The following is a 144,179-nucleotide window of genomic DNA, read 5'->3' as shown; positions in this document are numbered from 1 at the left end:
CAACATTCTTTACCATTGTTTTGAATATGGCGTGGACTATATACCTAAAAAAATCACGAAAACATATCAGTGAGCCTAAAGATATATAGTCCATTGATCTGCAAATCAGTTGGAAAAGCACAATCTGCATTCACTACTCATTCCAAATGTTTGCCGGTAAAGATATTTCTTAAAGAATTTCATTTGGAGAATCTAAGTCTTATGGAATAAATTAAAAATCTTTTTTCCCGGGATTCCCGAATCCCGGGAATGAGAAAACACAATTTCCCGGGAATCGGGAATCCCGGGAAATCCAAAAAATCCCGGGATTCCCGGGAAATAAATTCCCGGGATGGAAGCTCTAGTCAAGATAGCATCATTTTGAAACCGCCAATTTCGGAGGTTTAGTATCTTCGATGAGTTTTACATACGAACAGCGCATCATTTGATAAAGTAATTTTGACGGTATATCGTCCAAGAAGTGTTTATGGTTAATTTTCTCAGGTTAATATTCATGACTACAATAAAGTCTCAACAAATTTGCTAAAGACACGAACTCTGTTACTATTGTCTGAAAAAATAATTCTGCATAATTTTAAAACTTCAAAAATTACGGTTTCGGAATTATGCCGTTTGGACAGTAAGATCGATTTTCACCAAACTCCCACAAACTGTAAAATTGGTATTGTAAAAAACGTAAGGGCGATACTTCAATGCTGATAGGTGGGACCGAAAAATTAACCAACGCCAAAGGGACTATATTCTATATATACTATCATTTTGTCAATTTCAATAGCAAACACAAATTTTAATTTAATAATTTCAAATACTTTATGAAGTTTTGGGTTTCGATAACTGAATCATGCAATCTAGGATGTAAAAAACACAATAGTTCTTAAATAGGAAATAAAACCAAGTCTGGAAATATTCACTGTTGATTTTTTTTGAATGGTATCACTGCTACTATCGCTTTTTTCAAGAAAAAGCGTTGATTTCTTAGTTCTCAGTCGCGTTGTAAATTTGAGTAAAGTATAAACTTCAAATCGATTAAAAAAAAATCGATTTTTCGGCTCAGTACAATATACATAACCCCTTTAGGAAAATTCAGTTTTCCCACCACAATGCATTTATTGAGGAATTTAGATATTTTATTAACAGAGCATTAGCAATAATTCGTTTGTATGTCTATTTTATTGGCCATTTTTTCGCTTTCCCATTGATTTGGTTTGAGATTTCTAGCACTGATGTTGTCCTATGCTGATTTGAGCGATTCTCTGAGTCCTGCCACTATCCCATGTAGTATGTGTTATCAAAAACATCGCGAAGCATCAAGTTCTAAAAGTTCTCAAACGATATAATATCCGAAGAGAGTGATAAGAGTTATAAGAAATGTCTCATCACACTGTTAGGTGGATTAAAAGCGTTTTTATAAAATATGCGGTTGGGGTAAGTTGACGGTAACCCACACGGGGCAAGTTGGCGGTACTATTTATAATGCAAAAATAATCATCATATATTTTTATTTCTGGAATTCACTCCAAAGTAAGAGAAACTTTTTCTTGTGTCTCTCGTCAATGCAGGGGACAATTATTCATCTAATCGCCTGAAGAATGGAGTACGCGTTGAAATCAAAATGACGGGGTATTGAGACTGAAGTATAAAGATAAGTGTCGAATAGTATGCAGATTTATTGAAAAGACAATTGGCACATTCCATACGGACCACTTATGAAATTGTATTTCCATTAGATTGCTTATTTTCCGCCAACTTATCCCAAACATACCGCCAACTTACAAGGTATCAAACATTTTAATAAAATTCAGAGATGTTTCCAACAGTCTAGCCTTTCATAGAACATGTTCTATTTTTCAAGACCTACCAAAATCAAAGCGGTAAAAAATGAAAACTGAAAACACCGCCAACTAGGGTTTGTGGGCACGATATAAATAAAACAAATGCATTATTGTTTTATTCCTAACGGTACGGTTTCGCTAGTAATGGGCACTGTTTCAACTCCCCTTTGTTTCAAATCTCCTCAGTTTCCCCTATTTGACGCAAAATGAACATTTTTTCAGAAATCTGCGATTAAAAGACAGCTTTGAATTCTAAAACAAGAAATTCCAGATAATCGTAAACGATACCGTCAAGAAAAGAAGTACTAAAACGAAAACAGAAAACCCTGTTTTAATCCACCTAGCGGTGCAATTGTGCCTTTCTCATTTCTCTAAACTATGGCACGGAGGCTTTTTATGTTCAACATAATTGTGGAAATGTCCATTACATTCTCAGTACACTTTGCACTTATACACAATGGCATGCCAGCCACGAACTTGATGAGCTACGTGTCGACGGTGAAACACTTGAAACTAAAAAATATCATACTCCATTAGCCTAATCAGCATTAGATCAATGTTATCTGCTTGCTAACTCATTTTGTCATGCGGGGCTGGGTATGTGAAGAGGGCGAAAGTCCCATGAGCGAACGACTCCCCAGCTTAAATTGGTATGCTTTGTGATATAGTGGTGGTTTAAAGATGATGGGGTTGAAAGGGAGGGGTATGAGGGCTGGATGGGGTGGTGGTCTGAGGGGTGATTTAAGGAGATTTTTAAAGGAGGGGCGCGAACAGTAGAGGGGGGGGGGTGTAACCCCTCTCCGTAAACCATCAACTACGCCCCTGTTAAAATCCAGAAACTCTAAACGAGTCGAAAAAAAATTAGGCCGGGATTAGGTTGACGTTTTTCTGAGTGATTGCATAACCTTTCTATATGAGAAAGGCAAAAATGTGCCAAAATCCAAAAAAGTGAGTCGTAGTCAAATTTTTTTTTCGAGTTTGCATCAAATCTCGACGTTTCATGCACCTTGAACACATTTAGCATCAAAAATAAAAATTCTATTTTTAATTTTTCCTATAGTTTATATGAGAAATTTCTGTGTGGCCGCACTCTGAAACCCGTAATTCCGGAACCAGAATTCCGATCGATCCAAAATTCAATAGCAGCCGATGGGAAGGTTGCACCTTTCATTTGAGACTAAGTTTGGGCAAATCGGTCTAGCCATCTCTGAGAAAAATGAGTGACATTATTTGACACATACGCACATACATACACACGCATACACACACATACACATACACACACACACACACATACACACACATACAGACTTTTTCCGATCTCGACGAACTGAGTCGAATGGGATATGACACTCGGCCCTCCGGGCCGGGATTAGGTTGACGTTTTTCAGAGTGATTGCATAACCTTTCTATATGAGAAAGGCAAAAAAATGGAATCACTATAGCATTGTCTATTAATTAGCCATTCTTTAAATAATGAAATTTTCAAAAACATTTCAGAATTTTGTAAAACAGTGGCTCAATTTCGTTTTATTCGTTTCATTCTTTCGATTAATTCTGATTAGATTATTCATTTCATGCATTTTGTTCATATCATTCATTTAACTTGTTTTATTTAGGGTAAGGTGGGGTAAATCCGACCTAGTAAATGATTTGGCTGTAAAATGATCATTTTAAATCGGATCAAGTCGTTTTATATACCAAATTAAAGGTTAGACTTCTGGGACTTTTTGTGTATAGCGTTTTATTCGTATCCTTAGAAAATTTGGAGATACAAGCGTTTTACGAAAAAGTCCATTCTGCTATTTTCAAAAATAGTGGGGTAAACCCGACCGCCTATGTTTTGGTTGATTTAGTGCATATATTACCCAAATTTTATGGTTGTTCAATGATAAATCTATGAATATTATGTTATTGAATTGTAACATGAAGAAAATGTAATTCAATGTCAATCTTGGAATGTCAAAATCACGAGCAGTAGCACGTAAAGATATTCCCATTTGTATCGGAGCAATTGCTCGACGAATACTATATGCATCACGTTTTTGTGTTTTTCGTTTGTAATTATGAACCATTGTGCAAAAAATAATAAATAATAATAATAAAAAAAATTCAATTTGATAAATTATATTTTCTTAGAAAAGAAGCAGTCGGATTTACCCCAGTATTTAGAGGTCGGATTTGCCCCACCGCGTAATTTTTCCATACGATGCGATTAAAAAAAATATGAAAAAAGTTGGACTAAATTCATCTATGCCCTTTGTAGGACTTGAATCAAAGAATTTAAACAAACTAACTTTTTTATGCAATCACTTTTAAATTAACAGTCAGAAATATGCTGAAGTCAATGATGCACAATAATCAAATCAAAAGTATTGTCGTTTGAACATCTCAATGTAGTTTAATAAAATGCTGTCATGCCACCATAATGATTATTTTCGATGCTCTACACGACAACATTGATATTACTTCACGTAGTGCTTTCGATTTTCGATAACAGAGGGGGGTCGGGTTTACCCACCTTACCCTGACTGTTTTCATTTTATTATTTTTTTCAGTTCGTGTCTTTTATTCAGTTTCTTCTTTTTAATAATCCTTTTAATTTTTTCAGTGATCCTTTTATTCTTTTTGTCGAAAACGGTGATGGGCCTATTTTAGCCCTATTTCTATTTACACCCTATCCATTTGAAGGCGCTCGTTAGAGCAGTGTCGGCCATCTTTGTACAACGCATTGGGTCAAATGTCATGTCGCTCAAACACGAGCATTTCAGTGTTTTCAGGGCATTTATGTTACTATATTAGTTCTTAACAACGAAGCAAAGCTGTTGATGCTAATTTATACGCATTCCATCGATTGTAAGCCGGGGGTACTTTACCCTAAGTTAATTTCACTCAACTAAATTTCTTCGAACAATTTGTTTTAAATTGCCTGATTTTTCCTTTAATAAGCTGCACTAATTTGAATTATTTATTTTATTGATTTGATTTATATAAAGAATGATTTATTTATAATTTAATTTCATGAATTTGACATTTATTCTTTGATTTATGAAGTTGAGAAAGAGAAAGGATTGCTCGGGCTGTTTGATGCGTGAGAAAGAAGCTGGAGATTTTGAGGATATCTGGAGAAGGTTTGGAATGGGACGAAAAATGGATAAGCAAGTATCAGTCACTAGCGTAAGTAGGAGATGAGGAAGGAAATAGAAAAACTGGTATATTTTTCTACAGTCATTCTAATTTATATATACAAATATCAAATGAATACACTAAATACGCGTCGATTTCTTACCTCATGTAAGGAATCGAAAGTCTTATTGTAATGTTATAATCCATTTGATACAAACATTACAGTAAGGCGGGGCTGGTTGATGGAACGATGACCTCGGAACATGTCTGGCACTGTACACGAAATGGGTCATCGGAAAGTCAATTGAGCTAACACCTACCTAAATCCTTGAACCAAGTTATTTGCATGGATATGTTAAAATACATGCAAACATCTTTTTTCTGTAAATCACTACCAGCTAGTGGGAGTAGGGATGGTTAACACACACACACTCTTTGATTTATAAAGTTTTTAATTTCATTTGTTTTATTGATTTTATATAATTTGTTCAGTTTATTCGTGGTTTTATTCGTGCAGGATTCGAAGCTGTGTCCATCCCTACTTTAGTTGGGTGCCTACTTTGCATGAGTTCTCCGAACAAATGTATGATGTATGTGGGAAAAGTCCCATCTCACTGCTAGGTGGATTAAGACGGCTTTTTTCAATTTTCGACCACTTTGCGTCAGCGTTGGGGCTTCTAACTTTCACATGTGTGAATAGCAATAAATTTTTCAAACGATTGATCGTTATTGTTAAAGATCAATTTTTATCCATTTTCAGGTTTTCAAATTTCAATATGGTTACTGTGCCCTAATTCATCTTAGCTCCTGTATTCCACTCATTTGAATGCATTAGTTAGAGCAGTGTCTACTCTCTCTATTGAACGCATTCGGTCAAATGGTAAGATGAATAAGGCTGCGTTGTTCTCGAGTTTTCACTTCGCTCAAACGAGAGTATTTTACATTTTCCAAACCATATTTTCTATGTTACTGCTTCTCAAGAACGAAGCAAGCATGCTGAATCCTTTTTAAGCGCAATCCAATCATTGTAAACCGAGTTACAATCGAAATAGTGTGACATCCTGACTAATGAGATGAATAAGGGCCCTAGATCTTAACAATTTTGCATGTTTTATCAAAATTAACCGCGTCGACGATGTCAAGATCTTCTCTGTAGCGATTTTCCGCGATTATACTCTATTCGCACACCGCATGTTGATTCCACCATGGGAAGTTTGTATGTAGCTATATCGTTCATAATCTTAAAAAGCTATCCCGATTCTGAAACAGGGATCGCTTTGCATTGCAATGAATATTTTTTATCGGAGCAAATTTAACCATGTCCGCAGGAAGCGGTAGATGTTTTATTTCTAGGTGTATTTGCTTTTTTAAACTTGGTCCACATGACGGCTGGGTGGGGGAGGTTGAGGGTTGGTGTCTGCTTGGTTTCCTTAATGCACAAAGATAAAATGTGCACAGTGTTACTTTTTCCATTATGTCTGACGGAGTTAGTTGTGCTACCACACTTTGGTCTATGGTTGAGTTTCATTGCCGCAGTATCCGCGCCAGGATGTTTTACGGCATTCAGTAGCGTTGTTGGTGGTAGTCAACTGGAACAACTTACCGAGAAAGGCCAAAATTGTTTGTAATTCATCGTTGTAAATAACCATCGGAAAGTTTTGGAAAACCACAAAATTTTGTTAGTTTTGTTGGTTTTATGGAATTTCATCGAATTTGGGTCGGTTTTCCAGTGTGAATTTATATCCCCTACGAAAAGTTAACAACCTTTCGATTCTAGTAAGCCATACTGTAACCAGGTCTTCTTCAACAATCTACTAGCCACGTTCCTGTTCACTCTGAGAATAAGATAACCATGGAAAAACGTGTAGCCGATGGCACATTTTAATATCTGATGCATGTAAGTAACGACCGTCGACGAAAGGATAGCTAGGATGATGAAGACGTGTTCTAGCGACCAACACGGACAACATTGATTCCGGTCCACCAGCGGGACGCCAGAAGAACAAATGCATCCGCCTAATGGTTTCAGTTCTAGAAATAGGTTAGACAACAAAAGTGATGAAATGAAACATTTGTTGATGGAGTATCCCCCGGGAAGTTACTGTCATTCATCTCTACGGAATCTAACAACCCATAGGCAAGCGGTGACGGAGTTTGATTGAAAAATTATTTAAAAGCTTGTGATGGTGGTACGTTTTTATTTTTTAAAATAATTTATCGGATGTCTTGTTTCCAATTTCCAACAAGCTTTAAGTAGAATTCATGAACCGCTAAAACGAACTCTACGTTCTTGCACTCCATAAATATCGAAGTCTATTTGTACAGACTAACTCACGAAAAAAAACAGAAAATTGGCCACTGTTGCTCATGAGTTGTTGTTTTCGTAGCGCCTAGAAGACAAACTTTTTCCTCTTCTCATTGCCGCCTCCTATCCGACATTAGCTTGTTTGTTCGAACGTCTGTCGGAGTTAGCCTATATCGGTAGACTGCACTGCATTACAACAGCACGGCATGCAATATCGAACGACGGGTTGCCTGATGCGTTCTCCCGGTCCGGTGATACGTATGCGCTTTGTTTACATTTAAATTGACTTCAACCAGTCACTGTGTACTACACTAGTTATAGGTTCAGTTGGGTACTTGCTAGCATCTCAACTGGCTCTCCGCAGACGTTGGACATTGCGTTTGTTTACTGAAGGAAATGGAAAGTAAAACGTATCGGGTACAAATAGACACACACCTACTACACTCATATGTACATCGGCGACGGATGGCGTGCTGACGGAAGGAAATTTATTGGATTTTCCTTCTTCGAAGCACGAATAGTGCGGTAGCCGCCAGTCAGTGGCAGGGTAGGTACGCAATACAACACGTTCTCGACCACAATGCGCTTTGGTCGCGACTGCAAAATAACCAGACCAAGATGGAAATGTTTGTTGTTGGAGAATGTACGCGTGTAGGATCAACAATATTTTCCATAAACGGTGTGTCACTGTACATGTTGGTGAAATTTGATCAGCGAATGGTCGAATGTTGTGAAATGGAATTGATGCAGAGCTGGAGAATATATGATGGGTAATAAATTGCATGCGCTGTTAATAACAATAACGAACATTGGAAGCTGGAATATAAACAGACTTTTAAAATGATATTGTACTTTGCCGTCAAATGTGAAGCATAACGTAAAAATGGAAGAGAATTTCGTCAGGGTTGAACGAAAGTTACATAACCCCATACCTCTTTGTGAACCTATTATTATTGATGGAGAAACGCGAATAGCTATTGAAGAGATTGTAATCATACGAAGTTGTAATTGTTGGAATAAAATTTAAAATGGCTCGAAAACCAAGCAAAAAGCATCTTCCAATTTTTTGTTGTTGTTGTTAAAAAAAAATTTCTTATCGATTGCTTCTCCACGATCCAAATACACGGATAATAATTTTTGTGTGTGTTTAAAACGATAAACATTTGATTGTTGATAGTTGTTGGAGAAACGCGAATAAATCCTAATACGGTTGAATATTTTGAGCTCATTCAAGCACTAAAAGCGTGTTCCATTCATTCTGTAGATTATATCGTTGAATGAAAGTATGAAGATTAGTGGTCCTAGATGGCTGCCTTGCGGGATACCAGATATAGCTGCAAACATTTTGGGGAATTCATTTCCTATATGAACACTTTGCTTACGGCCAACGAAATACGACTGTAACTAACAAAGGAGTAATCCATTGAATAGGTTCAATCGCTTACGCAAAGTTAAACTGCAGTCTACACGGATCTTTCCGTCGCCAAATTAGTCAATGGCGATGTCGTGATTGTCAGTGTAGATTGTACATCCATCTTTCGTAAGCAACTTTACCTACGTTAATGTCTTTTTCATTATTTTTATTTCGATTATAGAGGTTTTAACTTTATGATCATTTCACATAGCTTTCAAATGGTTTAAAATATCACCTTGATGTCAAAGAGAAAGTTATAGGAAATATTATGGGCCTTTTGAAAAAGTTATTATTGTTGATTGAGAAACGCGAATAACTTCTGAAAAGATCGTAATAAAACAAAAGAATTATGTTGGTAAAACAAAATTTGAAATATCTCGAGAACTACTACATTTCGGAAATTTTTTGTTAAGAGCATTTTGATTTAAAATAGCGTTTAAAATCATAATCAAAAAGAAAATTGTATTTTGACCGCAAATAGTATGAATTTTAAAAATATGTCAAAAGTTGTTGTTAGGAAATTTTTTGATTGAAAGCTTCTCCATGATCCAAATATACTGAAAAGGTTTCTTTTACGTCTTTAAAACGATAAACATTAGATTTTTGACATTTTATGATCGGGTAACGCGAATAACTTTTAAAACGGGCATCATCACACGAATTAACTGTTTTTGTTGGAACAAAATTCCAAATATCTCGAAAACTATCGAAACATTTTGGAAGATTTTTGTTAAACACATTTTGATTTAAAATAAGACTAAGAATTATATTCTGTAATAAAATTACAGTTTTGTATGTCAATTAGCATAAAATTTAAAAACATGTATAAAGTTATTGCTAGAAAAACTTTTTACCGATAAGTTCTCAGTCATACAATCACATTCAAAGTGTTTCTTTTCTCTTGAGATTTTTATTGACAAAATATACAAAATTAGAAAAAATGGATTTTTTACAATTTAAATTTTCAACACAAATTTTTGTTTTTGTGAAAAGTCACAAACCTTTTTTTTTCAGTGTATATTTTTTTTGCACATAAATATTCAGTCTCTCAAACTCGTCCTCAGAAAGTTTTGCTGTATAAAATACAGTAATCGAAAAAAAAAAATTAATTTATACACGTAGAAATGTTTACGCCCTTTAAAAAAATGCTCTTGAGTCAAAATAATCTTACTGATTGTGGAAAATGTTTAGTCTTCCATGCCGATGAAATGTGTAAAGTTTCATAGGAATATAAGATGGTCGATCAGGATTTTAATTATTTTCGGACGGATCTTCGTGGAATTCGTCAAATGCTTGAAAAGCGTTCAAAATAAGGAGGGGTCCAAATCAGGCTGAAATCATTCGTTCTTCAACATCAAATTTCTATCTCTTTTGGTTTCTGTGTAAATTCGCAATTAATTTTTCTGCAGTTCTCCTTCTAGATAACTTTTTTTTTCGCTTACGTCCATTGTTCGTCCAACTGGGAATATCTTCTACCAAATTAACAACTAATATTTTTCAGTTAGGAGTATTTTGTAACTTTTTGAAATAAAAGATTTCGAAGTTAGTGTAGGGTATTTCGATATCTTGTTTTTCTCAAAGCCTCCCTTCAAATCGTGACAAGTGTCAAAGTTAGCCCAGATGCCAAGTTTTGCACAGTTTGGACAATTTTTGACCCCTACCAACTTCAATTGAAGTTTTTGTAATTGGAATTATGGAAAAATAGTGGAAAAAATACATAAAAAGGTAGAACTTTCGAACTAGCTTTTAGATGATAACAGCTCATACAATTTTAAGGGAGCAATCTTAGTATTTGAATAAGAATACATCCATTTTTTGAAAAATGCGAAGTAAGTGTTTTGAGGTATTTTGTTCCTAAAATCCCCTATTTGTAATAACATCTCTGCTGTATGCTGTAAATCATACATCTTTTACAGTTTTTCAACAAGTTTTTTTTTCTTCAACAACTCTGTACCGGTTGAGATGGGATGGATTCCTGTTATGTTATGTGTAGAACGATTTCTGATAATTAGATTAAAACTTTTCCTATTAATTGCTGCGGAAGAACGTTTTTGTATGTATAATGATTAAATACAACTATATTTCATAGGATTTCAGTGCTATGCTAATATTTACCTTGTTTCGAGTATTCATCTCAAAATGTACGACATTTTATTAATAAAACTTGCAAAGTTGACATTTTTAATAAATGTTACATTCTGAAGAGTCCGCAAAGTTAATGTTCGTGTAAATAAGAATAATATTTTATTATATATGGTAGAATAATTTTTCAACACACTTTTCAAAAATACAGAATTTTACCGCATTTACCGCATTACCGCGCGATGCGGTGCGGTAAATGCAGTGCGGTTGCGGTAAGCGGTGCGGTTTTATTATTTTTTTTGCGGTTGCGGTGTGGACTAACCATTTACCGCCCACATCCTCACCCCGACAAACCCTATATACACGTCTTCGTTAATCCGGTGGCGTCCAGGAAGAGGAATTAACTTTTCTCCACTAGACTGGCTCGTCCCGGTCCCAACGTAGTGAAACTGTGAGATAACATAGTTCTCACTAAAGAGATTAGAATGGCAAGGGGACGCCATGTTTCGCTTGACGTTTAAATTCAGCTGTAGAAGCTTATAGCTGAGTTCGGATTCCGGACGGAGCCTGTCGTTTCTGTGTTTTTCCAATCTCTTCAGTTCTCACAAGTCTCCTATCTCATGCCTCCACGCGAGTCAAAGTCTATTGATGACATTTGGTCCTTAGACCGGCGACGACTGGGTGCTATCAACTTTCTGCCGATAGTAGCAGAATGAGAGGGTGCGAACAGATTTTATCAAGAAAACACTACCGTAAAAATAAATAGCTGATCGGAAATCAGCCACAGCAAGAATTTAATCTGACTAGTATCGACAGAAAATTTGCCGCGTCTGTTTCTATGAATCTAACTTCAAGTTCCGTTATTGTATTTATTTTGTTGGCTATTTTCGGCAAATTTAAGACTAAGAGAAAACGAAAGCAATGAAATTGAAAGACAGATAGGTATTCTAGAGAGTTATAAACTTGGAACGAAAAACTAGGACTAGGCAGGCTCATATGGACATGGTCGAAAAGAAATGTGAAGAGTCCTTTGCCTTTTTCTAAGTAGGAGTTGGGCGTTGCACCCAAGTCTACCGCATGGTCTTTGATAGAACATAAAATAGCCAACAAAATCGATACAGTAGAATTTTGCGGTAATTGAAACATAGTAACATAAGTTCTGTAATTGCTAACCAGCCCGTGTATCAGGTTAATAATCCTTTGTATTTCTTTTCAATGGTCTTCATTTTCGCTCGTATACATGTATGTAACAAATCATCCGATACGTAAAATATGAAATACTTTTCGTGATTTATATTTTATCTCGCGCTATCATAACTCTTTGTCTGTATAACATGTTATCACTCAGTAGTTTTCAACCTAATAAATATATCGTAGAGAAGGAATAGCACAATCTGTCTAAATGCTGTTGCAATAAATAGTGATCCCATTACGTAGACAAGATTAGCTTTTCTAGGCAATACTCCCACGGTCGGCTTGTGTGGAGTTAAAATTGCTTTTGATTAGAAAACATAGGATACTCTCGGTAGCCGGCTACTCAGAGTTTAAAAAGAACCAAAACCTAAACAAGATTTTTTTTCTTTTTCGAGTGATCGTGTACTCGGAGACTAACTAAACAACTACCTAATAAACTATGCTTTACATGTCGCATCGCTAGCTTGGAGCGAATCCTAGACCTTATAACCTTCCATACTACCAACTCCGCGACATCTATGGAAGAGCCTGATGAATCGTCTAGCTTTGGTTAAGTAGGCAGAGCATCAACAATTCCCGTCTACCTTATACTTTATCCTTCTCCGTGAACGATGGAGATAGGGGCGGCCGGCAATGATGGCTATCATGCTGTTGACGTTTTAAAATGGGTCGGATTGGTATGAATTCATACTTAGCACTTCCTAAGAAACTCTTATTAGATAATCAGCAGTTAAACACGATGAAGTCATTGTGCAATCCGCCAAAATCAACGTCACAACGAAACGCAAAACTAAACTGGATCGTCCCGGTTCCAAGGTGTCTTCCTCTGTTGGGAAAGCTACCTTAAAATCGAAGGAAGTTGGCCGGAATCATCAGAAATCTCAAGTGTCCCCTTTTTGCAAACAGATGCGCTGTCCAGTACTAACCTAATGAAGTTTTCTCACAATGTAAACTGGACTTTTGATTCTTACGGATCAGTACTAAGGGTTAATAAGGCTGTGTCATTGATCGTCCGCCTACACCAAGTGCGTGTTAGGGAGTGGCAGGACAGCGGGCTTAACCTGGTCACTAACCTATCTAGACAACTCAGGGCCGGCTTTCCGGTAGTGAAGCCAGACAAAATACAAACGCTCGATGGAGTACAACATCGGTGATGAATAGGAGTCTGCGGAATAGCAGACGGATTCTCGTTCCGTCTAATATGTTCGGTGTTCTCTACTGAGGCTACTACTCAGGCAGAAACCTAAGGACTCACCCTTTATTGTAATATCCGACTGTCTGGCGACCCTCTCCGCTCGTGAGTTTGGAAAGCTCCGCCACCCTTAGTGCCTACTATCGAAACCGCTTGTGATCCGCTGATTTGTTGCGTCTTCGGCCACTGTAGCAACGAAAAAGCGGACTGCCTAACAACAAGGGTGAGAAACACCTGAAGACGTTTCACCCGGCTTGTTTCGGTAATAGATCTTTTGGGCCAGTTGAAGGCAAGGATAGCAGATGCTTCCGTGTGTTATTGGGGTGGTAGTATCGGACAAAGCGTCGTTCGACCGCAGAAACGACCGAATCGATAGAAGAGACAAACGAGTCGTGTCTTAGAGTTGAGTACACGAAAAGTTCCCATGTGCACACATCGCGTGTCTCTCAATCAATTAGAATATTGCAGTATCATGTGCTGACTTTAAGTGAAAAGGATTCGTTCTTCCGTACAACACAATTCACGTTAGATGTAATTAAGTGAATGAATAAATAAAAAAATAAAAAAATGAATAAACAAATAAATATATAAATATATAAATAAATAAATAAATAAATAAATAATAAAATAATAAATAAATGAATAAATAAATAAATAAATAAATAAATAAATAAATAAATAAATAAATAAATAAATAAATAAATAAATAAATAAATAAATAAATAAATAAATAAATAAATAAATAAATAAATAAATAAATAAATAAATAAATAAATAAATAAATAAATAAATAAATAAATAAATAAATAAATAAATAAACAAATAAACAAATAAATAAATAAATAAATAGATAAATAAATAACTAAATAAATACATAAATAAATGAATCTCATTCATAAGTATACTTTATTTTTAACCAATAAGGTAGAGCTGTAAGCTGTAAGTATTGTAAGTGGTCATTCTTTCTTTGGATGAGTTGAAAACAGACTGAATGGTTATTTTTTTTCGTTGGCGTTGTATTATATTTTTCTTGTCTTTTTCTTTTTCTAATAGGAAAATGATAAGATGACATGTAAAGGTACACATCGTTCAATGGTATAAGGAACGTGCTGATTGAACCATATTTTTCATGGGTGCGTTTCGACTTCGTCTCATCAAGCCATCAAGCCGGCGCTAATCTATTCCGACAAAAAGTTAGTGTCGGTTTCTGATGAGACGAAGTTGAAACGCACCCATGTAATTGAAGTTTCTTAATCTTAACCAATTCCTATATGGTAAGACGAGAGCCGTTATCTAGTAGCAATAATATCGGTTTGAGTTTTTGCTACTTGCCCCGTAGAAAGAGTTTTCTTGCAAGTATCATAGTATGCATGGCAATGGAACTAAATAAAAGCGATGGGATAAAATACCCCGCAGATTTGATGGTTAGGGCCTTAGTGACCGTGGTCTCATGCTATAGAGGTACAGTTTGGTCAAGTTTCTCGCGACAGATTATTTTTCAAATCATCGTTGGTACCTGCTCGAAATGGATTCTGCGTCAAAACCAAACCCAGTAAGTGAAATGCAGCTGCACTTTGAAAATGTATTCACGCAACTCATAAATTTATTACAAACTTTTTAACTGTAGATATGAAAACTTATTTTCTTTTTTTATATTTTCCACACATTATTTTACTTGTTTCTTCCACGAGCTAAGCTTTAGCATTCGTTACTTTGTAAATCAATGTCGATTCACGTTCTTTTCACTAGTTCGTAAACAAGTAAATTATTTCAACTGACATCGTCGCTAATTACCATCATCTGAGGCCACCAGCCAGCCAGTTTTTCATTCAATCCCAAGATTCATAAAGAATTACACTTACACTGACGAAGTAGCCTCGTCCGGAATTCTATAAGTGTCCGGCATTTCTGTCTGTCTGTCTGTCTGTCCGTCGTACTGTCCGACTGGATGGTCAAACGAATCACGAGAAAGCAGCAGACGAGACGCACAGAACTCTGACTCTTGAAATAGCAATTTATTTTCTATCGTCCTTTTCTGCATTTCCTTGTGTCTGTCTGTCGGGATTTATGCCCGGCTTGAGTAACTGCGAACTTCATTAGAATCCAGGGACATGAAAAGTTATGTTTGTTTGACTTCTGGATAAGGATTACTGGCGGCAGAAGCAGCAGGAAGCTTTAATCGTCTTTGCCTTGGCGACGGTTTTTTTTGTCCTGCGTATGTTGTGTGGATGTTTTTTTTCTGCAATCATCGTCATCGCCAAAGAAAAGTGCCGAGACAGTTGTCGAATCATTTGGTGAATTTATTTGCTTATGCTCATGCCAAATAATGTACCGTACTTTCTTGTATTAAAATAGTATTTCAGAGTTCTTTGGCTGGCAGATTTAACCCTCCGGCACTCGCACCGTTGTATTTTGTGCAACACCTTCCGAAACTCTAGCGAAATCTTCTTCCAGCACCAGCGGCTGCTCACTCGGGGAGCCACTAGCGCCGGAGGGTTAAAATTTTATAGATTTTAGATCTTAGGACCAGCTACCCGAGCAAAGTCAAACATCAAAAGTACAGCAAGTAGACATCATATTTTGATATCAGTCATCAACTTGAAATCTTATTTTGATATCGCTTCAAACTTTTCAGAGATGACATCATATTTTGATCTCACTATGCTTTGCGTTTTTTAGAAAAAAAAAAGATTGTTTCTATTTCTTTGGCAAACATCAAATTGATTACTCATTTTGTTTTTATTGAAACATATCAACATCTCAACGAGTTTTCAGTTTGCTTTCACTGATAGAATAAATAGTTTTCTATTTGATGTCATAGGACAATGTTTCTGCTTTCGATTTTGATCTTTTAACCGTTAAAACGACCAAAACTATAGCAACCTGAGTAATCATTACCTACTACATCACAACATCAAGTTTAGTTCTCAATTTTATATCAGGCTCTACTCGGGTATCTATCCAAAAAATCCCGTGTATCTAGATGAAGGAAAATATATTTTCCCGTATATATCGTTTTTCCGTTCACCATTGCACCGTCACCTGAATTTAACTAAATAATAACAACGTTATTGTAACAGCAGGTAGGCAAATGGGTTTGCCATTCAAAAGTGTCTCTCTCTCTCTATCAAAACAGATAGCATAATTCCTTCCGTATTTCCTTTTAAACATTCTGCAGTAAGACCCAAGTTAAGTATACCCACAAGGTAAACCAATGCACTGAACCTATCTAGCTTCGTAAATCATTCACCGGTATGTTTTTTCCGGGACTTCTCCGGAGTCCATAAATCAACAATCGGGAATCTACTTCTCAAGAACTACCGGTATGCAGCTCCACCTTCGCTTTTCTTTCTGTTATTTCAAAGTCAGTTTTCTCCGGTCGATGCACAGTAATCTATTGGCCCATGCTGAGCTGTAAGTCAAACAGATTACGGAGACTATATATATGCATAGATGAAGGTACCTCCTACCATTACAAGGCAAGAAAGTCTGGCATGGAATCACTTGGTGAAAAGGGTTTAAGTCAACCAGCGAACGCGTAGGAAGCAGCAGAAGCAGCATCGAAAGAATAACATATACATACATAAAATATCTATCCCATACCATGCTGAGCCGCTGCTGATGTGTTTTCGAGAGCTGCAATGTTTATGTTAAGATCGTGCAACAGTATCTGCATAGATGCGGAATGGCATAGAAACTACAAATAATTTAGTGGAAAAATTTGATAGATATGGCATTTCCTGTTGGCTATTATTTTCCTTCGCTGGAAGCTGCTGGGTAAATTCGGTGCCAATTGATAAGTTTTTTTCTGGTAGGAAAGGGATTAGAAAAAAATCCATGAATTGTGGTGATAATCGGAACTAATCGTCACTTAACATTTATATATTTACTGTTTTCCTCCATATCCTGTAAAAAGTAAAATTATCATATGAATATATATGTTATCATATATATCATCTGAATATATATTTTTAGTTTACCTTCGAAATGTATTAGATTTTCTAATTTTTTTTGACAACTTTTTCCGCAAATTTTAAATTTTTTAAATTTGAAGTTTATATAATTACCAGGTATATAAGCTTAAATCTGCTGTTTTTTTTGCAAAAAAACGGATTTTTTATATAGAACGCAAAAAAATTCGAAGTATTTGCCCTTGTTAGCTATACATTGTTCCCATCTCTCGGGTAATTTGTGCATACCATGCCCAAAAATATTTTATCTTTCGAGAAAAACCAATGGTCAAGCCATTTTCGGACGTCTTTGTACGAATCGAAGTGCTGTTCTCCAATCGCGTGACCTATCGATGAAAACAGATGACAATCGGAAGGGGCCAGGTCTGGCGAATTAGCAGAATGAGGTGGCTCCTTCCAGTTGAGTGTCTCCAAGTAATTTTGGACAATTTTGGAATTGTGCGATGGGGGCTTCTCATGTCTTTGTTCATAACCTGGCCTTTTCCATGCAAAGCACGACTCAATTTGATTAGTTGTTTGTGCTAGCGGTGAACATTGATAGTTTCAGTTTCTTAATTTTTTTTTTAAATTTAGCGTTAAAAAAAATTGTGTTTTTTTTTAATTTTCCGATAACAAATTGTCACTACTTCACACCTCCACAAGCATTCGACGCGATTAAGCAGACGATTTCTTCAAATTAAAGCAAAAAAGTAGATCTTTCCGAATATGTTCTTTTTGTGAATGTGTTGAACTCACACACAAAAGTATGACGTTTCTATGGTAGCTAAATATGCTATATAATGCCATCTATAAGCAAACAGTGGATTTAAGCTTATACACCTGATATTTTTTAATCATTGGTAGCTCGCTAACTATTTGATAAATGAAAAAAAAATTGAATATTAAAAGGTATGTTTTACAATATAAAAACCCGTCAGGGTAACAATTTAGCACTAGGTGGAAATATACCCTTTTTGTGTATACACTCCGTAGAGTGTATTTGTTTACTTAAAGTTATGATCACTGCTGTTCGATACCGTTCACATTTAGTTTGTAAATTTTTGTATAGTTTCGGTTTGTGTGTGGAGATAGATTAGACAATTTTTGTTGCGTGAATTTGTATAATTAACATAGGGTTTAGATAGGCTACCGCTCTTCTTTTGCTAAATTACGTGTGCGCTAGTTATACTGACCATCGCTATGACAATGCGGCGGTGCGTTTTGTTGGTGTTTGTTTTTGTGGAGTTGGAAGGCGGCCGTCGAGTTTAGTTAGTGACGAACCACGGCAATCGACAGATGTCCGTTACAAAAGAAAAGGTTTCAGTGCTAGCGTGCGACGGCAAACTAAGAAAGTCGAAAAGTGTCGCCCTGTGGTTAGGGCACCAGTGACAATAACCGTGTCGGTTCGCCAATAGGGGTTAGCTAAGTGTTAAGGAGTGTACTCGCTTCCCCGGCTAAACGAAAAGGGACCCTGACATCGACCGTTCTCGCCATAGAGGATAAGTCAAACGAGCCAAGCTCTCCTATATAGCTAATTGACAAGGAAAATGAAGCAGGGTGGACAAAGGCTCCCCCTGGGAAGTGCACTGCGGTGACTTCCGGGATCGTTTAAGGCGAGTAGACGATCCGGCGATTCGTCGTCAAGGTCGCTAGGGAGGTTCCAACAAAGGAGCCGAGCTCACCTCCCTAGCTAAACGCCATGGACCGCTGTCCGCCTTTTCGTCCGCAGCAGTGACTCGACAACAGCAGCAGCAGTGAAATTGAGGAAATAGAAGTCGGAGTAATTTATTTTGTTTGTTTACCTTTGATTGTTGTGTTACGAAAATCCTAAATTCCGATAGAAGCACATAGGCCGCCCTGAAAAGAAGGGTCCGCCGGGCAAACAAGAATCCGCGTAGTGGGTAAACCGCTACTTACAATATGGGCTCACCAGAGAAAAGCTTGCAGTTTTGTTATTTAACTTATGTTTTCTTTTTTTAATTCGTTTATTTGACACGGATCATCGCGGTAGCCTAACGGGGCGGTGGTTGTTTGATATGTTCACAATATGCACGCGGACGCAGTGGACTTTTGATTCTTCGCAGATTGTGACATTCAAATGATGGTCATATGTCTAATACCCATTTCGGGGTTCGCAATAGGCGATTATAAGCCAACGTGTTTGGTATCCTCTAGTTGCCGTACCGTAAATTCTGGAAGATGAAAATCGAAGAAGAAAGAAAAAGCTCCCATAGCTTTGGTTCAAGAATCGTATTTCCATAAAGGAAACTTCTACGTTGGATAGCTACTTAACCCCGTCTTCATAACTTTCAACAAAATAGCATGACAAATCCACGTGAAATGCCTCGTGCATGTATACTAGACTACCCAGAAAAAAACACGAACTTTTGAAATCTCTATCCGCCCGCCTCGCTAAATGATGTTGTATGTTACAGTTTGAAAAATAAGAAAGGGAATTAAGAAAGCAATTTTATGGTCTAAAACTTTATCGAAGACTGCAAATCAATCCAACTTTATCAGGAGAAGTTATTAAGCATTCAATCCAAGTTAGTTTTGCATTGGGCCTAACAGCACATGGTGGTGAATCAGTAGTCGATTCTTACGAACCTTATATTTTTTGCGAAACAGTAGTTGGGTTTAACTGAACAGTATATTTGGAACTATTTCAGTGCTTAAAATGAGTCATATTTTGACTAAAAAAAGTTTAATTCTGCATTTCACCGTGTTTTGGGCGCCAACACTAACTTTAAACGGTAGAGGAATGGAATAGGGAGATGTTCACAAGAATTACTGGAAAAGGCTTGTTCTACAACTTTGAAGTAGCCATCTTATTTCTATCTTTTTCCGTTGAAAATTTAGTTTTGCCGCCCTCTATGTGGTGAAATATAGAACTATATTTTTCTACTTAAAAGATTAGTCATAGCATGTTCTTTCAAATATACTATTCAGCTAAGCCCAATTATTACTTTGCAAAAGGTAATGACGGGAATCAACTATAGTATACTATAGTATACTGATTGACCCCCATGCAAAAGTTACCCATACATCACTGCATTGAATGTTTTATCACTTCTCCCAAGGAAGTTGGATTGATTTACAGTCTTCTACTAAGTTGTAGATCATAAAATACGTTTTTGCCTTTCTCAATAGAAAGGTATTGCAATTGCTCTGAAAACCGACTTTTTAACGGAGGCCCGGAGGGCCGAGTGACATATACCATTCGATTCAGTTCGTCGAGTTCGGCAAATGTCTGTGTGTGTATGTATGTGTGTATGTATGTATGTGTGTATGTGTGTGTATGTGACCAAAAATGTCACTCGTTTTTCTCAGAGATGGCTGAACCGATTTTGACAAACTTAGTCTCAAATGAAAGGTGCAACGTTCCCATAGGCTGCTATTGAATTTCTAATGGATCCGACTTCCGGTTCCGGAATTACAGGGTGATAAGTACGAACACGCAGAAAATGTCGATTTTAATAAATTCTGCAATGAATGTATAAAGGTGAAAATTTTTCCAAAATATGACCACAACTGCTTCGATTTGTAGTATTAGGTCACTAACATCCATTCAAAGTCTATTTGGCCACATTGGCCACCATCCTCGGTTCCGGAAGCCCCGGCGGAAGTATCTAAATTCAGAATAACAGTCACATCGGTTTCTCGGAGATGGCTAGACCAATTCGACTAAACTTGGCCTCAAATGAAAGGTATTGCGTCCCCGTAAATGTCTATTTAATTTCATCCCGATCCGACTTCCGGTTCCGGAGTTACAGGTTGTGGCGTGCGATCACATAGCAAATTGTGATTCAAACCGATACTCCGATGACAGCAAAAAAGGTAAAAATTTCGCTAAAATGTCTCTCAAACAACTCAAATTTGCTGTTCTAGGTCACCGACGGCCAACCAATTTTTCGTTGACTACATTAACCACCATAGACGGTTCCGGAAGTGCCCGGGAAAAGCGGCCATCTTTCAAAATTTACGAACTCACATCAGTTTCCCGGAAATGGTTGGGCCAATTTTCACAAACTTAGTCCCAAATGATAGCTATAATATCCCCATAGATGTCTATAAAATTTCGTACGGATCGCTTATATGGTTCCGGAAATATAGACTAAACCGTCCGGTCACATATGAAATTCCCATATAAGCCGGAACTCAAATTTTTTGACGTAGGACTACGTCTTTGTTTTCGATATGGGGGTGCACTCTGCAAATTCGACAAAAATGGTATGTAACGAAAAGTGGTCCAATTTTAAACGCATATATCTCAGCCATCTCACGATAAATTTTCAATTTTTTTGCACAAATCGCCCCGAAATACTTCTAAGAATAGATTCCAATAGATAAACCCAAAGATTTTTGATATCATAGCATTAAAAAATTAAATAATATACAACCTTGTCAAAATATCGCGCATTAACACACAGAAGATAGCGCTTCCCAAGCCCTGTACGACGAATTGGTGTACCTAGCGCGCAACGCTTCTATGAATGACGTCATCATCGACTATTTAAAGAACGGACTTGGCCAGACACGCTCAGTTCCCTGTTGAACGGCCGGTGAAGCAGATCACTGCGCTGTGTTTTTTACAGTCAGTGTAGCTGAGCTAGAAGTCCGTTACACTGGCTGTGGAGGGACGCTACCCTGTGTCGTCCAACAGGCGACCGCTCCAACTGCTTGCTAAATGCCGCTGTAATGTTGCCAGTAAATTTTTGGTTTAACTAGCACATCTATTTGCTATTTGCGCTTGAAATTAAGTAATGTAGTGGTAGTAATAAGCCTCCCATTTTGGTTTAAACGCAAGGACAGTTTTTAAAACAGGATTTGATTAATTAGTTTAGCTCATCTAAGCAATTTTATCAATTCTGTAATTTAAGAGGAATTTTACGGAACTTGGTGAATTTGGCCCCACTTGCAACTGGTATAATCAACCTGCACAAAGTGTTGCATAACGCAGGGCTGTTTTTGGAACAAAATGTGTTATCATTCAGCCCTTCGCTATGCAAAATCACGATATTATGACAGATGGGCTAAGCGCGACCGTTCCTTTCAATCGGAAATGGCCGCGTTGAATTTTAGTGAAATGCGCTAATAGTGTCGTGGTGGTACTAGTTGTCTCTTTCGCTCTACCCATCATCATCATCAGCGTTGACTCATTTTGCATTGTGCGCCTGGGTTCAATGTTTCGGTCGAATGTATTGGTAGGTAGGGGAACTGGCGGTAAAATGAACACGTTAAGCAAAGTCATTATTTTCTAACTAATAAGTGAATGAGATATTACAATCACCTTATATGTTTCTTGCTAGACATGTTTTGGTAAAAATACTTCGTCATAAACACATTTTTTCAAACATGATTCTTGATTTCTAAACATGTCAAAAATGAGACATGTTTATAGCGAGTGGGTAAAATGAACATGTGGCGGTGGTAAAATGAACAGCTTCTGGTGACCTGCAAAATGTCCTGTATGTATGCAATGCGCACGTTGGAAAGCATTTTCCGATCAATGCTAATATCCCAACAAATCATGAGCTTTGCATACACACAGGGCATTTTGCAGGCAAAAAAATTGTCACGGAAGAATTGAATTTTCGTGACGTAATATTAACCATTTTACAATCCTGTGGCATCGAAACACATCTACAAACTTGGGGTTATCCATGGGTGTTTGAACTTTTAGGATCTGTTTGAGAGCAACTAGAAAGCTTGTTCTATACATGAGATGTGATTATATTGTCTAAAATTTGATTTTTCTTCACCGGTCCGGGTGTTTTTTTCCACACACTAAGTACTAAGAAAATAAATATTTTACATTAAATAGTATAGTCCTACGTCTACAGTTCGTGCAACCTCATAGGGCTGCCCCTTGTAGTTTTTTTTTCAAAGGGGGGACCTCATGAAATTTCAGAAATCGAATTCGTATTTTTGATGCCAAACATCTTTAAAATGCATGAAACGTCGAGATTTTATGTTATCTCGAAAAAAATTTTTTTTATAAAAATCGACTTTTTGGGGCTTTGCCGATTTCGCACCTTTTTTCAGTTCAATATTACCGTGGCTGTTTTTTCTTTTTCAAAATTTTAGAACTCGAATAATGATTTATTTTCCTGTATATAGTTATCCTGTGATTTACAATAATAAAATGTAATATATGCATTTGAAAGTTTTTAATGAATATAAACAACGCAAACATTCTCGTGTTCATGATTGAGAAAGGCACAATTGCACCGCTAGGTGGATTAAAACAGGTTTTTTATTTTTACTATTAGTGGTAAACTGATGCATATAGTTTCATCTAGTAGTAAAAATGCAAGTTAGAGGGCTTTCTTCAAGTAAATAATCTAATCCTTAATCTAGTTAGTATAACTTCAAACACGTTGGTCCGGTAGCTAGATTTGTTCGATTTGGCTCAAATTCATAGCATACGCTCCGGCTAGGACTAGGAATTGACTCAGGAATAGTCCGATGGGGTTATTTTTTTTTCTTGTCACTCTATCGTATACTTGCGAATAGTGCCATTGACACATGTTTTATATCCGATCTCACATATTTGTGCTGCGATATTTGTGCCAACCAATTGACTGTTGATAACATAAACAAAAATACATCTATTACTCGGCGTATATGCCGCATAATGAACCATCACGTTCTGATGATTTCAAATAGGGTGGTATCATCATCATAGAGGCTTGTGTGCTTCGAGTTATACGTGCGTCTGGAGGAACCCCTTGATTAAATACTGAACTTGTGAGATTTAAAAAAAGTATGTAGAAGAGCCTGGAATCGCTGATTTAGGTCGTCAAGCATACAGAAATACCCTTCGATCGTCTGAGCGAGGTGGTTGAAAAAGTCTCTGTAAAAATGTCTCACATCTCAACGATAGTAGTAGGTTGTATAAGTTACTTTCGAAATCGAAAGGCTTTCCTATCAGTTCGATTAGAACTGCTAATTGCGAATACTCATCTGACAAAGATGCAGCACTTAACTCTTTTTGGCACTTACTGTCCAGGTTGTACGGAGCCATTAGTGACGATTGCCCTTGAATGCTTTTCAGGTAGTTCTGATTCTTGAAGATTTGCCCGTAGAATTGTGACAACCGAATTCATCAAATACCCATTTGATGAATTCGGGAGCAAAACTTTCAATCACTGGGAAAAGATGGAATCATTCCAGTTCTACTTCAAAGAGCAAGCATTTCGCAGAAGCAATCGAGCTTCGGATTTTTTCTTGATATTGAAGGTGCTTTTGACAACGCGTCTTTTGAATTCATTTTGGAAGCAGATGGTTGAAACCAATGATTATCATATAGTGATCACCAGTATCTTAGTTACCACACTTTTTTTTATTAAGCAAGCCTTATATGTTGTTGAGCAATGGTGTCTTCATGTTGGACTATTAGTTACTGCAAATAAAAAATCAATGGTGTTTTTCACGCAACGAAGGATTACAACCGGACCTCGTCTGCTGCTGTTAATTAGCTCTAAAATTATTGTTGTAGATCAAGTTAAGTACGTTGGGGTAATACTTGATTCAAAACATAAGGGGAGCGTCTGGTGTAAAGTGCTCATTCCGAAAGTTATTTTGTTTTGCGATTTTGAAGTCAGGGCAACAGTGGATCTTTTGTGTAATATCAAGATATATTTATACATTCATTGTGTACAAAGAAAAAAAAATAAATAAAAACTTAGACTTAGTTACTCGATGAACCAAAAAAATGGAAAAAGTTCGAGTCTCGGAAAAAGTTACTCGGTTTTTGTGGTTCATCGACAGGCTACACATATTGTATATTTTCATAAACAAATTTGCAAAAGGGCGAATAAGATTCGTAAACAAACTTTTATTTTGATGGTTTCTCTTAATTTACTATAATTTCAAAGCAGAAAACAATTGAAATTACTTTTACGAAGGGTAAAAATTTACATTAACGCATATTTTTTTCATGAAATTCCACTCTGCAGCAGACTAATGAGCAAAATAAGTTTGTTTACAAAAAACACTTTCGCCCTTTTGACGAATTAATATTGAATTCTTTGATTAGTTTTTGAGTTATCGTGTTCGCCAATTTTAAAAACGTGGTTTCGAAAAAACGCTATTATCAAATCATATCAAATTGCATCACGGAAGAAACGCTGTAGAAAATGACCCATTGGGCATTTTCTCTTGAAAATTTGGGTAGAAGTAGTCTAAACTACTGTACTACTGTACAAAATACTGTACTATGTATTGTTTACACTGTATTTTTATTGCTGTCTTTTTTTCAAGAATTTTTTCTGATAGATTGAAGAATGCATGGCTGTTTGAAACAAAGAAAGTTCAGCGTGGCCACCAAGAGAGCGGGAGACTATTTATTAAAGTCTATGGTAATAACTTATCCTCAATTTCAGACAAATGTGTGGAAATCGGCTCAACAATCCCTGTTAAACTGATGTGAATTTATTAATTTTGATAGGTGGTCATATTTCCGCGGCACTTCCAGAACTGTTTATGATAGCCAATGTGGTCAACGAGATGTCGGTTGACCGTCAGCGACCTACAACTACAAATGCAAGTTATTTTGACACACATTTTAGCCAAATTTTTACCCTTTTGCATTCATCGTGGTGTCAGTTTAAATTCTATGTGACCGCACTCCCAACCCGTAACTTCCGAGCTGTATGTCAGATCGGAATGAAATTTAATAGCAGCTTACGGAAAGCTTTCATCAGCAATATAAGTTGAAATCGGGAGTTTCTGCGTGATCGAACTCATCACTGTGATTTAGGAACGAGATGTTGTATTCACATAAAATTGCATAGCAGCAAATGGAATCACTGTACCTTTCATTTGATAATATGTTTGTGATAATCGGTTCCGAAAAATCTGAGAAACCGATTTTCTATGTAACCGTACTCTTCAACTCGTAACTCCGGAACCAGATGTCGGATCGAAATGAAATTCAATAGCAGTCGATGGAAATATGAGCAATATTATGTACTTCAAAAATTATTCATTTTTTATAATCTTCGAAAGTTTGGAAAACTTATCACATGACCAAAAACCATATTGCAATAAAACCTGTCCTTTATTTTTGAATAAAAAGTGTCAGACAAAAATTTTGGAAGAATAAAAAGATGGTAGTTTTGGATGAACATTCAGTGTAGCGATCATTAATGGTGAGCTCTGAATCACCAGAATTAACTTAAATTTTATGCTCCCAACGACTTAAATCTTAGCTACGGGTCTGACTACGTGTTGCGTACTATAAGTATTTCCCAATATTGAAAACTTGAATATATCTGAATGCTATTCCATAGTTATTGAACATGGGTTTAGTAGATTTTATCTCATTAAGCTCGCATAAACTTAAAAAAATGAGTCCACAATGCACTTTGTTCGAAAACTTATCAGTAACTTCTGATTCCACAATCCACACAGTCTCAATTGTTTCCAATTTTCCCCCAATCAATAGGTTTCCACTGCTCAATCACTGACACAGCGTGTACCATTTAAACTAGCAATCCCATACCCCAGAGTCCGAAGACAATTTCAGCAAGCAGAAAAAAAGTGTCAAAAAATAATTAAATTTAATTGATTGATCACCAAATTATTTATTTATTCTTAAACATCTGTATCACTCACTGTTCACAAGCTAGCTTGGTGTATGGGTGGGGCTGAGTCGCACAAAGCAGCCGTTTTACTTCCCACCACCGATCCTAACTTTTATTGAAATATTCTCAGTCACTTCTGAAACCTCCGCACCCCTCTTCAGACCGACTGCTACAGCACGTTGGACGAGCAGCGTACAAACTGTCAGTTGCACAAAATACTCAATCTTGTGCGATGTTCGGATTTTTTTTGTCTCGGCCACAGTGAGTTCCACATCGGTGTCGGCTGTTGCTTGCTGCGACTATTGTTTGGCTCTGATAAGTTTGGCTCGAGCTCGGAATTACATGCAATTTATCATCATCAGCGGCAGCACATGGATAGATGGAACTCTTTCTTTCCCGCGAAACTAAAGCGCGCGGGTATACAATTTGAGGAGCATTCACTGATAAGGACTGTGCAGTAACGGCTGGTTCGATTGAAAGAAGATAACATTAGATATTAAATATTTCTTTGAGATGCACGGTCGGTTGCAAGAATTTGTAGTGAATTTTTGCACACTAAAATAATATGAATTTTCAAAACACGACTGGCATCAGTATTCTGCATTTATCGATCGGATCTGTATTATGCATTTAATTTATTCGGATTACAATGCTGTTTTCAAGGAACAAAGTATACTACCGTAATATCGAGCAAATAAAAAATGAAACATGAACACCCCTACCGCATCAGACAGTTTGTCCTAGTTCTTTAGTGAATAGTTTACCAGTACATATCCCCATATAACGAGCGCTTAATGGGAAATCGATCATCATTGTAAGTGCTCATTTTATGTCTCTGAAGGCTGATATGTACCAGAAGCTGCCGATATACGCAAACCAAAAAAGCGATGGGAAACAATTCAATTGCCACGCGAAATGGTTGTCCTGGCAGCTTTACATCCCCGTCGCACCAGAGCAATCAATAAGAAAATCATAAACGCTTCATTGAACCCGACAAACGCGAATATCGATCAACAACAGACGAACTTACGAAGCCATTCATCTTATTGCTTTTGTCAGTTACCTACGCAGCGTGGAAAACCGTGAAAAGATTTAACATTTGCCGGTTGGTCCCATGGAAAGGGAAACTATTTTGGACGTAGCTAGTTGATGACATACGCCCGGGTTCGTGATAAGGATGTGGGGATAATCCAGATGTGTGGGAAGGACAACAACAAAAAAAATGGACGAGATGAATGATGGCTTAGCTGCGATGATGGAAAAGGATGAGCATGGAAATCCTTATTCATCATATCGCACTGGGTAAAGTGATGGATCGGTGGATTGCTTTGCGTGGAAACTGGAGCAACGTCTTCCGTTTTATGGAAGTGACTCGACTCGATGAATGATGGTTGGTATAGTAATTTAACATGAAAGAATTTTTTGTAGCATTTCCGTATGTTGATGAGCTTCCTTTGAAGTTTTTCACGATTCGTTAACTCTCTGAGTGTGACTACCAGCTGCAGATGAGCAGTTTCCTAGTACGGATGAGCATAGATAAGTGTAATCAATCAATGACAAATGCTTACTGCTTTCTGGATAACTGATCCCACGTTGGTTGCAAGTTCCGAGACAGTAATGAGAGCTTTGTCGATGTACTTCTGGGTTGTTACTAATGGCGTTTTCGTTTTTTTGGTACTACACCGGTGTGGTGCGAAAAAAGAGATAGACTGATTACACCCAAGTTTGAATGAGTGTAGCACCGACTATACCGGTGTAGTGCAAAGTCAAAAGCGAAAACGCCATAAAATTCTCCTTGGGTGAACCACAACCGACCAATGTTTCAATATAATTTAGATCAGTTGTTCAGTTATTGAAATATTTATTCAATCTGCTTGAAACCTCCCGTTTTACCAACACAATGCGTACGCACTGCACTAATCGCTTCAAAATGTCAAACAGTCCGAATTCATCAAACCCAACGAACAGCGAGAAACGTTGTACCATCCCAAATCTTCCCGCATTGATTATGATGAATGAGCATTGAGCATCAAACTCCGCCGACCGTATGCACGACACATCCCAGCGCATTCACGGGGAAATGCCTAATCCTTTCGTTTTACCCCTACAGTATTATGACCTTTTCGAGGCTCTGGACCGCGTGTTTGCGTCGCGAACAGTGAAACGCACATTGATGATGGATTAAGAGTGATTAGAATAGAAAGTGTCATTCACGGTTCAGATTGGTACGAGCGTAATCCCGTTCCTTTTATGAGCAGCTGCCGTCCTGGGGGAAGGCTGGGATTAAAGAGAATGGTCTATAATGCAGTTGACATTTGTTTGTAAGTAGCGGCATGAGACCGTTTATGGAAATTAATCAGCCTTTTTGGATTGCCATAATGCCGTAAATAGTTTGGAATAGAAATATTAATGGTAGGTTGCAGCTATGAGGATTTATCAATTTTATATAAAACAGTATACACTATCAAAATTGTCAATCTAGACTTTTATGATGTCGAAATGAGATAATAATTACACACATAGAAAAAATCGTGTAAATTCACGTCTCCTGAACATGACATACACGAGCATCAAAAATGACTCAGTTTTACGTTTGATTTTAATATTACATGACGTTGATTTTCGTAAATCATGTAATTTTACTCCATATATGGCGTTTGTTCTGAATGGCAGTAAGTGTACTTTCATGTCAAAGCGCATGTAAAGTATGTTTCATATGGAACATGGTAATTTAGCTCAGCGGTGAAGCAACAGAGGACGAAGGCGGTATGGCAACGGATCTTGGAGCACGCGCAGAAGACGATAGGCTGCCGGCCCCTGATCTCCAAGAAGTCAAGGAGGAGATCGGTCGGCTGAAAAACAACAAAACTGCCGGTGTAGATCAACTACCCAGCGAGCTATTAAAATACGGTGGTGAAACACTGGCCAGAGCGCTGTACTGGGTAATCGCCAAAATTTGGGAGGAGAAGACTCTTCCGGAGGAGTGGATAGAGGGTGTCGTTTGCCCAATCTACAAGTTGGATTGCTGCAACTACCGCGCGATCACACTACTTAGCGCCGCCTACAAAGTCCTCTCCCAAATTCTTTGCCGTTGATTGTCACCATTTGTAAGGGAGTTCGTGGGGCACTACCAAGCGGGATTAATGGGTTTCCGCGCCACCACGGACCAAATATTCGTGAATCGGCAGGTTCTGCAGAAGTGCCGCGAATACAACGTGCCCACACATCATTTATTCATCGATTTCAAATCGGCGTATGACACAATCGATCGAGATCAGCTATGGCAGATAATGCACGAGTACGGTTTTCGGGATAAGCTAACACGATTGGTCAAAGCGACGATGAATCGGATGATGTGCGTTGTTCGAGTATCAGGGACACTCTCGAGTCCCTTTGAATCTCGAAGAGGGTTACGGCAAGGTCTATCGTGCCTGTTCTTCAATGTTACGTTAGAAGGTGTAATAAGGAGAGCGGGGATAGACACGAGTGGCACGATCTTTAACAAGTCCCTCCAGCTTCTTGGCTTCGCCGACGACATTGACATAATGGCACGAAACTTTGAGGCGATGTCGGAAACGTACATCAGACTGAAAGCTGAAGCTAGCAGGATTGGACTTGCCATCAACGTTTCGAAGACAAAATACATGAGAGGAAGAGGTTCTAGAAATGAAAATGTGAACCTCCCATCCCGAGTTCGGATTGACGGTGACGAAATCGAGATGGTCGACGAATTCGACGAATATTTGAGCTCACTGGTAACTACCAACAATGATACCAGTAGAGAAATTGAGAGACGGATCTTGGCGGGCAATCGTGCCTACTTTGGATTCCGGAGGACGCTCCGGTCGAACAAAATTCGCCGCCGCACGAAGCTGATTATCTACAAGACGCCGATTAGAAAGGTGGGGTTCTACGGCCACGAGACCTGGACTATGCTCGTGGAGGACCAACACGCCCTTGGAGTTTTCGAACGAAAGGTATTGCGTATCCTCTATGGTGGCGTGCAGATGGAAGACGGAACGTGGCGCAGGCGAATGAACCATGAGTTGCATCAGCTGCTGGAAGAACCATCCATGGCGCATACCGCAAAAGTAGGACGTTTGCGGTGGGCTGGACACGTCGTGAGAATGTCGAACGACGACCCGGTGAAGATTGTTCTTGAGGGCGACCCTACAGGAACAAGAAGATGAGGCGCACAGTGAGCACGGTGAATCGACCAGATAGAGGACGACCTGCGGACCCTTCGAAGAATGCGAGGCTGGCGACAAGCAGCAATGGACCTAGTGGAGTGGAGACGGTGCCTGCATACAGCAAGAGACAACAAGGCTGTAGCCTGAACGGGAAGGTAAGTAATGGTAATTTTGCATCGATTTTGTTGGTTATCTTAAAGCTGCCGAAAGTAACCAACAAAATCGATACAGTAGAACCACTTTTTGCAGTTAATGGTTCTCAGGAATAAATCTTTCCATCAACATAATCGATTGGTCAATATCTCAGGAATAAATCTTCCGATCAACATGTTCGACTCATTATTCGAAAGGTATTGAGTTCATTCCAAAAATGTATAACATGTTTAGAGTAAATATCAACAATATATTTAAAGAATATTTGATTGGTATTCAGTGATCTAGTACTGCGAATCGCGGTAATTTGGTGGAAAATTGTGTGAGTTTAAATGACGCACGCACACATACACACACATACACACTCCTCTTCGTTGAGGCACTTCGGCCGAACGGAGAGCGATATCGTAACCAGATAGAGAAGAGTGCAAGGCAGCGTTTCGGAAAGCTAGGGCCGCTTTAAAACGGGAGATTAGACTTAGCAAGTCGGATTGCCGCAAGGAGCTGTGCCGAGGAGTAGACGCCAATCCCTGGGGCGACGCGTACCGAGTCGTGATGGGGAAAATGAAGGGGCTCGACGATGCCTGCCGCAATGTGCCCGATTAAGTCGACGGTCTTTTCCCGAAGCACGATCCAACTATCTGGTCTCCAACACCGTACGGCGAAGAAGAAGGAGCAAACACGGACGATCGGCAAGTGACTAATGACGAGCTTGCAGACGCAACGAAATGACTGAAATCAAAGAAAGCCCCCGGTCCGGATGGATTACCAAACGTGGTGCTTAAAGCTGCGATCCTGGCATATCCGGACATGTTCAGGATGGTGCTGCAGAAGCGTCTAAATGAAGACAACTTCCCCGAAATGTGGAAGGTCCAGAAGCTGGTGTTGTTGCTGAAGCCAGGGAATCCACCGTGCGATCCGGCCTCGTACAGGCCCATATGACTGCTGGATACACTCGGAAAACTCCTGGAAAGAATCATCCTTAACAGGTTGACGAAATTCGCGAAAGGCGTGCGTGGACTGTCCAAGATGCAATTCGGATTCCGCAAAGGAGCATCAACAGTGGATGCAATTCGGACAGTGCTCGAAAGTGCTGAGAGGGCATCTAAACAGAAGCGAAAAGGAGATCCATACTGTGCGCTGGTCACGGTAGATGTGAAGAATGCATTTAAATGTTGGCAGATTAAGGGTTTCCGACTATCTATGCCAGATCCTGAAGAGCTACTTCCAGAGCAGAGTGCTGCTGTACGAGACGAGCGAAGGGCAGAAGTAAATGCGAGTCACAGCGGGCGTTCCTCTGGGCTCCATTCTCGGATTAACTTTTAGGAACGGGATGTACGATGGGGTCTTAACGCTGCAGCTGCCTAGTAAAGTGAAAATCGTAGGTTTCGCGAACGACTTGTCACTAACGGTGATGGGTGAGACACTTGAAGAAGTGGAGGTGTCGGTGATGGAGACAATAGACGCGATCGAGAGCTGGATGAACGAGGTCAAGCTGCAAATAGCTCATCACAAGACGGAGGTGTTGTTGGTCAGTAGCTGCAAAGCGGTTCGGCGGATACAGATCGACGCCGGAGGGCACGTGATTGCATCGAAGCGCGCACTTAAGCAATTGGGAGTGATAATCGACGACAGGTTGAGTTTCAACAACCACGTCGATACGCCTGTGAAAAGTCGACGAAGTCAACGAACGCAATAGCGAGAATCATGCCAAACATCAGCGGACCGAGAAGCACGAGACGTCTGCTATCTACTGTTTCGTCATTGATACTCCGATATGGGGTTCCTGCCTGGGGTGCTGCGCTGAAAACCAAGCGGAACCATGAGAAGCTGAACTGGACATTTCGACTGATGGCCGCACGACTCGCGAGTGCCGACAGAACAATATCGTCGGAGGTAGTATGCGTTATCGCTGGGATGATCCCCGCCTGCATCACCCTGGCGGAGGACGTGGAATGCTACCAGCGAAGAAATGCACGTAACGCGAGTAGACTGGTCCGAGCGGACTCGTTGGCTAAATGGCCGCAGGAGTAGTACAACGCGGAGAAAGGAAGGTGGACCCACCGACTCATCCCAAATGTATCGGCTTGGGTGCATAAGAAGCATGGAGAGATGAACTTCCATTTGACGCAGTTTTTGTCCTGACATGGATGCGTCCGGAAGTACTTGCATCGGTTTTAACATGCTTCGTCACCCCTTTGCCCGGAGTGTGGTGTGACAGTTGACAATATCGTCGAAGAGATGTGCCACGACGAGCATACCTGGGACGCTGTCAATAGAGTAACTACGAGCATACTCTCCGAGCTGCAGAGGAAGTTGTGAAGGGACCAAAAAGAAGCCACAAATCGGGTTTCGAGAGAAACTCCGCCTCCGGGGAACTCTCCGACTGTGTAGATTAGGTCCACTAGGCACCAGTGAACCGGATGTCTGGCTTCACTGGAATCCCAGGACCAACCTCGACACCCTACCGGGAAGCTCGTGAGTAGGCTAGATACACCGCCGAAGATTAGACCGATTAGATCGCGTCGCACAGCTAGCAGTGGGTCGTTGGGGCGCCAGTGAATCGGAAGCTACGCTCCACTCGGAATCGCTGGATAGACCTCAGCATCTACTGGATGCCCGTTGAGTAGGCTAGATCCACCGCCGGAGATTAGATGGAGTAGATCGATACGAAGCTGAGTGCCAAATGGCTCACGGAGAAATCTACCGCTCAGTTCCGGGAGAGCCTCTCTCGCCGGGAATTCGGGGACTAACCCGAGTAGTTTCCGAACAAGCAAGGACGGGAGCTGAATAGCTCAGCGGAGAAGCAGAGCGAAATGGAACGAGAGGGGAACCAAAGGGCTAAAATGAGTTGCGGTGCTAAAAACAAAGAAGAATCAGTATCGGGAGAACTTCTTTCGCCGGGGAACTCTCCGTCGGCATAAGCTAGATTCCCCGCCGGGGACTAGACTAAGTAGACCGCGACTAGACACTACCAGTCGCGAGTCGTCGGGGCACCAGCGAACCGGATGCCCTGCTCCACCAGAATCGCCGAATTGATCTCGACACCTGGCTGGTTGGTTCGGTTTCGGGAGATCTCGCGCCGGAGAATTCTTCGTCGGAGTAGGCTAGGTCCACCGTCGGGGACTAGACCGAGTAGTTCGCGAACAAGTCGGGAACTCAACGAGTAAATGGCGCTGAATGATACGAGCAGGGATTTGCGGTGCAAACTGGCACAAGGGAGCCGAGTCGTGGTGCTGAATTAGACGATCTGAAGATTGCCACCCAGATTGTTTTCGCAGGGGAGGAGCACTAAGTGTCGACTCACAGCCAGCTTTCCGACTGCCATGCAGAAATTGCCAGTCTGTGTGGATGGTGGAGAACTGGTGGGAGTGCCGAGGAGTGGGGCTGTAACCCTACTGAAGGAACTAACTACTATAACTACTAAGTAGTTGAATGTACTATGTACATAAAACCCCTCCCCGAAGTCGGGTCGGCTGAAAGCAGTCCAAACCCGGTCCCTGAGACATTTGGGTTTTTGTACATATGAAGACTTTTTTTCAATAAGTCCAATCTGTAAAAGAGAGTCTCTCTTTGTTTACTTTCTCTTCCGCGAATTACTCGGTCACCTTTCTGATTTCCCTTCAACTCTATACATAATAAGCTAGTAAAAACCTTGGTCTTTCGAAACATACTAATATATGTTTAAAAAGTTTTATGATTTCGCAGTAATAAGCGAAAGAGAAAGCGAAAAAAGAGGGCTCTCATTTGCAGATTGGACCTAATGAAAAAAAGTTTTCATTTTTTCCAGTGTCATGGCTTTTTTGAAAGTTTTTTAATGCTTTCTAAAAACAGATATTGTCCCAATTTGTCGAGCTGAGTCGATTGATATATGAGACTCGGATCTCCGGGTCTCAGAAAAAGTTTTCAAAGTTTGAGCGAATCCTACAAACAATAATTAAACCGTATTTTTGTTATTTGTAAAAAAAACTCGAATAGCAGCCATAATAATAAAAATGTCTTCATTTATATTGAACTGTATTCCCTTTTTTAGGCTAGTCTAAAGACGAAAACAATACATAAATGTTGAAATCTCAGTCTACTTTCTACTTCAGCCGCAGTCAGACGTACAATCAAGCCAAGTGAACAACAGGCCTCTCGATCTAGTGTGTATTGTCTCGAGAACAAAGGAAACATCGGATTATTCTTGTCATCATGAGTAAAATTGACGAAAAAGCTCTACTCCGGCCCAACGCTGCGGTCGTTGACTTTAAATTTTGTTTAAAACGACCGAGTTTTAGTGAAGTGGAATACCTTCTGAAGGTTAAAATGCTACTTAGACTTACGGAAGTGTTGTACCTTCAGTATCATCATCTTCGCAGTGCAGTGTTAATATCATTCAACACGTTAGCACAAGCCGAGCGTTTCGTTTTGAAGAACAACTTAAAACACGTGGTTGAAAGTGACAACGTTGGAATTAAGATTCCCGTATATATTGAGAATGATTACATAGATGTAAGGTTATATGACCTATCACCTCGTACCCCTCCTGAGCCAATTGCAAAATGTATGTCGCAATACGGAGAAGTAGAATCCGTTACACCTGATACTTGGAGAAACTTCTTCCCGGGTACTCCTAACGGCGTTTTTGTAGTGAGGATGCGGGTTGAAAAGCCTATACCCTCCTACTTGACAATAAAACTCAAAACTCACGGAACTACAATTATGCAAACTACGCAATGCACCCATGAGGGGCAAATTCCTACGTGCAAGTATTGTAATCAGACAGCTCATCATGGACAACCTTGCGCGGAAGATGCAGAGGAAGACGCATCTCAACCGATTGCCAACTCATCTACGGCAAACCAACCCAAAACATAGTTTTCAAGACCAGTGCCTGAACCACAAACGGTGGCCAAATTTGTGGCAGCAGTTGCACAGACCATAATGACAACCACAAAAGAAGCATCCAGTACCGCAAAATCAACTGTAAGCAACATTGGCAAGGATAACAATAACAGTGACGGATTTACGCTGGTCCACAATAAGTGCAAGAAACAGGGAAAAACATCTGATCGCGAACACCAAGCCGGCTTCGACCTGGACGTGAAAAACAAAAAAGAATTAAACGACCCCCCAGATGCAGATTGCCAGCAAACCCCGCGAAAGAAGGTCTCCGCTCGCAATAAAAAGTTGCGCGCACTAGATCCAGTATTATGATAATATTTGTTTATATTTTTATTTTTACATTTGTAAACATATAAAAGATCCACGGCTCCGTTAAGCTACCGCTATGAGCCGTGTCAAATAAATGAATTATATAAAAAAAATAAATAAATGTTGAAATTTTCAATTCTGCCGAAACGCCTCTTATGTATATCTCGTGTGTACTGAAAATTTTTACCGCGTTTTTCTCGAAACCACTTTTTTTAGCTGGCCGGAAATGTAACCCGAACAAATGATTTTAGATCGCTTTGAAATTTTCACAATATATTCAAAATTGATTTCTCGAGCGACGTACGCAGGATTTTAATTTTTTATTGCTTAACTTTTTTTAATAAACAATTTTGTGTCGATTTTGATGACATTTTCGGCGTTTTTTCTCTTAAAAGTGTGCCAATTCGTGTAAAATCAAAATGTCGTAAAAAGCCAACGTACGTCGCTTGCTATTGACATAAGGAATCAGAAAAACTTTTGTTTTTGGCTCTAGGTCAAAAATTATGGGAGATAGATTTCCAGCCGTGGACCCCTTCCAAAAACTTGCATGGAGGAAAATGCTGCACAGCCGCCATCTTTTGATGCAATTGCTCGAAAAAAATATTTTGAATGGTTCAATACTTATGTTTTAAATCCGATTTAACAAGATCTCGATCCACTTCTTTATTGCACCAAGAAAAATTCTCGAAATATGCCTATTTTTTGTGCTCTACAGTTGAATAACCCCTTAATCTTTAAATGCAGCTCTAGTTTTAAGAAATTTAAATTGTAAATGTACAAATTGGCACCTCCAAGTTGTCGTATTGGATTGGATAATCGTCAAATAAATATACTGAATAAAAAATATACATTGCTAAACCGGTACCTTCTAATTGATTTAAATTAACCCTCCGGAAGATGCGCTTATGGCCCACTGAACGAGCAGCCGCTGGTGTCCTAAGACGATTTCGCTAGATTTTTAGAGCAGCGGGCACTCAGTGCACTAGCGCGACTGCCGGAAGGTTAATCGCTTAAATACGTGCGAAACTTTCATTGATTCGTTAGAGAGATTTCGAAAAAATATAACTCCTAGTTTTAGATAGTCGACTAAGAGATTTTCAGTATCAAAAATCATGTATCGTTGATTTGAAAAGTGAATACTGAGTACTGTATTTTATCTATTCAACATGCAGAAACGGGTACGAAAACATACATAACAATTTTATTGTTCCAAGGAAACGATTTCGCCTGTTAACAATTGCGACATACCGCCTTTGAAAACAATTTTCAAAAGCAAAACTGCAAACCCAGAAACCGATAAAGTCAAGTTGTTTGCCAAAGCGCGCGGGTATAGTAACGAAAAACAGATTTTTTTGAAGTAGAAAAGCCAAGACTATCGACACGAACTGCTTTTTTTATAGGCCTGTCGAGAATAGCTTTTGATGTCCTAGGGAAAGAGACATTGTGCGGATTGGCGCAGTAAAAGTTCACAGAGCATTCGCCCGCTCGATAGATCACTTTCCAGCTTCCACCACTTTCGGTCGTTGAATGCGAAATTAATATCGGGCGTAAAATGCAAAATAATGCGATATTTGACGGTAATGCTTGGCCGGAGAAGACGATTTTTTGAATCCGGTTGTCCGTTTATCCGCAGTTTGTCGGTCTCGCGGTGACCCCCACCGTGCGATCAACCAACTGGAATGTTATTTTTGTCTATACAACATTCGCCTTCATCCCAGATCGAATGATACCAAATTCGGAACGACTGAGCGCGGAAATACACGCGGGGCGATCGATCGGCGGCCTATCGAGACCCGACCAAGCAAAACCGCACCTTGCCAAAATGGTAAACTATTAGGCGCGAGATAGACCGAGCGACTGGTCCTAAAGGAGCTGTGCGGTCCCGCCGGGAGGTTGTTTTACAAATGTTTCGACGCGGCATTTGCTGATGGAAAATGCAGGGAAGTGTTTGGGGAACCGCCCGCCAGCGTGTCGGTATCTTTGATCTCCGTTCTGGCGGCGGTCCGACAAACGCAAAACAAGCTTGTTAGTGGAGTATCATCTAACAGCGAGAGCGAAGCTTATCTTCGGCTCTATGGCCACTTGCTTGTTAGGAATTTCGTGCGTGTTTCGGAGGGTGTGCTGTGGGTTTAATTAATTGAGGGATGCAAGCGAAAAATTGAGGCAGAATGAAATTAATGAATTGACAAAAAATGATTGCTGCAGCTAATCATTTCTGTCATTAGTGAAACATTTCAGATTTTGAAAGAATATCTGTTTCTTATGCCAATATCTAATGCTCTAAAGTTCCTGGAAACCATCCATCATAGAGTAACACTTTAAATAAATCATGCTGAGATTCGCACTAAATAATAAAAAATCATTTATTGGAGTGTAGAACCTTCGACCTTGACTGAAGAAAAAATAAAAAGTGTAAGCTACAATAAAAAAAACTGCGGTACGTAATAGTTCTGAACGGAGTAATAAGCTGAAAGTGGTCGCATCACGTTCTGCCCTAAAGAAATATCCTAACTTGCTGTACTCAATGGGCGTATGGAATTGGATTTCAGGAGAGCACACCGCACTTGTTGACTTTAATTGCAAAAAAAGACCAGAACATGTTTTAAATGCATACTTAATGAAGCGCTCAGAGCGTTGGAAGCTGAGCCTGTAGGAATATGTATATGTGATGCTTTGCTGCTCGCAGAATCTCGGGCTCCATTTAGCGTCGATTACGGGAGGCATACTGTGTGGCGGCGGAACAGAAAAATAAATCATCTACGGCAAGTAACAAGCACTCGTTTAAGTAAGGAATAATTAAACATTTCTTGCTAAACGCGCTACACTTCGTCCGGTCGAAGTGAACGGGTTGGGTCGGTATCAGCGCAGCGAGTGGCTGCAATCAAGTGCATCGCAGCGGCATCACTCGTCGTCACTCACTTGACTCATCTCTTGGAGCGAAGCACTGTTGCTGCTGGCGAATCTACTAGAGGCTACTTGAAGTAAAATTTATGCAGCCAGTTTCGTCGCGCAAGACAGTGTTTATTTAGCCATGCGAACCGTCGCCCATAGAAATGCTCATTATCCTATATAACTACTTTGCATTATCACCGCACACTCTTGCTGCAGTCAGTCAGTCACGGGCTGCAATAAGGGAAAATGAAGGAAGAGTTCTCACCGCGGATTGCTCCCGTTTTACCGCATAATTGTCATTACACGCCGTCTGAAAGCCTCACGATGGCGGAGTTAATGAACTGCAACACAGCTGGGTCGAAGCGATGAACCAAGGGCACCAGAACGGTTGGTCATGGTCATTAAAGTTGGTACGCAGTGGAAGCGTTATTTTTCCATTTGTTTTTGCAACCCATGAGTTGTTCTCGTGAACGCACAATACAGTTTTCGTAGTGATGACATCTCTGGGACATGTTGAATAAGTTTCTCGTCGGGCTCTTGATTATTTGCAAGCTTAAATTCAATGACCACGAGTAACTATCTACGGCTGTAGTAGCTTTTAAGTCGTAAAACACAGTAGTATTCCCAGAAAATGGATTATGTTTATACCGTGACATTGATCACTTTTCGAAGTAATGTAATGATTTTTAGACGGAACACATTTTATTCAAATTCAATATTTTTAAACCATGTACTGATGTATGGAGAACAAGATCGGATGGTTTTACCTACAATTGTCCGCTTACAGTTTTTTTTCAAAGTTAATTTCAAGTTAAAGTCCGTTTTCGTGTTTCGGGGTGACTTTGATAACCTGCATGTTCACCCACATTAAGTTATTGATGTCAATGTTTTTCATTCAAATGTTTGTTTAAACTAATTATGGAAGATACTCATTGTTAAATAGATATTAATTGGTATTATACAAAGTATTTCAATGTACTGTAAAATTCGAGTAACCAAAATTCGTATAATTTGTGTTCAACCAAAATAAAAGATTCTGAAAACCTTTAAAACTGCTAAAATTGTTTTGTTTCAGTGTTTTATCAAGGTACAAAAAGTTTCATCCATTTTAACATGTTGGAATATTGAACAATAACAAAATGTTGCAAATTTTAGCTTAAAATCGCTTGTAATTTATTACTCTTGCTCAAATCTGAGATTTATTTGTTTTATAAAAAATAGACACTTTACGAAGCTTCGTAAAAATCAGGTAAAGTCAAATTTCGGTTTTTTGTAGTTTTTGTACCTAAAAACCGAACAATATACTCAAAAAGTATAACAAATCAGTATTTTATAAGTTTAGAGTAAAAATCATTTCAAATTAAAATGATTCGGTAGACTATTCTGGTTTAATAAACGATCTACGAAAAAAGTTTCGAGTGATCAAAGTCACCCCGATGATCAAAGTCACCCCGATTATCAAAGTCACCCCGAAGATCAAAGTCACCCCGGTTTACGGTACTTACTAATACAACAATAAAATGACACAAATGACTTCCTTAAGTCAAAACCAGATGATACCCCAAGTGCGCTGGTACATGTTGTACCAATTTTAATGAAAACAACCAACTATTTAACTAGTATCTGCAGTTTCAGTATCATAATGTATTTTGTTAAATGGTGGTCGAACGATGAGATAATATAAATAACATGTTTCCTATCTTATGCCTTGTGCCTAGTAGCAGAATGACAAACTACGAACGGATTTAAGTGTGACAACATTATTGTGAAAATCAATTGGTAATCGGAAATCAGTCTCAATACTACTACGATTAGTGTTGACGACCAGGGGCAGGGCCGCTAAGAGGAGAGGGGCGACAGGGTGTTTCCACTCGGGCCCGGAGTTGTGGAGGGGCCCCGAACTTTGAACAGAAGGAATGATTTTGTCAAATATTATTTCAATAACAATTTATTTGAAAATTCAATTAGAGTTTTAATATTAGTATTAATTTCCTCCAATTTGTATCATAGAGTTAATCGTAAATATTTATTTATTTATTTATATATTTATTTATTTTTATCTGACCTACATGGTCTACATGAAATATAGAATGAGGAAAAGCCCATTTGGAGAAAGTTCGTAGAACACGCTCCAAATGCTCGTAAAAATCTCATTATCTTTTCACATATGCATATTAAACAATATTGCACATTACATTACATTACGTTGAACTTAATAATACATCTAACAAATTAAAAACACTATCTAAATCACATCTAATGCACTAAGATAGCCGTTAAAGCCTATTTTTGAAAACATCGCTTGATACAGAGAAGTCAAAACATTCATACACATTATTAAAGACACTACACATCGCCCTTATGGGTTCGTTCTGTCCATAATAAGTACTTTGATAGTCAAGTCTTAAAAAATCCCACGATCTTAAACTTCTAGGGGGCCCATTTACATTAATTTGCGAGAGTATGTTAGGGGCATCAATTACACCAGTTAGAACTTTTCCTACAAAAACGGCTCTGAATATGTTTCGCCTTTTTGCAAGGGTGTCCATGTCAAGCAAACGACATCGGTCAATGTAAGGTGGTAACTCTATCGGATTGCGCCATGGCACCATGGGCCACAAATCGATTTTTTTGGTCGAAAATCCAGAACTTATAAACCGTTAGTACTAGACTTTCAGTGTCTTTAGAACAAATTCTCTACAATAAGTGCTCTTCATTTTAGGGAAAACAAAATTAGGGTGGCCCTCTCGATTTTTGAAATAAAAAAAATATCTCCTGAATGAAAAAAGATAGGAGAATATGATCTTCCGAATAAATGTAAAGAAAGCAATTTTGAGTAACTTTGCTGAAAACGTCGAAACTCTATCTTCAACGGTTTTTATTTTACAGCGATTTCCCTTGTTCCGTTTAGGGTGGCTCTTAAAAATACAGTTTTTTTAATATAACTTCTTTGAAGTTGATTTCTCGTGAATGTCGACTTCTGAAAAAAGTTAGATCTTACAAATGCGCACATTTCTTCTTCAGAGACCAACTCATTAACTTTTATATAAACAGAGTTATTGACGATTTTATGCTCAAAATTCGACATTTTCTAAGCTAAATAACTCCGAAGGTGGCAAAAAGTGGCAATCAATGTTATGACCATCTGATAGTACTTTAAAAACACTACAAAATAAGGGGTACATGGTTTGTCTCCTAGCTACTGTTCATGTGAAATGTTTGCTTATAAACTACCTCTGTTCCATGGGCCAAAAATCGATATTTTGTTGAAAATCCAGTTCTTATATCCCGTAAGTGCTAGACATTCAGTGTCTTCAGAAGAATTTTTTCACCATAAGTGCGCTTCATTTCGGTGTAAAAAACTGGGTGGTCTCCTTGATTTTTGGAATGAAAATAATTTCTCCTGAACAATAACAATAGAAGTATAAAGCCCTACTGAAAACTAAAAAATAATCATGTTTGAGTAACTTTGTTACTGAATTCCTTAACTATCGTCAGAGGCTTTTATTTTACGGCATTTTCCATTATTTGGTTTGGCCTGACCTTTAAAAAAATAGTGTTTCAATAAAATACTTTTGAAGTAAATTTTCCAAAAAAAATTTTCTGATAAATGCCTATTTTTTCTTTGGAGACCAACTTATTAGTTTAAAAAACTAATATATTGATTTTTTTCAGTGGTAATTTTTTTTCTCTGCGTTTCAACAATTTCTACACTGATGCGTAGAAAACTGCCCATTTTGAATAAAAGTGGAATAACCCACTTAATGGGTAAAGAGCTTGTACGTCAACCTGGTTACGTTTTACCTATTATTTCTCGTGGAAAACTTACAACGAAATGCGTAAAAAATACCCATTAATGAAAATCGTCCCAGAATGAAAAATACTGAAAATAGTTTTTTTTCTGAATTTAAAAAAATTGTACAACACCAGTTTTACATTATTTCCCTCGGTTAAAAGTATAAGAATCCTGATAGAATCTCTATCCTAAAGCCTAAAATCAACATAAAAACTGTCACTTGACAGAATCCCTGAATCTTCCAGGGCAGTCTAAATTGTTGAATTATCGCATATTTGCACCATCCTAAATAGTCTAAACTGTCGTTTTTAATAAGTAGGTTATCTCGCTTGAAGTAATTCATTATAAGCATCAATATATACATTGGCATAACTGCATCGAGTTATTATGAAATGGTTTAGAAGTACTCATTGTTAGAAGCAAAAAAGTACCCATAGTTGACAGCTCGAATAACATCCGAAAATAAGCAATTTATATTGATATCATTGATAAAGTTTTTTTGCCGCGTTTGGAAAATAACTTCGAAGGGGGAGACTGCCAATCTATCCGTTGGATAATAATAAAAAATACTATTAATGAGAGCTGAACAGCTTGTCCCCCAACGTACATTCACGTGGATTTTTTTTGTTAATTTCCAAAGGCAAAAAATGGTGTTTTGGGAAACTATTAGGCTAAATTACAGTGAGCTGAAGTAGAGGAGGTAATATAATTAATAAAAGACAAATAAATCATTAATGCTAAACAAAGGGTGCTCCTTTACGGTAAACCTGAGCTTTCAATATATTGTAATATATTCATAATAATTTCTTTTTTGCCATGCGAATAAAACGTATGCCATGCAAATACTCCAAACATTCATTTCATAAACCGAAACAAGTTTAGAATAACATCTTCCGAGTGTACCGATTTGCATCAGAGATCCGGATATGTGTATATAAGAACGGCGACTATGTATGATAAATATATATTTTAAGTACGAATTTAGATGAATACCGCATACATTCTCTATAACAGAGGGAGTTTATAAGCAAACATTTCACATGAGCAGTAGCTAGGAGACAAACCATGAACCCCTTATTTTGTAGTGTTTTTAAAGTACTATCAGATGGTCATAACATTGATTGCCACTTTTTGCCACCTTCGGAGTTATTTAGCTTAGAAAATGTCGAATTTTGAGCATAAAATCATCAATAACTCTGTTTATATAAAATTTAATGAGTTGGTCTCTGAAGAAGAAATGTGCGCATTTGTAAGATCTAACTTTTGTCAGAAGTCGATATTCACGAGAAATCAACTTCAAAGAAGTTATATTAAAAAAACTGAATTTTTAAGAGCCACCCTAAACGGAACAAGGGAAATCGCTGTAAAATAAAAACCGCTAAAGATAGAATTTCGACGTTTTCAGTAAAGTTACTCAAAATTGTTTTCTCTACATTTCTTTGGAAGATCATATTCTCCTATCTTTTTTCATTCAGGAGATAATTTTTTTATTTCAAAAATCGAGAGGGCCACCCTAATTTTGTTTTCCCTAAAATGAAGAGCACTTATTGTAGAGAATTTGTTCCAAAGACACTGAAAGTCTAGTACTAACGGTTTATAAGTTCTGGATTTTCGACCAAAAAAATCGATTTGTGGCCCATGGTGCATGGCAGAGATTTAAGAGCATATCGGAGAAACCTAGCTTGTATTGCTTCAATTCTATTAATCCAGATATTCGCATACGGGCACCAGATAACAGCCGAAGCTTCCAGGACGGAGCGAACAAGAGAGAAATACAGTGATCTCAAGCAGTACGGGTTAGTAAACTCTTTGGCTATTCTTATTATAAAACCGAGGTTCCTGTCAGCTTTTGCAATGATGTGGGAATAATGATCTCTAAACGACAATTTGGAATCCAGCTGTACACCAAGATCCCTGACAACTGACACTCTTTCATGTGATTTCCCCGAGATAGTATAGCACCACAAAATTGGGCTTTTTCTGCGTGTGAAAGATATTACTGAGCATTTGGATACACTAAGAGTCAACCGATTTCGAGCACACCAGTTACAAAATTCATCAAGTTGACGCTGTAGTTCAATGCATTCTAATTCAGATCGCACAATGAGAAACAGTTAAAGGTCATCTGCATAGATAAGTTTGCATCCAGGCGGAAGGACATTACAAACGTCATTGAAAAATAAGGAGAACAGTAAGGGTCCGAGATTGCTACCTTGGGGTACACCTGATAAATGTATGAAGTTATGTGATTCGATATGTCCTAGTTTAACAGATAGGGAACGACCAACAAAATATTATTTGAGCCACTCAGTAAAGCTGTGCGAGGCACCAAGCCGCTCTATCTTTGCCAGTAGAAGGGAGTGATCGACGCGATCGAACGCTGCTTTAAGATCGGTATAGATGGTATCAGCTTGGGCTCCAGTTTCTATACTTTTATTGCAATGCGAAGTGAACTGTGCTAAATTCGTGGCTGTTGATCTACCTGGATAAAACCCGTGTTGAACTGTGGATATATATGTTTTGACTTCGCGGAATAGCACATCGCTTACAAGAATTTCGAAAAGCTTGGAGCCTGCAAAAAGGGAAGTTATGCCTCGATAATTTGCTATGTCTTGTTTATCTCCCTTCTTAAAGACGGGAAAAATAACCGACTTTATCCACAACAGAGGAAACGTCGCTTGCGATAACGATTGGTTGAAGATTAGTTTTAGAGGAGCGCATAAAGCACTCGCACACCTTTTCAAGATGATAGCAGGGATCCCATCTGGGCCAGCTGATGTCGAGAACTTCAACTTTTCAGTGGCAGCAATAACGTCTTCATCAGAGAAACGAATAATACCTTGGGTTATCACGTCACAAGGGACATCACGAAGGCTGGCTTTTATCTGCGCTGTCGTAGACGGAATGGTTTCAAATGCATCCGAAAAGTGTTTTGCAAATAATTTGCAGCTACCACTGATCGTGCTAGAGCTTTCGTTTGCTAGGATCATGGTAGTAGGAAGTCCACTCTCTTTACATTTTCCATTTACAAAGGACCAGAAACGTTTTGGGTTTCGCTTAAGGTCTGACTGAGTTTGTATGACATGTCTGGAGTAAAGGAAACGGTTATAGGCTTTGTAATTGTTGCTCGCGAAAATGAACTCCTGCTTAGTGATGGGATTTCGTCGATTAGTATAGTGTCTGCGCGCCGCTGCTCTTTGTCGTTTAAGTTCATGGAGTCGTCGGTTGGATCAAAGTGGTTTCGGTCTGGGACGCGGGGCGGGGACATGCATTTTGAATATATTTTTTAGGACAAAAGAAAATAGTTCTGTTGCATCATTCACATTGTTCGCGTTATTCAGTATTGTCACCCAGTCTATAGTTTGCAGCGAGTGATTAAGACCGACAAAATCAGTTTTCGCGAAATTGAACTCGAAATCTTCGTACATCTCGTCAAAATTAATATGCTGTGGACATGCAAGTCTAACAAGAAGTGGAGGGTGATGTGAGTCAATATCAACAAGCGACTCATCCGTCTGAAACACACGGCAGTTCGACGATGCTTCTTCGTTAATGAATACAACATCTAAAGTGTGATTTCGACCATTTGTTACCGTACGCATCTGCCGCATGTTCAGAAGAAACATCCCGTCCAGTAGAGAAATACTAGATCTAGATAAAGTTGAGTCAGAGGGGTCGGCATAAGCATAGCCGGACGAAGTATTTTTTCACACTATACCAGGCTGATGGTAGTCTCCAAATAGTAAGTGATAAGCATTGGGATCAAGTGAATTTGCAATATCCAGCGCTGCATCGATATGCTTCTGAATAATGTTTGCATCATTTGCGGAATCTGGGGGGAGGTATACAACACCTACACAGATATTTGATCGATGGCTATTGATGTTCACCCAGAGTTGCTCAAGACCATTGTTGTGACTTATTTTGTGTTTAGACGATAACCGATTTGAAACAGCGATCAGAACACCACCACCCCTTGTTTTGTCGGAAGTAATTTTATCACGATCGTTGCGATATACCGTGTACCTAGCAAAGAATAACTGTAGCGAGTTTATATCGTCGTTCAGCCTTGTTTCTGTCAGCACAATAATATCCTGATCCGCATCAGATGTAGCCACAAACAGCTTGTCGATCTTCGTGCGCAGTCTTCTCACATTTTGGTAGTATATTCCTAGCTGTTGAGATGAGTCAACATCGGGCAGCCGAAACAGTCATGATGTCATCAGGGTTTGAGCCGTTGATCGCTAGACGAGTGGCGGTAGCGGAACTGGAGCTGTATCGTTCATCGGTTAACTGGAAGCGCAGATTTCTTTGAGGCGAAGCAGTATCGAGGGTAGCTTCGGGGGGACATTATAGGGAGAAGTGGTCTAATTCGGACCGCTGGCAAATTCGGACCCCCAGTTGCTTCGCCGCTATGGTAATATTATGAAAAGTGTATGTATCAGTTTTATCTCAGAAAATTTTGCGGTTCTCAGTTTTCGTGTGTGTGCACTAGGGGCGAATGTTGTTTTGGAGCGCATTTTTGAAAAATGTGTGAGTCCAAAAACAAGATTTTTGTTGGCAACGACAATATTTTAGGTCAAATGCATTATCGCAGATTTTGGATCTGCCGGATAATATCTTTTATTTAATTTCTTGTCTTGGGCGAGACTATCAACTGTTTTCGTTTTATCGGTACGTGAATAATAGAATATGGGTTGGTCCAATTCGGGACTTTTGCCGTATATACGATCGGATACGCAAACGCGAAAAACGTTTTGAGAAGAAAATGTGCGCAGTCGGTCGAGCTTTTAGGAAAACGTAAGTTTTGGCAAATCGGTTGACAGATTTCGACGTTATAGCTTATAACCTATTTTGGCTCAGCTCTTACTTTTTATTGTATGTTTACTACAAAGTTTTATATATCAAAGAAAACTTTTCTTTTCGCAATTCGAAATTTTGTGAAAATCAAACAGGAATAACTTAAGCCGAAATAGGGTTTCATTTCTATTGCAAAAAATCGATAAGAAATGGGTGGTCCGAATTGGAACGGTGTTGGGGTAATACGAACCTTTCGTGTACTTTCGCGAAAAACCGTCTATACACAATGCGACAAAAGATTGGAAAAGGTCGTCTTAGAAAAAAATGTGACCAATTGATCAGGCTTTTAGGAAAAAAGTATTTATTTGTGAATCAGTTGACACGTTCCAGTTCTATAGCTCATAAACCCTTACTAGGTCCAAATTGGCCCAGTTCCCCCTATCATACAGATTATACTGCAGGAAAGACTAATCGAAAGAAAACTTTGAAACTTAGAACTCAAAATTCTTAAATGTTTTTGAGTTCCAGGTTCTCGAAATTGGTTTGGATTCGTATTTTACTAAATAATTCGAAACTATGCAATCTATGAATAGGTTTTTGCTTAAGCTATACGGTTAAAATAAAATCATTAGTCCAATTGTGATTTCTTATCTTTTCAGGACTATGTGGGACTTCTATTTCTACTTATTTCAATTCGTCGTAAATACTAAAAGAATCACAAAAGAATCTATTAGAAGGAAGAAGTAAACTCAGTGATATATTTTAAGAGTGCTCAATTGGTCAAATAGGACTTGAGAAACGAATTCTGAATAACACTAGAAAGAACATGAAAATCCTCGAATAAAATGATGCATAGCTATTTTCCGTGTTTACTTGGAAACTATAAATAATATTAATAAATACGAGAATTTAAACAAATTTTCTACTGCTTTCAATTCATCTCTTTCTGTTGTTTCATATTTGCTTTTTTTCTATCTTTTTCCATTTCATCATGGTTTTTCATTCTTTCTATTTTCTCCATTTAATCTTATTTTACACTTTTTGTTTATTTCACCCCATATTTTTCTTTTTTATTTTTACCATTTTTACTTCTTTTTGCCTTTCTCATATAAAGAAAGGCTATGCAATCACTGTAAAAATCGACTTTTTAACCAAGGCCCGGAGGGCCGAGTGTCATACACCATTCGTTTCAGTTCGTCGAGATCGGCAAATGTCTGTGTGTGTATGTATGTGTGTGTATGTGTGTGTGTCATTTAAACTCACACAATTTTCTCAGAGATGGCTGAACCGATTTTCGCAAACTTAGTTTCATCTGAAAGGTATAACGCTCCCATAAGCTGCTATTGAATTTTTAGTTGATCCGACTTCCGGTTTCGGAGTTACGGGTTGAAGAGTGCGGTCACACAGCAAATTTCCATATAAACTGGTACCACCGTGATGTTCAAATGATGTAAAACTTATTAAAATTGATATAACATTACTCTAGTTTGCGGGTCTGCATCACTAATGATCAATCAAAGCAGCTTTGACCACATTGGCCACCTATGACGGTTCATGACGCCCCCGGGGAACCCGCCACTCCCCTCCTCTTGGACCACCCTCACGCCCGCATTTCCTGCATCCACCCCGTATACCGAAATAAGATGAAGGATTTTTGACGCATCCTCCACTCCCACTCTACTAACCCCCCATTCCCTACATGTTCAAACCCATTCCACCAACCTTTCCAAATTATAATCACATGAAGATAACATTGAACTCATGCTGATTAAGCTAATTAAATATTATTCTTTTGCCTTTCTTATATAGAAAGGTTATGCAATTGCTCCAAAAACCGACTTTCTAACCGAGGCCCGGAGGGCCGAGTCTCATAACATTCGACTCAGTTCGCCGAGATCGCAAAATATCTGTGTGTATGTATGTGTGTATGTATGCATGTATGTATGTATGTATGTATGTATGTATGTATGTATGTATGTATGTATTATGTATGTATGTATGTATGTATGTATGTATGTATGTATGTATGTATGTATGTATGTATGTATGTATGTATGTATGTATGTATGTATGTATGTATGTATGTATGTATGTATGTATGTATGTATGTATGTATGTATGTATGTATGTATGTATGTATGTATGTATGTATGTATGTATGTATGTATGTATGTATGTATGTATGTATGTATGTATGTATGTATGTATGTATGTATGTATGTATGTATGTATGTATGTATGTATGTATGTATGTATGTATGTATGTATGTATGTATGTATGTATGTATGTATGTATGTATGTATGTATGTATGTATGTATGTATGTATGTATGTATGTATGTATGTATGTATGTATGTATGTATGTATGTATGTATGTATGTATGTATGTATGTATGTATGTATGTATGTATGTATGTATGTATGTATGTATGTATGTATGTATGTATGTATGTATGTATGTATGTATGTATGTATGTATGTATGTATGTATGTATGTATGTATGTATGTATGTATGTATGTATGTATGTATGTATGTATGTATGTATGTATGTATGTATGTATGTATGTATGTATGTATGTATGTATGCATGTATGTATGTATGTATGTATGTATGTATGCATGTATGTATGTATGTATGTATGTATGTGTGTGTATGTGCGGATTTGTTAACAAAATGTACACATCGGTTTCTCGGAGATGGCTGAACCGATTTTTACAAACTAAGATTCAAATGAAAGGTATAATATTCCCATAGGTTGCTATTGAATTTCATTTTCAACCGATTTCTTGTTCCGGATTCCGAGTTGAAGAGTATGGTTACAAAACAAAATTTGTTGATTATTCCACATCGGTTTCTCGGAATTTTCTGAACCGATTTTGACAAACTTAATTTTAAATGAAAGGTCCATCAGCTGCTGTTGAATTTTGTGTGGATTCGAGTTCTGGTTCCTGAATTACAGGTTGATACGTACGATCACGCAGCAAATCCCGATTCTAACGAATTTTGCGATGAATGTAAAAAGGTGATATTTTTTCCAAAATATAAACACAACTGTTGAATTTGTAGATCTAGGTCCCCAACAGTCATTCAAAGTCTCTTTGGCCACACTGGCCACCATCGACGGATCCTGAAGTAACCAAATTCAGAATAACGGTTATATTGGTTTCTCGAAAATGGCTAGACAGATTTGATCAACTTAGTCTCAAATGAAAGGTGTTGCGTCCCCGGAAACTGATATTAAATTCCATCTCCATCCGACTTCCGGCGCCGGTGTTACGGGTTGTGGAGTGCGATCACATAGAAAACTCCGATTCAAACCGATACCGCGATGAATGCAAAAACGTGCTCTTATATATACTTACCAAGTGTAATAAGAATGAAATACATTTCCATAATGTTATATTGTACGAACAAACTTTGATGATTTAATATCATAGTTTGGAGAAATGAGAAAGGCACAATTGCACCTCTAGGTGGATTAAAACAGGTTTTTCCATATTGTTGAGGTCCTTAGGTAGCAGCAAAAAATATAAAAGGGTTGCATTTCATAAATTTCGACTGTGTTTAATGCATTTCCTTTTAAAGAATTAACTGTACTGCTTACATTGCATATTCACACGTCACGAAATCAGCCATATTACTACTAACGTTGTTTACTAATACAAAAAGATATAGACTGATGTTTGTTAAATTATGACAGCATAGTAAATATTAGAAAAAAATTATCTTTTCTCGGCTTATTGGCACTTGGTAATGTCTCCCCATAAAATCTTGGTCAAGTCTGCCTAACATTAGTTATTGCATTCAATCTCGTGCAAATTTTAGTAATAAGTATTTCAATGATCCGATTTATGTAAAATCATTTCACTAGTTCATAAAGTATAAAATAATGTATGAGTACTTTAGAAGTAATTATTAGGCGAGTAGATATATCCATACAAAGTTTCATGAAAAATTACTTAATTTAACGCAAATGTATTAAATACGGAATCTTTGCTATAAGGAAAGAATTTTTCATTCCAAGCTTTAAAAATTACCGTAATGGACCGAAACTAGTATAAAAATATTTTTAAAATAAATTTAAGAACCTAATAGAACACGCCATTGCCAATAATAGAATTGTTTTGACCACGAAAGTATGATTTCCGTGCTACAGATGGCTGCATTGTAAATATTTTTATAGCACGTTAAAGTCAAAATTTTGAACCCAAAAATGCATAATTTCTATAGAACTTCGATATATACAGATTAAGATGAATTCGTTTTACAAAGTCTCGTAGGAAAACATTGAATATCCACTTTAACCCAAATCATGTCTTTATTGCCCCTACATGCAGAATATTGATACAGGACTTAGCGCCCTGATCGCTTTTTTGTTTAGTTTTATTTACGTGACTTTAAATTAGAAAATTCATTCGTCACGTTAGCCCTGATCGCCAATTTTCATTTCATGTATATGCTTTGTGATGTCCTGAGAGAAAAAAAAAACACATCGAGAGAATAATGCAGGCAAATATAAAGCTAGGTACATCGAGATAGGAAGATATCGAGATAGAGAAAATATCGACATAGAGGAGTTTTTATACGTGTGATCTGAAGGGATCTACGAAATAATCGAGATAGAGAAAAATATCGAGATAGAGAAAATCGACATAGAGAGAGTGAGCTGTATCAGTTTTGAAATTTATGCTTTTCTTTTGTGTGGATTTTTTCAATAACAATTTGCTTTTTTCCCATTCAAACAATTTTGAAATCTGCGTTTTCTATTTTGTTGATGTTTCCATTAGAACATTTTTCCCATTATTTTATTTTGATCTTTTTGTATTTTATGAATATTTTCTTTTTTCCATTTCATCAAATTTTATATTTTTTCCACTTTTACTTTATATAGATTTATATATTATTTAATTTATTTATTTTTTTATTTTCTCTTAATTTTCTGTAAGGTAAAATTCCTATTTTTTCCACCTTTTCTGGCATTTTCTTTTTTACCTATCTAAACCATTTTGCTAGCTGTTAGCGATGGCCTGAAGCAATTGGTTACTTTAAGAATAAATTGCATTGAACTACTATTTTTCGTCTAACTCAAGCTACAAAAACAGTAGACAAATGCAATGTTTCTTTCTAAGCGTTACTCAGAATCATAACCAAGTGCAATTCAATTCAGGTAAATACATACGTCTCCCAACCTTTGAACGGAACGGATCGTTATATTTCACAGTGGTGTTCGGTGTGTAAATTTCAGTGATTCAAGGTCATCCTTTGTTCGTTCGCTGCCATTCTGCTGGTGCCGGCAGTAAATCCAGTACATTGTTTTCGCTGGTGCGGAACAATCGACGTTGTTTGCAGATAAGTTTTGCTTTATTTTTTTTCCTCGTTTGCTTTCTTTCCTTTTCCCTACTTTTACTCTACCTTGTAATCAAATAATAAGACACATTCCCGTTTATATAACGCTCTGCCCTCGTGCTTAAATGGCCGAGGGCGAAATACCATCTGATGTAATCATGGAAGTCCCTGATCCCCCTAATACTCGCATTGCTCCCCGTATAAAGCAGTACCCAGAAGGTTCCTCTGGGCCATGGGTGGTATATTTTCGGACCGGAGAGAAACCGGTTAATATATTAAAACTTTCTCGAGATCTGACTGCTAATTACCCGGCCGTAACTCAGATAACACGTGTTCGGGCAAACAAGATACGTGTTCTAGTGAGTGATCTCGGCCAGGCAAACGCGATTGCTTGCTGTGAGCGCTTTACGCGGGAATTTAAAGCGTACGTGCCTTGTGTGGCCTGTGAAATCGATGGGGTAGTGTCCGAACCGGGCCTGAAATGCGAAGAACTGTTGGAGCACGGGGTTGGCTGCTTTAAGGACCCCTCTCTCGAACAGATTAAGATCTTGGAATGCAAACAATTGTATACCGCAAACACCGAGGGAGGTAAGACTACCTACTCTCTATCAGGCTCGATTCGGGTGACATTCGCCGGGTCCTCTCTTCCCAACTACATCCTCCTTGACAAGGTTCGCCTACCAGTTCGCCTGTTCGTACCGCGGGTCATGAACTGCAGCAATTGCAAGCAGTTGGGCCACACAGCCACATATTGTGGAAATAAGAAACGATGCGGCAAATGCGAAGGAGAGCATGAGGATGACTCTTGCGACAAAGAAACTGAAAAGTGTATTTGCTGCGGGGGCCCTTCACATGCTCTTAAATCATGTCCTGCGTACAAGCAGCGCGGGGATAAAATTAAGCGCTCCCTTAAGGAACGCTCAAGGCGTTCTTATGCAGAAATGCTAAAGAATGCTTCGCCATCTGTCCTGTCCGAAAATCCCTATGCTGGTTTGGCTAACGTTGAGCAAGAATCTGACGACCCACGAGAGGGAACATCTTTGGTTAACCCAGGGGAATTCAGGAAGAGGAGAAATCCAGCCTCCCCTACATTGCCTCGTAAGGGTGCCAAGGTGTCGTCCACTCAGAGTGCGCCATCTACAACCAATAAATCCAACGGAAGTGATGCACAAAAGCCGAAGCAATTTGCTCCAGGACTTGGAAATATTAATTCTAACAAGGAGTACCCACCACTTCCAGGGACATCCAAAACCCCAAGTGTCCCCTTTTTTCAAACAGATACTCAGTCCAGTAGCGGACTAATGAAATTTTCTGACATAGTGGACTTAATTTTCACAGCTTTCAATGTTACTGATCCTCTTAAAAGCCTTCTGATACGTTTTCTCCCTATAGTGCAAACATTTTTGAAGCAGTTGACTACTAAATGGCCCCTCCTTGCAGCGATCTTATCCTTCGATGGCTAAGTCATCGAACGAGGTCACCGATTCGATCACTGTTCTACAGTGGAACAGCAGAAGTATCCTCCCGAAAATCGATTCCTTCAAATTCTTACTAAACAGTTTAAAATGTGATGTTTTCGCATTATGTGAAACTTGGTTAACTTCCGATATAAATCTCAACTTCCACGACTTTAATATAATTCGTCTGGATCGAGAAAACCCCTATGGAGGAGTACTTTTGGGGATCAAAAAGTGCTATTCTTTCAACCGAATTAACCTCCCTTCGACACCAGGCATTGAAATTGTCGCTTGTCAAGTTTTAATCAAAGGTAAAGACCTTTGCATTGCTTCCATCTACATTCCTCCTAGAGCCTCGGTAGGGCACCGAACGCTTTGTAATATCACGGAATCCTTACCGGCACCGCGGCTAGTTCTGGGAGACTTTAACTCGCACGGTACGGTATGGGGCTGTCTTCATGATGATAATAGATCAACATTAATCCAAGATCTTTGCGATAATTTCAACATGACCATCTTAAACACGGGAGAAATGACGCGGATTCCTATACCACCAGCACGCGCAAGCGCGTTGGATTTGTCGCTTTGCTCGACATCGCTACAGTTAGATTGCAGGTGGAAGGTGATCCCTGATCCCCACGGTAGCGATCATTTGCCTATCGTGATTTCAATTGCTAACAGTTCAAGACCATCGGAAACAATCAATGTCTCATATGACCTCACACGGAACATTGATTGGAAGAGTTACGCGACCGCGATATCCGTTAAAATCGAATCCACTCAAGAACTTCCTCCGGAGGAAGAGTACAGGTTTTTGGCTGGCTTGATTCTCGACAGTGCGAATCAAGCTCAGACTAAACCAGTACCCAGCGCGAATACCCATGGACGGTCTCCCACCCTGTGGTGGGATAAAGAGTGCTCAGAGCTGTACGCGGAAAAGTCCACTGCATATAAGGCCTTCCGGGAAGACGGGTTACCCGCTAGCTATCAACAGTACGCGTCGTTAGAAAGGCGAATGAAGAGTCTAATGAAAGCCAAAAAACGCAGTTATTGGCGCCGGTTCGTCGACGGGTTAACGAGAGAAACAGCGATGAGCACTCTTTGGGGTACGGCTCGACGTATGCGTAACCGTAATAGTACCAACGAGAACGTGGAATATTCAAACCGTTGGATATTCGCTTTCGCCAAGAAGATCTGTCCGGACTCTGTCCCGGTACAGAAAACGTGCCGCGCCGCGTCTCCTCACGATACCGCGAACGAAACACCGTTTTCGATGGTGGAGTTCTCACTTGCTCTCTTATCGTGCAACAATAACGCCCCAGGGTTAGACAGAATCAAATTCAACTTGCTGAAGAATCTGCCTGACACTGCAAAAAGGCGCTTGTTGAATTTATTTAACAAGTTTCTTGAGGGTAACATTGTCCCTTATGAATGGAGGCAAGTGAAGGTCATCGCCATCCAAAAACCAGGAAAACCAGCCTCCGACCACAACTCGTATCGGCCGATTGCAATGCTGTCCTGTATTCGGAAGTTATTCGAGAAAATGATCTTGTTTCGCCTCGACAATTGGGTTGAAGCAAATGGCTTACTGTCAGATACACAATTTGGCTTCCGCAAAGGCAAAGGGACGAACGATTGCCTTGCGTTGCTTTCTACAGAAATCCAAATGGCCTATGCTAACAAAGAGCAGATGGCATCAGTCTTCTTGGATATTAAGGGGGCTTTTGACTCAGTTTCTATCAACATTCTGTCAGAGAAGCTGCACCAGCATGGTCTTTCGCCAATTTTAAATAACTTTTTGCTAAACCTGTTGTCTGAAAAGCACATGCACTTTTCGCATGGCGATTTAACAACATCGCGATTTAGCTACATGGGTCTTCCCCAGGGCTCATGTCTAAGTCCCCTGCTCTACAATTTCTACGTGAATGACATTGACGATTGTCTTGCCAATTCATGCACGCTAAGGCAACTTGCAGACGACGGGGTGGTCTCTGTTACAGGGCCCAAAGCTGCCGACTTGCAAGGACCATTACAAAATACCTTGGACAATTCGTCTGCTTGGGCTCTTCAGCTGGGTATTGAGTTCTCCACGGAGAAAACTGAGTTGGTTGTTTTTTCTAGGAAGCGTGAGCCGGCGCAACTCCAGCTTTTATTAATGGGTGCAACGATCAACCAGGTTTTCACATTTAAATATCTCGGGGTCTGGTTCGACTCTAAAGGTACCTGGGGATGTCACATTAGGTATCTGAAACAGAAATGCCAACAAAGGATCAATTTTCTCCGAACAATAACTGGAACATGGTGGGGTGCTCACCCAGGAGACCTGATCAGGTTGTACCAAACAACGATATTGTCGGTGATGGAGTACGGGTGTTTCTGTCTCCGCTCCGCTGCGAACATACACTTCATCAAACTGGAGAGAATCCAGTATCGTTGCTTGCGCATTGCCTTGGGTTGCATGCACTCGACCCATACGATGAGTCTCGAAGTGCTGGCGGGCGTTCTTCCGCTAAAAAATCGATTTTGGGAACTCTCATATCGATTGCTCATCCGATGCGACATTCTAAACCCGTTGGTAATTCAAAATTTCGAGAGGCTCGTCGAGCTTAATTCTCAAACCCGATTTATGTCCTTGTACTTCGACTACATGGCACAGAGCATCAATCCTTCTTCGTACAATCCCAACCGTGTCCGTTTCCTAGATACTTCTGATTGTACTGTATTCTTCGACACATCCATGAAGGAAGAGATTCGTGGAATCCCGGACCATATACGCCCGCAGGTGATCCCCAATATATTTTATAATAAATTCCGAGAAGTCGACTGCGACAAAATGTTTTACACTGACGGATCAAATCTCGATGGGTCCACTGGCTTCGGTATCTTCAACAATACTATCACCGCTTCATTCAAGCTCAATGATCCCGCTTCAGTTTACGTCGCAGAGTTAGCTGCAATTCAGTACACCCTTGGGATCATCGACACTCTGCCCACAGATCACTACTTCATCGTTTCGGACAGCCTCAGCTCTATCGAGGCTCTTCGTGCGGTGAAGCCAAAAAAGCAACTCCCGTATTTTCTGGGGATGATACAGGAGTCCTTGTGTACGTTATCTGAAAAATCTTATCAGATTACCTTTGTTTGGGTCCCCTCTCATTGTTCTATCCCGGGCAATGAAAAGGCCGACTCATTAGCAAAGGCGGGCGCATTAAATGGTGACATATACGAAAGACCAATCTGCTTCAACGAATTTTTTAGTATTTGTCGTCAGAGGACGCTCAACAGTTGGCAAACCTCGTGGAGCAACGGGGAACTTGGACGATGGCTACATTCGATTATCCCAAAGGTATCAACGAAGCCTTGGTTCGGGGGGATGGATGTGGGTCGGGATTTTATTCGCGTAATGTCCCGACTTATGTCCAATCACTACACCATGGATGCGCATTTGCGGCGTATTGGGCTTGCGGAGAGTAGTCTGTGCGCTTGTGACGAGGGCTATCACGACATCGAACACGTTGTCTGGGTATGCGCCGGGTATTGTGACGCCAGGTCTCAGTTAAAGGAATCCCTTCGGGCCCGAGGTAGACCACCCAATGTACCAGTCCGAGATATGCTGGCAACTCGTGATTTCCCCTATATGTCCCTTATTTATACCTTCATAAAAACGATAAATATCCCAATTTAGCCCCTCTCTTTTATTTCTCGTTTTTAGAGTTTCCTCCTGCCTTGTGGAACCGATTGGCTCCAGTGTGCCACTATGTAACCGCCGTCGCCCTAGAAGGAAACTGAAGCGAGAGCGACTCGAGGTCCGATGACATTTGAAGGATTCCCTGTGGGTCCGCCAATCCGGTACTCGACGACTTACTAGACTGAGGCGCAAATTTGTTTCGCTGATCCCCCTCTCCCCCCCCCCCCCCCGTTCGAGCGAAAGTTGCAAGTTTTGCTCTTCTTTCCCTGTCTCTCCCCTGTCTTTGATACAACTGCTGCTACACTGATGCGGAAATAAGCCACCCTCTGAATATCTTGACCAAGCATAAGTTTTAGTAAAAAAATTCAAATTAGTATTCTGTATTCCTAGTTTTAAGATAGCTATAATTTTTACTCTTTATTGAAACTCTTGTCCTCCATCTTGTAAATAGAATTGAATCCCTAGTTTTAAGATTTCTGTGAAGTTTCTCATAAATATTTGTTCCCCCTTTTGTGTACTAAACTATATTGTTAGTTTTAAGATAACCGTAAAATATTTCGTAAAATATTATTACTCCCCCTCTTGTATATCAAAGTGAATCCCTTGTTTTAAATTTTTTCATAAAAAAATCTTTTGGCCCTCTCTTGTATATTGAATCTTATTTCTAGTCTTAAGATAGCTGTAAACTTTTTTTTCCTTTGTAAAAAAAATATTTCAACATTGTAACCTCCTAGTTTTAAGATATCCAAAATGTAAAAACATAAGCATTTGGCATCGCCAAGCTAACGCATTTGTGCCTATCAAATAAACGAAATGAATAAAAAAAAATTCAGGTAAATACAGCAACTTGAATTAATATGACCCCTATTATCGCAATGTAACCAGGGCTAATAACCTACAATTTCGAAGCCGCAATTTGGACTCCGTACCCGATCTCCTTCAAAAGCAATTGAAATGTTTTGAAAGTCCTTAATCAAACGATCGATACAACCACATTGAGGCAATTGGCCAGAGCACCACTTTTCCCGTCGGCTGAAAATTTACCGGAGATTCATTGCCACCGACAATTATGTCCGCGCTCAGTACAGCAAGGCTCGTCACGTCAAACCAGTCCCGAATCATGGCGTCTTGTTATTTGGGCATGTTTCTTGCCTGTCTTTCCGCATGTTTCTTCCATCTTGCCTGTCCAGAAACAATCTGATTAATCACATTGCTGATACCACACAAGAAGATCGTTTCTCTTCCTGGGCGAGGCGCGCAAATACTTTTGCGACCGCCTGCCGTTCATTTCGCAGCTTTGTTTGTGTTATGAATAATTTTCTGCTGATTTTTGCTCCAGAGCGCGTGTTCCGGCAGCAGTTTGTTGCAAATTGTCCGAATGGGAATGAGTGTGAGACTCGTTTATATCGATTTATCAGAAATAATGTGAGAGTTCAAGTAGCGCTGAGCAATAAGGTTTAGCAAATCCATTATTTTGCATAAAGAAGTAGAACCGTACCATAAGTATTTCTGGAATTCAAACTTCTCTTTCAGAAATTTCTGCAACCGATTTTGTGTGTATGGGACAATTTCATAATCACTAATCATTCCAATAGTCTTCGACTCTACCAGATCAGGATTAAACTATATATGTATGCTTATCATCTTTCATCTCTGGCCAGCCAGAGAAAGAACAATATGCGACTGTGTAGTATAATTATTGAACTCAATCAATGAAACATCGGAAAAATACAGAACAGTGTTATATGTTGCCAACCATTTGTTTAAACAAACTGCAACATTTAACGGCAGTCTAGAGGAAAACCGGATCGATCGAAAGTCTCAGCCAGTCGCGCAGACCTATTATGCGTTCCATGGTGCATAAACATTAACGTTCGCACGCAAATCATGGCTGCTGTGGTAGGTCGAGTGAACTTGACTGACGAGACTGGCCATGTCTGACTCGAGTTCAACTGGAAAACAGAAACCTAAAGGAACATGTTGAAGTTGCGCCTACAAAAGAGTGCACAGGAAGAACGTTTGTGGTTTTGCATTTTTTCATGTTTTTATTTGAAGCATGGAAATAGTTGGAAGTAACATTATTTATCAAATACACGTGGCTTTTTAAAGAATTTTGCTATAATCTTGCACGATGATTGAAGATTACAGTTTAATTATTTTAAAAACTCTCTATTTAAGTTTATTTTTATTCTAATATGATTGTAAAATATATGTCGTGTCAAATCTCATGAATAAATATGTAAAATCATATCGTATTTGATGTTTCAATTTTTTACAGTAGTTCAATTTGATTTTTAATCAAATTATGGGTTTTTTGTTGTTTTCAACTATGCTGGTTCACATAACGTTTAAATTTTATCATTGTTATTGTCTAGTTTCTATTGTGAAAAGTGGAATTTTGGAAACAATGAGTAGGGGAGCCCGGGGCTAGTTGGTGGTTGGGGTAAGTTGGTGGAACCTCCTTTTCTCCGTTTACATTAGATATAAAGCGCTGTCACTCGTTGTGTATCTCAAGTAATGTGAAACGCATTATCCAATGTGTTTTTATTGTGAAACATTATGTTTTGTAGAAGCGGTGGTCGATATTGTGTTTTTGAGCATACCTTGTAAATTTTCTTAATTTTAAACATTTTGTATTATTTAAGGTGGTTTTAAATCTATTCCCCGAACGATTGTATTTTTCGATAGTGCGTGAAAAGAGCTTTCAGTGTCCGTATAGATATTATACCTATTCATACCCAAAAGTAATTTTTTGAATCCTTTTTTATAAAATATGCGGTTAGGGTAAGTTTGCGGTAACGCACACGGGGCAAGTTAGCGGTACTATTTATAGTGCAAAAATAGTCATCATATATTTTTACATTTCTTATAAATGAAATGTATAGAATTCGCTCCAACTTTTTTCCGAGGCCCGGAGGGCCGAGTCTTATATACCAATCGATTCAGCTCGACGATTTGGGACAATGTCTCTGTGTGTGTGTCTGTGTGTGTATGTAACGGACAAATTCGCATTCGTGTTTCTCAGCAATGGCTGAACCGATCTTATCCAAACCAAATTTAAATGAACGAACTAAAAAACAGTATGAACGCTATTAATTTGTTTTTGATTCTGATGCTTAGTTTCCAAGATATGAATGTTTGAATGCGTAAAAATGGCGTTTTTGCAGTTTTTTTGAATTATCTGCTGAAATTGACAATATAAATTAACAATTTATATGTTTTAAGACAGCTTCAACGAATACCTTTCGAACAAGCTATAGATTGTTGAAATCGGACTATTATCAAAAGAGATATTTATAATTAAATGCGGACGAAAGATTTTTATCATTTCCCATTGCCAGAAATATGACCAAAAACATGTAATCTATTATTAACGCCAAAACAACTTATTTTAGGTCAATAGTATCTTCGGAGAATTTAATGGAGGCAATATGCCCTTTCTTTTGGTATTGTGCTTTTGCTGATTAATCCCCCTATGAGTAAGATATTTTCACAAATTTTCGTGGAAGTGATTATATCGAAATGATGCCTTCAGCAAATTTGTAGCTCTTACTTTTGCGAATAACTTTACTGAAGACTTGAAATATCTATTTTGAATACTTTAAAAGTTATGGCTTGTTGTTTGTGGATTGCTCTTTGTTGCCTATTTCTTGTTCAATATAGTAATAATCCATTGAAATAAGCCAAACATTATTTCGATAAAACGAATTTTGTATTTCATTTTTCTATCTACAACCGCTAGAAATAATCACCGAACACTTCCAAGTTCTCTGGAAGGAACTTGATAACTTATCAGTGTAAAAATATTCATTTGTCCTTCTGACTGCAATTTTTCTAACTTATAACCATCGGATCGATCTGAAACATATTGGAAAATGAAAAGTGAAATAAATAACTCCAAGCAACGGCGTAGCCAAGAGAAGGTTTTGGGGTTTAACACCATACAACCCCCTCCCCGCCCCTCTAAAAAAATGGATTGAAGTTGAAAATTTATTGATGCTGACTGATTTAATTCAATATTACAATCACAATTATCTGATCCTTAGATTGATAACCTGTTGTTGTAAACATCATGAGGACTTTTGATAAATTGTCGGAATGGGGTCCTTATATGTTACTGATCTATTGGTCTTGATTTCACAGTTGTCTAATAGCATCAATATCAAATTCCTGCCTGAAAACATTCCAATAGAAAATTCCAGAGTTCTGTAATCAATCATAATCCTCAGATTTATTTTCAAATTGAGCTCGTTTTTGTAGAGATGTACTGTAATAAGGGCCTTTATTTAATAGGAAGCGAAGTTAAAATTGGTTTAATGTCTATGAAACATAGAACTGCTCACCAAAAAAATGCATAACTTTCAACATTTGCTAAAAATGTTTTTACCTTTCTCATTCACTCTAAAATTCGTCAATCTAATCCCGACCCGGAGGGCCGAGTGTCATATGCCAATCGACTCAGTTTGTCGAGATCGGAAAATGTCTGTGTGTGTATGTATGTGTGTATGTGTGTATGTGGAAAAAAATGTGACCTCTGTTTCTCAGAGATGGCTGGACCGATTTGCACAAAGTTAGTCTCAAATGAAAGGTACAACCTTCTCATCGGCTGCTATTGATTTTTTTTATTGATTGGACTTCCGGTTCCGGAGTTACGAGTTGAAGAGTGCAATCACACAGCAAATTCCCATATAAACTGAAATGAAAAATTTGCGAAATCAAATTTGTATTTCTGATGCCAAATGACTTTAAAATGCATGAAACACTGAGATGTTTGACAAAAATTGACTTTTTTGGACTTTGGTACATTTTTGCCTTTCTTATATAGAAAGGTTATGCAATCACTCTAAAAATCGTCAATCATACCGGCTCGGAGGGAGTATGCAGTGAGGGGTTGCTACTTTAAAATTAAAACTAGTTTAAAATTTCTTAACAAGTTGAAAATTTTCGGCAAGACCTGGACCTCCCGGATCTTTCTCCATGATCCGCCGCTGGTTTCAAGCGATGTTTCAATATCACATAGTATCTCAAGATCGTGGCTGTCGATCCATTGTATGTATGTGCAAATCGTACTGAACATGTAATATTCATTTCCACCATTGTATTGAACATAACCAGCCATGGAATCGTAGTCTGGACAAATGAGACAAGCACAATTGTACCACTAGGTGGATTAAAACAGGTTTTTATTTTGGGAATGCGTTGAGTTGAGACGAAAACGTAATATGATTAATAAAGAGGATAACACTTTCCTAATGTAGACAGAAATTTATGAAAAATGACGATTTCCATTCGACTCTAGCAGGTTCTGATCGATTTTGATGAGCATTTGATTTTTGCTGTATGACCTGTATAGGTCAAATGTTTAAAAACAGTAATTTAAGGTCAAGATAGCATTATTTTGAAACCGCCAATTTCGGAGGTTTAGTATCTTCGATGAGTTTTACAAACGTTAAACAGCGCATCATTTGATAAAATAATTTTGACGGTATATCGTCCAAGAAGTATTTATGGTGAATTTTCTCAGGTTAATATTCATGACTACAGTAAAGTCTCAACAAATTCGCTAAAGACACGAACTCTGTTACTATTTTCTGAAAAAATAATTCTGCATAATTTTAAAACTTCAAAAATTACGGTTTCAGAATTATGCCGTTTGGACAGTATGATCGATTTTCACCAAACCCCCACCAAACCGAATTTCTGGCTACGCCGCTAACTTCAAGTAAGTAGAAACAAAGTCGTTCTACACTCGTTCACAAGAAACTTCTTCGAATGCTGAATATCTATTATCATACATTGAAACCCCGATTTTATCAGCCAAATATGAACATATGTTTGATGGGCTCTAGCAGACGAACTAGACTGAATTCGAGTAAATCCTTTCTTGAGCATGTTTTCCTTATCATGAAGTTGGAAATATGCAAAAATAAAAAGTTCATTATAATCAGGAATAGTTATCAGACTACATCAAGGGACGGGAAGAATATTTTAACAGCTTCAGTTTATTATAAAGAAAAAAAATTGCTCGATTTAGTCAATGTCCCCATTTTGTCGGCCTAAAATTCACCATGAGATTGATTAAAAAGGGTCTTTATTGTATGTATTATTCACTGTGTTTCACATTAATAGGTAAATTTCATTTTTGGGGATTTTTTATTGCATCGAACTACAACAATTTTTAGGTAGCTTTCAAGGGGTTATTTTATAGACTTCTTCCAACATTTGGCGAACCTAATCCAATTCGTATACCAATTAATTGGTATACTTAAGGGTTTATATGTTGCAGATAGAGAAAATACTTAAATTTTCAGCTTTTTTCCTACACAATATTACGAAAGCTTGTTAAACAATTTTTTCTAATAAGTTTGTGAAAATTATAAACTATTTGAAATTTTTTAATAGTTTAATTTTTTATTTAACCGTGATTTTTTAATAAATAGTGACCATCGCTTCACAACGTAGTCTATTTTGCATGGCTTGCGGTGAGCACGATCTCTCGAATTGCTGAACTGAAAATTATGGAATAGAAATTAATTTTTAGTATTCTTTACAGATTTAACTCGCCGCGCAGATAGCTCTGAATTAGACCCGCTGGTGCCCTAAGACGATTTCGCTAGATTTTCAGAGCACTGTGCGGGGACAAAAATTAGATTCCTGCTCCGAGCAACTTTTTAGGTACCATTTGGGTCCTAGAACAACTGTGCAAATTGTTAGCTCGATCGGTGAAACTATATTTTTGCGCCCACTGTTCAAAGTTTACATGGGATTTTGTATGAGAAAATTAACTTTTACATAATAATTCCTCAAGGAGTCGCCCATTACTTCCGAAAAATAAATTGTTATGTGGCTTTTATAGGAAATTCAACAAGGAAACAAAGTCTCGAAAACCACGAAGCGATTTGATGCTTGAGAAAAAAGTTATTAAGCAGAAACCGATTGATGCTCTGACGATTGATAAAATATTCATTTTTTCTAGCAACACTGCTGTTGGTTGTCCAATTATACGCAATTTTGTTTTAATCCTCTCTTTATGTGTCTAAATCGTTTATCTATACTATTTGGCCACTTCGAAATGTTTTGAGGGATAAATTGAGGCTTCTTTTGTACATAATAAGAGAAAGTTAAAAATGTTGTATATAATTAGACCGTCAGAAGCAGTGATGCTATGAAAAGTTAAGTTTTCATCAATCTTCAGTGCATCAATCGGTTTTTGCTTAACCCATTCATGCCCATGTTGTTTGTGGACAACAACGTGTTTAAACAGCCATAACTTTTGATTGAGGCAAGCTTTGATCACAAAAACAAGTAAGGCTAACAAATATGACTATTGCCTTTCGTTTGAGTACTAACACTTACTAGGATCAGCTCTAGAACTGAAGTTATTGCAGTTAGTCTGATTGGATTCCAATGTAGCAGTGCTGCCAGGGACAGTTTACGTTGACGACGAAAAATGATTTTTTCATATATCTTCAATATGTTGCAATATTATTGAAAACTGATAAAACTTATCAATTTAGAGTGCCTTTGGCTACGTTTTCCATGCAAGTGGACTATTGTAAATATTCTAGGAGAATTGTACTGAGCATTGGAAGGTAAAAATTGAGCAGCTTTTTGCACTGCGAGAGAATCACCTATCTTTTTGAAAAATGGCCTTTTGTGTTTCCTGACCCCACCGTTTTCAAGGAAAAATAGTTTTGCAATCCTACATGCACTAGAAAAAAGTTGGGCATGAAAGGGTTAATAACTTTTTCCACAAGCATCAGATCGTTTTGCAGTCTTCTAGTCTTTATTTCCTTGACAAATTTCTTATAAAAATCAGACATCCATTTATTTTTGGGAGATAACGGGCGACTCTTGGAAGAATTAATTTGCAAAAGACAATTTTCCCATACGAAATCCCATGTAAACTTTAAACCGCGGGCGCAAAAATATAGTTTCACCGATCGAGCTAAAAATTTGCAGAGTTGTTCTGGGAGCTAAATGGGACCCAAAAGTTACTCGGAGCCAAATTTTATTTTTTTTTTTCATATAACCATGTCCCACTCTACTGTGCACCCAGTGCATTAACGCAAGTGACGGAAGGTTATCGAAAAGATTCGTGAAAATGAAAATTCCAGTAATGATGATGATTTCCCCAAACGGTTCGTTTTCGATAGGTTTTTATTTGTTCCTTGGCATTAGGATTACCGATAATAATTCAAATCAAGGATACTACTGGGAAGTCACCTTTAGAAAAAGTCGATGTCGAAGTAAAATTTGGAACTATGCACGCATGCACTTCAGAGATAGTGTGATACCAGGAGCTGCGATTTCATTTCAACGCTTTTTTGTGAAAAGGGCGATACTTACAAATGTAAACATAAGGCTTTTTTCATACATGCAAATAAGGGCTTTGAAACGCAACAAATTAACCTAAAAATTTGGATTCTACGATATTGCCCTCTTAAACTACAGCAAAAAATACAACGGGCGAAACTGTATTTTTGTTTGTTTATTTAAAGTTTCGCCCGCGATACTTCAATGCTGATAGGTGAGACCGAAAAAATAAACAATCGCCAAAGGGGCGATACTATCATTTTGTCAATTTCAATAGCAAAAACAAATTTTAATTTAATAATTTCTAATACTTTAAGAAGTTTTGGGTTTCGATCACTGAATCATGCAATCTAGGATGTAAAAAACACAATAGTTCTTAAAAAGGAAATAAAACCAAGTCTGGAAATATTCACTGTTGATTTTCTTTGAATGGTATCACTGCTAGTATCGCCCTTTTCAAGAAAAAGCGTTGATTTCTTAGTTCTCAGTCGCGTTGGAAATTCGAGTAAAGTATAAACTTCAAATCGATTCAACAAAAAATTCGATTTTTTGGCTCAGTACAATATATAACCCCTTTAGGAAAATTCAGTTTTCCCACCACAATATAGATATTTTATTAACAGAGCATTAACAATAATTCGTTGGTATGTCTATTTTATGGGCCATTTTTTCGCTTTCCCATTGATTTGGTTTGAGATTTCTAGCACTGATGCTGATTTGAGCGATTCTCTGAGTCCTGCCACTATCCCATGTAGTATGTGTAATCAAAAACATCGCGAAGCATCAAGTTCTAAATGTTCTCAAACGATATAATATCCGAAGAGTGATAAGAGTTATAAGAAATGTCTCATCACACTGTTAGGTGGATTAAACACGTTTTTGTTCATCGAATACGATAATAAGAAAAGCCATGAATACAACACCTGATTCGCAGGAAAGGAGTTAAAAATAATCGAATCCCTTTTTGCCGGCTGAAAATGATGTGATCCGTGGAGAATAGAAAAAATATTCATATAAAAATCCATGTGATTCATTCAGTTTAATATCGTAGAATAATATTCATTTTACTAATTATCTAGGTAAATGTTTTCAAGTGTTGGTAAAGCATATAAAATAATAGTTATCATAGCTAACATTGTGCCAGGCAGTCTTCCCAAATGAACATCGTACACAATGTTCGCTCTGGTTCTGTGCAGAGTTAAAAATATTCAAATTCATTGAATGAAAGTTGATCATATTCAGCCGCATTTCAATTTTCAATTTTCAATATCAGTGACGCAGCTGAAAACGTCAAACAAACAAACCGCCCATTTATCCATGCACATTTTCATTCGTCCACGATTATTACACGAAGTGACCGTGCAGCAACGAATCAAACGCATAAAAGTAGGCACTGGCAAAATGGAAGCGATGATGATTGTTTTTTCATATGCTTTACCGGCATTTGAAAACATTTTCCTTGATAATTAGTGAAATGAATATATTGTACGATATTCAACTGAATGAATAACATGGATATTTGAATGAATATTTTTTTCTATTCACCACGAGTCGCATCAGGTTCATTTTTAGCCGTCAAAAAAGAGCTTCGATTATTTGTAACTCTGGTTCTGTCTTCGTATTAATCCCACATTTTGTGTACGAACTCGAACACGCTCTTTCGTACCTAAAACGTACACATATTCGCCTGCAAAACCGAACTCCATGTACGTACAGGTACACGGTGTGCGCACACCTCTCGTACACACAGGTTCGTGGCATCAGTTTTCTCCTTCTCACTTTCATCATCACTAGCGTTGACTCTTTTTGCCTTGTGTGAACCATTATCGTGTACGCACACGGATGTTTGAACTAGACTTTGAACATCGTTCGTTTGGGTTTGACGTTCGAGGCGAACATGTACATCGAGACGAAGCATATTTGAGGTTCAACACGTGCACGAAATTTTGTACACGGGCACAAACTTATCGATGTTCATGGGAAGTTCGGTGCCAAAGCCTACTTTGATGTGTTTGGTTCGTTGCTGCACGTTCGCTTCGTGCAATAATCGAAGATGAATGGAAACTTGCATTGAATGAATAGGCAGTTTGTTCGTTTGACGTCTTCAGTTGGGCAATGCGGCGGAATAAGATCAATTTTCATTAAATGAATTTGAATATTTGTAACTCTGCGTAGGAGACATAGTTTTCGACTGATTTAAGATTAGGACTTAAAGTCAACTACATAATTTCACTGAAGAGGAATTGCCGACGAACCCGAATATAAATATACAAAAACCACGACTTTTGCAGGAATAGCACAGTAATCTTTCAATATGTTATTTTGGTTGCAGTTAAAAAACGAAATAGTGAACTTGCGAAGTGCAAAAAATAAAGCTTTTAAAAATTACTCGATCATCACTATGACCATCATTACAGTCTTGATTGACGCACAATAATAAATCATGAACTACGAAACTCTCATTTTCGTGTGTGTAAAGCGAATGACAACTGTCATACACGGGACAATACCTAACAATAGATGGATTAGAGAAGTCGTTTGTTAGATTAGATTGACATTGGCGGATAATCATTGTTCCTTATTTCATAATTGTCGTCACTCTTCTTACATACACGCAAACGAAAAACTACCTAAAATATAGTTCTTTTTACTCAATTTCGGGGTATTGTGCAGGAAGGTAAAATTAGGTAGATCGTCATTCGTTTTCGAGCTCTCCATCGAAACAGAAGTTATTTTTTCTAGTATGTGCTGTGTATAACGACAATAAATAGTTCTAATCCACATTCAAGGTCATCTTGCCAGTTCGGTTCGGTCATCAGTCTTTTGTTCGCGTGTGAGGATTAAACAATATCGGATCGGTTCGTCGTTGGACACCAGTTTAAAGCTAAGTGGTTTTTGTCTTTTGTAACACATTTATTGCTTTCTTCCGTCTGCGCGGGCGCTGACCCCGTGCGTTGACATTTTCTATGGATGGTCAAATGGAAGTTGAATCGGGTTCAACTTCTAAGCCTCCCCCCTAGTCGAATGCTATCCAGAACTCTCAACTGGTCCATTTGTGGTCTTCTTTCGGCCCAAGACTAAATCACTGAATCTTCTTCAGATTTCTAAACACCTGACAGAACGGTTCTCGGCTGTGACCGAAATTTCAAAGGTCCGCTCGGACAAGATAAGGGTATTGCTAGCCAACTCAAAGAAGGCAAACGATATTGCTTGCTGTGAGCACTTTACGCGGGATTATAGCGTGTATATTCCAGCTGTAAAGGTACAATCCGAAGGCGTCGTCACCGATGAGAGTTTGACGTGCGAGGATCTGCTGAAGTACGGGGTTGGCCGTTTTAGAGACCGCTTACTTCAGCCAGTGAAAATACTTGAGTGCAAGCGTTTGCACTCAGTAGTAGTTTCAGGTAGTAGGCTCAAAAACATATCCCCAATCAAACTCTTATCAGGTGACATTCGCTGGTACCACTTAGCCGAACTACATCCTATTACACAAGATTCGTCTGCCTGTGCGTCTGTTTGTACCGCAGGACATGAATTGCACAAAGTGTAAACAATTGGGTCACATAGCCACCCATTGTAGCAATAAAACCCGCTGTGGAAAATGCGGGTAGAATCATCTAGTTGATTCGTGCAGTAAGAAAGCCGAAAAGTGTCCTTACTGTGCAGAGAGTATGCATGATATCTCGGCATGTCCCGCGTACAAACTACGCGGGGATAAACTGAAACGTTCCCTTGCGGGACGACCCAAACATTCTTTCGCAGAAATGCTAAAGAAAGCTACGCCACCATCCTCAACAAACATCTATGCTCACTTGCCTCCTATCAGGTATCAGAAGATATTGGCTCAAATGGCACGTTCCCCGTATGTAGTCGGGGATTTGTGCCTCAACTTCCACGACTTTAATATTATTCGCCTGGATCGAGACACCCCCTATGGAGGAGTGCTTTTGGGGATCAAAAAGTGCTATTCCTTCTACAGAATTAACCTTCCCTCGATACAGGTATTGAAGTTGTCGCTTGTCAAGTAACACCGACGGCTACAAGACATCTTAGAATCCCTGCCAGCACCGCGACTAGTTTTAGGAGACTTTAACTCTCACGGTACAGCATGGGGTTGCCTCTATGATGATAACCGGTCTTCCTTAATTCACGATCTTTGCGATAACTTCAATTTGAAAATTTTAAACACGGGTGAAATGACACGGATTTCTGCTCCTCCAGCGCGCCCGAGCGCCTTAAACTTGTCCCTGTGCTCAACATCGCTGCAGTTAAATTGCACGTGGAAGGTAATTCCTGATCCCCACGGCAGCGACCATCTGCCGATCGTAGTCTCAATCAATAACGGTTCAAGACCATTGAAATCAATCAATATTTCGTATGACCTCACACGAAATATCGATTGGAAGAGCTATGCTGCCGCGATATCCGACAACATCGAATCTACCTAAGAACTTCTTCCGGAGGAAGAGTACAGCAGCTTTTTGGCTGGTTTGATTCTCGACAGCGCAAATCAAGCTCAGACTAAGCCAGTACCCTGCACGAACATACAAAAACGCTCTCCTAATCCGTGGTGGGACAAAGAGTGCTCAGACGTGTACGCGGAGAAAGCAGCTGCGTTTAAGACCTTCCGGGACGACGGATTACCCGCTAGTTATCGACAATATGCGACGTTAGAAACGCGAATGAAGAGTTTGATGAAAACCAAGAAACGTAGTTACTGGCGCCGGTTCGTTGACGGACTAACGAAAGAAACATCGATGAGCACTCTTAGGGGCACGGCCCGGCGTTTGCGAAACCGAAACAGTACTAACGAGAGTGCAGAATATTCACATTTCATCAAACTCGAAAGAATTCAGTATTGTTGTTTGCGTATCGCCTTAGGGTGCATGCAGTCGACCCATACGGTGAGTCCCGAAGTCCTGTCGGGCGTTCTCCCTCTGAAAAAATCGATTTTGGGAACTCTCATATCGATTACTCATTCGATGCGATATCTTGAACCCGGTGATGATTGAAAATTTCGAAAGGCTTGTTGAGCTCAATTCTCAGACCCGTTTCATGTCCCTGTACTTTGACTACACGGCGCATTAATACTTCTTCGTACAATCCCAACCGTGTGCATTTCATAAATACTTCTGGATCTACTGTTTTCTTCGACACATCCATGAAAGACGAAATCTGTGTAATTCCGGACCACATACGCCCGCAAGTGGTTCCAAACATTTTTTATAATAAATTCCGAGAAGTCGACTCCTCTAAGATGATTTATACTGACGGATCAAACCTCGAAAAGTCCACTGGCTGCGGTATGTTCAATCAAAAGTTCACCGCCTCCTACAAACTCAGTGACCCCGCTTCAGTTTACGCTGCAGAACTAGCTGCTGTTCAGTATACCCTTGGGGTCATTGACACACTACCCGCAGACCACTACTTCATCGTTTCGGATAGCCACAGTTCCATTGACGCTATTCGCTCGATGAAACATGGATTTTTTGGGGAAATACGGGGAAAATACGGGAGCTACTGAGTGCTTTATCTGACAAATCTTTTCAGATTACCTTGGTGTGGGTCCCTTCTCATTGCTCCATTCCGGGCAATGAGAAGGCGGACTCCTTAGCTAAGGTGGGTGCTCTAGAAAGTGACGGCCCCCAGAATATGATTACATCATTCCGCGTTGCCTGTTCTTGTAAAGATGTATCTTTAGACCCTCCAATCGCTGTTTTATTTTAATTCTCGAAAGAGATGGTTATATACCATATCATTCCTACGCCGAGTGTCGAAAATGCTGGTCACATTAATGTTAATAACGGTTTTGGACACATCGAGCAATGAAGAAAGTTATGTTAATCTTCTGAGTCTGATGAATGAAGAAAGCTCTCATCAAATGCTTGCCTGACAGGCAGCCGATTGACATTCACCCTACAGAACATCGCGCTATGTCAATTGCATGGCCAACGATGATGACTTAATTCATGTTGCGCACGCGAGGAAACAACGCTTCAAAGAGTATTCGTTTCGCTATGCCGTAAAGGTTTCACCGATGAGTTGTTGAAATATTTAAACGCACATACCTTCAAACTGCTCCCGGTCCGAAAGCACGGCTGATGTTGCCCAGACGATGTCGATCTGCAAACAGCGAAACAAAAACGGAACGAAGAATTAGTGGAATCTGTTCGGAACTGAAGCGAATGATCTTTGATTGAGCTAAAATTAAATCACACGCATTCATCTTGCTGTCCAAATATTTTTACTCAAAAACACATTTGATGGCACATTGCACGATTGCAAAAAAAAATGTTCGAGATTCGCGTTTTACGATCTGTGACGGTTTGGAAAACCGCCACTGCTGGTTGGAATGGGTTCTGGATGGAAGGAAAATCGCCGAGAGCTATCCATCCGCAAATTGTGAACCGGTTCATTAAATCATGACGGTGAGGCAGCGAGAAGTTGTTGCGTGCGAGAGAACTCAATTAAATTTGCGCGTGGAACTTGAAATTGTTTACACAACTGTAGTAAATAAGGTTCAATTAATCTATCATCGTTGAGAGCTTCCAAGTAAGATTGCTAAAATTAGTTGCCAGGTCAGAGTTTAGAAGGAACGAATCTGGAAAAGCTTGTTCGAGAATTTTTGTTTCTTGGAAGCTTTAAATTATTGATTTTATAATTTGTATAAAATGGAACTAATCACCAGTCTTTGTATTATTAATAACCTTTTATATTTCTACCATTAGCCTTTAACATGTCAAACACCATAAATTACTTTGGTTCCGTAAACAGCTCATCTTATTGGACAAATGGCTGTCACGGGGACAATAAAACGATGAAAAATATCTCCGAGACAGCCTTAGTGTGCAACATAATGGCGCAGTCGCCAATAACTTTTATTGTTTATGTAAATTTCAAAGCAGTTGATATTTATTTCTGAATGGTGGAACTGGTCGTTTGTGCAAAATATTTGAAAAAGTAAATGAAGCAGTTCTGCAAATGAAACAGAAGCCAACCCTCGAATTGTCGAGGGAAAGCCCACGCGCTTAATTTTGGGTTGATTGGAGAAAACACATAGTTTACGATTTAGTGTAGTGAAGTAGACAGAAATAATGGGAAGAACATTAGGTTTTTCATCTTAAAAAATTGAAGCGCACTGGTGTGATATTTACTTTTTCTCTCTACATATTTTAAAAGGTAGAATACCAAAGCAATATAGTATTTTATCATATCATTCGATAAGCAACCAAAATCATTTTACTATCCGGATTAGTGTGAATGCACTGTTTAATGGAATACATTCAAGATGGTTAGAATACTGATTTTTCTACTCTTTTCGGAAATCTGTAGAAAAAATATTTAATTCCAGATTACGATGATATTCCGCTTTATATTTAACAAATAATTGCGACAGATAACACTGTTTTTCGATCAATCTTTCCATTTGCGGAGGTGTTACTTCTCGCAAATGCTCACGACCTTCTCAGGCAATCCCGTTCGTCAGCCTCACCAAACGCGGTGTGATATTGATATCAAGCAATGGATCTCCGTGCCGGAATATGTACACCTCCATTATCATAATGACCTTCTATTCTATCGTCAGCATCGGAACTTGCAAGCGGACTCGAAATCGATACTCACCATGCCGCCGCCGTTTGTCACATGGTGGATGATCCGAGCAGGACCCCACACTAAACCGTCCACCGGATCGCTGCCAACCGAATGTGAATGTGTCGCGAGTTCTTCGACACGAGAAAAGAGAAATATGTATCAAATTTTATTTTATGGCGATCGTAAAACGTTTGAAACTCTAGTGCAGACGATCGACTGGGACCGCATGTGGTTGGTCGCCCCTTGCCATCGGGACGCCATCCGGCAGTTTCACCGTGCATGTGGCTAAGTGATTACTTCTTCCTTTTGGGGGTTCAACCAAAATAGCTGGAAACTGAATATGTCCGACTCCACACGGAGCAATGATGGGGATAATTTATGGCAAAGATGCTCAGGACACGCGAAACGTGTTTCCGATTGATGCAGCAGGATGATTGAGGTGCAGAATAGAGACATTCGTAATTTATGGTATGGAATGTGTGGTTAAATGGGCATTAAATACAAATTGGTTGATGGTGCGGGTTCGATGAATGTGTGCAAGGTGCTATAAAATATACGTAGAACTTATCGCTGTGGAGTTTAGTGCTTGTATGACGAGTTAGTTGTCATGTGGAGACAACCAAGAATTAGCTGAATTTAATATAGTGCTTTGACGTTGATAAATGTTGCGCGTTTACATGGATCATCTTGGATTTATTTCATCTTAGTATCTCTGGATTATTACCAAAATTATTGAGTTAGAGAAAGTTATTAAACTAGAAGATGAGGCCCGCGTACTTGCTTGAAGATGCCTCGCCGTATTTCTGGCCTTGGTCGTAAATTGCGTGGCAGTACTTTGCTTTCTATTTCGACAGACTTAGCATCCGATTCTTAACCCATTCATGCCCATGTTGTTTGTGGACAACAACGTGTTTAAACAGCCATAACTTTTGATTGAGGCAAGCTTTGATCACAAAAACAAGTAAGGCTAACAAATATGACTATTGCCTTTCGTTTGAGTACTAACACTTACTAGGATCAGCTCTAGAACTGAAGTTATTGCAGTTAGTCTGATTGGATTCCAATGTAGCAGTGCTGCCAGGGACAGTTTACGTTGACGACGAAAAATGATTTTTTCATATATCTTCAATATGTTGCAATATTATTGAAAACTGATAAAACTTATCAATTTAGAGTGCCTTTGGCTACGTTTTCCATGCAAGTGGACTATTGTAAATATTCTAGGAGAATTGTACTGAGCATTGGAAGGTAAAAATTGAGCAGCTTTTTGCACTGCGAGAGAATCACCTATCTTTTTGAAAAATGGCCTTTTGTGTTTCCTGACCCCACCGTTTTCAAGGAAAAATAGTTTTGCAATCCTACATGCACTAGAAAAAAGTTGGGCATGAAAGGGTTAATGTACATGACAAGTGTTACACTAACAATCCTTCCTGATGGCCGAGGGGACAGGCATATCATAGTTGGTAAACCGATTGCCTTGTACGCAGCTCACCTGGGTTCGATTTCCAATCCCGCACATAGGGTGGGAGTTATGTCCAAAAGAGATTTCTCTAACCCGAAAAGAGGCGAATGGCCCTAAGGTTAAAACCTCTATAATTAAAAAAAATACGATGGCTGGCTTATGTGAGCAGTTCACAACATGAACAGGACCCCACCAACGAGATAATAAATTGACAAATATTGTTTCTATAGAGGTAAACAATATAGTACTAAGATTACATACCGGCTTTTTGAATTTCGGGTTTGACCTAGTGCTACGCTTTTTTTAATACCTATAAACCTTTTTCATCCACGAGGAAGTAGAAATTTATTCATTGACATTAAACTGGTTAGATTTTCATGTTGAAAGATTTTTTTTTATCAAGTGTTCTAAGAATTTTTCGAAAAGGGTCAGTGGCGTAGTAATAAAATTTTTCGGGGGGAGGGGGGATATGAATATTTTATGTATATTTATGAAAAAATGTACAAAAACAATCTGAGCAGGAAAAAATGTACAAAAACCAATAACTCATGGAACGCGTCTACCCGCCTGACCCGCTAATACAACAAATCTTGCACGGAACCTGATACTTCCCGGCATTACCTTACGGTATTATTTCGAGAAGATATTTTTTATGTGCACATCACACACTTCTATCCAACTAGTTCTTTCAGCAGGGTTACAGCACCCATCCTTGGCACACTACCAGTTTTCGAGCATCCACATAACATGGCAATTTCTGTATAGTAGTAGGAAAGCTAGCTGTGGGTCTAGAATTAGTACTCTTCCACTACTAGGACAATAAGGGCGGCAAACTTCAGACTGCCTAATTTACTGAGACCTTCGGTATAGCCCCGACGAGACAACCAGCCAGGTGCCGAGGTCGGCTCGGCGATTCCTGTAGAGTGGGGCGTCCGGTTTGCTGGAGCACCGGCGCGACTGGTGGTGTCTCCCGGCGGTGAATCTGACTGTACGCTGACGGAGAGTTCCCCGGTAAAAGAAGATCTTCTTTGGTCAGTCAGTACCACAACTTCTTGAGCCCTTTGACCGGTGCCATTTAGCGCCGCAACTTCTTTAAGCCCTTTAGTTCACTTTTGTGCCAATTAGTACAACTTCCTTAATGAGCCATTCAGCTCCTCGACTTGTTCGCGAACTACTTCCCGACGATGGATATGACCTACTCCGATGGCGAGTTCCCCGGCGAGAGCAGTTCTCCCGAAACCGAGTCAATCAGTTAGGTGCCGAGGTCAGTTCGGTAATTCCGGTAAAGCAGTGCGTCCAGTTCACAGGTACTCCGATGACCCGCAACTGGTGGTGTCTCGTCGCGGTCTACTCAGTCTATTCCCCAGCGGTGAATCTAGCTTACGCTAGATTACGTTCCCTGACGAAAAAAAAGATGGGTGGGTAATGTCTGCGACATAACCGGAGAGATGTAGAATACATAAGGAACACGTTCTTCAAATATGTTGATATTCATTGGAATTTTCGGACAAAAGGTGATTTGGGCGAGGAATATTTCAAATTATTCTTTACAAAAATGATGGTGGTCCTGACAAGGACCGTTTTTGTTGGCGTTGTTGGCCTTGGTGGGGAGATGCGCTGGCTTCGATTTTCGTTGGATGCTTCTGACTTCTTACTATTTCCGGGCTTAGCTGTTGTCCAGGAGGTGATTCTGACATGATTGGTGTAGGTGTAGGTCGTCAACCGGTTATAATTTTTCAAGCGTTGTTTACATTTGAAATTAAACCACTGGATCAATTAAAAAAAGTATTGGTCTGTGATATGAAAAGTACGAAATATATCTTCGGGTTTCTGCATTGACGTTTTTGACAAATACAAGATCAATGCATGTGCCTGCAAGTGTAGTTGCTTGTGATGGATCAGAGATCAAACGAAGCTTGAAACATTCATTCATAAAATAAACAAATTTCAAATTCTCTTGTTTTGAAACATCTATGTTGAAGTCGCCTGAAACGACCATTGGAACATTCTGATTTCTAGACTAAATATTCTACATTAAAAGATGGGTGGGTAATGTCTGCGACATAACTGGAGTGTCGTAACTACACTTGTGACGTTAATCCAAATCTAATGATATGCAACGAAATTACGTTTGCATGTGAAATTTTCAAATGATTCGTTATAATTATGGTTAAAAATTCTAATTGGGAATTCTTTTCCATCACCAACTATTTTTCTTTTTTTCGAATCTACAGCATTCTTTGAAAATATTGTTGAAATGTTATTGATGAAAAACTGAAAATGCGTTTGGCAACACTGCTCACTAAATGGATGGTGGGAAGACGCACATTCGTTTTGATTATGCTAGTATTAGTAGCAGGAAAGAATGAAAAGGAACATAGCCCGAAAACGAGCAAGCGAGAGAGCGATAGTAATTCGTATTCGCTCTACTAAACTAAAAAAAGATGGGTGGGTAATGTCTGTGACATAACCGGAGCATCGTGACTTCACTTCGAGACGTTAATTTAAATCTAATGATTTATGCAGTTAATCAAAGGAGGCTGCCAAAAAGTTCGAATAAAAGCACGCGACTAGTGTACTTTGCACGTTCTATATTTTATCAACACTAGAGAGAATCGAAAAAATAATTCAAAGTGTAATAGCAACATGCAATTGTGGCAACACTGGCCATGGGATGGTGGGGAACACGCACATTCGTTTAATTTATGATGTATTAGCAGCAGAAAGGAATGGAAAAGCAGTGCGCGAAAACGAGCGAGGATAATTTAAATTCTCTTTCTATCCACATATCGTATTTCTAACCTACTTGCTGAAAATTGTTAAACACCTCAAATGGATATTTCAGTTTAACTCTTATTAGAACACAATTAATTGGTCCTGAAAAGAACCGTTTATTGTTTTATTGCGGGAGCATAATTCAGACGCACTCCCCGCGACACGGTGAGCCAGTTTAATATATTTGGCCTGAAAGTTATGCGTTTGGTGCAGTATTTTGCATTCTCGAACAAACCAGGCGCACTATTTTGCATTCTCGAACCAGTAGGCATCGTTGGCTTCTCGGGGCATCATTACGACTGAGGTTTGTAAGCGTAGCTCGACTTTGCAGTCCTGTACAATCTCACGAACCAGACGCTGGAACGATAGCCTACAGATTAGTTGCCCTTTAGTTGGGGCGAAATTCTTGCAGGGCGACAGTTCCGATGAGTCACCAGTAGCTGGGGCACTGTTTCCGTCCATCGCCATTGCCAACTGCTTTCCTTCGGTGGACTGGCTGCTTGCTAGTGCTTGAACGAATACGAATGATGAGAAAACCGACTGACCAATATTCATATATAAACACACGAGAAAGCACTACTATCGCTCTCTCGCTCGTTTTCGTTCCATTCCTGCGCCTTTCCTTTCCGTTCGGCTACCAATACTAGCATAACCAAAACGAATATTCTGTCTTTCCATCGCCTTGAATGTAGTGGCCAGTGCTAGCAAACTTGCATGTTCAGTTTTTCAATAACAACATTCAAACAATATTTTCAAAGAATGTTACAGATTTGAAAAGAAGGAAGGAAAATATTTTCACAAATTTAAATTCTTTTGTGTTATTTGTTAGCGCTGATAAAGGCTATTTAGTTTGCTACTAGCAAGGAGCTGCACAAACAAATCGATTTATGCAGTTAATCAACGGAGGCTGCCAAAAAGTTCGAATAAAAGCATGCGACTAGTGTACTTTGCACGTTCTATATTTTATCAATACTAGAGAGGATCGATAAAATAATTCAAAGTGTAATAGCAACATGCAATTGTGGCAACACTGGCCATGAGATGGTGGGGGAACATGCACATTCGTTTAAGTTATGATGGTATTAGCAGCAGAAAGGAATGGAAAAGCAGTGCACGAAAACGAGCGAGAGAGGATAATTTAAATTCTCTTTCTTTCGTTCCACACATCGTATTTCTTATATAGACGCTGGAACGATAGCCTACAGATTAGTTGCCCTTTAGTTGGGGCGAAATTCTTGCAGGGCGACAGTTCCGTCACCAGTAGCTGGGGCACTTTTTCGGACCGTCGTCATTGCCAACTGCTTTACTTCGGTGGACTGGCTGCTTGCTAGTACTTGAACGAATACGAATGAGAAAAACCGACCGACAGATATTTATATAATCGCGCTAATATGCACTACTATCGCTTTCTCGCTCGTTCTCGTGCCGTGCGTGAGCCTTTCCTTTCCGTCCGGCTTCTAATGGCCTAACCAAAGGAGTATGCCGTCTTTCCCCCACTAACTGCTCTCGTCAAGCAACCAAATACGAATAATCATAAAACAAACATGTAGTGGACCTATATATAAACTTTTCATTATTTTATTGTTCGGTTGGTCCACCATTTTGACGGCTCTGTGCGGGATGGGCTGAAAATTTTCACTTTTCCGAGTCGTTTTCGAAAGATTTTTCAAAACACAATTTTTTGTTATTAGTGCATGTTATACATACTTCAAATTTTAATACAGCATAGAGGAACATATTTTCAACAAATTGGCCTAAAAATCAAATCATTCTGTTAAGTATGATAAAAGTTATTAACGTTCAAAATCTGACGCGGTGCCGCAGCCGATATTTTGAAACGGGACCCCTATATTGAAAGCTTAAATGTATTCTACATTAAAAGATCTCCCGGTACAATTTCTTCTTTGGTTTTCACTATATTTCTATCGGAACAACCGGTGAGGTGCCGTGGTCGGTCTGGCGATTCCAGATGGAGCGTGGCGTCCGGTTCGCTGGCGTTTCGACGACATATACTCGGTGCTCTGTTGTAGTCTACTCGACTAGTCCTCGGCGATGGATCTAGCTTATTCCTGCGGAGAACTCCCTGACGGTGATTGCGCTCCCGAAACCGTTGCTCGATGTTCATCACGCCGTTTCCGCTGTAATAAAATCATGATCTACATCATAACTCTGTTTACTACGTTCCACGTCTTTACGTCGCTTGTCATTCTATAGGCTGCATTATGCGGGTTGATGTCCAGTCCTTCCATTTTAAGTAGCTCCCTGCACGTCGCTTCAAACCTTGGACATTCAAAGACCACATGCTCAGGTGTCTCCTCGACGTTCACACACTCAGGGCAGAGGTGACGTTGCATGCCCAAACCGATGAATATGCTTCCTGAAGAAGCAGTGGCTTGGTAGGTGCTGTTTCAGGTGGAAGGTAATCTCTCCGTGCTTGGGTTTGGGATGAGCCGGTAGGTCAACTTTCCTTTCTCCGTATTGTCCATATTCATGCTGCCACGGCACCATCGAATCGATTCTCATAATCTTCCTCATATTTCTGACTTTTTATTGGATATCGTCCGCCAGGGTGATGCAGATAGGGATCATCTCGGCGATAACGTATACTGCCTCCAATCGTAACTCATACGACCACCAGCCGGAACGTCCTGTTCAGCTTTTCGCGGTTTCGCTTGGTTTTAAGCACAGCACCAAAGGCAGGAGCCCCATATCGGAGTATCGATGAAGAAACACTAGATAATATACTGACATTTCGCAGGTGTAATCAACGTGGTTATTAAAGCTCAACCAGTCGTCTATTATCACTTCCAATTGCTTTAGTGCACGCTTCGATGCAATCACATGCCCTTCGACGGTGATCTGTATCCGCTGAACCGATTTTCAGTTGCTGACCAACAACACCTCCGTCTTGTAATGAGCTGTTTTCAACTTGACTCCGTTTATCCAACTCTCTATCGCATCTATTGTCTCCGTTACCGATACCTCCATTTCTTCAAGTGTCTTACTCATCATGCCCGCTGCAACTCGCATTGTCTTCTACCCTTTTTTCGTCTCGTACAGCAGTACTCTACTCTACTGGTTACTTCCCTGACTTTGGCAGCAACATCAGCTGCCAAACATTTCGGGGAAATTGCCATCATCTAAAGACTTCAGCAGTCCTGAACATGCCAGGATCGCAGCTTTCAGCGCCACGGTTGGTATTCCATCCGGACCGGTTTATTTTTATTTTATTCACATCGACGCTTCTTTGAGCTCGTCGTTATTCGCTTGCCATTCGGCTGTTAGCTCCTTCTTCTTCGCCCAGTGGCGGATCCAGTGGCGGTTGAAATTTGTTAAAATAGTTTCTTTTTTATTTCGCTCTCAAAATCTTTCCGGACTAAATTCGGCAACAAGAACTGATTTTTAATTAAATGAGGTTATTACATATTACGTATTGTACAATGAAAATTTCAAAATCCCGGACCCCATCTGAACATTTTTTTCTGGATGCACCCCTGTCTTCGCCGTTTGGTGTCGGTGACCAGGTAGTTGAATCGTGCTTCGTGAAGAGACTCTCAACGATTATCTTTAGCTTACCCGGGAATATTTCAGCTGGTGTCGACGGGCTTTCATCTTGGTGATGGCGGCTCAGTAGGGGAGTCCGGGGCTATGTGGCAGAATCCCTTTTTCTCTGTTTCTATTAGACATATAGCGCTGCCTCTTCTTGTGTACCTCAAGTTATGTGAAACCCATTATCCAATGTGGTTTTGTTGCAAAACGATTTGTTTGGTGGAAGTTGTGGGTAATATTGTGTTTTCGAGCGTCCTAAGTAAATTTTCCAAATTTTAAATACTTTGCGTTATTTAGGGTGATTTTCAATCTCCCCTACGCGTCTCCCAGGGATTGGCATCTACTTCTCAGCACAGCTACTTATGGCAAACTGACTTGCTAAGCTTGATCTCCCGTTTTAAAGCGTCCCTACCTTCTCGAACCATCGCTAGCGCTCATCTCTCACTCTCCGATCTTGTTCTCTGAGCCCGCCTTCTGGATCTAAGATAAGCAGCGTGTAGCGTACTGAGCTACTCATTTAACCAGTAAGCTGTACGCCGTCTACTCGATGGTTCCAGTTTTTGTGGCTTTGTAACGTCACAAGCCGTTACAATCCTTCTTGTTAGAGACCAGCCACATCAACGTACTTGATTCCGCTGTTCGCCGAAGTGACTCAACAAAGAAGTTCTTGAAAGACTTTCGTCTTCCACTTTAGCTTGTCGGTCGTCCTTCTCCGTGCTGCAGTAGGGTTCCATTGGCCGATGAGGTAGCTTGGTGGTCGCTATGGTGATACTTCTCGCACACACTCCAGTGCATGTTCGCCGTCAGTCAAGGACTACAGAATGTGGCGGAATTTCTCTCGGTACCGACATCCGTTTTGTGAACTAATAAGCTCCCAGTATTGTTACGATGCCAGGAGCCATGAAGCTGCTCGCTTCGCCGCAATATACTCGTTGTAGTCCTAGGCGGTTTAGCTACCCTCCACAACGAGCCGACAGGTAGGTGTCGAAGTCTTCCGCCAATTTTCACCACAAGAAAATTTTCTCACAAGATAACTTTTGCAAATGAAACATTGAGAATTACATTTAAATATTAGACATATTCTTGTTGAACATATTCAATTTTTTCAAATTTCTTCGAAATATTTGAAGGGGGAATTGTACCTACCACCCCCCCTCTCCGCTACTACGCCACTAAAAAGGGTAAATTTTATGCATAAATAACTTGCTTCTCATCTTTAGGGTGATTTATCGACCAACTGTTAACTACATAATTGAACTTTTTTTAATCTATTTTGCGCAGAAATCGGCGCCAATTTCGAGCACGTTATCGCATATTTGTAAATAGTTTGCAACGCAGGAATAAAATAAGGGGCAAAATGCATAATAAACAAACAGTTCGTTTCACTCCTGGAGCGCATTTTACTCCATTGATCCCCTACTATCCCCTTAAGCAGCGATACTAAATTATCGTAGCAATTATTCCATAGATTCGCTCCACACACAAAAAACGACTGGTCTCCAAATCGAGTTTTCCATCCCATTAAGGGATTGTGCAACACGAATGAATGAATTGATATTTAGTGGAAATTATGAAAAATTATTGATTTTGATGGAAGATCGAAAACAAGAGAAAGAAAAAGCCTTCGGAATAAATATAATCAATAAAACGTTCAATTTTATTTTCTAAATACGATATAAAGAAATTTGAATGCTCTAAAAAGTTTTATAATATTATTGACTTATGTTTTTGCCTTTCTCATGTAGAAAGTGTAGTTGCTCCAGAATCCAACTTCCCAACCGAGGCCCGGAGAGCAGAGTCTTATATACCATTCGACTGAGTTTATCGAGATCGGATATGTGTGTGTGTGTAGGTAGGTATGTATGTGTGTATATTTACCGATATGTTAAAAAAAAATGTTCACATTAGTTTCTCGGAGATAACTGAACCTATTTTTGCAAACAAAAATTCTTATGAAATATTTACATCGGCAGCTATTGAATTGTATTTTAATCCCAGTACTACGGTTTCGGACTTACAAGTTAAAGAATGCGGTGACATATAAAATCTAGTTATAATTTGCTTACATCGGGTTCGCGGAATTTTTAGAACCGATTAGTCTTAAATGAAAGAAACACCAGTATCATCTGCTGCTCGTGAATTTTTTGTGTATTCGACTTTCAGTTCCCGACTTACTTGGTGATGAGTACGACCACACAGAAAATCCCTATGTCAACGGATACTGCAATGAATTTAAAAGGCTAAAATTGTTCCAAATCGTGAGCCCAACTGCTTTGATTTATAGTTCTAGTTCTTTCTACTAACGGTCATTTGAGGTCTTGGCAGAACTACCGAATCGTCCTAACGCGTTTGTGTTTGTTATTTTTGTGATTAGTGAAATAGAGTGAAAGTAGGAGTTAACCATAAACTAGATCTAACAAAACCATCGGAACAAGAAACAACATATAACAAAGAATATACGATTTTTTTTTTAAACATTAGTGTTAGAGTTTTACCGCAATTAGCGTTCAAACAATATCTACGATGTTTTATTTTATTTTTTTTATGTTTTAAAACGTAATCAACGATTCATCCTGATCGTCATATAATTTCATAACAACATCTTTCGATTCAATCTATGAAGTATTCTTCAAAGGTATAAGCACAATTTTAAAACACGAATTATGTTTTACCTTCGCAATTCCGCACGCCAAAACCCGTAATTCGGAAACCAGAAGTGGAATACAAATAAAATTTAAACATATCAATTTAGGGGACCATAAAAACTTGCATTTGTTTGGTCCAATCGTTGTAAACGTTGTAATTGTTATTCTAAATTTGGATACTTCTGCCGGAGTTTCCGGAACCGTCGATGGTGGCTAACGTGGCCAAAGAGACTTTGAATGACTGTTACTACAAATCCAAGCAGTTGTGGTCACATGAAAAATCACCTTTATACATTCATCGCAGTATCCGTTGAAATCGGGGTTTTCTGCGTGATCGTACTCATCACTGTAGTTCTGGAAGTGGAAGTCAGATCCACACAAAATTCAATAGCAGCCGATGGAAACGCTGTACCTTTCATTTAAGACTAAGTTTGCTTAAAACGCTTGAGAAAATTCGGAGAAACCGATGTGGACAAATTTTAACAAGATTTGTTATGTAACCGTGCTCTTCAACCCGTAACTCCAGAACAAAATGTCGGATCAATATGAAATTTAATAGCAGCCGATGGGAATATTATACCATTATCAATTTGAAAGTTTACACAGGTTTTGGAAGAAATTTTGTTCTAGCCTAAACGCCTGTTATCTGTGATTATACATTTGATTTGAATCTTAGTTTGCAAAAACGGCTTAGGCATCTCCGAGAAACTGATGTGAATATTTTGTTAACATATCCACACATACAAACAAACATACATACATACATACATGCATACATACACATATGGGAGATCAAACTGTGCCGAGAAGTAGACGCCAATCCCTGGGGCGACGCGTACCGAGTAGTGATGGCGAAAATGAAGGGCTATACGATGCCTGCCGAAATGTGCTGAAGATAATCTTCGAGGATCTTTTCCGAAGCACGATCCAACTATCTGGCCACCAACACCATACAGCGAAGAAGAAGGAGCAAACACGGACGATCGGAAAGTGACTAATGACGAGCTTGCAGAAGCATCGAAGCTGAAAGCTGCGATCCAGGCATATTCGGACATGTTCAGGATGGTGCTGCAGAAGCGTCAAAATGAAGGAAACTTCCCCGAAATGTGGAAGGTCCAGAAGCTGGTGTTGCTGCCGAAGCCAAGGAAGCCACCGGGCGATCCGACCTCGTACAGGCCCATATGCCTGCTGGATACACTCGGAAAACTCCTGGAACGGATCGTTCTTAACAGGTTGGCGAAATTCACGGAAGGCAAGCGCGGACTGTCCAAGATGCAGTTCAGACTTCCATTTGACGCAGTTTTTGTCCGGGCACAGATGCTTCCGGAAATTCCTTCATCGATTTTAACATGCTTCGTCACCCCTTTATCCGGAGTGTGTGAACATGCAAGAGACACCATAACACGTGATCTTTGAATGTCCTAGGTTCGAAGAAGTACGTAGGGGTATGCCTGGTGTGACAGTGGACAATATCGTCGAAGAGATGTGCCACGACGAGCATACCTGGGATACTGTCAACAGAGTGGATACGAGTACACTCTCCGAGTTCCACAGAAAGTGGCGAAAAGACCAACAGAGTCGGCCGTTGACTGGAAAGCCGCTGTAAAACTAAAAATTGAGTTTGGAGAGAAACTCCGCGCCGAGAACTCTCCGTCGGTGTATACTAGGTCCACCGCCGGGACTAGTTGAGTAGTATGCGACATAGCACCGGTTTTGGGTCGTCGGGGCGCTAGTGAACCGGACGTCAGGCTTCACCGAAATGGGCGGACAGCCTCGACACCCTACCGGGTAGCTTGTGAGTAGGCTAGATGCACCGCCGAGGATTAGACCGAGCAAACCGCGTCGAATAGCTAGCAGCGGGTCGCGGGGGGGGGGGGGGGGCAGTGAACCGGAAGCTAAGCTCCACTCGGAATCGCTGGATGGACTTCAGTACCTAGTGGTTGGCCCGTTGAGTAGGCTAGGTGCACCGCCGAAGACAAGATCGAGTATATCGGGACGACTCGGGGAGCTAAATGGCTTACGAAAATGAACATCGGTATCGGGAGAAATCTACCGCTCGGCTTCGGAAGAACCTCTCTCTATCGGAGTAGGCTAGATCCATCGTCAGGGACTAGACCGAGTAGTTCACGAACAAGATTTTTGTAAAGTCAAAGGACCTAAAGGAGTTGCGATGCAAAATGGCAGCGGACAGGGAGCCAAAGGGCTTAATAGGTTGTGGTGCTAAAACCAGAGAAGAATCGGTATTTAGAGAACTTACTTCGCCGGGAAACTCTCCACCGGCGTACGCTAGACTCACCGCCAGGTAGACTAAGTAGACTGCGACGTGATACCACTAGTCGCGGGTCGTCGGGGCACCAGCGAACCGGACGCCCTGCTCCATTGGAATCGCCGAACTGACCTCGACACCTAGCTGGTTGGCTCGGTTTCGAGAGAACTGCTCTTGCCGGGGAATTCTCTATAGGAGTAGGCTAGGTCCACCGTCGGCGACTACATCGAGTAATTCGCGAACAAGTCGGGAGCTCAACTAGTACATGATGCTGAATTGTTTTAGAAGGTTTACGCTGACGTCATAAATGAACTGAGTATTCATTTTTGACAGTTCGCTTGTACTGTTTACATCAGGTATCTGCTACGCCGCCATGATTTATATGCCAACATCTAAAACGTCGCGTTGATCCAGAATAAACAAAATAAATTTTATTCGCCACAATTTTGTGATACTCGATTTCGTTTAATTTGTTGGGCATTATAGTGAAAAGTTTTTTGCTATTCAACGACATGTCCAAAACAACACTTTTCATCAATTAGCAGTGCAATATTTAAACTTTTTAACAAAAATCTAATGATTGAGGCATGCCGTGCCATATCTCAATAGTGAAGATCGAGCTTCGAGCAAAACGAGCAGAACAATTTGAACTGTCAAAGGGGCCCATAATTTGTGTGCCCGCTGAGATGTTGACTTATGTCAGTTCAATACAAATGGGATAGGGGTGCCATATACGTGGTTTACATGGACTAAATTATTCACGATTTCCTTCGAGCGAATCTAGTCGTGCACAAAATTTTCTAAGTCCATGTAAACAGTAAAAGTGAACTGTCAAGAGAACTAAGGTTGACTGTATCAGTAAAGAACCTAAAAATTATCTTATTTTCTTTGTTCTCGAGACAGCACACTAGATCGAGGGGTCTGTTGTTCCCTTGGTTTGATTGTAGGTCTGACTCCGGCAGAAGTAGAAAGAAGACTGTATTACAATTTTGCTGAGTAGGGGACAGGGGGTAACAGTGAAACACATTTTTTCTACGATTTAATTTTGATGATAATGCATGTTATTTGTATAACTAGAAGTGGTACATAGTTCCACTCTGTTGTTAGCTAATACATATGGGTCATTCCATGCGAAGTGATCAAGGCACGTGTAATCGACCTCCACGGATTTGAACAAAATTTAGAGGAATTGTTCATCTAGGGCCAATATATAAAAACCCAAATTTTTGTGACAATTGAACCACCCCTCGGGTCATGGGAGCACCCCCCGTTTTGGCAAATTGTCAAAACCCTTGATTTTCTTTTGATCATATCTCCGGTTCTATTTACTCTAGAATCAAACCACAGGATGGCTTTTGAAGAAAATTGTTCAAGGAGTCTATAAAAAATATTATTTTTTGCCGACAGTGTTGCCAAGTATGCAATTTTATCAGTTAAATATTAAAAGTTAATTTTTCTCAAAATACGTATATTTTAATTTTGAAAATTTTAATGCCATCGCGTTCCTCAGACATTTTTACATAAAAAACACTTATCATCTCAATATAATATGAGCGCATCCTGAGATACACTGTTTTGAAGAGAAAAAACCGCAATTTCCCATATAAAATCGCAAGCGCACAACGCTAAAAAACCAACTTGAGTATTCTGAGTTCAAACATAATTTTTCGTGAAGTAGACGAGAAATGATGAAAAACTACGTATTTGGTTTGCTTCTAGCAGATCAGGATCGATTTTTATGACAGTTTGAAGATTTTCTCAATTTTGGCCAATAAAAATGGATTTTTATATGAGAAAATCGGAGTTTTTCCCTTCAAAACGGTATATCTCAGGATGCGCTCATATTATATTGGGATGATAAGTGTTTTTTATGTAAAAATGTCTGAGGAACGCGATGGCATTAAAATTTTCAAAATTAAAATATACGTATTTTGAGAAAAATTAACTTTTAATATTTAACTGAAAAAATTGCATAGTTGGCAACACTGTCGGCAAAAAATAATATTTTTTATAGTCTCCTTGAACAATTTTCTTCAAAAGCCATCTTGTGGTTTGATTCTAGATTAAATAGAACCGGAGATATGATCAAAAGAAAATCAAGGGTTTTGGCAATTTGCCAAAACGGGGGGTGCTCCCATGACCCGAGGGGTGGTTCAATTGACACAAAAATTTGGGTTTTTATATATTGGCCCTAGATGAACAATTCCTCCAAATTTTGTTCAAATCCGTGAAGGTCGATTTCAAGTTTGCATCTTTTTTTGATCACTTCGCGTGGAATGACCCATATATATTTTTCTAGCTGGTAAAACTCATGGAAAATATTTTTTTGGATAATAAACAGTCAGTGGTAAAATGTACCAGTGTGGTAGGAACACTCATGATTTGACGAAGAAAGATTTCAACGTTTCTGAACAAAGTTATATTGAGCCGAAAATCGATTGTTTACGAAGAAAATCACTATATCATTGCGTAGCATCGGATCACCATATATGCATATAAGCTGCATAACCTGAAAGAAGAGATAATTTCCGTAAAACTTGCTCAAATTGACAAAATTTGTGCTAGCTGAGTAGTTTTTCCTGTGTAAAATCGGAACCCATTCACATTTTAAGATAGATCACATAATCAAAGAAATTTTCACTGTTCCCCGTACGTCATCGTTGCACAGTTACCCAATAGGTCTATTAATGAAAATTGTCAAATTACACAGAATCATGACAAATCAAAATCAAAAAACTTTGTTTGCAGCAATTATTGAGCATAAAATTTGCTATTAATAGCAATAGACTAAACATTTATTAAAAAAAACGGTAACACATAAAAATGGAATATTGTTTTTCATTGTAAATTTACTCTGGTTGTTACAAAACAAACGAATATCCATTAAAAGAGATGAAGTTATCAGAAGCCTTCCAAAATATAGCAACACGTGTGAAGAATTAGAAATCATGAAATATGAGAGAATGAGATGATTCTGTTCAGGCATTATGATTTTACTGCGAATAGTTTCTGTTGTTCCACCGTTACCATCTCTCCCTTACTTAATTACTCCATCTCATCTTATTGTGATTGTAATTGTAATTGTATTTGTAATTTATTTAACATGTCCGGTTCCCTGGTGGTTTTACTATTGGTCAGGTCAAGGAAACTGCTTTCGAAAATAATTTTTAATTCATTCAAACAATTATTGTCACCGTAATGTCACCCATCTCAAAAGATGCATCGGTTGACACAAATTATTTGTTCCTAAGATATAACAGCACAAGAATCAATAGTTTAGTTATAAATATTCTTGTCACCCTAAAGTCTGGATTCGGACCGCTGTACATTGTCGATCAGAGCATGGCACAGTGGTCCAGAATGCAAAGTTTGCAGGAATTTTGAGATTTTACTAAAAAAGACAACTTAGCCTCATTAAGTCTTTGGTGAAGTTTTCGTAGTAGACCTTTCTTTTTGTTAAAACAACAGTTAGGGTGGTTATAATTTTGCCAAGATCAAAAAATTAACTTTTTAATCATTCTAGCAAAACGACCTACAGTGAAATTGTAGAACGAAAATTTTAAGAAAAGTTTGCTGAAGACATGTAAGCTCTATCTGTCATACTTTTCATTTTACAACAAATTTAAAATCGAAGGTTAGTGTGTTTCTTAGAAAAACTGTTTTATTGAATTAACTTTTGCGGTATTGATTTGAAACTGAAGTAGTCTGCGGACAACTTTAAGATTATTTTAAGGCGAATAAGTTGTTTCATGGCATCACATCAAACTATTTTCTCTGAAAAGTAATGAGCACTTCTTCATCAAAAAATGGGGTTCATTGGAATAACACAATATCACTCATTGGGGCAAACAAAAGATAATTCTTTTTTAAGTTTAAATAAGGTCATGATTAGCAGGGCCAGCGGAAAGCGTGGGTAGTATGGGTGGTACTACCCACCCGAAAATAACCGAGTGGGTAATTACCCACTCGAAATTTTGAACCATTTCAAAAAATTTAGATGTGCAACGCATGTATCTCGCACTACACACATTTGAAAACATCGATGTACCACAATTCCACTTGCATAAACGAACGTGATTTAATGTGAATGTAACGTAAGCGTATGCATTGCGAAAAGAGAAAAAAAAATCATTACTAATGGACCCCTCACTATATGCTTTCTACCCACTCGGGCGTAAAGTGTTTCGCCGCCCCTGATGATTAGAGCTATAATTGAGCAAAATATGGCGAATACGATATTTTTCTAAATTTCATAAAATTGGTTTAAAAATATCTATTTTTGATATATTAAGTGCTTATATCTTTTGAATAATAGAAGCTAGAGTTTTGATGTGTTAAAAAAAATGTTCGTCTTCAAAAACTCTGAAAAGATCCTTCAGATGTTGGAAAAAAAATGGAAACTGAAAAAGTTACATTAAAATTTTTTTTTGCCCTGAATTGTAATGGGTTTTAATTATTTTTACGGTGGACTATATAAAAATATAGTTTTATTTTCATGATCAAATATTGTGCTTTACAATACTTTTCTATTATTTTAAATAGCAGGTATGGTGCCTCTATTTTTTTAAATCATGTAATCAATTTTTTAATGCTTCGAGATACAGTTTCACTGTCTTCCAGAAAATTGAAGAAAATAAAAATTTAAAAAACTTTGTCTAAAATTGTGGAACTCTATGTCATATACTTTTCATTTTACAAGAAATTTACCATAAAAATAGGGTATTTCATAAAAAAATGTTTTATAACTTTTGCAGTTTTGATTTTTCATTAAGATTACTTTAAAAACACTTTCAGATATTTTGAATTTTTCTCTACGTACTGAACCTCTAGCTTCTCTCGTTAGAAAGTTGTATGACAGTAACGGTATTTTTTGTTAAGTGCCCTAATCGAAGAGAATGCTATTTGAAAAAGTTATATTTTTTATATAAAGGTTCTCATAACATTGAAACGAAAAACGATTAGTAGTTGGTTTTTAAAGCAAATTATGCGCCCTAAAAAAATGTTCAAGTTGTCCAAAGGGTACTTTAGTGTAAAATATAAACTTCAAAAGTTATAGAAATAAAACCGCCTTTTTAAGGAACACCCTAAAGTTCACATTTGGATTTCTCGTGCAATGGAAAGTATAAAAGCTAGAGCTTGCGTGTCTTCAGCAAATTTGTCTAAAATAAGTTGCTTTACAACTTCATCGAAGACAGTCAAGCTCTATCTCGACCCGTTAAAAAGTTCAAGTTTAAATATTGCTAGAATTTAAACCGTCCTAACTTCTGTTCAAACAATAAAGGGCCTTGCAAAGTGCAACAACTTTGCCAAACATATTGCAAGATTGAGTTATTTAATTTTAGCAAAAAGTAAAAATTCCCGGGACATCACTCGGGATAAGTCAGTTGCTTTTGATGTTCACATTTGTAGTGTGAACTGTTTGGATTTTTTTTGTGTCTAACTAGTGCTAATTTGGGTACTAGTTTAGATACATGGTTTAACTAGACACACAGATGGTGCTAATTACAGAAGAGATGAATTCGAAACACAAATAATCAATACTTAAGTGGTAAAGGTTTCAGAATGAAAAAAAAAAACACATCTTGTGCGATTTTTTTAGAACTTTGCGTAAATCAAATTTATCAAAACTTTTGTAGTTTATAGTGAATTATTTCAATAACATGCTGTATTTTTTCTGTGCGAAAATATCGACAAACGACTCGGTAACGAAGCTTTTTGTAGAACTTCTCTGGAAAAAATATGATTTGCGGTGTTACCTGCCATTCCAAAACTACTTAACCGATTTCTTTCAAACTTTGCATACACATTATATATTAAAAATACCTAACCCCTACGTTGAGTTTTTGAGATAATTTTTCATTTAAGGGGGTGTTTACTCATAAAAAGGCGGAATTTTTCGTGAAAAATAGTAATTTTTATTTAAAATGAGTAAAAAAAACCCTTAATTGAAAATTTAGATATTTTGTTACATAGAATGTGTGTGCAAAGTTTGAAAGAAATCGGTTCAGTAGTTTTGGAATGACAGGTAACACCGCAAATCTTGTTTTTCCAGAGACGTTCTACAAAAAGCTTCGTCACCGAGTCGCTTGTCGATATTTTCGCACAGAAAAATTACAGCATGATATTGAAATGATATACTATAACGTAAAAAATTTTGAACAATTCGCTTCACGCAAAGTTCCAAAAAAAAAAGATGGGTGGGTAATGTCTGCGACATAACCGGAGAGATGTAGAATACATAAGGAACACGTTCTTCAAATATGTTGATATTCATTGGAATTTTCGGACAAAAGGTGATTTGGGCGAGGAATATTTCAAATTATTCTTTACAAAAATGATGGTGGTCCTGACAAGGACCGTTTTTGTTGGCGTTGTTGGCCTTGGTGGGGAGATGCGCTGGCTTCGATTTTCGTTGGATGCTTCTGACTTCTTACTATTTCCGGGCTTAGCTGTTGTCCAGGAGGTGATTCTGACATGATTGGTGTAGGTGTAGGTCGTCAACCGGTTATAATTTTTCAAGCGTTGTTTACATTTGAAATTAAACCACTGGATCAATTAAAAAAAGTATTGGTCTGTGATATGAAAAGTACGAAATATATCTTCGGGTTTCTGCATTGACGTTTTTGACAAATACAAGATCAATGCATGTGCCTGCAAGTGTAGTTGCTTGTGATGGATCAGAGATCAAACGAAGCTTGAAACATTCATTCATAAAATAAACAAATTTCAAATTCTCTTGTTTTGAAACATCTATGTTGAAGTCGCCTGAAACGACCATTGGAACATTCTGATTTCTAGACTAAATATTCTACATTAAAAGATGGGTGGGTAATGTCTGCGACATAACTGGAGTGTCGTAACTACACTTGTGACGTTAATCCAAATCTAATGATATGCAACGAAATTACGTTTGCATGTGAAATTTTCAAATGATTCGTTATAATTATGGTTAAAAATTCTAATTGGGAATTCTTTTCCATCACCAACTATTTTTCTTTTTTTCGAATCTACAGCATTCTTTGAAAATATTGTTGAAATGTTATTGATGAAAAACTGAAAATGCGTTTGGCAACACTGCTCACTAAATGGATGGTGGGAAGACGCACATTCGTTTTGATTATGCTAGTATTAGTAGCAGGAAAGAATGAAAAGGAACATAGCCCGAAAACGAGCAAGCGAGAGAGCGATAGTAATTCGTATTCGCTCTACTAAACTAAAAAAAGATGGGTGGGTAATGTCTGTGACATAACCGGAGCATCGTGACTTCACTTCGAGACGTTAATTTAAATCTAATGATTTATGCAGTTAATCAAAGGAGGCTGCCAAAAAGTTCGAATAAAAGCACGCGACTAGTGTACTTTGCACGTTCTATATTTTATCAACACTAGAGAGAATCGAAAAAATAATTCAAAGTGTAATAGCAACATGCAATTGTGGCAACACTGGCCATGGGATGGTGGGGAACACGCACATTCGTTTAATTTATGATGTATTAGCAGCAGAAAGGAATGGAAAAGCAGTGCGCGAAAACGAGCGAGGATAATTTAAATTCTCTTTCTATCCACATATCGTATTTCTAACCTACTTGCTGAAAATTGTTAAACACCTCAAATGGATATTTCAGTTTAACTCTTATTAGAACACAATTAATTGGTCCTGAAAAGAACCGTTTATTGTTTTATTGCGGGAGCATAATTCAGACGCACTCCCCGCGACACGGTGAGCCAGTTTAATATATTTGGCCTGAAAGTTATGCGTTTGGTGCAGTATTTTGCATTCTCGAACAAACCAGGCGCACTATTTTGCATTCTCGAACCAGTAGGCATCGTTGGCTTCTCGGGGCATCATTACGACTGAGGTTTGTAAGCGTAGCTCGACTTTGCAGTCCTGTACAATCTCACGAACCAGACGCTGGAACGATAGCCTACAGATTAGTTGCCCTTTAGTTGGGGCGAAATTCTTGCAGGGCGACAGTTCCGATGAGTCACCAGTAGCTGGGGCACTGTTTCCGTCCATCGCCATTGCCAACTGCTTTCCTTCGGTGGACTGGCTGCTTGCTAGTGCTTGAACGAATACGAATGATGAGAAAACCGACTGACCAATATTCATATATAAACACACGAGAAAGCACTACTATCGCTCTCTCGCTCGTTTTCGTTCCATTCCTGCGCCTTTCCTTTCCGTTCGGCTACCAATACTAGCATAACCAAAACGAATATTCTGTCTTTCCATCGCCTTGAATGTAGTGGCCAGTGCTAGCAAACTTGCATGTTCAGTTTTTCAATAACAACATTCAAACAATATTTTCAAAGAATGTTACAGATTTGAAAAGAAGGAAGGAAAATATTTTCACAAATTTAAATTCTTTTGTGTTATTTGTTAGCGCTGATAAAGGCTATTTAGTTTGCTACTAGCAAGGAGCTGCACAAACAAATCGATTTATGCAGTTAATCAACGGAGGCTGCCAAAAAGTTCGAATAAAAGCATGCGACTAGTGTACTTTGCACGTTCTATATTTTATCAATACTAGAGAGGATCGATAAAATAATTCAAAGTGTAATAGCAACATGCAATTGTGGCAACACTGGCCATGAGATGGTGGGGGAACATGCACATTCGTTTAAGTTATGATGGTATTAGCAGCAGAAAGGAATGGAAAAGCAGTGCACGAAAACGAGCGAGAGAGGATAATTTAAATTCTCTTTCTTTCGTTCCACACATCGTATTTCTTATATAGACGCTGGAACGATAGCCTACAGATTAGTTGCCCTTTAGTTGGGGCGAAATTCTTGCAGGGCGACAGTTCCGTCACCAGTAGCTGGGGCACTTTTTCGGACCGTCGTCATTGCCAACTGCTTTACTTCGGTGGACTGGCTGCTTGCTAGTACTTGAACGAATACGAATGAGAAAAACCGACCGACAGATATTTATATAATCGCGCTAATATGCACTACTATCGCTTTCTCGCTCGTTCTCGTGCCGTGCGTGAGCCTTTCCTTTCCGTCCGGCTTCTAATGGCCTAACCAAAGGAGTATGCCGTCTTTCCCCCACTAACTGCTCTCGTCAAGCAACCAAATACGAATAATCATAAAACAAACATGTAGTGGACCTATATATAAACTTTTCATTATTTTATTGTTCGGTTGGTCCACCATTTTGACGGCTCTGTGCGGGATGGGCTGAAAATTTTCACTTTTCCGAGTCGTTTTCGAAAGATTTTTCAAAACACAATTTTTTGTTATTAGTGCATGTTATACATACTTCAAATTTTAATACAGCATAGAGGAACATATTTTCAACAAATTGGCCTAAAAATCAAATCATTCTGTTAAGTATGATAAAAGTTATTAACGTTCAAAATCTGACGCGGTGCCGCAGCCGATATTTTGAAACGGGACCCCTATATTGAAAGCTTAAATGTATTCTACATTAAAAATCACAAAGAGCGTGTTTTTATTTTCACGCTGAAACCCAAAGCCCCCCTCCCCTTTATTTTAGTTAGGTTTTGTGCCCTTAATGCGCAAATTGTTTTAATCCAACTTTTCCTTTAGGGAATTAAGATTGCTTAAAATTCCTGCTAAATTCACATTCTGGACCACTATGCACTGTATATTTCATCTCCAGCACGATCTGAACTGCAACTACCATGCACGTTGGTATATAAAATCCTGAAAGCTGATTAGTACCATAACATTTGAATCACATTTTGTGAAGAAAAAAACATCTATTATGTCAGAGATTACTTTGAAGCAACAAGAATAAGACGCGTTATCTGTCATAATCAAATTATACATATACTGGCATTCCAATTTCAGCAGATGGAAAGTGGTTCAATTAGTGAAATTTACTGACACGATATTGTTGTCCTGAAATTGACCGTCTTCAGAAATATTTTTTTCGTAGTTATAAATACGACCGGATAATGTTTATTAATTTTGTTTTTTTATTCCTCGGCTTTTCGGTCTTTCAAATCAGAACGGGTATTGTATACTGCCCGACATTTCGGTCACTGGTTTTGGCTTTTTTCAAGAGAAATATGTTATCGTTTTACGATAACATATTTCCCTTGGTAGACGTTAAACGATAACATGTTTTCTTGAAAAAGGCCAAAACCTGTGGCCGAAACGTCGGGGCAGTATACCGTTCTGATTTGAAAGACCGAAAAGCCGAGGAATAAAAAACAAAAGTTGTTCAAAAGTTCTTAGTTTGAGGACCCAGTAGCTCGCTACATTGAAGCATCTGAATACGGTCCTGGTTGTTGCTTGCATCGATCATCGACTTTGTTTGCGACAGTCACACACACACACACTTGATAAAGCAATCCAAGACGACACATCCAGGCAAATATTGGTTCAGTTTTTATTTTTTTCAGCAACCTAACACTCAACCATCATAGTCAGAGCTAATGACATTGGTGGCGGGAGCAGTACAATAGTGGAAAAATCACCGCCGAAAGCGAAGCTGCAATTGCGAATCTCTTATACCCGGAAACGTAGCCGATAAATTTTCCCGACTCATGGTTGATGATGGTGACGATGAGACGAATGGGAAGCGAAATAGCTCTCGTTTTACTTTTCTCGCTGACTCGGCGGAAAATAAAATTTTCCTTCGATTTTTCTTTACTAACGCTTTCGCTTGATGAAAGTTTTCTTTATGCTTGCTGCTTTCCACTTAAGTTGGTTTTTTTGTGTGTGAGAATGAAACGACTGCCACAGTCAGAGGAACATTTTTTCTTCAGTTTGCTTTGAATCCCCTATCAAACCCGCCGGTGGGTAAAAGGAAACGATATACATATAGCTCTGAATGGTGGAAGTTTAACACAAGGGAGACAGTGGAAAGTGCGACTTCACATAAGTTATTGCCATTTTATGCTCAGAGTTGCCTAGAGAGCAATGTCCCTGTCGCCTAGTGCTACTACTACTACTAGCATACCGATAAACATGCTTTACATGGTATTTTTTCTGATCGTTGGTACTTTTTTATATATTCCTAGGGATGGCAAGTGTGGTCATCTATGACATTGAAGGCAGGTAACTAATTTATTCCATATTTTTCGTTCAACTGTTAGAAAATAACTAACAAATGTGAATTGGCACCGTTTACCACATATATGGTAATATATAATGCCTTGTATTCCATCTACCGAGAGGCGTCCATATCTCATCAACCGTCTAGGATAAGATCAACGTTCTTCATAAACAGTAGTCTGTTTGATTTATTTCTGCTCAAAACAAACTTCTCCTGTCCAACAGCACCCGCTGAACGGACAGGATAGTACGCGAAACTTTTACAAAACTTCAATTTGCATCACTTGGTATATATTAGCATCATCTACTTCCTGTTTGAAAACTCATCATACCCCTTACTCGTGCCATCTGGTCCTCCCGGTTCCACTCTGCGATAGCTCCTCACTATGTTCGTCTGCATCCTGCCATCACTCTGGGCCGATTGGTAGAGTAAAAAAAACCTCTCGCCCGTTGCTCGCTGAAAATCCTGGATTATTTTAAGCCTCATGAAAGAGGCATTTAACTACACTTAACCCACAACTCTAGGGAACAAATGAAGATGAAGTGGCTCCACTTCTCGGCTCTATCTCCCATCTCTGTTGGTGAAGCTGTTTTTTGGATAACACCGCTCAAGACCATTGCTGGTCGGCCGTGTGCAGTTCGCTCCGCCAGCAAGCAAGCGAGAAGAGGGCGCACATTTATTAAGCACTATCAAGTCAAATCAGATGACTCTTGACTCGAATCACAGAACGATCGACGTTGAACAAATGTGGCGCGGGCCCGGTGAGGACGCGAGAGGGTCGTCCCATAAGTCATTCGAAACTTGACGTGTTCCGATGTGGTGTTGTTTTTTGCATCTCCACAGTAAAATAAACAATTGCCTCATATCTCTGCATCACCCAGCCGACCGTCACCGGTCATCCGACACAGGCAAGGGTCTGCTGATTAAATCATCTCCGCAAATCACGTCGCGTCGCAGCACAGCGCATCTGTTGACGCGGCGTTGTGGAGTGCTTCGAGCTAACGATGACTGACGGACGGACAGGATGGCCAGACGTTCTCCGATTAGGGGGTTTCGAGAACCAACTAGAGAGAGAGAGACCGTACGTGCGTAAATAAAGTGATGAAATGTCACTTCAGGATCATCCCGTGTTCTTCGTACAGGGTTATTTAGTTGCTGCGATGTTGGTTAGAAGACAAGGTAATAATACTGTAATATGGAAAATAATCCATGAAGAAAAACGGCTATGTTTCAACATTGAATAATTTATTCTTTGTCATTATAAGGCAGGTGTTCACTGGTAGGTTGATAGCACAATTCGTCGCTGTTGTGCTATCTTATGACAAGCGCCATTTAGCACATTTCGAGAAAAACGATTTTTAAAGTTTGAGATTGAATGTCTTGAAACTTATAAATGGTATAAACATTCCAAAGAAGACAATTAATGCTTCTATCTATTCTTCATCAATCTCTCAAATATTACGAAGATCGCTTGACTATGTTGCGAGTTTTTACTATGAATGTAAACAAAAGTCGCACTCACACGTGTCATAGGCGTGTATTGATGACAAAATTTGTATGACGTGTCATAATCGTGCATGAAAAATTTTCCATAGAAAAAAATCATCAATTTTTAACTTTTATTCAAATCTTTGCGTTCATATGGGCTATAAACAATCGGTGAAATGCATTTTGAAGGAAATGAGTCAGGGCATCTAGAAAAAATAGTTATTTTTAGTTACCGTGTTGCCTAATATCCTTTATTTCCAATTTAAAACTAAAACTGTGTTTTTCTCACAACTCGTGTAATTTTCTTTTGAAAATGTTTATGTCATTGTATTCCTCAAACATTTTCACGCATAAAAACATCTAAAACTTCAATATAACTTGAGCAAATCCCTAGATACAGTGATTTTAAGCAAAAACTCACAATTTCTCATGACGTTTCTCGCAATATCTAAGTAACCAAGTAGAATTTCAAAATTCTGAAAACGCCACTTTGTAGAGATTTTTCAAACAAGTAATGTGGCATATCTAACTCAGTTTACCCCAAAATGGCGTATGTCATAAGATAGCACAACAGCGACGAATTATCATTTTCCGAACATAACCAACGTATATAGGTCGTGTGGCATACGGCGACTGTAGCTTATAGCTTTTTTCTTATTTTTTTTTATTTCGATTTTAGAGGTTTTAACCTTAAGGTCATTCGCCTCTTCGGGTTAGAAAAATCTCTTATGAAAAATTTCTAATCCTATGTGCGGGGTCGGGACTCGAACCCAGGTGTGCTGCGTACAAGGCAATCGATTTACCAACTACGCTACGCCCACCCCTTTTTTCTTAATTTTAATTATACATATTTTAACTTTAGAGTGATTCGCCTCTTTTCGGGTTAGAGAAAAAAAAATTCTAATCCTATGTGCGCAGTTGGGAATCGAACCCAAGTGAACTGCGTACAAGGAAATCGATTTACCAACTACGCTATGCCTGTCCCCCAGCTAATAGCTGATCCACCGTGGGTTCTGATTTTTTTCTGATATTTACAAACGTTTGAGAATTAATTATTTACAAACGTTTGAGAATTGGGTAATGGGTAGAATTAGATGTGTTTACATTTGAATCAGTTTTTTTTATGAACTGATGACCAACAACTCCTAACAACGCGTGCTAAGACGTCAGTGATGCAATTAAAACTTCGCATTGATTCCGCATTCTTCCTGATCTCCTCTTGGGTCCCCTAATTCTGAAGCGTATCAATCAAATAATAAATAAATCAGAGAACGCTGATAACAATAAAGTCCACGAATACTAATTTTCCTGCAACTATTCTGCCATTTATTTTTCATGGTCTAGTGTGTATTAATAATTGTTGAGCAGGAGAACTGAATTATCATGTTGTTACACTACTTTGCTTGTTTAATATAGAAGAAATTGTTTGATATGATCCTACACAATTGACGTCCTCTCATCCTCTTCCCTATTTTGCTAACCTTGTTAAATGCCTCTCTACTCGGCTACACTATCTGCTTATTCAATTAGAATTTGAATATGTTACAACTAATGGTTTCGTAATAAGAAGAGTTTTTGATAATATTAATCTGCGAAAATAATATGAAACGCGGAATGGAAGACGGAGTTATTTCTGTAGCAATAGTATAACAGAATGCCGATTCTAAACAACCACTTTCGCACGCGATTTGTTGTTATGATAGCTACTGGTTATTCCAAGTAAGTACTAAAGAAGTATAAAAACATGAGATAGTTGACAGTACTACAGTCCTGAGTGAAGATATAGAATACAGGTAATTCAAACACTATTCCTACAGAAGACAAACCAGCAAAAGGTAAAATAACAAAAAATCTCGAATAGAAAAAAAAACAAGAGAGGAAACGAGCTGGAGACACAACTAAACAACATCGATCGCTTTTGTAACAAAATTCCTCTCGCGAATGGTCAATTCTCAACCGTCATACATGACTGAAGTCATCACTCCGCTCAGACAAGACCATGCGTCATCCCCACGCACGCCCAATGGAACATTGCAAGATGACGTCTTGTTCTGCTCGAAAAAATTGACAGTTAGGCGAGCTTGTTTACATGGTGTTACAAATTCAAAGCAATTTGACATCTAGCTCATCAGTTGCTTGCTATTTGTCGGTGTAGACGATAGACTTAACGAAAAAAAATATTTTCACGACGCACTCTGTTCATCCGAATATACTAGCAAATAAAATAACATTAGAATAAAAGTATGTTAAATCTACTAGTGTAGTTTTAAGTCAACAATTTGTATTACCCGTATTATATTTATTGGTTGAAAGGATATTAAAAAGGAACGGAAAATGGTAAGAACAACGAAAACGAAAAGAGCAGTTTTTTCCACACCGTGTGTTAGACCTTCATGAAAATCAATTAGCAGTACTGCAACAATATTCTACATTAGGTGATTGATTTTCATGAAGATCTTTCACACGGTGAACAAAAAATAGACAATAACTATTTTTTGGAACAATTTGGCATCTATCCACCTATCAGTGCAGAGGTCAATTTTCAAACAAATGATCAGTGGAAAAGGAAAAGGGGAAGGGACGTCTGTGCACGTATTCATAGAGATACATTTTTCCAAACATAGTACTTGGCCCTGCAGCATTTCGGTGTACCCGAAATTAGTAATAATTTCAAAATTTTCAAATCGCTTGGAATTTGTGGATCGGACAAGCCCGATAGAGCTCTTATGTTTTTTGGATAGCTGGAATCTTGTTTTGTAATACTGCTTCAGCAACTTTACCGGATCTAGCCGTTTAATATAACTTTTTTATCATTCAAGTTTGGAATAAAATGCTTAAAAAACGATTTTTTTTGGTTGGTGCAGTGCACAGCAACACTTCTATTTTCAGTTAGTTTTAGGCTGAAGTTATACAAACGTTATTCAACTACGTTTGTAACAATATTGTCTTATTTAATATAGTGATCATCACTAGGAAGTTATATTGCTGGATATATAATGAAAATGATTAAAAACCCCTTAAAATTTCACCATTTTGCATCAATGCAAAAATTCTTTAACAATTTTCGACATATTTATAACTTTGCTACGTTACACAGTAGGCTTCTGCAAAAAAATATAACGCAACAAAAATCGAAAAAAAAAATTTGGTTATTGGCCATGAATTTGTTTTAGTTACTCCTCTGTGCGGTGTAGAAAAAACTGTTTTTTCGTTTTCGATTTTTGTGCCTTTATATATTATTCTTAAAGTTTTGCAAAAATATCAATTTTAGATGAATGCCTCTATGCAAGCAATTCGTAACAAGAGTTGTGAAATTAATTAAGGAATCAGTGTGACAGGTAGAGAGTTAATAAGATTGAAAGTAAAAAAAATGAAATTACACTCAGTTTTGTAAATAACTCCATTAGTAGAGAAATTTCCTGGGATGGCCCACCTCACACCCATACACATCTTTTGTAGTGTGGAAGGTTTACGAGCAGATATCTTTCGATAAGGGGGGTGGGCGTAGCGTAGTTGGTAAATCGATTGCCTTGTACGCAGCGCACCTAGGTTCGAGTCCCGACCCCGCACATAGGGTTAGAAATTTTTCATAGGAGATTTTTCTAACCCGAAGAGGCGAATGACCTTAAGGTTAAAACCTCTATAATCGAAATGAAAAAAATAATCTTTCAATAATAGTTTTCACTCATGAGAGATTCCCTCAATCTTACTTCACTTCCGTGTATGCCCATCCTTTTCTCTTATAAATACAAAGACCTCTGTTTCACAAATATCTTGCAGGCCTGCTTAAATTCTCTTAGGTTATTAGTCCGCTTGGCGTATACTGGTAATGCGTTGAACAAATTATAGCCTTTATAAAATAAAGATTTCTGCGCACAAGATTTCTTAGCGCTCAACAATCTCAGATTGCCGGCTTGTCTGGTTTCATACCGGTGCACATCTCTTCCGTACACAACAGTGCTACACTGCGGTGTCATTCCATGTATTCTCTGAAGATGAAAACAAGTGTGTTACATTCAATACGTTGTTGAACTGACATCCATTGTAAACAATTGAGCATCAAATGTCGCGGAGTTAGTCTGTCACATCGTAGTAACAGTCGCATTACTTTGTTTTGTAAGATCTGCATTCGCTTACGCTGTTTCTTGGGTGCTAAGAATAGAAGCACAGTAATCAAAATGGGGAGCTATTATGGTCTTGTAAATAGTTATCTTTGAGTCAAACGGGAGAAACTTATTAATCCTACAAAGAACGCTAAACTTCCTGGTAGCTTTCCGGATTGTATAGTTCACGTGCTCATTAAAACATAGTTGTACGTCCAATGTGACCCCAAGATATTTGATAGTTGCAACTCGTTCAACTATCTCTCCATCTATTTCAACTTTTGCAGTACTTTCATTTATCTGCCGCGTAGTTTCAATCATATATTTGGTCTTGAAAATGTTCAGTTTAAGTTTTTTCCACTTCAACCAATCACCAAACTTCGTCAGCTCAAGGTTCATTGGCCTGATGCATTCCACTTCAACAATAGTACTATGTCAAAATGAATATTTGAAAGCTTTTAAACACATTTTCTTTTTAAAATCATGACCATTTACGAAAAGCAATAAAACAAAATATTTATGTATAAAAGAGGATATGAAACACACTCATTATTTTATAATAAGGTTGATTTCATTTGTTACGTTCTAATATATCACTTGGTTTATGTTTATTTAAATTATTAATACCGTGGGGTGATTCAGAAAATGTCTGCATATACAGATTCCTCGAAATATGTAGAAATAATTACATAGCACCTCCATGAGGGAAAACAAACAATCTCTACAGTATTTGATCAAAATTCAGTGCTCTGGTATTTACTTAAGGGGTTACATTCCTTTTTATTTTTCAAATAATTAATTTGTTTTATTACTTTATCTGAAAGTTACAGCGCTTCAAAGTGCGCCTCATCTTCCAAGAGCAGTGGTAACTTGAAATTTTAAACACGATTATCTTGAAAGGTCGATTTTTCCAAAAATGGATTATCCGTGACCACGATTGCCGAAAAACCTCTCAACTGATTTTCTTCAATTTGTTTATCAATTGATCCTTACCTTACCTATGAGGATTTTTAAATACAATGTTTGGAGCTTACAACAGGAAATTTTTAGGTAAAATGTTCCCGAAGGCAGGAAAAATATTATTTATTCTAATCGTTAAGGTACTAGGAATTCTCATATACTAATAGAATTTTTTGAGTTTTGGGATTTTAGTTGACGTCTTTAATCGTGATCACTGCAAACCTCTTAAACAAAAAAGGGTTTCGGGGAAGAAGCCTTAACTCCGCCAATTATCAATATATTTTAATAAACTTAGGCTTGTTTATTTCACTAAAAATGTGCTACTAGAATACTATAAGTTTGATGTAATGAAATGATCGATTTATGCCTTTATGTAAATTCAAACTTTCTTGGCATTTTTCGCGCAAAAAGGTTGTAACCTTTTAAACTGGAACTGCTCAAGTTTATAGCTTTTTGACGTCCTAACAGTTTGAAATAAGTAAACATAAACAATTGCGTTGTATGAATCCTTGGGTGAACTATGACAGGCTCAGGGCCAGCGGAACACCTATTTCCCGAGTAGGTAGTAAGGTTCGGAGTGATTTCTCCCCGTACTGACGAAAGTTCAGCAATGACGTGTGTAGGTGAAATTTAAAATTCCCTGATAATATCTGATGGCTATTTGGAAACACCCTTTGTTAACAGGGCTGTATATATGACGGCTCAGCGAAAATGTGTTTGTTGAATACAGATACTACAAATGTTCCACAGCTAAATATCAAGTACTCCATTCATTTAAATTTCGTTGCATTAATTTTCCGTTCTCTGCTATAAAACCTTCCTTTCACGGGCACTGAAGCCCGCATGATAGTGTTGACTAATGGGAAGGTAGTGGAGATCACTTTTAATATTTCTCCGATGGCAAAAATAATGCCGATGAGTCTCATTTTCGATGCTAATTATATCTAATACAACCGGACCCTGGATGGTCTACTTCCGGACCAAAGACAAGCCATTTAACATCATCGATATATCGCGTGATCTAACTAAACAACACTCGACCGTGTACGAAAAAGTATTTTGTCTACGTACCCGCCCGAGAAGTAGAGATTGATGGTGTAGTCTCCGAGAAGGGCCTTAACTGCGAAATAGGGAGTGCTCCTTCCAGTTCCATGTGCTTCAGTCAGTGAAAATTCAGGTATGCAAGCAATTGCGTTCAGCAAAAATCGAGGAGTAAAAGAAAACTTATTTTCAATCAGCCTCATTTCGAGCCTGTCGCTGGATTTGTTCTTCCAAAATTTGTTCTTTTGAACGAGGCTCGTCTATTTGTTCGCCTTTTTGTACTGCGGGGCATGGACTGCCGTCGTTGCAAACAACGGGCCCATTGTAGAAATAAAGCACGGTGTGGAAAATGTCGCTTGTTAAATCCGAATCATAGGCAAAGATTTATTGATATTGTTTCCATATACATCGCACCTCAGCTGGTTCTAGAAGACTTCAACTCCCACGCTATGTCATGGGGTTATCTTCATTCTGATAACCGACCTATCTTACTGTGTGATATTCGCGACAATTTCAATATGACCATCTTGAATACAGTGCAAATGTAACGAATGCCTACCAGCGCAGCCAAGCACGTTAGATTTATCGTTTTACTCTACCTCATTAGTGTGTTCATTGATCGAAAGAGCAACGCGTCTACTATATCCGAAACAATCGAATCAAAATAAGACATTCCTCTGGTGTAAGTGTCCAACTTTTTGACTGACTGGTTTCTCTACACTGCAATTAACGGTCAGACGTGACGAATATCCGGCACTAGCAACCATGGACGGTTTCTCACTCCGTTATTGTCAGAGAGTGCTCAGAATTGTATGCAAAAAGGTCCTATGAGAACTTTTGGAACATCGGATTTTTTCAAATACTCGCGACGTTAGAAACGCAAATAAAAAACTTGATGAAAACTGAAAAAACGTGGTTATTGGCACCGGTTCGTCAACGGATTAACGAGAGAAACAATATTTCGTCTAGCAGCGTTGTGTATTCGATTCGGCCTTTGATCGGAATACATGGAATTAAGAATCCTTTATCGGCGACAACAGCGTTCCACATAGATTCACATTCAACTGATAGACGTTTCGCGATCAAAATATGATAATGTAAATAAACGTAATATTTGTTCTTCAAATACACACATTTATCTGACAGCAAAGATACTCGCGCTAAGTATTCTCTCCACAAAATTTATGGTTGTATACGACCATGTCCACATCGTTACAGTTCCAAGTAGCTGCTTCGATCGATGGAGCATGGAAGGCACTCCTTATTTTTCTGGAGAAAATATTGGCGTTCCTAGATTCTTTATGGTTAATCGTTCCTGATTGCCTGTAATATTAGTTTGAGTTCTTTCGCATTGTTTTATTCCGGGTAATGAGAAAAGTGGCATTTAGATTAAAATGGTAATGAGAAGACGGACACTTAGGTATTAGAAGGTAATATTTGTGAAAGATCGCACAGCTTTAACGAATTTTTTAGTATTTCTTGTCAGAGGACGCTCGAAAATTTGCAAATTTCGTGGGATAAAGAAAGTTTAGGAATCCCAAAGGCATCAACGAAACTTAGTTAAAAAGAAAGGATGAAGGTAGTGGCTTCTTTCGGCTGGCAATCATTATACGTTGAATGCGCACCTCCGGGTGCGGAGAGTGTTATCTGCGCTTACGATGACAGCTATCGTGACATTAAACATGTTGTCGGGTCGTGCGCGTAGTGTTCTACACACCAAAAAAATCTGAATTTTACCATTGAGGTAATTCCAAACTTGCCACAATCTAACAAAGCGTAATTGACGAAATATAACCGTGTTTTGTTTAATTTTACATGAAAGATATACTTTCCACGCGCAGTGCCATAAAATTACACTCCTCCACATTTTGAACAAACGCCATATGTGGAGTAAAATTACGTGACTTGCAAAGTTTAACGACATGTAAAATGTAATGTAATTAATTATACATGTAATTTTTGATGCTCGTTTATGTCATGGTCAGGAGACGTAAATTTACACGATTTTTTCTATGTGTGTAGCACCAGATCTCCGATAAACGAATCCCTTCGACCTGGTTCTAGTCCGAGATGTGCTGGTTATCCTCCAAATTTATTTATATCTTCTCTTTTGGTTGACTTGCTAAACCGCTACCAGCAAATGTGATCCCAAGAGTTCCCAGCGGATCCAAGGAGGCCAGTCGGCGATCCGGTGCATAATGTCCTGATAGTGATCTTCCGTTTGCTATAAAGCTACAAGTTTAATTTCATTTCATCCGTGTTATTTTTGTCCGCCCTTTCCTCGCTTTCTCTGCTATTGATGTTAGAATCAACAATCTTTTGCTTTCCTTATAAAAGTCTACTGATTGTCTAGTTATTGTTTCTTCTTGTTCCAATTTTTAATCGAATGATTGTTCATGTTAAAACATTACAAATTGTATTTTTTGTCTATCGATCTGAACTCCTTGTTTTAAAGGGCGAACACGAAATTATTGCGACACATTCAACAGGGCATAACTTTTTTACCATTGGGTAAAAATCAACCAAATTTTGCACACTTTCTCATTGATGTGCATTGTTTACATGCTGTCAAACTCGAAGTCGTGTTTTTCGATTCAACGAAAATGAAGGAGAACCAACGCGAGTTGAGAAAACAAATTCTTTCCAAACACCTGGAATTTCCTGACTTGTCGCACCGGCAGTTGGGAAAAATGTTGAACATTCACCATTCAACCGTCTCCAGAGTGTTGAAGCGGTTCCAGGAGCGGTTGACGTTGGACCACGGCAAAGGAGCTGGAAGAAAACCGGGACCGGAGAACAAAAAGACGGAGTGAAAGGTGAAGCGGATGATTAAAGCAAATCCCAACGTCTCAAGCCGTGATTTGGCTAAAAAGATCGGCATGTCGCAGAGCTACGTCCAGAATGCAAAGAAGAGAGCTGGACTACATACATACAAGGTACAGAACTTCCTAAACCGCGATGAGCGGCAACAATTGACGGCTAAAACTCGGGCACGGAAGCTCTACGAGAAGTTGCTGACAAAATATGGCTACTGTGTGATGGACGACGAAACGTATATAAAAGCCGATTTTAAGCAAATTTCGGGGTTGGAGTTTTTCACCGGCAAGAGCAAGTTCTATGTGGACGACAAATTTAAGAAGAAGAAAATGTCGAAGTTCGCCTCCAAATATATCATTTGGCAGGCCATCTGCTCTGTCGGACTGAGGAGTGGGCCTTTCGTGACAAAGGGCACAGTAAATGGCGAGATCTACAAATCTGAGTGCCGCGAGAAGCGCCTTTTGCCGTTCTTGCAGCAGCACGACGAAGCTCCGCTATTTTGGCCAGATTTAGCATCATGCCACTATTCTAAAAGTGTCCTGGAGTGGTATGAGGCCAATTCTGTCCATTTTGTTCCAAAGGACATGAATCCGCCAAACTGTCCGCTGCTGCGCCTGGTGAAGCAGTACTGGGCAATGATGAAACGGGAACTTCGGAAGAGCAAGAATACAGTCAAAGACGAGAAGGACATGTTAAGAAAATGGAAAAAACTGAGAAACTGGTACCGGATGACACTGTAAAGACTTTGATGGAGGGCATCAAGCGAAAATGCGTTCAATTTTACACTCAAGGCTCCATCGATTAACTTTTCTTTTGATTTTTGAAGTAAATATATGTATAAAACTACCCTAAAATTTTGGTTTGATTTTAAACATTATAAGAAAATTGGCATAACATTTTCGGTGTCGCAATAATTTCGTGTTCGCCCTTTAAGATTCTTGTGTACCCAAAAATGGGTATAATTTAGTACATCACAAAATTATACCCTAAATTAGGTTACGTTCTTTTGGCGTACATACCTTTGCAGAAAGTTAAATAAAAACAACTGGATTTGAGACGTCAGTCTCTTATTCCAGTGCGCGATCAAACTAGTAGATGTGGTCTTTAATTATATTAAAAGAACTTCCTTTCGCGGTCCCCACAAAAAGTGTTCTACCCAAGTGGTTCCTGTATCTAGTGATCCTGCCTGCCTCTACTGATCCACCTCCCGAACGGACAGACAAAGCAAAGATGTAGATGTGTGAAAATGTATTCCCATGAGTATAAATATAAAAAATAATTCAAACAAATCCTAAATATTATCCCATATTCTTAAAAAAATGCAAAGCAAAGTAATGTGTATCTGAATAAAAATAAGCAATTGTTTTACATCGAGGATTTCCAACGCAAGAATTTTGTGCGCAAGACATATACGTGGTTAATCTTAGGTTTTGGTTTGTTCCAAACTTTCGAGTGGGTAATTTCCCCCTCGGTAATTTTTGAGTGGGTAGTACTACCCATACTACCCACGCATTCCGCCGGCCCTGGACAGGCTCAATCTTATTTGTCATCACAATTGAAGGGTTGAATCTTGCGAAGCGTATTGTGAACAAGTGCCAATATGGGGGGTGGGCGTAGCGTAGTTGGTAAATCGATTACCTTGTACGCAGAGCACCTGGGTTCGTGTCCCGACCCCTCACATAGGATTTAGAAATTTTTCATAAGAGATTTTTCTAGCCCGAAGAGGCGAATGTCCTTAAGGTTAAAACCTCTATAATCGAAATAAAAAAAAGTTGCAATATATATCATGATTAAAGAAAATCTTTCGACAAAGCTTAAGATAATCGACTGCCGAAAATCAACATGAGACATTGATTAACATGATTGACTAACGTGATGGGACGAACCATCGTCAAAACTCCAGATCCAAAAATCTATAAAGGAAGGACAAATTTTTACCTTCTTGTTATACTCGATTAGTTTTTTTTTCTTTATCTGAAATATTTACTCTTTCGTCCGAACTGTTCCTTTTTTCAACACAAAGTGTACCGTCTGTTGTGCCTCCTCGTTTCGTGTAGAGACACTGCACAACTCTAACCGAAGTAGCCTACAATGTTTAATCTGATCGTACACCTCTGTACGACGACAAGGATCCACCATGATTGGATTTGGGTAAAGGGTGTAAAGCGGGAGTAAAGAGTATTGATACCGACACGATGGCACTTCACATTTCTGCTGTGTGCCTTTGGAACTTTTGGCTGTTTGCAGATAGGTAGTTGAAAGAAGTATTTAAGTAAGACCCTCATCAAATCGGCGATTGAATTAAATGGTGACATAAAATTTGCAGCAGCATGTATTGTGATTTTGGCTTGCAGAGAGCGAGTAATCGATATATGTCAATTTGTATCAGCGATGTTGATATCTTAATTTTGTGACACTCTGGTCTGGCGCTTCATTGAGTTGATATGGCGAAATCTTTTATCAGCGGAAATAAATTTTTAAATGTGAATGCTCAAAATTACGTAGTTATGAATGGGAGTGACACTATCTAGATCATAACTGTTTTTGTTTGGGTCTACATTCGAAGCAACCACCAAAAATAAAATTGCAAAAGATGTTCTGTTATTTACCATTTTTTCGTTTACAAAAGTTTTAACCTAAGGGATACTCATCTCTTTTACCGGTTTAGAAAATAACAAAAATTGATTTAAGAACATTTAAATAACATCATTTAATGGCTCGATATACTTACTACACGTAGTATTTGTCCAGTAACTTCTATCCCTACCTCCCCGCGGTGCCAGCTGGGGTACGAGTAACCTTAGGAAAGATCGAGTAACCAAACCCGGTGGGACCATGGTCGTATGCTGACAGGGAAGAGGGGCTCCTCTTTTCGGAGGGTGAGTTCATCCGATCGTCTGTTCCCCATGTTAGGGGCGGCTCAAAACAGCGTCTGTTCTCCATGTTAAGGGCGGCTGATGTATCGTACTCGTGTCAGCGCGGGACTCTAAACAGAGCTAACATGATAGTCCTCCGGCGAGACAGGGGGTTGGGGAAGGCCCAACAAGCCGCCCTGAAAGGCTAACCGTTACAAACAATGCAGAAGAAAATACGAATCGGAACAATCTGCAAAGACCTACGCGACTAAATTAGGACTACGATTGGAAACTCGGAACATGGAACTGCAGGTCACTCTGCTTTCCAGCTTTCGACAGGATAATCTACGACGAACACCAACCACGCAACGCGTGATTGGATGGACTCCGATCATCGCAAGAATGTGTAAGTTGAGGATCAAAGGCCGTTTCTTTAACTACAGCATCATCAACGTACACTGCCCACACGATGAGAGACTCGACGACGAGAAGGAAGCGTTCTATGCCAAGCTGGAGGTGGTGTACGACGGTTGTTCGCAATGGGACGTGAAAATCGTTATCGGTGATATGAACGCTCAGGTAGGACGGGAGGTAATGTTTAGACCGGTAATCGGGCCAAACAGCTTGCACACCGTATCGAATGACAACGGGCAACGATGCGTGAACTTCGCAGCCTCCCGTGGCATGGTAGTCCGAAGTACCTTCTTCCCCCGCAAAGATATCCACCAAGCCACCTGGAGAGCCTCTGGCCAACGCACCAAAAACCAAATCTATCACGTTCTAATCGACGGGCGATTCTTCTCTGATATCACCAACGTTCGTACCTGTCGCAGTGCGAACATAGATTCTGACCATTACCTAGTTGCAGTATGCATGCGCTCAAAACTCTCGACGGTGTACAACACTCGTCGTAGTCGGACGCCAAGGCCCAATATCGCGCAACTTTGGGACACCCGGGTTGCTCTGTATTATATTTACGTGTGAATTACTGGCATACAGAGTATTCCAACAATTTAATTCCATACCTTCATCCGTCGGTCGGTGAAACAAAACGTTTGAAATATCCTATGTTGTATTTTACGATGAAGCAGTTCAATTCAACAATGAGATTAGTTGAATTCCAGTTGTTTGTGTCTTGGCTGAAAAGGTAGTGTAACAGCATATGCAATTGTGTCTGGATTAAAACAAGCTGAAACAAGCTTTTCAAGCTTTAGCTCAGGTAGGTTTTTTAAGTTTAATGCTAGGCTGAAACGTTCGTGTCCAGACTGAAACTGACAGCATCAAACCAACAACGTTGGATTATTGTTTTCAACGAAAACTTAGTTCGCCCAAATATTAACTAGACGAAACCAAAAACTCAACTAATTTTTTAGTTGAAATTGTGATGAATCGGTTTTCCGTGTACAAGCGAATATAACACATGGCAATGCATACGTGGCGAATTTTTAGTATCGATCCACCCGTTACCATGAATACTGATCAGATTGAAGGTTTTTTTATTTTGATTATCTTTTCGGGTTAGAGAAATTTCTTTTTGAAAAAATCTCTAACCTTATCTGCGGGTTTGGGAATCAAACCCAGGCGAGCTGCGTATAAGGCAACCGATTTACCAACTAGGCTATTCCCGCCCCTAGATTAAAGTCATATTAGGGCTGATCTCCGACAAACTATTCATGTTCATGGTAATATTTTCACGACTCGATCCGTTTGCACTAGAGTGACAGGGAAAAAATGACCCCTATCGGCCCATGCCTGAGTCGATTCCTAGTCCCACCAGGAGTACTTGCTCCAAATTTGAAGCAATTCGGACAAGTCTAGCTGCTGGACCAACGTGTCTGAAGTCTGCATAAATTTTTCGACAATTTACATGGAGAAAACATACTAACTCTCATTTTCGCCGCTAGGTGGCACTACATGCATCGTTTTATCGCTGTAAGTTAAAATAAGAAAGATAATTTAATTGCCTACAACTTTGTCAAAGACTGCTAGTGAATCCGGCTTTGTTAAAAAAAGTTTTTAAACTTTTAACGAAGTGATGTCTGAGTCAGTTTTGCATGGGGCCTAGCGGTGCATGGTTGTGTATCGGTACTCGATTCCCACCAACTATACAATTTTGTGGGGTAATCGTTAGATTTAGCTCAATGGTATGTTTAGAAGATTTATAGTAAGTAATACGAGTTATGTTTTGGTTAAAAAATATTAGTTTCACATTTTACCGCATAGAGGGCGCCAACACTAACTTTTCAACGGAAAGAGCTAGAGATTAGGTGTCTTCCACAAAGTTGTAGAACAAGCATTTTTAAATATTTCTTCCGAACATTTCGATATTCTATCTCAATTCTATGAAAAGTTAATGTTGGCGCCATCTATACGGTCACAGGTGGAACTAAAATTTTCTAACCAAAACATAACTCCTATTATGTACTACAATTCTTGTAAACATACTATTCAGCCAAATCTAACCATTATCTCACAAAAATGTATAGATGGTGGGAATCGAGTACTGATACACAACAATGCACTGCTAGGCCCCATGCAAAACTGACTCAGACATCACTTCGTTAAAAGTTTAATAACTTCTTTTAAAAAAGCCGGATTCACTAGCAGTCTTCGACAAAGTTGTAGGCAATTACATTAACTTTCTTATTTTCACTTACAGTGATAATACGATGCATACAGTGCCACCTAGCGGAGAAAATGCGAGTTAGTGGGTTTTCTCCATGTAAATTGTCGAAAAATCCCATACAAACTACAGGCACGTTGGTCCGGTAGCTAGACTTGTCCGATTTGCTTCAAATTTGGAGTAAGTACTCCTGGTGGGACTAGGAATCGACTCAGGGGTGGGCCGATTGAGTTTTCAAAAATTCATCATTTTTCTGGGCACTCTAGTTTGCACCCTCTTATTCTACTATTATCGGTAGAAGGCTGATAGCTCCCAGTCATCGCCACTGAAAATGATGTATTATGCATTTTTTTCTGTTTCCATTTTTGCCTGTGAAAATCGCGATCAAATGCGTGGGGTTCCTTTGTACCCCAGTGTAACGTGATACTGATACGTTCAGGCTAGAGCCTTGTTGTCTCTTGCTGTATGCATAAGCCGTCTCCACTCCACTCGGTCCATTGCTGCTTGTCGCCAGCTTCGCATTCTTCGAAGGGTCCGCAGGTCGTCCTCTATCTGGTCGATCCACCGTGCTCGCTGTGCGCCCCATCTTCTTGTTCCTGTAGAGTCGCCCTCAAGAACCATCTTCACCGGGTCGCCGTCCGACATTCTAACGACGTGTTCAGCCAACCGCAAACGTCCTATTTTTGCAGTATGCGCGATGGATGGTTCTTTTAGCAGCTGATGCAACTCATGGTTCATTCGCCTGCGCCACGTTCCATCTTCCATCTGCACGCCACCATAGATGGTACGCAACACCTTTCGATCGAAAACTCCAAGGGTGCGTTGGTCCTCCACGAACGTAGTCCAGGTCTCGTGGCCGTACAGGACCACCGGTCTAATCAGCGTCTTGTAGATATCCAACTTCGTGCGGCAGCGAATTTTGTTCGACCGGATCGTCCTCTGGAGTCCAAAGTAGGCACGACTTCCCGCCAAGATAGGTCTCTGAATTTCTCTGCTGGTATCATTGTTGGCGGATACCAGTGAGCCCAAATACACGAATTCGTCGACCATCTCGATTTCGTCACCGTCAAACCAAACTCGGGATGAGAGGTTCACATCGTTGTCTCTAGAACCTCTTCCTCTCATGTAATTTGTCTTAGAAACGTTGATGGCAAGTCCAATCCTGCTGGCTTCAGCTTTCAGTCTGATGTACGTTTTCTCAAAGTTCCGTGCCATTATGTCAATATCATCGCCTCAAAGTTCCGTGCCATTATGTCAATGTCGTCGGCGAAGCCAAGAAGCTGGACGGACTTCCTGAAGATCGTGTCACTCGTGTCTATCCCCGCTCTCCTTATTACACCTTCTAACACAACGTTGAACAGCAAGCACGATAGACCATCACCTTTCCGTAACCCTCTTCGAGATTCAAAGGGACTCTCCAGCTGGTAAAATTCACGGGAAATAACATTTTTTGCATAATAAACAGTCGGTGGTAAAATGTATCAGTGTTCCCCATGGGTAGGAACTATGAAACACGATGTCGTCTATAGTGAAATATTCTACTTATAAATTTTATTCTTTTGTTTTGAAGGAAAATGATCCTAACGCTTTCAATTAAAGTTATATTGAGGCGAAAATCGTTTGTTTACGAAAGAATCCACTATATCATCGCGTAACGTCGAACCACCATATATGCAATAGGGTGACACAAATTTTATAATTCAGTGGAACCGATCTAAAACTACTTGCTAAATGACCTCATTCCACCATGCAAAATGTTGATTTGTTAGGTTGCACTATATTTTAGCACAAATGGTTTAAAGTTTGTATGTGATTTAATATGGATAAACGATCGACATTATTCAATATTTTGTAGATACGTTCCTATGTATTCTAAAAATATATGCTATGCTAATTTCGGTAGATACGGGTACCGTGTACAACTTCCCCGAAGAGTGTAAAAGGCTACAACTTCTGGTTCAAAAGTTATTCTTTATACAATGCTTAAGTGTCTACGTCGTTGGTGGAAATTGAATTTATCTGGATACTCTGGATGATACTTCAATAAAGTTAACCGTGATATGCCAGTCATAAACCGAATTAGGCAGCTATCAACATAGGCGGTTTTATAGTTCAGATGCGAGCGTCATAAATAGATGATCTGAAGGACATGAGGTCGACTCTTAATTTTTTTACTGCCTGTAAAGCGGAAACGTTATTAGGTATGTTGAATCGTTAGTTTCAAATAAAGTAATAAGGGAGATCATAACCGTTATTTCTGACGTGTTATTTGATTTTGGCAAAGTTATGTTCTAACGTTATATTCCAATCTTAATCCCTGGATGATTCGTTCAAAAGTTTTGGTCAAAATCAAGTCGTGCTTCATGGAGACACACTGCTGGCGTATAGTGACAGATATTTGCCACTTACTCAATTAACCCGCCTTCAGTTCACGGGGCACTCTATAGCAGCTCCTGCTCCACAGGGATGTGATGAACATCAGTTGAGCTTCAAAATGACGGGAATCTTTCCCGCTTCAGTCTCGTCTCAATCTTAATTTGCTCAACGTATATTATTGTACACAAAAAAATACATAAAATAATTCTGTTACAATTCTATATCCCAAGCCCTTTAGATCACATGTGTCGGATGATACCATCTGGACTATATTTTCGCTTATCGCCAACGGTACAACTGGTGACCACAACAAATACGTCAAGGTTCACTTGATTGAAGCTTCAGCTCGCCGGGTAGCCAGAGACAGCACTATTTTCATAACTTTCAGGGCAACGAAAGTTTAATTTTGCAATAACTTATGAACCAGTTGTCATAGCTACGAACTGTCTTTAGAAGAAGTTGTTCTACGTGACTGAATCTATAGAATGTAGCATACAATATATTTTTCAGGGGCACCACGCGGCATATTTATGAATCCAATGAAAATGTCTTTTTTTCTCATAGTAAACTCCATACAAACTTAGAATCATTTGTGCTAAAACATGCTCCAACAGATATGATTCAGATTTGGCGTAGGAGTTCGTTGAAGAAATACGAATTTTTCTAACTTGGTTCTGCGGTATTCCATTTTTTTCATACATCCTCGTGCCACCCTAATATGCATATTAGCTGCAATCCTGAAATAAGAGACAATTTCTACAAAACTTGCCCAAATTTACTAATTTTGCACTATATGAGTAGTATTTACTGTGTAAAATCGGAACCCATTCACATTTTGAGACAGACCACAAAAACAAAAGAATCACTGTATCCCATACGCCATCGTACCACAGATACCCAATGGGTCTATTCATGAAAATTGTGAAATTACACAGAACTATGAGAAGTTACCAAAAAACTTTGTTCGCGGCCAATGTTGAGCATAAAATTTGCCATAAATAGCAATAGACTAAACATTTATTCAATGAATGGTAACTCATAAAGATGGAATAATGTTTTTCATTGCAATTTTACTCTGGCTATCACAAAACAAACAAATATCCATTAAAAGAGATACAGTTATCAGATATCTTCCAAAATATAGCAACACGTGTAAAGAATTAGAAATCGTGAAATATGAGGGAATGAGACGATTCTTATCATGCATTATGATTTTATTGCGAATGTTTCATAGTTCCTGCTGATCCACTGTTACCCTCTCTCCCCTACTCATGAGAGAGCATTCAACAATAAGTGTTTCGCGTCTAAAATCTCTGTACGATTTATTTTTAATTATAATCATCAATAAACCAAGTCAAAGTTAATTTATCGGAAAATATATTGGTTCAAGCAAGTAGAAATCTACGGGAAGTAGAGACAATCTATTAATGATCGCACTCATATGGTAATGGTATAATAGCACCACTATCAAATCAGTGGTACAAATATGAAACAAGTACTTTCTGTCATATTTTGCGCCCAAGGCCGTTACATGATCCGGATCCGGAATTAATCTTAAAAATATTGTGTGGTTTGTTCAAGCCATGAGCTGCTTTGTAGAAGTTTGTAGTCGTTCCGCGAACTCCATTGGAGATGTAAGCATCTCTACCGGCGTGCATACCGTACTAGCTAATGATATGACACCAAAAATGCGTCAGAGAATCTTGATTGACACCGTCCGACACAAGTTTAAGTTTGACCGTACCAACCAGTAACGCGGGTGACGTCGTGTCAACTGTCGAATACCACTTACCAATAGACAGCGCTTAATTTAATATACATGTAATAAATTACACAAAACTACTCTTGCAGGAATGGTTTTCGATGAAAAAATAGAAATTTTGGTTAAGTACGACGCACAGAGGAGTAATTGGGGTCGAATCCTGGCCAAAATTATTTGCTGCTGCAATTGTTGTTATTATGCCTTAATATGAACTAAAAATAGACAATAACTAGTTTTTGGAACAATTTGGCATCTACCCACTTACCAGTGCAGAGGCCAATTTTCTATATCCTTTCAAATACTAGTCATTTCTAGGTGATCTTTGTGAATACATTTATTTTTCCAGTTGCATAAACATTTGATCAGTGGGAAAGGGAGAAGAAAAGGGACGCCTGTGCATATTTTCATAGAGATACATGTTGGCAAACATAGTATTTGGCCCTACAGCATTTCGGCGTACCTCAAATTAGTATAAATATCAATATTTTCAAATCGCTTGGGATTGGTGGATCGGACAAGATCGGAAGAGTTCGAATATTTTTTGTATAGCTTGTATTGTAATACTGCTTCAGCAACTTTGCCGGATCTAGCCGTATAATGTAACTTTTTTATAATTCAAATTTGGAATAAAATGTTCAAACAAGGTATTTTTTAAAGTTGGTGCAATACACAGCAAGTTTACTTTTTTTAGTTAGTTTTAAGCTGAAGTTAAACAAACGGTTGTGTTGAACTACGTTTGTAATAATATTATCTTATATAATACAGTCATCATCACTAGAAAGCGATTTTGCTGAATATATAACGAAAACGATTAAAATATCCCTTAAAATATCACCATTGGGCATACATGCAAAAATTCTTTAACAATTTTTGATATACTCCTAATTTTGCCACGTTATACAGTAGGTTCTTAGGTATGTAAAAAAAATATAACGAAACAAAAAAATCGAAAAAAAATATTTTGGTTTTTGGCCAAGAATTTGTTCTAGTTACTCCTCTGTGCGACGGGCAAGGTTGTTTGAATCTATCAACATTATCCCTTTTGTTTTCCCATGTGTTTATACTGCCTTTCGGTTATGATATCGACGATTTGTAAGTTTCTTAGAACATTACAAATGCGACGTTTAATAATAGTAAATATAAATGCCAATTCCTCTCGCCAGTAATTCGTTTTGCCATAGGCAGATATAATTGGACACGTATGGTGCGACTTCAGGTTCGAGGGATTCTATAATAATTTTGGATGAGCCTTGGGTGATTCTTTTGGATGAGCTTTGGATCCAGCTCGGGTGCCTAAATTTAAAAATTGACAAGACCGGTTCAGATCGGGTTTCTCGAATCATAAATTTTCTGGTTCGGGTCGAGTTCGGGTTTTTAAATTTTGAAATTATCGGGTTCCGGTCGGGCTCTGGTTTTACAAAATTTTCTTTTTCGGGCTCGGATCGGGTTCGGGTTTGCCATTTTAATATGTTCAAGCTCGGGTCGGGTTCGGGTTTTTCACATTTTAATATTTCGGGTTTGGATCGGGTCCGGGTTTTTCAATTTTCAAGCTCTCGGGTTCGGGTCGGGTTCGGGTTCGGAAAAATTGAAACCCGATCATCTCTAGCGTGTATGAACATAGAACTTTGCTGTCGCTACCTTGATGTATTTCAGTAAGGTGTGCATCTTGGCTACTATGCTCTCATTTTGCATGATGTGCGTCTTGAATCAAAATCAATAATAATTTTCAATAGCTATTATTTGAGAATCTCGCAAAATTAAGAGAAAATTTTGTTACGTTTTTCATTTTTCTGTTGAAATCAACTAATTAGGAAAACAAGAATTTGTTTTGTTATTTTCTTCATCGAATTGCTTTCAATGTATACGCGTATTTTTCAAATAATCCAGTATGACTGATAGGGAATATGTCGCGCTATCATAACTGTTTCTGTATACAACATGTTATCATTCAGTTCATCGCACTAAATAAACCGTAGAGAAGAAATGAAAAAATTAAATACTCTTGCAATAAATAGCGACCCGCTAAATTACGCACATATGCTTTTAAACATAATACGTGGCCAGCTGTTTGGAGTTCAAATTACCTTTGTTTCGAAAACATAGGCTGCTTTCGGTAGCCGGCTACCCAAAATTCATCGCATTCGCATCGCTTGCTTGAAACAATTAGACCTTATAACCTTCTAAGCCTACAAATCCGCGACGCCTACGGAAGAGCCTGATAAGTCGTCGTCCTTACGTTAAGTTGGTGAAATTTCAACACTACACGTCTACTTTATCCTTAATCCTCCCCGTGAACGATGGATAAGGGGGCGGCCGGCAATGGTGGTTATCATGCTGTCGAGATTTTAGTATGGGTCGGATTAATATGAACCCCTACTTGCCATTTCCTAAGCAAATCTTATTAATCAGCGGTCAAACATGATGAAGTCAGTGGTGGATTGCCAATACAATCGTCACAACGCAGCGTAACGCAACTCATCTACCCCATATGCCACAAAATGTCACAAGTTGTCATACATCCTCCAAACCAGAAAGCGTGACATAATTTATGAATGATCCTCTTTGCCTTATAGGAACTATAATTATTTGTTTAGTGCTCTGTACCCCTCCCGAATAAGTTTAAACCCATTATCCCCAGAGTCAAGTGCATAATCTTTACTCCGTCCATTGTATCGAGATGACAGTGAAATCATCTTCCACCAGCCAACCACTGCGATATTATGGCGTCGTTGTCATCTAACCGATGTGATTGTGGCAATGAAGCTGTAGATGAAGATGATGATGATGATGTTGGTGGAGAACGATTACTGGCGTTTTTATTTTCGTGTATGAATATACGACTAATTGAGTGTTTCGGTACATAAATTTCTTTTATGGACATTTATGTGACATTCAGTGTCACGTTTCTTCCTTATCGCCCGGTTACTGCTGCTGCCGTTGCTACTGTTTGTTGCCACCATAATATGCTGATTAAACTGATTCGATCAGCGAAGCGCTGCTGGTCGCGGGGTTGGTTTTGCTTCACTCGACACTCAGGACTATGGTTACTACGATTGTACACTGCATACTGCTGATTGCTTCATAATGTGCTGTATTATCACGATTGAGCGCGAGCTTATCACCTTAAGTGTATGGTTGCAAACGATTACCAGTCAGAGTATCATTCAGGCACTGGTACTAAGTCGATTCGAATTTACCTTGGCACACCAGCCAAAATAGTAGGTATGATTTGAGTACAATGAAAAGGATTTTGTCGTATTACTTTTTATCCCTAGAGTGGCAATCGGATCTCAGCCAAATTGACCCGTTCTCGGGCTGATTGTAACGCTAATCGGACGTTTTCCTGTGCGCATACAAACATTATCGATTCCGAATGAAATCCCTGCCATAAATTTTCGGGACACTTCATCGCTTTCAGCGCGTACCAGTAACGGTGCAATATCGAGGTGAACCGTGCGATAGGGTGGTTCCCGTTGACTGGAAAATTTCAAACTATAATTTTGATACTGTTGTACCTAGGTAAACGATTATAGAGAATTTTCTATCTCGCTACAAAGCAACGTATTCGTCCATTGATTATTTGAAATCATTGTAATTTTACTCACATCCAGTTCAACTTGGAAGCTGGCAGAGATCATCTCGAAAAATCAAAATGCAGCTTCCAGAAGAATTGTGAAGTACGGATAATTGTTTTGTGATTCATACAGATTGCATTGTATACTCATTGGTAAAAAAAAACTCAATTAAAATAGAACTATATCTCGTTGGGCAAACTCAAAATATTTGTGAAGTTGACTATAGAGGAAAGATTCGTAAATTTGGCCCTTACAGAAACACTAGCGTAGTTGGTGAATCGATTGCCTTGCACTTGGGTTCGATTCCCAACCCTGCACATATGGTTAGAGATTTTTCCAAAAGAGATTTCTCTAACCCGAGGCGGTTAAAACATCTACAATCAAAAATAAAAAAAACCTAGTGTTTTTACTGACTTGATAGAACTGAAGAATTAATCTAATACTGAAGAATCGCCAGAAATTCTTTCGGATAAATGAGGAATCTTAACGATAATAATGAGAGCGAATATTTTCAGTTGAAGAGTTTATCCAGTTACTACTTCAAATCAGAAAATTATTCGCGAATGAAATTTATTTTTACGTTGCCTCTGTACGCTACATGTTGCTACTGACTCTACAACGTACTCCAGTTATGAAGCAATCGGTATGAACTAGCATCACCAGTGTGTAAAATTTAATCACCATACTTGTGGGAACCACCCCAAACTGGCTTATTCTCACATTCCAAAAAGGAAACACAACACTCGCCCGTGCAAAACCAACACTGGCACCACTCGACAGCACGAATAAACAAAATAACGAATCGATCAAATTTAATCCGCAACCCATAAATCAAATTCAATAAAATGACACCTCTGTTCGCCCATCGATTGTGTTGCGTGCTGTACCGTTTTGCACCGCATCGCAGCCCGTAGTGTCGCTCCCAATGCGCATTGCTGTCCCGACCGTCGAGACCAACAGAAAAAAACTCCCAAAAGTGTTTGGGGCACACCTCTTATCTTATCTATAAACGGTCACACTCACCGTCCCGTTCCTCACCGACGCTTAACCGATCAGCCAGCAGCAGCGAGTGGTGTTAAAAGTCATCGTGTGTCAATGCTATCATCATCACAATACGCGATGCCGTGGGGCTCCCGGCTACCGTGTCCGTGGTTCGCACTTCTACTGCATGCGCATACCAAAAACCGGGCGTAGCAGGCCTAATGAAGCTATCTACATACTACCACCGCTGATGTCCAATCACGACCGACTGCCACCGTTTTGGTTATTGGCTTTATTCCATTTTCGTCGATAGCTGATTTGAATATTTCTTACATTTCGAAAACATGTGGATTTTGGGTGTTTTCCATATTAGGAAAATCGATAATCAAGAACCATTGAACGATAAACTGATAGCAGCGTTTGGAGTGATTCTAATGGAGTTCTGACTGTTTATGTATTATGGAGACATCTTGTTTCATATCAGGTAATAAGATGATAAGGGAATCCTTCCAGAAGGCAGACACATTCGTATTATCGGTCGAAAGTTTCACGTAGGGTTCGTTGCGGTGCGGATGTGGGCGGTAAATGGATTGTCCGCACCGCAACCGCAAAAAAATAATAAAACCGCACCGCTTACCGCAACCGCACTTTATTTACCGCACCGCACCGCGCGGTAATGCGGTAAATGCGGTAAATCTTTTATATTTTTAAAAATGGTGTTGAAAAATTATTCATTTGTGTAACCATATATAATAAAATGTTATTCTTATTCACACGAAATTCAACTTTAAGAGACTCCCCAGAATGTAATGTTTACGAAAAAAATCATTTTTTGCATTTTCTATTAATAAAATTCCGTACATTTTAAGGCAAACATTATACATTCAAAAACTTTCTACTGCAGTAATAGGAAAACTTTTATTTTAGCAACCCTTCAGTTAATTGAAAAAAGTGGAATAAAAATGTAATAAAAAATGAACTTGCATATTTTTTTCTTTAAATTTTCATATTTTCAATGTTTTTGACATATGAAAATGAAATGGATGATTTTCGGATTTACGTAGTAAAAACCACCTTTCATTCTTAAAGTAATTTCACAAAAAAAAAATTAAAGTCGAAATACCAGTACTTCTATATAGTAGCGCATATATTCCAATACAGTGAAATTAAAACATATTGTATTTCATTAATAAGAACGACGCCATATTTGAATAAAAAAATTGCTCTATACATTACATCTAATCAGGAGTCCGGTCTCAATCGGTACAGAATTATTGAACATTAAAAAAATTCTAAAAAATGTATGATTTGTAGTATATAGCAGAAATGATTTTAAAAAATGGGGGGTTTTACGGACAAAATATCCCAAAACTCTAACTTCTGCATTCTTCAAGAAACAGATGTAAACTAAGTAACTAAGTAAACTAAGATTGCTCCCTTTAAAAATGTATGAAGTATATTTTTTAGGGGTTAGTTCGAAAGTTCTAGCATTTAATGTATTTTCCTCTAACATTTTCCCAAAGAGCCAATGGCAAAAACTTCAATTGAAGTGAACGGGAGTCAAACTATGTAGTATTTGGCAAAAAAAGCTTCAAAAAAGCTACAAAATAGTCTTAACTAAAAATAATAGGATTTAATTTGATAGAAAATTATAGTAAATTTGAATGGAAGTACGCGAAAAAAAGTTATGTGGCATACTTTTTGAGAAAGAGTCCAATAAAATTGACTGCAGAAAAATTCACATTGAATTTACATAGCAATCAAAGAAGATAGAAATACGAAGTTGATGAACGAATGATAGAATAATCAGCCTAATTTGGACCCCTCCTTATTTTGGACGCTTTCATACATTTATATCCTTTACTGCCAATCACTCCAAATTCGTTTGGTTTCATGAAAATAATTATATTCTTTGGGTTGTGTTTAAGTCCCAGCATAATTAGTTCATCTCTAATTCCTTTAAATTAGTCAAAATTCACAGTTGAAAAATTGATATCGAAAATCATTCACAATTCCACGATTTCCAACAGAAATTGGGAGAAGTGATGCACTTTTAAATTGGATTTAAGAATACAAATTTATTGTTTTTAAATTATCTAATAATTTTGTCTCTATTTGGATCTTGCCTTTTATGTATTTGAAATGGTTGGTTTGTGAAGTTTTACTTAGAAGTATAACATAACTAGTCCAAAATATGTCGTAAAAATAATATCGTCAAAATATTTCGGACACAGCTAGATTTTCATTCGTAATAGCAGTCTGTTTATCAATTGAGAATAATCAAAATTATCACTTTATCAATTTTTTTGCGATGCGGTTGCGGTAAAACCGCGCGGTAAAAGCTCTTTCCCGCACCGCATCCGCGGGAAAAAGTGTCTCACCGCACCGCAGATTTTGCGGTGCGGGTGCGGTAAATACCGCGCGGTTGCGGTAATTACCGCAACCGCGGCGAACCCTAGTTTCACGTTCTAGTCGTTGATTATAAGTGGTACCTGAGAGCGTTTCTTCCATATGTTATTAAGGGGGGGGGGGGGGGGGGGGGTGGTAAAGGTTTCAACGTAAAAAAACACTTTTTTGCGATTTTGTTGAAAGAAATCGGTTAAGTAGTTTTGAAATGACAAGTAACACCGCTAATCATGTTTTTTCAGAGACATTCTACAAAAAGCTTCATCACCGAGTTGCTTGTCGATATTTTACCATAGGAAAATTACAGAATATTATTGAAATGATATACTATAATGTACAAAAGTTTTAATCAATTCGCTTCGCGCAAAGTTCTAAAAATGTCGCATAAAATAGTGTTTTTTTCACGCTGAAACCCTTACCCACGTTCCCCCTTAATCGATTGTGAAATTTCAGAATTAGAAAAATCTCTAATCCTGTCGAGGTTGTAGGGCGAAGAAAAAAAGGCCGTTTTGAGAGCGTAATGATTTTAATTAGCTTCAACTAAAATTTAATTTGAAATTAGTGAACGTTTTGGTATCTTAATTAACACTTACAACTTGGTGGGCTGTTCCTTCCTTGCGCCCTATGTAGCTGTAGCGATTTACAGCTCGAGATTTTTCCTGTCTAATAAGTTTATAATAATTATTATTTTCTTCTCTTTTCAGGGTAACGCACTTCTTTTTTACAGGTACTCCACGACTTCCTTCTCTACTCTCCTATCTTTCACCTTTTCTAATTTAATTGATCTTTACTAAGCTTACTATACTTCTATATCAATGCTACAATTTTCACCATCAACTTTATTTGCTGCCGTTCGCGCTGAGCTTCAGTGAGGAAAAAGAACTATCAGAAGCAATGTGGTCTGGTCGCTGACAGATTGATGACGTTATTCGACTGATGTCAAATGACGTCTGTCACCCACTGACGCGACGCTTAACTGTTGCCGCTTTGCTTTGACGCTGACGCGTTACCTTTGCCAGGCAGTGTTGCCAGCTCGGCGGTTTCTGCGTTGACAGTCTCCCCCGGGTGTAGTCCGGAGTCCGCCGGAGCTCCACTCCTCTTGACGTCGAGCAAGGCCAACCGCGACACCGGTCGAACACAGATCTTGTCGCCTATTCTTCACGACCGCTCGTCGATGTCTGCCGTCCGCATGCTGCTTCAGGCAAACTATTCGCCCTCGCTCCCAGCCACTCCGTCTCGTCGGCTCCGCGACCATTACCAGGTCGCCTGGTTTCAATGATGGTGTCTCGCTGAACCATTTCGGTTGCCGGCGTATCACCGGCAGATATTCCACCAACCAGCGCCCCCAGAATACATCTAGCTGATGCTGGATGTGTTCCCATAAATCCCCCAGGATTCTACACCGAACTGATTCGCTGAACGGTCTCGGTCCTTCATCTTCGTCGTTCATTTGTTTCATCCCATTCGAACTTAACAACAGGAAGTGGCATATCTCCAGTGGCAGATATGTCAGAGGCCTTGAATTTACGACACTTTCAGCCTCCACGACCAACGTCTGCAACCCCTCGTCGTCAAGCTTCCCCTCGGAATACGCTTCTTTCATTGCAGCTTTAACGGATTGTACTAGGCGTTCCCACGCCCCGCCCATGTGTGGCGCTCCTGGTGGTGTGGTGTTGGCGCTGGTGAACGTTGCGGACAGTCCCTGGCTTATCTGATGCTGTAGTACTCGATCGGCTCCTTGGAAATTCGTCCCGTTGTCGCTGAAAAACTCGGCAGGTGGTCCGCGCCGTCCGACGAATCGGCAGACGCACGATATACAGGACTTTGTTGATAGTGTGTATGCGATTCCTAGGTGTACGGCACGAATCGTTAAGCAGGTGAACAGTGCGACCCATCGCTTTACATTGGATCGCCCCAACTTCACCAGCAGTGGTCCGAAATAATCCACCCCTGTGTATGTGAAAGCTCGCTCGTGATGGGCTATGCGGGCAGATGGCAGTGGTGCCATTGGAGGGATCATTGGTCTAGTTCGCCGTATTTTGCAGGACGGGCATTCTCCGGCCACTTTTTTGACAACCAATCGAAGCCTCGGGATAGCGTGCAGTTGTCGAACTTCGTTTACCACCGTTTCGACATTGCCATGGCGACAATTTCAGTGGAATCGATGCACCAGAAGTTCCGTGACGCGATGTCTTCTTGGTAGAATCACGGGATGGCGTACGTTGCATGCGTTCTTAACTGCCGCGATTCGGCCCTGTTCGCGTAGCAAACCCTTCTCGTCCAGCTTCGGCATCATTTGGTAGATGGAACTGTTTTTCCCGATGACTTCATGTCCGGTCTCATTGGGCGTTTTGTTTGACTTCGTCCGGGTAGTGTTCGCGTTGCACCAACTTGAAGATGGCTTCTTCAGCAGATTTCAGCTCCGACTGTTGCAGATGTCCACTATATCGTGGCTGTTTCTTCGATACATTGTGCAGAAAACGGAGGACGTATGCGGTCGCACGTCGAAACCTGTCCCAGGAAGAGAATCGGTCGAAATCGATCGTTGGTTCAAACGAACTGTGATGTAGTGTCGATACACGCATTTCTTCCGAGGTAACCATCACCGGTTCTTTGCGACAGGTCCAATCTGCTTCCAGGAGATTCAGGAAATGCGGTCCTTGGAACCACTTGCTGTCGTGGTTGAAGTACGGTCCACTACCCCATTTCGTTGCTTCGTCCGCTGGATTGGATTTGGAAGGCACCCATCTCCAGTCGCTTACCGAAGTATGCTCAAGTATCTCACCTACTCTACAGGACACGAACTGTCGATAGTTTCGAGGGTCGGCATTAATCCAGGATAGCGCCGTTCTGGAATCGGTACAGAAAACCGTCTTGGAAACTGGGACGTCCAGGTTTTTCTTGACAGTACACATGCCTGCAGTTCGAGCCTGGGAATAGACCACGGTTTCAGGGGAGCGACCTTTGATTTTGCCGCTACTAAGCTGCACTGTGGTTTACCGTGTTCGTTGAAGGTGCGTAAGTAGATAGCGCACGAATAGGCTACTTCGCTTGCGTCGACAAACACATGTATTTCAGTCCCGAGGTAGGTCCTTCCCGTGGCGTTGGGGAAGTAACATCTGGGAATTCGGATCTCTGCGATATGGTTGATCATCTCGATCCACCTCTGCCACTTCGCATAGACTAAATTGCCTACTTGTTCGTCCCAATCCGTGCCTTCGCGCCACAGGTCCTGGATCAAGACCTTTCCGTGGATGATAAACGGCGAGAGTAACCCCAGTGGATCAAACAACGTCATGACGCAACGTAGAATCTGCCTCTTCGTCGATCGGGTTGCCATGCGAATCAGTGTTTGTACCTCGTCGCCCATTTTAGTATAGAAACTCAGTTCATCGGATGATGGGCTCCAAAGCATACCGAGCACTCTCTCGGTTGTCGACCCGTCGATCAGGTTCAGCTGCTTCTCAGTTCCATCTGGTACTTCGCCCAGTTGCTCGAGGACCGTGCTGCTATTTGACCGCCAGTTGTGCAATTTGAAGCCTCCTTGGCCGTGAATGTATCGCACGTCGTTTGCTACCTTTGTCGCCTCTTCTGCGGATCCGAAACTCGACAGGTAATCGTCAACGTAGTGATCGTGGACGATCGCTTTCGATGCCTCAGGAAACAGTTCAGCGTGCTGTACTGCGTTCCGATTTTTGACGAATTGTGCCGAAGCTGGCGAACAGGTGCTCCCGAAGGTAGCGACATCCATCAAGTAGATCGTAGGTTTCTCCGATGGACAAGCGCGCCACAAGAAGCGCTGGGAATTCTTATTTTCCTCTCGGATACGGATTTGGTGGAACATTTCCTGAATATCCGAGCTGATCGCCACCCCATACTGTCGAAAGCGGAATAGCACGGCTGGAAGTGACAAGAGTTGATCCGGACTTTTGAGAAGAGCGCTGTTGAGTGAGACTCCATCGACCTTGGCGGCTGCATCCCAAATAACTCGGACCTTTCCTGGTTTCTTAGGGTTTATTACCGCTCCCACCGGGAGGTACCATACCCTTCTTGGGTCTGCTGCATCTATCTCCGCTTTCGTAGCCCTGTGCGCGTAATCCTTTGCCTCGTATTCGCACATTTGTCGATGGAGGTTCTCTTTTAGCACCGGATCGCGATCCATTTTGCGTTCGAGACATTCTAGACGACAAACCGCCATCGTGTAGCTATTCGGGAATTCTACATTATCTTCTTTCCACAACAAACCCGTTTCGAAACGGTACTCCACTCGTCGGGTTGTAGTTTCCAGGATACTTAGCGCTCGTTGTTCTTCCTTAGTCATTGGAATGTTTGACGGGCGCACGCCTGCTTCTTCGATGGCGAAAAACTGCTTCACCGTATCGTGACGTTCTTCGTCGCAATAGCACCTGCTTACGTGGAAATTATAAGCTTCGGTGTTGCCGCTTTCTCGCGGACCGTAGACACACCAGCCCAATCTGGTTTTCGCAGCTATCGGACCGGTTCCATCGCCCTCTCTCACTTTAAGTGGTAGCGCGAGTCGTAGGTTGTCGATTCCTTTGAGGATCTTAGGCTTTGCGTTATGGTAGCTACTAACCGGAATCCCCCTAAGGTGCGCGTGTTTTGTCGCTGCTTCTTCCACCTGGAAACTCTGACTTGGTAGATTGAGACATTGTACCGTTCTTGCGTTTGCTATCTTGTGCCGTCTGTATGCCCTTCACCTGCGATCTCAAAGGTGATGCGCTGCGATTTCTTTTCCATGCGGGAAGTATTTCCCGTCCAGCGTAGACACAATGGCTGAGGGCTGCCCTTCAGGCCCAACGATACAGCCAGATCATGTTCCATTAGTGTCAGATCTGATCCCTCATCCAAGAATGCAAAGGTATCAATAAAGACGTCACTCCCATGTAGGGTCACGGGAATTACACATCGGAGATAGTGAACGTCTTAACACTCATACATTCTCAAAAGCGGTCTCAAGCGAGAACCTACAAAAATGTCCTCGCGCACGCGATCACGAATCGGTCACGTCCGGAAGTCTGTTCTCGATCATAGAAGCCTAGGTCCATGACTTCAGCTGAACCAGAATATCAGACTCACGATTCGCGACCAGTCAAGAAAACACGCAAATATGTTACAAAATAACGTCAGCATACAAACGTTCAAGCCCCTCGCGATTATCCAAGCAACCTACACCCACGATCTCGCAAACACTACTCAGCACTCATAAACTTACAAACGCGATCGCAAGCGGCAACCTACAAAGTCTCGCACTCGCGCAATCATGAATCGGGCTCATTCAGAAGTCTCTCAGCCTTATACTGCATTAAGACAGGTCGCGTTTTCGAATGAATGTTGTTCGATCGAAGCTGGCTTCCGTTTAATTTTGTTGTCGCTATTGAGAATGCAAATCACATTCGTTCGGGGAAGCGATCCGTCGTGGCGCAGAATAAGGCTGTCTATCCTCGATACCAACAGTCTAGGTCCACGTCAATTTATAAAAAAAGAAACAAAAAAAAAAAATAAAATTGAAGAATTAAGAAAAATATACGGGACAACATGTTCCATGGGAACTCTAGTGATACGCGGTAACTCACTCCCTGTCAAAATGTGATCCGTATACCAAAAACTAAATATCAGAATGACGATCCGCGTGGCCAACCAAGAACACACGCGAATATGTGAATGGTCACTGGCTTACAAAATCGAGTTTATACATGCGAAGTCACATAAGCCCTTCGCGATCATCTACGCACACCTACGCCCGCGATCGTACAAACTTGTTAACACTCCGGTAGTAATGTGAACTTTTTAGTACTTACGAAGTTACAAGCGCGAACCCGCAAACGCGCGCGATCATGAATTGATCACGTCCGGAAATCTACCCTTTATTCTAGCAATTTAGGTCCATACATTCAGTTATATAAAAAAATAAAGCACATATCCACTAGACAACGCGTTCCAAGGCGACATGAGTGGGAACTCTAGTGATATGGACGAACCTGCTTTTTTCTAGAAAAATTAAGTATCAGATTCACAGGAGGTCTGCGCGCGATCATTCTAGAACACACGCGATTATGCGAAAGGCACACGGTTTTAATATAGAATTTATACACGCGAAGTTACATAGCACACGGGACATACAAATGCACACGCTATCGAACACGTTAACGTACAAATACTCGAGTCCTTCGCGATGATACACGCGATCGCGAAATCCCTACGCCCGCACATACCTGAACCGTACAATAAATATCACATTCAGAATCACGGTCCTCTACAATTGGCCTAAAGCAGTGTTTTAGTGGGCGCCATTGCCTGTCTCGTCTGCAATTGTTGTGTGTGATTCTGGCGGGGAGCCCTTCCGAGTACCTAGCTCTACAGCTCCAGTTAGACAACTCTCGAAAAAAAATATCGAGAAACTCAGACGAAGCTTTTGGTAGAAAGGAAAAACGCGATTTGCGCCGTTAACTGAAAATATCTGAACATTGTAACCTCCTAGTTTTAAGTATTTAAAATGTAAAAACAAAAGAATTTGGCACTGCCAAGCTAACGCATTTGTGCCTATCAAATAAACGAACTGAACAAAAAAACACAGCAAATCGTGTGAAGTTTGGTGAAAGCCAAGAAACGTAGTTACTGGTGCCGATTCGTTGACTGAATAACGAGAGAAAAATCTATGAGCACACTTTGGGGCACGGCCCGGCGTATATGAAACCAAAACATTACTAACGAGAGCATGGAATATTCAAACCGTTGGATGTTCGATTTTGCCAACAAGATTCGTCCGGATTCCGCGCCGGAACAGAAAATCCTCACGATATAACGAATGAACTCCTTTTTCGATGGTGGAGCTCTCATTTGCTCTCTTATAATGTAACAATAAAGGCCCAGAGCGAGACAGAATCAAATTCATCTTGTTGAATAATCGGCCAGACTCCGCCAAGAGACGCTTATTGAATTCATTTACTAAGTTTATTGAGGGTAAAATTTTCCCTCATGGCTGGTGTCAAGTGAAGGTCATCACCACACAAAAACCAGGAAAACAAGCCTCCAACCACAACTCGTATCGACCGATTGCAATGCCTTACATAGAATGTATAAGCAAAGTTTGAAAGAAATCGGTTAAGTAGTTTTTCAATAGCTGGTAACACCACCAACCTTTTTTACAGAAACGCTCTACAAAAAGCTACGTCACCGAGTCGTTTGTCGATATGTTTGCATAAAAAAATTACAGCATGTTATTGAAATGATAATGTACAAAAGTTTTAATCAATTCATTTAACGCAAAGTTCTAAAAAAATCGCAAAAATAAATGATTTTTTCACGCTGAACCCTTAACCCCCCTCCCCCTCCCCCTTAACATTAAAATATCTCTGGGTCTGGGTTCGATTCTAAACATACTGGGGATATCTTCTGAAACAGAAATGCCAACAAAGGATAAATTTTCTCGAGACAATAACTGGAACATGGTGGAGTACTCAGTCAGGAGAGCTGATCAAACGATATTGTCAGTGATGGAGTACGGGAGTTTCTGTTTCCGCTCCGCTGCGAACATACACTTCATCAAACTGGAGAGAATCCAGTATCGTTGCTTGCGCATTGCCATGCACTTGACCAATACGATGGGCTTCGAAGCGCTGGCGGGCGTTCTCCCGCTGAAAAATCGATTTTGGGACCTCTCATATCGATTGCTCATCCGAGGTGAAATCTTGGACCCGTTGGTGATTGAAAACTTCGAGAGGCTCGTCGAGCTTATTTACCAAACCCAATTTATGTCTTTGTACTTCGACTACATGGCACAGTGTATCAATTCTTCATCATATAATCCCGATGTTTGTTGCTTAGATACTTCTGATTCAATTGTATTTTTCGGCAAATCCATGAAGGAAGAGTTTCGTGGTATCCCGGACCCTATACGCCCGCAAGTGATCTCCAATATATTTTAAACTAAATTCCGAGAAGTCGAGTGTGACAAATTGTTCTATACTAACGGATCAAATCTCGATGGGTCCGCTGGCTTGGGTGTCTTCAATGATAATTTCACTGCTTCAGACAAGCTCAATGATCCTACTCAGTTCACGTCGCAGAATTAGCTGCTATTCAGTATACCCTTGGGATCATCGACATTCTGCCCACGGACCACTACTTTAACATTTCGGACAGCCTCAGTCCTATCGAGGCTCTTCGTGCGATGAATCTCTAAAAGCAATCCTCGTATTTTCTAGGGAAGATACGGGTTACCAGATCACCTCTGTTTCGGTCCCCTCTCGTTGCCTATCTGGAACAATGAAAAGGTCGAGTCTTTAGCAAAGGTGGTGGGTACATTAGAAAGTGACATTTACGAAAGATCAATTTGCTTCAACGAACGGTTCAGGGGGATAGCTGTGAATCGGGATTTCATTGTGTAATGTCCCGGCTCATGTTGAACCCTTTATTGGATGCGCATTTGCGGCGTATTGGGCTTGCAGAGAATCTGTGGGCTTGTGACAAGGGCAATCACGACATTGAGCACGTTGTCTGGGCGTGCACTGGATATTGAGACACCAGATCTCAGTTAAAGGATTCCCTTCGGGTCCGAGGTAACGATCTCCCCTATGTGTCCCTCATTTACATTTTTATAAAAAACGATGAACATCCCAATTTAGCTCCTCTCTTTTACTTCTCGTTTTTAGAAGCTCCCTGTAATACCTTGTAAATCCGACCAGTACCATAGTGCCACTATGCGACTGCCATCGTCTTTGCCAGTACGCCTGCATAGATGGAAATTGAAGTGAGAGCGACCCAATGGTCTGATAACTTTTGAAGGATTCCCCGTTGATCCGAAGAATACCATCCTTCAACCCGATAATCGACGGCCTACTAGACAGAGGCGCTAATTCGTATCGCTGATCTCCTGTTTGTCCGAAACTTGTAAGTTTTGCTCTTCTTTCCTTGTCATCATGTACGTCTTCTCTTCCCTGTCCCTGAAACAAATGATGCTACACCGATGTTTGAAATAACCCCCCCGAATATCTTGACCAACTATAAGTCGCCGTTAAAAAATCAAGCTTGTATTCTGTATTCCTAGTTTTAAGATAGCTGTGAAATTTCTCATAAAAACTTGTTCCTTCTCTTGTATATAGCTTGTAAAATTGTGCATAAAAACTATTGATCCGCCTCTTGCATATCAAACTGGATTAACTATTTAAAAAAATTTCATGCAAAAAATATAATGTTTCTACTCTTGCATTTCGAATTGTATTTCTAGTCTTAAAAAATAGTAAAATCGTTCCTCACAATATAAAAAAATATCTCAACGTTATAACCTCCTAGTTTTAAATTATTTAAAATGTAAAACCACATTTGTAGAGTTTCTAGCGATTAAAATAATAAAGCCTTATCACAGAAGAGATTCGCGTTTCAAACCCAGATTTTCAAAAAGAGACATATTGTAATAACATTTGGAAAGATTACACGACATTTGGAGACTAGAATTAAAACATATTGCGTCGTTTTATAGCATAATGTAGCAGAAAACTGACAGAATTAACATGTGGTAATTTGACCTTCATAGTTACAAGACGTTGTTTGAGTATTGGCCAAGAAGGAATGATGAAGTAGGGCTGGTTTACCGTTCACCATTTGAACGTTGTCTTGACGAGCAAAAACATCCTCGTTCTCCGTAATGTGTTTAAGATGGATTATGTAAGCTAAGCGCGAAGTTGCACATGTTTTAAATATTTTACATGATTCGATTTACAATCTTTCAATCTGAGGGTATTCTATGTTAGTTGCCAAACTTCGTTTACGTATGGGCAAACGTTGTTGTCTTAGAGGACTCTCACATTTCTCACAATGCGAACAAAACATAGAAATAAATATTTGTTGTTGGTTTTGACAGTTGCTCGTTTGCTATTATTTTTTTTCGGAATTCTTCTAATAGCTCTAAAGCTGAAGAAGGTGGAATCTACCAGAAATGGCGTGTTTTGTTTCGAACTGAAATTGGAAATCCATTCAGGGATTCGTTTAGGTTGGGTTTAACGTTTTTCTCATCAGCGTTTGACAGTCACTTTGATCGTCATGTAGACGTAGTTTTAAAATATAAGCAGTGTCGAATACAGTTCACTAGTTAATGCACTAAGGGAGTTACAATAGTATGCAGTAACATTGTCCCGTTTAGATTTGTTTAGAGCTTCTTGATTGTGAGCAGTACAACAGTCCTGATGTGATGAAACTGGACAGAGTAGACATCCATCTTCGAAAATAACCGTATTCTCCTTCAGTGCACATTCCACATCGCTCAATCAAGGGTGGTAAAGCCTTGAAATCTATCGATATAATGTCGATTATTAGCGAACATAACACTCTGAGGTTCATTAATGTTTCCCCCTCGGAATGGAATAGGAATAGAAATAATGGATCTTTGAGGTATTTTCCCTCTTTTTTCGGAACAGAACGAGAAAAAATGGCAAAAGTTTGAGTCCCAGGAAACCCCTGATGAAGAAATTTTTGAACAAAATTGAAACGGAGCTTCATAGTTTAAAACCAAAGTTTGTACGGAGAACTAGAGGTGTTCAAGAGTGAAAATATCAATGAAAATGATCGTCTTAAATTTTCGCATAAAGTCTTATTACATCGAAAAAGTAACCTATGCAAGTTTTTAGCTCAATCTGACATCATTATGGGGGTGAAAATTTTTTTTTGTCGAAATGTGTCTAAAAATAGCATGAAACATCAGCATTTAGTGTCAAAACAAACCAAAACCGCTAAAAACAAATTTAATTTTTTTAGTGCTAAGGACTTAGAAAAAAAATTGGTTTTAAACTGTATAGTCCCGTTACATTTTTTTTCAAAAATTTCTTCACGATGATTTAGTTGGAACCCAAAATCCCAGCCATCTTTTTATTTGTTCTGCTCCCAAGCCCAGTTCGTTGGGAAAATTTGATCAAAAATGGACATTTTCACTTAAAACATGTATTTCTAAATATTTCACAAAACTTTGCTTTTAAAGTTTGAAGTCCCGTTTCAATTTTTGTCAAAAATTTCTTTGCGATGATTTAGTTGGAACCCTAAATCCCTGCCATCATTTTATTTGTTCTGCTCCCAAGCTTAGCTCGATGAAAAAAATTGTTTGCAATCGTAGGGCATTACAATTATCTTTTCGATTTTCGACTATTTTTTTCAAAAATTTCGAAGTCCTTAAATCTAAAAAAAAATATGATTTGTTTTGAGCGGTTTTCGTTGGTTTTGACACTAGATGCTTATGCTTCATGTTACTTTTAGACATATTTCGACACAAAAAATTTGATTTTCAACTTTTCATGTACTCCCCCTTTTGGATTTTTCTTATATTATGAAATCAATATTCAAACGCTGCACTCCCTTAATGATCTCCAATTGTGCTAAAAACCTGTATATATTACTTTTTCGATGTAATAAGCATTTTATGTAAGACTTTATGCGAAAATTTAAGATAACTATTTTTATTGATCTTCCCTCTTTAAAACCCCATACAAACTTTGGTTTTAAAGCCCCGTTCCAATTTTTTTCAAAAATTTCTTCACCAGGGGTTTGCTGGGACCCTAAACTTTCGCCATATTTTTTCTCGTTCTGCTCCCCGATCGTGTGTTGAACAGTGACTATAAATTGAAGTTTCTAAAACTACACTCTAAAATTTAAATTATTTTATTGTAGGATCACAAGAAATATTTGTAGTGAAACTTTACACGATTCACCGGTATGGAAGGCTAATGATCTTACACAGTCAATAAGATTATTTTGACTCAAGAGAAATTTTTTAAAAGGGCGTAAATGTTTCTAAATTAGCATTTCCGAAAAATGTTCGATTACCTTATTTTATACTACAAACTATCTGAGAACGAGTTATAGGGAATGAATACTCCTGTATGAAACAAATATATACTGAAAAAATGTGGTGTCATTTTTCACAACAGCAAAAATTTACGTTAAAAATTTAAACTGCAATAAAACCATTTTTTTAATTTTTTCTATTTTGTCAACAAAAACCTAAAGAAAAACATTTTCAATGGGATTGGCGTAGCGTATTGGTAAATCGATTGCCTTGTACACAGCGCACCTGGGTTCGAGTCCCGACCCCGCACATAGGGTTAGAAATTTTTCATAAGAGATTTTTCTAACCCGAAGAGGCGAATGACCTTAAGGTTAAAACTTCTATAATCGAAATAAAAAAATCAATGTAATTGTATGACTTATCGGTAAAAAAGTTTTTCTAACAATAACTTTATGCATGTTTTTAATTTTCATACTAATTGACACACAAAACTGTAACTTTGTTACAGAATGCAGAATTCTAAATATTTTAAATTATAATGCACATAACAAAAATCTTACAAATTGCGATATTTGTCGAGATATTTGGAATTTGCTGCAGCAAAAACCATTATTTCGTGTAATTATGTCCTTTTGAAAAGTTATTCGCGTTTCCCCATAAACATATGTCAATGATCTAATGTTTATTGTTTTAAAGACGTAAAAAGCTTTATCAGTGTGTTTGGATCATGGATAAGCTTTCAATAAAAAGTTTTCCTAACAACAACTTTTGACATATTTTTATTATTCATTCTGTTTATCTGTCAAAAATACAATTTTCTGTTTGCATGTGATTCTAAGCGCCATTTTAAATCAAACTTCTCATAAGAAAAATATTCTGAAATGTAGCATTTTTTGAGATATTTTAACTTTTGTTTTAACAACACAATTATTTTGTTTCATTTGACCTTTTCATAAGTCATTCGCGTTTCTCCATCAACAACAATAAATTTTTCGAAAAGCGTTTAAACTTTTTTGACATCAAGGCGATATTGTAAACCATTTGAAAGCTAGACGAAAACAATCCAAATATTATTGAACCATAGGGTTTAACGATTAAACTATATAGTTGAATCATATTTTGGTTGTTTTCGTCTAGCTTTCAAATGGTTTACAATATCGCCTTGATGCCAAAGGGAAAGTTACAGAAAATGTTATGGGCCTTTTGAAAAACCTATCGGTGTTGATAGAGAAACGCGAATAATTTTTCAAAAGGTCGTAATAAAATGAAACAATTGTGTTGTTGAAACAAAATTTAAAATATCTCGAGAACTATTACATTTCAGAAAATTTTTGATGTAGGAATTATGATTTGAAATTACATGATTTTAGCATATTCAAAAAGAAAATTGTGTATTTAACTGCAAATGGTATGAACCATAAAAATATGTAAAGTTGTTGTTAAGAAAACTTTTTTATTGAAAGCTTCTCCATGAACCAAACACAGTGAAAAAGTTTCTTTGCGTCTTTAAAACTATAAATATTACATTGTTAACATTTAATGATGAAGTTACGAATAACTTTTAAGAGGGCATATTTACACGAAATAATTGTTTTTGTTGGAGCAAAATTCCAAGTATGTCGCCAACTATCGCACTTTCGAAGATAAAACATTCAAAAGATTGCGCAGTTTTGCAATTTAAATGTTTTAACATAAATTTTAATTTTTGTGAAAAATAACACAACATTTCAGATAGTTTTGCTGTATAAAATACAGTAAACGAACAAAATTTTTGTGCAATAATTGCACGTAGAAACGTCTACGCCGTTTAGAAAAAATGCTCTTGTATCAAAATATAGCAATTGGCAGGGAACTTCACGGAGATTTATAAACCGAACACAACTGCAAAGTTTGGTTCGAATCGATGATGGTCATATTTTGAGGCCGGCTGGTTTTCCAAGACAAACCTCGACTCATTATCACCAAAATGCTCCTGAGTCAATCGAATTAAGTTTTGGGGAACAAAAGTAGATAATTTTGAATGCAATTTTCCATGGCCAAATGTTCATTGGTTCAAGTTCTTATGCGAATCCATGCACATTGGCACCCATACGAGCAAAAGAAACGAAAAAACACTCATTTCATTGAATTCAAGCAAAGGATGATTATGTTTAGAACGTAAACAATAAATCAATAACGGGCGGCTGACAGGCACGATTTCTTATCGCATTTTGTACAAAATATCTTTGCGAAAATGGCTCGAATTCATAAACACTTCATAACCAAAACTAGGACGAATGTCACTGTCGAAGCAACCCGATCAGAATGCAATAACATAATTGTTATGAGCTTCTAATCGAGAATGGACCAGTTCGAGATAGACACATTTGGGCGTGCAAGACAACGGTTCTTTCGAAATTACATATTCAATCTGGAATTTGACAACCAGCTTATCTATTTCTTATTGCTGTTGATGTGAAGTAAACAGAGTAACATTAAACCGTAGGGAAATTACTAGTTGTGAAACTAAAACCCAATTGATTCGAACCAAAAAGTGAACTGTGCTAACCTAAATTTGAATACTGAGATTGCTTATCAAACACTGTTCATCAATTTGATTGACGCATCCAGGCGCCTGTTGATGTGAAAGTGTTGAATAATAAGACTGATCAGGCAGTAATTAGATTAATTAGTCACTTTGTTGGGCGGGTTTGTTTGCTACTGTTTAAGCGTCTTGTCAACCTTAAAATCCATTATTTACAGAAAACTTACCGTCACTTATTGACCGAATGGCTATGTCCTGAAAGCGGAGAGAATTCATTAGTTCATTAGTGATGTTTGCTTTAGTTATTATATATGTATTAAACGAGCAAGTATCATGAATTATTGAAGCGCTGGCGAAGAATGCATTAAATCATGCGGTTTCACCCAATCGCAGAGTCAGGTGTGTTAATTAATTTTATAATACGGATAGGAACACCGCGAACGCCAACAGTTTATCGGCCGCAATTTTTCACTCCACCACCGGTTCTCTAAATCTATGCGAGAAACTGGACTATTATTCAACAGGTTAAACACACACACATTTATTCCAACCTGTACCAGCTCTGCTCCGGAAAGCCAATACATACAACCTACCACGGTTTTTATCATCATTACCAAGGGTACTCTTATGCTCGATCTGACGACCGTCGAACGCATCGGATCGAAGGTAGAACATGCGGAATAATATCGCAAATTCCATCCTGCTCGGTATCTGTCTCATATGTTGCACAAACATGCTGTTATCACACTCATAAATATTGAAGCAAGTACACGGCATGCTCTGCCTCACTGAGGAATGGGTCTTTCGAATGCATAACGTTGCATATCCTAATGAGAGCATGCAGTAAATAGGTGCGAACGTGCACAAGAAATCTCTTAACATGCATTAAACTGCTCGGCTAATTAAATATTGACTCAGTCTAGGTGCTTGATGTAGCTGTGGAACGCATTTTGTAGTACTCTCGGAAATAATTCATTTGCGGATTAGACCAAAGTTATAGCATGCATTTATGAATGAGCTACGTCCTATCAAGTATAAAACCCACTTCAATTCAGCCTTCGGTAAGTTCATGTTATTTATATTACATTCATTTGCGTTTTTATCACCTCTAAACTCGTTTTGCATAATTTGAAATGTGAAGATTATTTTCAACCAGACGTTTTGTTATGAAATGTGGCGGGAAATCAAGAAAGTCGTTACTATTAGTAAGACAAGATATAACTACTGTTATGTCTCATGTTTAATTTTTATTGCTTTAAATATCATATAGGAAAATACCCGTTAAACTACATAACTGAACCAGTTACACATACCTCAATTCCCGTCGCATTAATTCCAGTGCAATGGTCTGTTGAGTTTGTTTGTAATGCGAGCAAGACTGGCTGTGTGCTTAATCCCTGATTGACACGTACACAGAGGATATATCACAGATCGGTAGAAAAACTGCGTCGGCTTGGACTCAAGGGCCTATCAGATACTGTTCTGTATCAGTTTCTTTACAAGGCTCTTCCACAAGCTTTGTTCAAATGACTTCCACTCAAGCTGCGTAAACCACTTGAACTGCTAACAAGTTCCATCCGACTACGACTACTATGGATTGGTTACACATTGTACGCAAACTTTGTCCCATCTTTTGCTGGTCGTCCACTGTCCAGCCTGACCCGGGCGGACGATTCGCAAAGAAAACACTGCACATGTTGTACCTACACAGGGTACATGTAGTATTTTTGTACCAATCAAGCTCGTCATGAAAAATATGTTATCCGTTAACAGTTATAAATCGTCCACGAGATTATCGAGATATACCCAAGCCGTTTGTTACATGGATAAATACCGCGGAAATTAGTAATCGTGCAAAAATACAATTTAATTTACAACTCAGAATAAAAAAAATGCGTTGAAATGAAACCGAGTAAAGAACGACTTACGCGTATCGACGTTTGCATTGAGGGAATAAATACTGCCTGTACCCTGTAGTGGGCAAATAGAGTCACTTCTAGAGACATGATTGAAAATGAATATTCATGTTTGCTCTTACAACGCATGGCAAAGAATAAATAATATTATTTATTTAATTTCTTTCACTATCGATCTCTTCGCCACTTTAAGAAGAAATAAAAGTCGTATTTGCTCGCTCGTTGCTGCATTTGCTATTCTTTTTGTGCTGTTTACGACTCCCATTGGGGATTTGGGTGAAGCCAGGGTTAACGTTGAAACGATTAGTTTAATGTTGGTTTCGGTAGTTTTACCCGGATACAAGTTTAGTATTGTATCGCTTAACTATTATGAGGAGTTATTCGGCTTTTCATTCGTAAAGTAGACAGCGAAAACAACAATATTGCTTTTACTTCCAACGTTTCAATAGATTTATTACACCTTTATCAAGGATGAAAACTTTGTGTTTTTAATCCTTGATAAAGGTGAAATAAATTCTTTGAAACGTTGGAAGTAAAAGCAATATTGTTGTTTTCGCTATCTACTTTACGACTGATAAGCCGAAAAGCTCGACAGTCAATAAGACATTCATAATAGTATCGCTTACCATAATCAGGAATCGGGAATCAGCATACATTGACTCGATTGCCAAGTTCCCAATGGTATTGATTTGTGTCTTTCTATGTCGTTTCATCATTTTCTTGATGGGACAAGAATAAGAAGTGAAATAAAGAAACAGGGAAATGGAAATGACAACACAACACAAAACAGCAAACAGCCTGGATTTTTCACTCTCGAAGGAATAAAGAACCCTGCTCATAATGCCTATAGCTCTTTATTACACAGGTTAAGGGACAATAAAACACATTTAAGTGTTTGCTCCCTGTTCATAGGTTCATCTATGTCTGGAGAACTAAACATCCGAATAAGTAGTTGCATTACTGCAGGGCAGGTACATATCGGATGATATGAAGATCTATGGGAGCTGTCCATAAATGTCAGCTTCTTTCTCCGAACAGCCTAGATAAGCCGTGTAGTGTCGGTAGTGGTTGTTTCAACCGGCTAAGAATTACACTACGGACTACCTGTTCCGGTGGTAACACCAAACAGGGAACTCCAATTCCATAGTGTCATGCGACCCGTGCTATGGGTAAAATTGTTGAGGGGGTTTAAAATATTCTCAATGGCGAACGGAGCCTGGGAAGAGCCGGGCGAACTCCCCAGTAACTGGTTGTGGTCCACTAGGAGGTTGATAACTCTATTATCTTTCTCCGGACAAAACCAGCCTAGAGGCCGCGTGGCATCCGGCGGGTTTGAAGTATGTCAGTTATGGAAATAACTGTCAAATTCATTCGCAAAGGTGGCCGCGTCACTTATGAGGAGGCAAAGAGCTTTAGACCGATCAGTCTGACCTCCTTCCTTTTCAAATCAGTGGAACGTTTAATCGACCACTACATTCGGGATGGTAGCTTGGGCGAGTACCCGCTGCATGCAATGCAACATGCATATCAGCGGGGGAAGTCTACTACCACCCTGTTACACAATGTTGTCTACAACATTGAAAAAGCTTTTTCACAAAAGTAATCACGTTTAGGAGTTTTTCTCGATATTGAAGGTGCTTTTGACAACGTTTCTTTCGAATCCATTTTGGAAGCAACACGAGATCATGGAGTACCTTCATATATCACGAACTGGATACACGCAATGCTTAGCAACCGACATCTGTGCTCATCGTTAAGACAAGTAGAGATGAGGAAACTGAGTGTCTGCGGATGTCCTCAAGGTGGTGTGCTGTCACCACTTCTATGGAACCTTGTCGCCGATAGCTTGTTGAGAAAACTAAATGAGCTTGGGTTTCCGACGTATGGTTTCGCCGATGATTATCATATAATGATCACCGGTATTTGCATTAACACACTCTTTGATTTGATGCAACAAGCCTTGTGTTGTTGAGCGGTGGTGTCTTCATGTTGGACTATCAGTTAATCCAAATAAAACTTTAATGGTGCTTTTCACGCAACGAAGGATTACAACCGGAGCTCGTCCATTGCAGTTTTTTGACTCTGAAATTATTGTCGAAGATCAAGTTAAGTACGTTGGGGTAATTCTCGACTCAAAACTTAATTGGACAGCTCACATCGATTTCAGGATCAAGAAAGCTTGCATGGCCTTTGGCCAATGTAGACGGGCTTTTGGCAAATCTTGGGGACTCAAACCCAAGTACATTCAGTGGATCTACACAACAATTGTTAGACCAATACTGACATACGGGTGCCTTGTTTGGTGGCAGAAGGGAGAAGTCATGACAATCCAATCAAAGTTAAACCATCTTCAGAGGATGGTCTTGATGGCGATGACTGGTGCGTTCTCGACAACACCTACTGCTGCTCTCGAGGCACTCTTGAACATAAAACCACTACATGTGTTTCTGAAACAAGAAGCACTTTCTTGTGCATACCGTCTTAAGGTTACTGGGCTCTGGAACAGTAACCCAATAGATCGTGTTACTAGCCACACAAGACTGTGGCCCCAAAAGGTTACTTGGGATGAATATACACTTGCTCCTAGTGACCTTACACTCACATGTAGTTTTCCTTCTAAAACTTTCAATGTGAGAATTCCTCTTCGTGAGGAATGGCTGTCTGGCTGGATGGAGCGACAACTTGAAGAATACGTAGTTTGTTATACGGACGGTTCTTTGTTGGAGGGCCGAGCCGGTGCTGGTGTCTATTGTCATGAGATGAGATTAAACCAATCTCATTCGCTTGGTAGATACTGTACCGTATTCCAAGCAGAAATCTTTGCGATTCTGTGGCGTACAATCCGCACTTCAACAGGGAATTTGCGGTAAAAGAATCTATTTTTGCTCTGTCAGGCTGCCCTGAAAGCACTTAGTTCGGCAGATTCGAGATCGAAATTAGTAATCGCATGTCGAACTCAAATCGAAGAACTTAGCATTTCAAATGCTATCTACCTTCTATGGGTACCCGGTCATTCCGGTATTACTGGAAATGAATGGGCGGACGAATTGGCTAGAGCTGGCGCTGCGACTGATTTCGTTGGTCCAGAACCAGTTCTACCACTGTCAATAAGTTGGATAA

This window comes from Topomyia yanbarensis, chromosome 3 (genome assembly GCF_030247195.1).
Source record: "Topomyia yanbarensis strain Yona2022 chromosome 3, ASM3024719v1, whole genome shotgun sequence".
In the NCBI taxonomy this organism is placed as follows: Eukaryota; Metazoa; Arthropoda; class Insecta; order Diptera; family Culicidae; genus Topomyia; species Topomyia yanbarensis.
This window is presented reverse-complemented; position numbering follows the sequence as displayed.